At 50.2% G+C, this 115,246-nt stretch overlaps 16 protein-coding genes across 38 annotated transcripts; 8 read left to right on the top strand and 8 right to left on the bottom strand.

Annotated features, from left to right (window-relative positions):
* Positions 1-6,780: 6,780 nt before the first annotated feature.
* On the top strand, positions 6,781-14,750 carry DCAF11 (DDB1 and CUL4 associated factor 11). 8 transcript variants are annotated; one of them, XM_065940740.1, is made up of 15 exons: positions 6,781-7,087; positions 7,734-7,913; positions 8,798-8,925; positions 9,157-9,284; positions 9,554-9,618; positions 9,935-10,035; positions 10,283-10,429; positions 10,636-10,690; positions 11,047-11,115; positions 11,458-11,515; positions 11,614-11,799; positions 12,161-12,314; positions 12,706-12,882; positions 13,705-13,811; positions 13,902-14,750. In XM_065940740.1, exons 2-15 carry the CDS (start codon positions 7,759-7,761, stop codon positions 14,034-14,036), a joined length of 1,665 nt encoding a protein of 554 aa, XP_065796812.1. In that variant the 5' UTR covers positions 6,781-7,087; positions 7,734-7,758; the 3' UTR covers positions 14,037-14,750. The 8 variants fall into 8 exon arrangements, with proteins under 8 accessions (XP_065796812.1, XP_065796810.1, XP_065796811.1 ...); XM_065940738.1 differs by having other exon boundaries at positions 7,707-7,913; XM_065940739.1 differs by having other exon boundaries at positions 7,684-7,913.
* A 2,519-nt stretch (positions 14,751-17,269) lies between these two features.
* FITM1 (fat storage inducing transmembrane protein 1) lies at positions 17,270-18,551 on the top strand. The gene is made up of 2 exons (XM_065940744.1): positions 17,270-17,546; positions 17,914-18,551. Exons 1-2 carry the CDS (start codon positions 17,281-17,283, stop codon positions 18,524-18,526), a joined length of 879 nt encoding a protein of 292 aa, XP_065796816.1. The 5' UTR covers positions 17,270-17,280; the 3' UTR covers positions 18,527-18,551.
* Positions 18,552-21,210: 2,659 nt separating this feature from the next.
* PSME1 (proteasome activator subunit 1) lies at positions 21,211-23,891 on the top strand. The gene is made up of 11 exons (XM_065940747.1): positions 21,211-21,374; positions 21,923-21,955; positions 22,095-22,157; positions 22,268-22,378; positions 22,467-22,512; positions 22,630-22,727; positions 22,978-23,046; positions 23,129-23,196; positions 23,286-23,340; positions 23,416-23,502; positions 23,674-23,891. Exons 1-11 carry the CDS (start codon positions 21,336-21,338, stop codon positions 23,752-23,754), a joined length of 750 nt encoding a protein of 249 aa, XP_065796819.1. The 5' UTR covers positions 21,211-21,335; the 3' UTR covers positions 23,755-23,891.
* On the bottom strand, positions 23,890-26,283 carry EMC9 (ER membrane protein complex subunit 9). Of its 2 annotated transcripts, XM_065940750.1 has the most exons (5): positions 25,850-26,283; positions 25,632-25,708; positions 24,459-24,528; positions 24,274-24,368; positions 23,890-24,126 (listed from the first exon to the last, which is right to left on the bottom strand). In XM_065940750.1, exons 1-5 carry the CDS (start codon positions 26,045-26,047, stop codon positions 23,946-23,948), a joined length of 621 nt encoding a protein of 206 aa, XP_065796822.1. In that variant the 5' UTR covers positions 26,048-26,283; the 3' UTR covers positions 23,890-23,945. The 2 variants fall into 2 exon arrangements, with proteins under 2 accessions (XP_065796822.1, XP_065796821.1); XM_065940749.1 differs by lacking the exons at positions 25,632-25,708; positions 25,850-26,283 and having other exon boundaries at positions 24,459-25,064.
* Positions 26,284-29,156: 2,873 nt separating this feature from the next.
* On the bottom strand, positions 29,157-32,445 carry PSME2 (proteasome activator subunit 2). Its single transcript, XM_065940040.1, has 11 exons — positions 32,311-32,445; positions 31,969-32,001; positions 31,465-31,527; positions 31,141-31,227; positions 31,006-31,036; positions 30,822-30,919; positions 30,205-30,273; positions 29,983-30,050; positions 29,760-29,814; positions 29,375-29,461; positions 29,157-29,284 (listed from the first exon to the last, which is right to left on the bottom strand). The coding sequence occupies exons 1-11, from the start codon at positions 32,356-32,358 to the stop codon at positions 29,204-29,206; spliced, it is 720 nt and encodes a 239-aa protein (XP_065796112.1). The 5' UTR covers positions 32,359-32,445; the 3' UTR covers positions 29,157-29,203.
* Positions 32,446-33,220: 775 nt separating this feature from the next.
* Positions 33,221-44,115, top strand: RNF31 (ring finger protein 31). 2 transcript variants are annotated; one of them, XM_065940037.1, is made up of 21 exons: positions 33,221-33,612; positions 33,699-33,845; positions 33,996-34,151; positions 34,373-34,432; positions 34,536-34,611; positions 34,845-35,016; positions 35,604-35,991; positions 36,196-36,456; positions 36,705-36,953; positions 37,053-37,238; positions 37,350-37,556; positions 39,757-39,930; positions 40,014-40,112; positions 40,206-40,295; positions 41,738-41,852; positions 41,946-42,064; positions 42,337-42,450; positions 42,591-42,648; positions 43,305-43,401; positions 43,699-43,867; positions 43,979-44,115. In XM_065940037.1, the coding sequence occupies exons 1-21, from the start codon at positions 33,421-33,423 to the stop codon at positions 44,030-44,032; spliced, it is 3,183 nt and encodes a 1,060-aa protein (XP_065796109.1). In that variant the 5' UTR covers positions 33,221-33,420; the 3' UTR covers positions 44,033-44,115. The 2 variants fall into 2 exon arrangements, with proteins under 2 accessions (XP_065796109.1, XP_065796107.1); XM_065940035.1 differs by having other exon boundaries at positions 33,222-33,612; positions 36,166-36,456.
* Positions 44,116-44,265: 150 nt separating this feature from the next.
* IRF9 (interferon regulatory factor 9) lies at positions 44,266-49,534 on the top strand. Of its 2 annotated transcripts, XM_065940039.1 has the most exons (10): positions 44,266-44,745; positions 45,505-45,685; positions 45,959-46,142; positions 46,377-46,507; positions 46,596-46,701; positions 46,805-46,876; positions 47,724-47,842; positions 47,948-48,065; positions 48,865-48,980; positions 49,109-49,534. In XM_065940039.1, exons 2-10 carry the CDS (start codon positions 45,506-45,508, stop codon positions 49,277-49,279), a joined length of 1,197 nt encoding a protein of 398 aa, XP_065796111.1. In that variant the 5' UTR covers positions 44,266-44,745; position 45,505; the 3' UTR covers positions 49,280-49,534. The 2 variants fall into 2 exon arrangements, with proteins under 2 accessions (XP_065796111.1, XP_065796110.1); XM_065940038.1 differs by having other exon boundaries at positions 47,724-48,065.
* Positions 49,535-54,294: 4,760 nt separating this feature from the next.
* Positions 54,295-59,898, top strand: REC8 (REC8 meiotic recombination protein). Its single transcript, XM_065940147.1, has 19 exons — positions 54,295-54,805; positions 54,906-54,974; positions 55,086-55,228; positions 55,313-55,388; positions 55,473-55,593; positions 56,302-56,371; positions 56,730-56,800; positions 56,994-57,087; positions 57,193-57,265; positions 57,343-57,434; positions 57,589-57,641; positions 57,958-58,104; positions 58,409-58,475; positions 58,563-58,723; positions 58,867-58,915; positions 59,172-59,238; positions 59,345-59,476; positions 59,552-59,658; positions 59,766-59,898. Exons 1-19 carry the CDS (start codon positions 54,750-54,752, stop codon positions 59,855-59,857), a joined length of 1,740 nt encoding a protein of 579 aa, XP_065796219.1. The 5' UTR covers positions 54,295-54,749; the 3' UTR covers positions 59,858-59,898.
* Positions 59,540-68,752, bottom strand: IPO4 (importin 4). Its single transcript, XM_065940141.1, has 30 exons — positions 68,390-68,752; positions 68,223-68,309; positions 67,950-68,029; positions 67,831-67,872; positions 67,291-67,420; positions 67,032-67,211; positions 66,719-66,784; positions 66,507-66,608; positions 66,337-66,420; positions 65,917-66,081; positions 65,761-65,814; positions 65,519-65,628; positions 65,123-65,231; positions 64,811-64,940; positions 64,493-64,606; positions 64,263-64,376; positions 63,911-64,031; positions 63,669-63,780; positions 63,441-63,556; positions 63,254-63,331; positions 63,112-63,169; positions 62,915-63,020; positions 62,633-62,826; positions 62,462-62,512; positions 61,954-62,079; positions 61,637-61,845; positions 61,398-61,530; positions 61,213-61,317; positions 60,433-60,502; positions 59,540-60,308 (listed from the first exon to the last, which is right to left on the bottom strand). The coding sequence occupies exons 1-30, from the start codon at positions 68,750-68,752 to the stop codon at positions 60,178-60,180; spliced, it is 3,540 nt and encodes a 1,179-aa protein (XP_065796213.1). The 3' UTR covers positions 59,540-60,177.
* Positions 68,753-68,796: 44 nt separating this feature from the next.
* Positions 68,797-74,261, bottom strand: TM9SF1 (transmembrane 9 superfamily member 1). 4 transcript variants are annotated; one of them, XM_065940146.1, is made up of 6 exons: positions 74,064-74,261; positions 73,025-73,389; positions 71,666-72,287; positions 71,201-71,386; positions 70,016-70,289; positions 68,797-69,463 (listed from the first exon to the last, which is right to left on the bottom strand). In XM_065940146.1, exons 2-6 carry the CDS (start codon positions 73,370-73,372, stop codon positions 69,070-69,072), a joined length of 1,824 nt encoding a protein of 607 aa, XP_065796218.1. In that variant the 5' UTR covers positions 73,373-73,389; positions 74,064-74,261; the 3' UTR covers positions 68,797-69,069. The 4 variants fall into 4 exon arrangements, with proteins under 4 accessions (XP_065796218.1, XP_065796217.1, XP_065796214.1 ...); XM_065940145.1 differs by lacking the exon at positions 74,064-74,261 and adding an exon at positions 73,926-74,033; XM_065940142.1 differs by lacking the exon at positions 74,064-74,261 and adding an exon at positions 73,694-73,846.
* An 11,347-nt stretch (positions 74,262-85,608) lies between these two features.
* Positions 85,609-87,735, top strand: TSSK4 (testis specific serine kinase 4). Of its 2 annotated transcripts, none has more exons than XM_065941638.1 (4): positions 85,609-85,827; positions 86,148-86,362; positions 86,773-87,136; positions 87,553-87,735. In XM_065941638.1, exons 1-4 carry the CDS (start codon positions 85,609-85,611, stop codon positions 87,733-87,735), a joined length of 981 nt encoding a protein of 326 aa, XP_065797710.1. The 2 variants fall into 2 exon arrangements, with proteins under 2 accessions (XP_065797710.1, XP_065797709.1); XM_065941637.1 differs by having other exon boundaries at positions 86,737-87,136.
* A 984-nt stretch (positions 87,736-88,719) lies between these two features.
* CHMP4A (charged multivesicular body protein 4A) lies at positions 88,720-92,312 on the bottom strand. The gene is made up of 6 exons (XM_065941640.1): positions 92,168-92,312; positions 90,687-90,836; positions 90,423-90,600; positions 89,744-89,858; positions 89,449-89,584; positions 88,720-89,033 (listed from the first exon to the last, which is right to left on the bottom strand). Exons 1-6 carry the CDS (start codon positions 92,277-92,279, stop codon positions 88,975-88,977), a joined length of 750 nt encoding a protein of 249 aa, XP_065797712.1. The 5' UTR covers positions 92,280-92,312; the 3' UTR covers positions 88,720-88,974.
* Positions 90,701-94,187, bottom strand: MDP1 (magnesium dependent phosphatase 1). 3 transcript variants are annotated; one of them, XM_065941641.1, is made up of 7 exons: positions 94,043-94,187; positions 93,863-93,923; positions 93,679-93,789; positions 93,245-93,352; positions 93,054-93,149; positions 92,747-92,891; positions 90,701-90,836 (listed from the first exon to the last, which is right to left on the bottom strand). In XM_065941641.1, exons 1-7 carry the CDS (start codon positions 94,077-94,079, stop codon positions 90,789-90,791), a joined length of 606 nt encoding a protein of 201 aa, XP_065797713.1. In that variant the 5' UTR covers positions 94,080-94,187; the 3' UTR covers positions 90,701-90,788. The 3 variants fall into 3 exon arrangements, with proteins under 3 accessions (XP_065797713.1, XP_065797714.1, XP_065797715.1); XM_065941642.1 differs by having other exon boundaries at positions 93,064-93,149; XM_065941643.1 differs by lacking the exon at positions 90,701-90,836 and having other exon boundaries at positions 92,755-92,891; positions 92,994-93,149.
* Positions 94,188-95,081: 894 nt separating this feature from the next.
* Positions 95,082-103,423, bottom strand: NEDD8 (NEDD8 ubiquitin like modifier). The gene is made up of 4 exons (XM_065941644.1): positions 103,280-103,423; positions 96,282-96,329; positions 96,033-96,115; positions 95,082-95,451 (listed from the first exon to the last, which is right to left on the bottom strand). The coding sequence occupies exons 1-4, from the start codon at positions 103,295-103,297 to the stop codon at positions 95,355-95,357; spliced, it is 246 nt and encodes an 81-aa protein (XP_065797716.1). The 5' UTR covers positions 103,298-103,423; the 3' UTR covers positions 95,082-95,354.
* A 339-nt stretch (positions 103,424-103,762) lies between these two features.
* Positions 103,763-110,267, top strand: GMPR2 (guanosine monophosphate reductase 2). 3 transcript variants are annotated; one of them, XM_065941634.1, is made up of 10 exons: positions 103,763-103,894; positions 104,295-104,390; positions 104,529-104,648; positions 106,907-106,990; positions 107,135-107,308; positions 108,112-108,193; positions 108,286-108,392; positions 108,579-108,621; positions 109,284-109,443; positions 109,633-110,267. In XM_065941634.1, the coding sequence occupies exons 2-10, from the start codon at positions 104,304-104,306 to the stop codon at positions 109,820-109,822; spliced, it is 1,047 nt and encodes a 348-aa protein (XP_065797706.1). In that variant the 5' UTR covers positions 103,763-103,894; positions 104,295-104,303; the 3' UTR covers positions 109,823-110,267. The 3 variants fall into 3 exon arrangements, with proteins under 3 accessions (XP_065797706.1, XP_065797707.1, XP_065797708.1); XM_065941635.1 differs by having other exon boundaries at positions 103,820-103,894; positions 104,277-104,390; XM_065941636.1 differs by lacking the exons at positions 103,763-103,894; positions 104,295-104,390; positions 104,529-104,648 and adding an exon at positions 104,694-105,257.
* Positions 107,624-113,375, bottom strand: TINF2 (TERF1 interacting nuclear factor 2). Of its 5 annotated transcripts, XM_065941633.1 has the most exons (10): positions 113,107-113,375; positions 112,871-113,016; positions 112,648-112,752; positions 112,427-112,528; positions 112,241-112,348; positions 112,047-112,143; positions 111,420-111,879; positions 111,269-111,333; positions 111,070-111,161; positions 107,624-108,646 (listed from the first exon to the last, which is right to left on the bottom strand). In XM_065941633.1, the coding sequence occupies exons 2-10, from the start codon at positions 112,886-112,888 to the stop codon at positions 108,452-108,454; spliced, it is 1,242 nt and encodes a 413-aa protein (XP_065797705.1). In that variant the 5' UTR covers positions 112,889-113,016; positions 113,107-113,375; the 3' UTR covers positions 107,624-108,451. The 5 variants fall into 5 exon arrangements, 3 of the variants coding, with proteins under 3 accessions (XP_065797705.1, XP_065797703.1, XP_065797704.1); XM_065941631.1 differs by having other exon boundaries at positions 112,871-113,375; XR_010664009.1 differs by having other exon boundaries at positions 108,509-108,646; positions 111,070-111,139; positions 112,871-113,375.
* Between the last annotated feature and the right edge of the window lie 1,871 nt (positions 113,376-115,246).

Raw genomic sequence — 115,246 nt, 5'->3', positions numbered from 1 at the left:
CAGGAAACACCAAATGTTTTTATAGAAAACAGCCAATAACCAGTTATAAAGAGCAAAAAGGAATCTAAAGTCAGAGTGGATTACATGCTAAAACACAGCAATGGAGTCCATGGCACGAAAATAGATTTTAAACTGCACAAACAGATATTAAAACTTCATAAATAGCATGTGATAACTGAAACAACACGATCAGAGGTAGCACAGCACAGATGTTAGGCACATAGTAGACTCAGGCCAGGGGTGCCTCTCAGTTTCTTCAGCTATAAAATGGGGATGTGCCTACATCTGACGGTGGTGTTTGGATTAAGAGTCAGTGAAGCCAGGCACTCATAACTATGCCTGACAGGGAATAACCATTGACTCTATGCTAGCTGTCCTCACCTTTTCACTCTATATGGATTAGAGTGGGCCCTGTAGGCATGTTATACACTGCTGACTTGACAGTTTAAGAGGAAAGTGAGCAATGTAAATACAATTTAGAGGAGAAAGAAAATAGGTTGGAAATAAAATCCTTCCTGGAAAGAGGCAGTGAACTGGGATTCCAGGCACCTCTCTGATACCATACCTAAATGTACAGGAATAGGAAGGTGTTAGCCTTAAAAATGATTTTGGAGATTTTCCTGGAAGTCCAGTGGTTGTCAGGCCAAAAAAAGGTTTTGTTTTTGTTTCTCCAAAGAAGACATACAGCCTGCCAACAGGAACATGAAAAAAATCTCAACTTCACTAATTATTAGAGAAATGCAATGAGATATCACCTCATACTGGTCAGAATGGCCGTCATCAAAGTCTACAAATAAATGCTGAAGAGGGTGCGGAGGGAACCTTCCTACACTGTCGGTAAACTGGTGCAGCCACTATGGAGAACACCATGGAAGTTACTTAAAAAACTAAGATCAGAGTTACCATATGATCCAGCAGTCCCACTCCTGGGCATATATCCAGAGAAAACTAGAATTTGAAGATACATGCACCCCAGTGTTCACTGCAGCACTACTTACAATAGCTAAAACATGGAAGGAACCATGGGGGGAAAAAATGTCCATCAACAGGTGAATGGATAAAGATGTGGTATATATATACAATGGAATATTAACCATAGGAAAGAATAAAATAATGCCATTTGCAGAAACACAGATGAACTTGGAGATTATCATACCAAGTGAAGTAAGTCAGACAGAGAAGACAAATATATATCACTTACATATGGAATCTGAAAAGGTACAAGTGAGTTTATTTACAAAACAGAAATAGACCCACACAGAGAAAACAAACTTATGGTTACCATAGCAGAAGGTAGGAGGAAGGAATAAATTAGGAAAATGGAATTAACATATACACACTACTATATATAAAATATAGATAACAAACAAGGACCTACAGTATAGCACAGGGAACTATAAATATTTTATAGTAACCTATAAAAGAAACTAATCTGAAAAAGAATACATACACACACACACATATATGTATCTGAATCACTGCTGTATGTACACTTGCAACTAATACAACTATACCTCAATTTTTTACATTTTAAAAAATAAAAAGCCTGGACAAACCACCATTTTAAAAAAAAGATTTTGCCAATTACAATAAAATTGTATGCCCCACAGCTCCAGATAAATGATAAAATATAGTTAACACATTTTATTAAACTTTATTTTAAACTAAAACACAGATACAGAAAACTGTACAAAATAAAAGTATAGCTTAATAAACTAAATCGAACCTTGAAGTCATTACCCAGAAAAACAGAACTTTGCCAAACACTAAAAGCACCCACCACCATGTTCCTCATCTTCACAGTCCCTCCTTCCTGGTGTAAATTGACACCATGGTTCATGATAATCACATCCTTGCCTTTTTTTTCCCTGTATTACCTAAATCCAGAACCCTAGACATTATAGCCTAACCTTGTCCATTAAAAAAAAAAAAAATCTGTATACCTTTTACGTCTCTCAATCTACAGGTTACCCCTCTACTCTTTTCTTCAGTTTAACCATTGAAGAATCCAGGCCTAGATGTTCATCGCCTAGATTCATTAATTTGTTAGGGATTTCAGAAAAGCTCTCCTCAAACTCTGTCATAATCTTTGGAATTCCTTCACAAAGGGACACTCCTTTTATTTTCTGTTTTCATTACCCTGAGGCATAGTTTATACAGGTACAGCAAGATAACTGCTTGATTCTTTTCCTTAATTTACCATCTTCAATATAATGTTTTGGGGACTTTTCTGGTGGTTCAGTGAGTGGCTGAGACTCTGAGCTCGAAATGCAGCAGTCCCAATCCCTGGTCAAGGAACTAGATCCCTCATGCCACAACCAAAGACCTCATGGTCCGCAACTAGAACCTGGCACAAATAAATGTTTTAGTTATTTTAAAAAAATAATGATTTTATTTCATATCATCCTTCAAAAAGGTGACCAGGTAGGTTTTTTGTGTGTGTGACCAATTAGTTACAAACACACACAACCATTATGAACTCAAGGATTTAAACATACTTAATGTTTATTAAATTATCCTTATAATGCTCAAATTATCCCATCTTTGGCCACAGCCCTTGGCTCCTGAGTCCTTTTGACTTTACCTCTAGTCAAGGCTATGGTTTTTCCAGTGGTCATGTATGGATGTGAGAGTTGGACTGTGAAGAATGCTGAGCACAGAAGAATTGATGCTTTTGAACTGTGGTGTTGGAGAAGACTCTTTAGAGTCCCTTGGGCTGCAAGGAGATCCAATCAGTCCATCCTAAAGGAGATCAGTCCTGGGTATTCATTGGAGGGACTGATGTTGAAGCTGAAGCTCCAATACTTTGGCCACCTGATGTGGAGAGCTGACTCGTTGAAAAGACCCTGATGCTGGGAAAGATTGAAGGCAGGAGGAGAAGGAGACGACAGAGGATGAGACGGTTGGATGGCATCACTGACACAATGGACATGTGTTTGGGAGGACCCTGGGAGTTGGTGATGGACAGGGAGGCCTGGCGTACTGCGGTTCATGGGGTTGCAAAGAGTCGAACACAACTGAGCAACTGAACTGAACTGATAATGTTTACTGGCTTCTTTACTATCTGGTATGGTAAGTTCCATGCTTTCCTTGTACATCTCCTACCCTAGACCCAGCGTGAGTGGTAAAGGACCCAGCGTGAGTGGTAAAGATCCCACCTGCCAATGCAGGACACGTAAGAGATGCAGGTTTGATCCCTGGGTTGGGAAGATTCCCTGGAGGAGGACATGGCAACCCATTCCAGTATTCTTGCCTGCAGAAGCCCACAGACAGAGGAGCCCAGCAGGCTACATTCCATAGGTCGCAAAGAGTCAGACAGGACTGAGCACCAACATATGCACCCCAAACCTACCCCAAGTTCTGGTTTCCTTCACAGGAAATGGTATTTTAAGATTTAGGTGGTAGGAGTGTTTATTGCTACTAGACTGTTTCTAGATCTTTTCAGTGGGTAGGGATAGGAAAACAAAACCTCTTGAGTTCAAACTGATAGTTCCGATTCAAACTCAGAGCTAAAGGGTTTTTAACTTCTATATCACATTTGTACCTCCTACCTGCACACAAAAAATTCTGGTTCCCAAGGACACAGGACACAAAAGTATTAGAAATCCCGTAATTACTCAATTGCTTTATAGTCAACACACTTTTAAGTCCTGGGTAAACTAGCATACTTCCCGCTTTCCTTCTACATTGAGCGTGCTATAAGAAGATAATATATAAACACACGTCATCCATCACTTCAGAAGACAAAGCATTCCTTTGTGTTGCCTGCATGTTCCTTTGTAGCTGGACACATGTTCCAGGAGCTCTGTGCCGATACCAGGCTGGGATTGGGGAGAGGGAGGACAAAGGTGGCCAGAGAAAAATTTGCTTTCCTTCTCTCCTCTCAAGCCCAGCGCGCCCCCTGGTGGACATGCTAATGAGCAGGAAATGCCCAAAGCAGGTGAGACAGGAAGTCAACTAGCTGACATTTACAGAGCAATCACTAGAACCAGTCCTAAAATGGGTGCTAGCTAGAAAACCTCTCTGTTGCTTTAAGTGTAGGTGGGAAGAGTGGAGATTGCCCAAACGAAAAGCACTTACAAACTGTCACCAAGCAACGTGCCAAATTTCAAATTCATGAGAGGAAGGGCCAATAAAGTTTATCAAAATGACTTAATTAAAATTATTTTTTAAAGAAACACCATTTTCTTTCAATGAAACACACAGTACATCCTAACATAAAAATGCTCATATACATTTTTAAAATATTGTCACAAGTGATATAATCAAGTTCATAGGCTTAAAAATCTTTTACATACAAAAATCAACAAAGGGAACAAGACATGAAATCTTACACTCTTCAGCATTTGATGTCAAGACTCATTTTGGCCATAAAACCTCAGATTTTTCTTTTTAACATTTACTATGACTTTAAAATGTCTTATTCAATAACACACAAGTTCCATCTTTCAAAGATTTGAGTATAGATTTTGTTCAGCTTTAAACTGCATTTGTAAATTAAACAGATTTGTAAGCTAAGAGGAAAAGAAGAAAAGAGGAAAGAGGTAATTTTTAAATGAGTTAAGAAGATGAGTTTAACAGAAGTTTTTGTTTTCTGTGGACCTCAGGTGGTTGAACTGTGTTAACCATAATGCTTTGTTCATACTGTATCTTTGTCATATTAGTTCATGCAAGGCTTTCTCTACTATTTGTCTAATAATAAGTCTGAGTATTTTTATACTTTTTAATGCAGAATTGAAACATATTGTTTTTGCATCCACCACATCACCAGAAGAACTACCACCTTTTTGAAACCTAAAAATGTAACTTGTGCAATTTCCCACAGCATAATAATAGAAGACTATGTCATTTTAATGGCTACCTGGCATTTTTGTGTCTACCATATGAACCATAATTTATTTAACCAATCCTATCCTGTAGCAGTGTGCTTGGATCTATTTTGTTTCCAGTGTTTTACTACAATCCATAGTTGCTCTGCTGAACATAAACATTTATTAAAGCTAGACTTGGCATAGTTTCTAGTTTCCTAGAAGTGACACTACTGGGTCATGAGAAAGGGAATCTGACTGGTAGAGACAAAGTTTCCCCCAGACAAGAAATTCTGGGAAGGTGTAGAGAAGAGAAACAAGTAAAGGCTTGATGGCCATATTTGCTTGGCAGAAGTAACAAAAAAAATGACAAGAGGGGGACAGTTCGCAGCACTTCTAAGAGTAAAAAAAAAAGAGCCAAGCAGGCTTGGAAGTTTATATTTGAAACAAACACTAATGAACCAGGTGTAGGTTCTTAAGAACTAAAGGCTGTTAGAGAAGAATACTTCCAGAGATCAACTAACCGGGAGAGGTGTGAAACAATGAAAATTTGATGTTGGGTGATAGAACTTGAATAACTGAATTTAAAGGGCAAGAGAAGGGAAAGGTCATTTTGGAAAAGGATTCCAAATTTTCCAGGCTGGACAACCCAGAAACCACAGAATCCTAAGATTTTCTGATGGTGACTCAAGACCGTGAAGAAGGGAATGGCATTTCATGGACAGAGGAGCCTGGCAGGCTACAGTCCATGGGGTCACAGAGGGTAGTACACGACTGAGCGACTAACACTTTCGCTTATATTATTTTAGAATTTATTTATTTATAAATATATATATAAGATTTATTGAGACAATAAACACTATAGGGCAGATAGTAAGTAACCTGGCAATAGGAGATGACTGACTGGCAAAACAGGCTACTTAATTAGTAGATTCCAGAGCAAGAGAAAATTGTGGGGCACTTGTTCAAAAATTTTTTAAGCATTTCAAAGGGTGATAGCAGAACATTAAACCAAGTGTGGGCCCAAGAAGCCGACCCTGGTGATCAGGTGATAAACACGGATCTGGCGACCTAGAAACCAGGAGGCATCGCCCAAAGGACTAACCACACCCTCGCCCTCCCACGGAGAATGAGCCCAGGGAAACTAAGGGTCTCTACTCCCCTATCTGCCCCGAGGCGGCCCTGGGAGGGGGACAGATGACAACACTTCTAAGGGAGAGCTATCTGGGGTCGCTGAGGTGCACCTCGGACCTCGGATCTAGGCGCCCGGCACGGACAATCAACACTCCCCCCCCCCCCCCACCAGACACACACATCCCACCCCAGCAAGGGCAAGGATCCCAAAGTACACAAGTCGCGGCCTTGGACTTAGCCGAGTTACTCATAAACCCGGAGGAGGGGGTAGGAGGCGTCGCGCGCCAGCACCGGCCTGGGACGGAGAGGCACCCGAAGGACAGAAGGTCTAAGGAAAGCCAGCAAATCCCTGAGGGCCCAGGGGGCGGCTGAGGGGAACTGACAAAAAGTAAAGCCCAAAGGAGACCCGCGACTGTGTTAGGGAACGTCAGCAAAGACCCCAAGGGGTGACCTAAAAAGTTGCCCAAACTGCTAACAGGAGGTCTAGAAACAGCAAACCCTACAAGAACAAGGCTTCCGGAAGTTAAGCCCGGAAGGGAGGGTGTGAGGGCCATCACGTGAACAGGTCCCAAAGGCGCCGGGCACCCCTTAGGGCAAGGGACGGCAGCAGCTGCAGTCGGCGAAAAGAGAAAGGCTAGAGCCGAACTGGCAAAAGGGGAGGAAAGAGTAGGTCCTTAGAGGTCGTCTGAAAAGTGCGAAGCCAAATTAACCCAAGGGACTGACAGCAAATTGTATCCCTTGCTAAGACACCTCACGGAAGCACAACAACGTCTTTTGTTAGCCCCGCCCCTCGCCCATCTAGTCTAGTTCCGTCATCTCATATTCAGGAAGCGGCAGGTTCCCTACATACTCCTCCCACAAGAAGCGGTCGCCCCTACTGGGTTGCGCGCTTTCTCCTCCCTTCAAACCCCTCGCGCACTTTCTCCCGCCCGTCTGTCAATCACCGCGCTCAGCTGTCCAGTAAGCTGGCCAAGAGGGCTGGGCCGTCAGGGGTGTCGTGTGACGTCCGTGATCCGCCGGTCGCGGAGCGGGGAGATGCGTGACGAAGGCGGCGCGTGACGGAGAAGCGGTTAGCCGACGCTGCGGCGGCAGTCCGTGTAAACAAGGCCTCGCGCCGCTGCTGGTCCTGCGACTGCTTCTCGCTGGTGGGTGGTCTCGCGCGTGGCGGTAACCGCAAGCTATGTGGGAGGTGCTTCTCGGCTTCCTCCCTGCCTGCCCCCGCTTAGCGTACACACCCCCGGAACACCACGTGGGCGTGAGGCAAGGAAGGAGGGGGTGTTAGGCCGACTTTTTAACCTCATTGGTTGTTGCTGCCACCGGCTTTCGCAAGGGAGTGCTCTAATTGGCCGGTAAGGGGGGCGTCGAGGGGGTCTCTGAGTTCTAAGGCTTCTGATTGGCTAGATGGGGTAAGCTAATGAGGCGCCTTTCCTTCCGCGAGGGGTTTTGATTGGTTCTCCAGAGAGGTTACCTGGGAATCCACCCCCATCCCAGGGACTTTGATAGGTGAGTTTGAGGTGGAAAACTGAGAAATTCCTGTTCAAAGGATTTTCGCTAGTGAGCTAGGGTCACGCCCTAGGTTTCACTCTGCTTATTTTGCTTCACAGGATCGGGAAAGGTTTGTGTTCCCGAAGCTTTGGGAGTTGTTACAGGCTGAGGAAAAGGGATCTCAATACTTAGGAAGGGTCGCCCTCCTAGAGATAGCTACTATCGATCTCAGGAAACTCTGGTGTTTCTAGAGCAGGCTTTGCTTTCACCAAACCCAAGGAGGTGACAGGAGGAGTCCCCACACAGGACTTAAGGATGTTGTGACCAGAAGATGGGATCACGGAACAGTAGCAGCGCAGGAACTGGGTCCGGAGACCCCTCCGAGGGCTTGCCCCGAAGAGGGGCTGGCCTGCGTAGGAGTGAGGAGGAGGAAGAGGAGGATGAAGATGTGGATCTGGCCCAGGTACTGGCCTATCTCCTACGCAGGTAACTTACCCCTTGGTGTGTCCCCGCCAGGCACCACCAGAGTCCTTGATACCAGCTCCAGTAAGGGAAGTTACAGAGAATAAGGAATGGGATCAGCCCAGGACAGCTGTTCTGTTTGAGCAGAACAGCCTTCCCTGCTGGACACTGGCAGCACTCCCCTAGGCGGGGTAAACAGGATGGTTTGCTCTTATGTTGAGGAGACTATTCAAGGGAGTCTAGCTATGATTACACACGTAAACTTTTTTCCAAGTAAGTAAAAAAATAAAAATATAAAAGAGGGAAGGGTGCCCTGGTGGGAAGGAAGTGCTAGGAGGGGTGAAGAAAAGAGTTGGGGAAGTGGGTGTTGAATTTAAGTGAAGTCATTGACACATAATATGAGGCCATGTGGATTCACTTGAAAAACAAGTTTAAATTAACCTAACTCTAATCCTGTTCCTGAAGAAAGAATGCTTTGAGGGGAGTGACCACCAGGAATTGACTGGAAAGGGGGTGCAACTGCCTTTGATTCTTAGCTGTGGCTCCTTGAGGGAGAATACCGGCTTGGGAATCCCTTCAGAAAACCATGTCCTATGCTAGACTTCTTGGGCAGAGACTCAGAAGGAAATGCTCTCAGAATTTTTAACTCTCTGGGAAGCCAACTCAGTAGATCAGTCAACATCCGTACAATGCTGGGATTTTCTACTCCTCTTATAAGAGTGAAAATTAGCTTCCTGGTGTGTCTTATATGAGACAAAATAACAGAGGGTCAGCCTCAAACCTCAACATGGGGACAGTACAAGGGTTTGAGGACAAGGTAGTCTATGAACTACATAACCATTGACTCTGAATTTGGTTGGTCTGGGGAAGGGATCCTCCCCTTTATCATGGGGGGGGTCTCTCCACAGAGGCCAAGTGAGGTTGGTGCAGGGAGGAGGTGCAGCAAATTTGCAGCTCATCCAGGCCCTATCGGACTCAGAGGAAGAGCATGACAGTGCCTGGGATGGTCGTCTTGGAGACCGATACAACCCACCGGGTAAGAGGAAAGGCAGACAGGGACCCTAACATCAAAGGATTTCCACTATAAAACTGTAAAAAAAATAATTTTGGCAAAAATTGAAAGAAAAAGATGAGATAATTCGGGGAGTGAGGGAGCCTTTGCAGCCCCAGTATATTCAGCCACATAGAGAAGGCTGAGCACAGCCTTGCTAACTGTCCGCTGGGGCTGGAAAAGACCTAGGATGAGACTTCTCTTTGGTGCTCACAGTGGATGCAACCCCTGACACCCGGGAGCTGGAATGCAGTGAGATCAAGACACAAGTGGAATTGGCCACAGGGCGGCTGGGGCTTAGGCGTGCAGCGCGGGAGCTCAGCTTTCCTCAAATGCTGCATCAGGTAGGCCCCCCTCATCCAGTCTGGCAGCAGGCCTGTCAGTGCAGCCAGGAGCCACAACCCCAGAGAAGAGGGAAGTAAGCTTTCCAAGGAAGCTTCAAGTGCTGGAGCTAGAGAGCTCTCAACCAGCCTGAGTGGGCTTTTGGTGGGACATATTACTATGTGCTGGGTTCGTTCCTGTAGCAAGAGCAATGTTTTTGGAGGAGGGGGCTTGGTGTGGCTGAGGTGGCCCTCTGTTTCTGCTAGCAATATTCCCCAATCCCTTCCTTTAGAGAGAACGGGGCCTCTGCCACCAGGGAAGCTTCTCCCTTGGAGAACGGTCTCGAGTGATGTCTCAGTGAGTATGGGGCTTGGTGGAGAGATTCCAAGGGCCGGAGAAGTCTATAAACTTTCTTAAACTTTGAAGGGATGAGTGCTAAAGGATTCTCAGGGATATTAAAAAGTTAGGTTATGTGGGGTTGAGGCTTTGAGAGAGAGCAAAGTGGAAAAATATAGTAATTGAGAGGATGATAGGATGAATTAAAGACAAAGGCTTATACCCACAGCTGGGAAGAATGCCGTTGTACTCACATCCAGCTCTGTTAGGATGCTGCTAAGTGGGACAGGAGCCATCCTGAGTTTCTCTTGCCCTCACTTTCTTTCTGCTTCCCCAGCTTCTTGCCCAACGATCTGGGCTTCACTGATACCTACTCTCAGAAGGCTTTCTGTGGCATCTACAGCAAAGATGGTCAAATCTTCATGTCTGCCTGTCAAGGTATCATACCCTAGTCCTACCAACTGTCTTAGAACAAGAGTTGTTCCCTCTGACTGATGCTAGAAAGCCCCAGATCCAGGGAGCTCAGACCCTGGCTTAAGGATGCTTAGCTAGAAGACATGTTTTGTCCCATGATCAAGGGAAAATTCCACAGATCAGTGGTGAGTGAGAGAGGTCTGATCTAGGGAGGATTCCAGGAGGCTGTTTTTGGCTGTTTTCTAATTCTGCCTGATCGCCACTCGCACAGACCAGACAATCCGACTATATGACTGCCGGTATGGCCGCTTTCGTAAATTCAAGAGCATCAAAGCCCGGGATGTCGGCTGGAGTGTCTTGGATGTGGCCTTCACCCCCGATGGGAACCATTTCCTTTACTCCAGCTGGTCTGATTACAGTGAGTGTGCCCCAGACCTCCATGGTCTCTCCAGCTGGGGACCTGAGGTCTCCAAATACCCATCTCCTCCATGCCATGACTCCATGCCTTTTCCTGGACAAATTACTCCCCGGGTCCAACTTCCTTCCCATTTGTTCTATCTCTTCCCTGACTCTACCCTCCTTACCTCAGCCCTGAAAGATTCTTGTTTCTCTTGCTTCTCTTAGTTCATATCTGCAACATCTACGGGGAGGGAGACACACACACTGCCCTGGATCTAAGGTACTGGCTTCCCTTCCTGGTCAGACTCATCAGAAACTATTCAAGAAAGGCTCTCTAGGAGCACACCTCTTGAACTGGAACTCCTGCTTAAGGGGAAAATACACTGGTTGCAAGCTTCTCTGTGTGGACTCCTGGGAGGGAACCACCCAGCCTGTCAGCCAGAGGACCAGGATAAAATAGATGGCTGCAGGATTCTTCTCGGTTCCTCACTGAGGTGCCCCACATTCTGGCATGTGTGCTGGCGGGATTTCTTTTCCCCTCAGCAATGTGCCTCACCTCCCTCGTCACATTCTATGTGGATTAACCAGGGCTAAAGGGAAGTTCAGTTAATACAGCTCCTCCTTGTCTCTTTTCAGGCCAGATGAACGTCGCTTCGCTGTCTTCTCCATTGCTGTCTCCTCAGATGGACGAGAAGTGCTAGGAGGGTGAGTGCTTGTGGGGATGCCTCCAGAAGTTAATGAGACAGAAATTCTCCCAGAAACGGGCTCTACCATTACAGAGACTACAGCAGATACCCGTACCCAGGCAGCCATGGAGAACAACCAGGGCTTCTCCAGGGCCAAGATTTATGAGTGGCTTCACTTCTCAAGCACCATTTCCCCAGCACAAGATGGGAGGTCACAGCTAACTCTTCTCCCACCTCCTGTATAAGAAGACTCAAAGGCTTGCCCCTTAGCGGGACTTGGAGACACAGTGTCTCCAGAGCACACGTAGCATGGGTCCTCTCGGTCCTGGCTCCAGAGCCCTCTTTATCCCCTTCCCTTCAGGGCCAATGATGGCTGCCTGTATGTCTTTGATCGAGAACAGAACCGGCGGACCCTTCAGGTATTGCTCTTGAGACTTCAAGCCTCTGCCTCCTGGTCCTTGGTTTGTTGGAAGACATAGAAAGAAGTTGTTAACATCCTGGCCCCTTTCTCCCCTAGATTGAGTCCCATGAGGATGATGTGAATGCGGTGGCCTTTGCTGACGTCAGCTCCCAGATCCTGTTCTCCGGGGGTGACGATGCCATCTGCAAAGTGTGGGATCGACGCACCATGAGGGAGGATGACCCCAAGCCTGTGGGCGCGCTCGCCGGACACCAGGACGGCATCACTTTCATTGACAGTAAGGTGGGTGCAGAGGCAGGACCGCACAGTCAGGCGACTGAGTTGTGGTGTCAAAGCAAACAGATGTGGCAACTCATCAAGCTCCTCCTTTAGCCACCGTTTGCAAGATTGGCACCATCCCACAAGGAGCAGGGCTTTCTGTACAAGAAAAGTAGAAGACAATCTGATCCAAGCTAGAACAGGAGCCAGCCAGTGTGCTGGACAAAAAAGGGGAAACCTAGCCAGGGTGTGTGGCCCGTGATGGGAAACCAATGGCGAGGCCCACCTGGGTGAAGAAAGAGGCGACCAAAGAGCAGCCTGCGTTCATACCCCTCAGCTGAGAGAGGAGAGTGCTGATCATCCTTATCCATCCTGGGATTCACAGGGTGATGCCCGATATCTCATCTCCAACTCCAAAGACCAGACCATCAAGCTCTGGGATATCCGACGTTTTTCTAGCCGGGAAGGCATGGAAGCCTCTCGCCAGGCTGCCACGCAGCAAAACTGGGACTACCGCTGGCAGCAGGTGCCCAAAAAAGGTGAGAGCGGACGTAGAACCTGAGATCTGGAGAGTGAAGAGTCAGGAGTGGTAGTTAAAATATTTAACCTGTGGTAAGGCCCAGCATGGGCATGGTGGATGGAGCTGGGACCCCTCTCCTGACTCCCCCTGGCCAGGCATTAACTTTTTGTTTGCTGAACCATGGGAAAGTCAGGGGTTACCATTGTGGGAACTGGGGATCACTCACTCCAAGCCAATGGATACCAAAGTACTACAGCATCTTGACAATCAGCAGAGCCATACTGGCATATATCAGCTGACTGTTTGGTGGGGAAAGAGACAGCAGTTGGGGATTGGAAAGATGACTGACTGTGAGCACCAGTGTTTGCTGAGGACTGGTGATACAGGAGAATCCTGACTTCCTAACCCAGGGTTTGCCCTGCATGCCTCCCCAGCCTGGCGGAAGCTGAAGCTCCCAGGGGACAGCTCCTTGATGACCTACCGGGGCCACGGGGTGCTGCACACCCTCATCCGTTGCCGATTCTCCCCCACCCACAGCACCGGCCAGCAGTTCATCTACAGTGGCTGCTCCACTGGCAAAGTGGTCGGTAAGGACTGTGTCAGACCAGGGGGTCTCGGGAAGGGCAGGAATGTTACCCTGGCATTCTACCTGTAACCACCAGTGAGCATCTTAAAAAATCCAGTGAGAACTATAATGAAATTTCGTTTAGCCTGAAGCGGGGCAGCTTAAACAGAGAAAGAGAAAACATTCTATTCATTAGCATTTTAAATTAAGAAAGGAACACAGAATTCTAGTCAGTAAATATACTTGATCACCAAAAATATACACGGTTCTGTTTTTTAATCAGTCAGGGAAGAGATTACAGATGATAGGTAGGAGGGAACAGAGACAGAAAGAATGACACAAAAAGCAGCAAGTCGTAAAAGATGTTCAGCCACTGAAGCAGGAGGAATGCATGAGAAGAAACACAGACACAGATGGAAGGAGCCTAAAACAGAGCCTAAGATAGGCCTAGGGAGGTGCTGAGATGAAGGCCCATCCAGGGAGAGAGAAAGGTGCACCTGAGTCCAGAAGAGGAGCAGCAGGTTGACAAGTCTATGGAGACAGCCCCATGTTCAACTTTGTGGTGTCTCCCATATCTTGTGAGCTTTCAAGAAAATTGCTGCTTTAAAGCCACATTTCATTTTCTTAACTGTAGACCCTGTAACATTTAGCTAAGAGCCATAGATACCCAAGCTCTGCTAGATTATATTCTCAACCTGAGGTAGGGAAAAGAAACTAACAGCATTCCCACATGTGGGCTTTGCTCCTCTGGAAAGGTGGGAAGTTGCCTGAGAGGCAGGGAGAGATGAGGGATGGCTGGAAGGTCTTCTGGCTGCCCTTCTCCACTCTGGCCTTCCCTGGACAGTGTACGACCTCCTCAGTGGCCACATCGTGAAGAAGCTGACCAGCCACAAGGCCTGTGTGCGTGACGTCAGCTGGCACCCCTTTGAGGAGAAGATCGTCAGCAGTTCGGTGAGGATGCTGGAATAAGGGAGGCCAGTGTGTGTCTGGGACTTGGTGAGGGCAGCATCCCCTGACTGCTTGCCACCTTCTACCCTGCAGTGGGACGGGAATCTGCGTCTGTGGCAGTATCGCCAGGCTGAGTACTTCCAGGATGACATGCCAGAGTCGGAGGAGCATCCCAGCACCCCTGCCCCAGTGTCCCACCCCTCTACAGCCTTTTCCTCGCCCCAGTAGATCTGACCTCCAGGCCCAGTCATGGGTGAGCCTCTTCACCAGCTCTCCACCTTCTCCTCCCTTTCTCCCCTATGGGGGAATCTTTAGGGACTCACTGGCACTGGCTGGGGAGAAACAGAAGCCCAGGCTTTGGGCCCCTAGCTGACCCCTGGGAGATCCTCCCCTTGGGGTAATGTGGTCCTCTCACATGCTCACACCCAATCATCTTGGACCTCTGTCTCTGGCCGGGGTCCGGCAGGACTGCCATTATCTGATCAGCAGGAGAACTGTCCTGAGTGTTTTTAATCATGTTTGGATGTTAAATGTTAGCTCCTAGAGTAGATGCCTGCGGCCAGGTCTGAACTGTGCCATCAGCAAGGCTCATTGCCCAGGCCTTCACTTTGAGGATTAGACGGGTCAGTCAGAGGGCCAGGAGTGCTGGCCTTTGTTCCAGAGGTCCTTTTGGCTAGAGCTCTAGCCCCTCAGGGAGAGGGGGTGGATAAGCACCCTCCCACCATGGGAATTATGTCTTCTCTCTCATGCGTCTGGGTCTTTGGGGGGGTGGGGTATGCTATGGTGTGAGAGGCTCTGTGTGGCCCCACACAGGGCAGGTCCTCCCCCTCCCAGAATGTTCCATCATGCCAGAGGCCAGCAGCTTCAAGGAGGGATGTTGAAGTAGGACTCCTTTGTCCTCTCAATGGCTTTGGCTCCCTCAATAAACTCTGTGGGAACCTGGCTCAGCATCCGTCTGTCTCTCTCTTTATCCTGTTGCAGATCTTTTATCCTCTCACTTTAAGAAAGTGGTTTCAACAAAGCTTTCAGATATGCTCTTCTGTTAGAGAAATCACTGCTTTGATGCCTGAAGATGAAGGGGAATACCAAAATCATTTGTTAACTGAGCTTTGCAACAGGGAGTCCCTCACAGACCTCAGAAACTTCTCAGCAAATGGAAACTGAAATAATAGGAAGTAAACACATTTTAGATGAGAACCCGGAACACCCACATCAGTTCTGCCCTGGAGCTGGTCCAGTCTATGGAAAGAAGTAGCCCAGAGCTAGAAATCACCTGGTGGGCACTGATGGCAGGCCCCATCTGGGCACTTCACACTCAGGACCTCACCCATTCTCACAGCACCCTTTTTTCCAGGTGAGGAAATGGAGGCATGCAGAGGTCAGCCACCATGCCTCAGGGCAGACCCATGGTGTGAACTATAGGGGAGCAGCTTGGCCTGACCTTACCCATTATCTCTAAGGCAGTTCTGGAACCAGAATGCACACCTTCAAGGGGTCTTAGAGGCACAGCAAGGGGTTAAGACATGTACCTGTTCAACAGCAAAACACTTTTAAAAGAATAAATTTTCCAGATGCTTGACCTCCAGGTGAACTCTTTCCTCCAGTTGACCCGCCTGCATGAAACCATCACACAGATCTTCTTCCCTACTGGCTCCTTTCATCCCCCCCTGCCTCTTCGCCCAGGATGGACTCCCTGTTGCAAAGCTTAGTTAACAAATGATACCTATCTCTACCCCCTCAGAGATGCCACCCATCTCACCCAGAACTGTTTTACCTGCAGGATGCTAGAAGGAGATGCCAACTAAAATGATTAGTCCTCAAATTGTCATTTAATCAAGGCCCCAAGGGCCATCTGTTCTCATTAAGAGATGCATTTCCAATAGAATCTTATTGTATTATTATCAAACTCTGTGAAAGGTTTGTTGTACAAATAATATATTTTGTGCTACTAACAATTTTGAAATTTGTACTAATTTATATGGAAGTTCAATACAGAAGAAAAAAATTCAATTTATGATCACAGGAAATGTGTAAAAATTGTTTCAAATCATTTACTCTTTTTTTTTTGGCAGAGACTTATGTATGATCAATGAAAGATTTTCAGGCATAAAAACATATTAGGATAAATTCTATAGGGAGAGTAGATTGGAAATATAATTTCTGACTGTTAAGGTCTTGTCACATTTTTAAAATGAAAAGTGGTGAGGTATATAACTAGTGTTGTCAAAGTGTTAGTCGCCTGGTCATGTCCAACTCTCTGCAACCCCATGGACTATATACCCCACCAGGCTTCTCTGTCCATGGGGTTCTCCAGGCAAGAACACTGAGTGGGTAGCCATTTCCCTCTCCAGGGGATCTTCCCGACCCAGGGATCAAACCCTGGTCTCCTTTGTTGTAGGCAGATTCTTTACAGTCTGAGCCACCAGGGAAAGAGTTACATAGACAGCTTTGTTTTTGAAAAGTAAGTATATGTAATACACTAGATATTTTGTCCTTTGCAACTATTTAAAATTACAATGAAAAATTCTGTGTTTGCTCAAAAATGTGAGTGCTTCCGGAGGTCTTCAAGTATAGAGTCCCTAAGCACATGCTATGTCAAGGGATGGGCAATGGAATCTGGAAGGATCCTAATTGGTGAATCCATCTTGGGCAGTTTGCAGATGATGGTACAAGGATCAAGGAGAGTTAGTTTATTTTCTCAAAGTCATAGAGCTGGGTCAGAACCCAGGTACCCTTTCTTGCTCATTCCTTTCACTACTTCACGAGCCTCCACAAAGGTAGCCCCTGAAATCCCATTTCTCATTTTGAGAAATGAGAAGACAAATAAGGATCTCACAAGAGTTACTGAATAAATAACAGGGACTTCCCTTGGGTAAGTTGCTCACCACCCTATGGCTCCAGCCTCAGTGGTCAGGCTCGGAGGCCACTTTCTATGTGTGGCCAAGCCCTAAAGTAATTGAGGGGCACAACCTCAAGGATTTGATGGACTCCAGACTGGGGATTTTCCTCCTAGGGTCTCCTCCACCCCCTATCAGGTGGGAGTGAACTTGATCTTTGGGGCTCTGAGAGTCCAACCTCTGTGGGGTGGGGGTGACTTTAGCTGACCAAATAGGGACAAACAGACCCAAGCAAGCTGTGGACAAAAGCAGCCCTGAACTACAGGAGTGGTCCTAAAACATGAACGTAATTCGAACTAGAGACATAGGACCTAAAGTCAAGGGTCACAGGACTAAGAGGGAAGGAATAAGGCCGTTGTCAGGAAACACACCCAAAGTGAGAACACTGCTGACGTGGCAATCCTCAGCCCCAGCCCCTCACTGCCCCCCGCCCCTCTCCCCCGCCTGCCAGCTGCCAACAGGGTTCTGCCCTGTGTCTGCCACACCTGTCACTGCCTGTCCTTGTCCGGGGGGGCCCCATCAGCCCCTCCTCAGCTGCTCAGCAGAGCAAGCGGTTAGCGGGGAGGGGAGGGAACATGGAGCGGGGGCCGGTGGTGGGGGCAGGGCGGGGGGCCGGGGCCCGAATCCGGGCCCTGCTGGGCGGCCTGGTCAGGGTGCTGCTCTGGGTGGCCTCTGCCTTGCTGTACTTTGGAAGCGAACAGGCTGCCCGCCTCCTGGGCAGCCCCTGCTTACGGCGCCTCTACCATGCCTGGTTGGCAGCAGTGGTCATCTTCGGGCCCCTTCTGCAGTTCCACGTCAACCCTCGGACCATCTTCGCCAGCCACGGCAACTTCTTCAACATGTGAGTCCACTCAAGGCTGGGGGCGCTGGCTGCCTGGGCTCAGGGATCCCGGCTCCCTCCAGGTTTCTGTCCTCCTGCCAGTGTGGGACACTAAAAATAGACTAGGAGGTTGAGGAGAAAGTCAGAGGGGGGAGGGGAACAGAGCCGTGGGGGTACAGGAGCAGGACCGAAGAGGAAACATGGACCCTGGAAGACTGAATGGACCACCAAGGAGATGGCGAAGTCCAAGTGGCTGTGGGCAAACGGGGTAGAGGGCACAGAAAACAACAGAGGATGATAGGTGCGGCTGGAGACAGCCAGGGTGGGAACACAGGGGGAGCGATGGGGCTGAGGGGTCTCAATAGCCTTTCCTCTTTTCTGCCCACAGAAAGTTTGTGAATTCAGCCTGGGGCTGGACCTGCACCTTCCTGGGGGGCTTTGTGCTGCTGGTGGTCTTCCTGGCTACACGGCGCGTGGCAGTGACTGCCCGGCACCTGAGCCGGCTGGTGGTGGGTGCAGCCGTGTGGCGGGGGGCCGGCCGGGCCTTCCTGCTCATCGAGGACCTGACCGGCTCCTGCTTCGAGCCTCTGCCCCAGGGCCTGCTGCTCCACGAGCTGCCGGATCGCCGCAGCTGTCTGGCGGCCGGCCACCAGTGGAGGGGCTACACGGTCTCCTCCCACACCTTCCTGCTCACCTTCTGCTGCCTGCTCATGGCCGAGGAAGCAGCAGTGTTCGCCAAGTATCTGGCCCATGGGCTGCCTGCCGGCGCACCTCTGCGCCTTGTCTTCCTGCTCAACGTGCTGCTGCTGGGCCTCTGGAACTTCTTGCTGCTCTGCACCGTCATCTATTTCCACCAGTATACTCACAAGGTGGTGGGGGCCGCCGTGGGTACCTTTGCCTGGTACCTCACCTATGGCAGCTGGTATCATCAGCCCTGGTCTCCAGGCAGCCCCGGCCATGGGCTCTTCCCTCGTCCCCACTCCAGCCACAAGCATAACTGAAAGGAATAAAGTCACATCAGACCTAGCTCCGGCTCTGCTCATCACTGGGTTGGCAGGACCTGTAGTGGGTGGGTAGAGTAAGAAGAGAATAATAGTCGCCAGGGTTCCCCAGTCATTCCTTGCTGTCACTGACCTTGAATGTCCTTATGCTTGACCCCTATCTCTCCCATTGTCCTTTCAGTCTCCTGGTCTCTGCAGACGTCAAGCTATCTAGGGCTCTGATGTCAAAGACTGGCACTGCCAGGGCTGGTAACTGTCCTCGGGGACGGGCAGCATTCCCACTAAGCAGTTGCTCCATCTCCAGCTTGGTTGATTTGTTTTTCCTGCCTCCAGCACTGAATCCCCCCTCACCATCCTCAGGGGCCCTTCTATCTGGGCACCCTACTCAGCCACCCTTTCTACCCTGTCTTTCCAAAGAGGTCTATATGTGCTCATTTTCTTAAAAGATGTTCATTGAGCCAAGCATAGTTCTTTGCCACGTGAATAAGAAAGACAAAGTTTTTGCTGTTTGGGGGCCTATGGGTTACTGCCTGATGATAAACTCACAAATAATAATACTATTGTGCTTACTCTGTGTCAGGCACCATTCTAAGTATCTATAAATTCTTTATATAAATTCACATATTTAGCCCTCACAACAACACCATGAGGTAGGAGTGTTCCCACTGTACATTTGTGAAAATGGAGGTACAGAGTTAAGTAAAGTTTTTCACAACTAGTAAATATTGGAGCTGGAATTATTAACCCAGGCAGTATGGATCCATTGTTTGTGCTCTAAAACAGAGATCATGGAGAAGGAACTGGCAACCCACTCCAGTATCCTTGCCTGGAAAATCTCATGGACAGAGAAGCCTGATGGGCTGCAGTCCATGGGGTCACAAAGACTTGGCCACAACTGAGCAACTAACACTTACTTACTTAACACAAAAAGACACATACATATTGAGAGTGTTAATAGCCTCTGTAGGCAGGTCAGAGGTGCCCAAGTGGCAGGAGCAATTAAAACTGCAATTGATGGCCTTTTTTTATTCCTTTTTTCCCTTAAAGTTCTGTGTTGTCATGACAATACCTGCTTCTGCCTGAACTTAACTTTATTTGAAATCTTGAGTTTACCAATGCATTTTTCTCATGGAAATGTCGTCCTTAAGATATGTTAATGTGTTTAAAAAAAAAAAAAAAAACCTCTGTATTTGTTTGGAAATCTGCCTTTCTTCAAGATTCTGATCAACTCTTTTATGGCCAGGCATGACTCAGCTTGTGCCAATGCTGTCTCAAAATGCATGTTGTCAGTGAGGTGCCCAGTGCAACTCTCTCAGCCTTGAGACGTTTCTTTTCTCTAATGAGGATTTGCTAGTAGGTATGTAATTCCATGCTAGAAACTAGCAAGAGGACACTCTTTCTGTCTCCTTCTGATATCTATGTCAGAAACTGTTTCTTGTGTCTTTTGTACTTTAATAAAACTTCATTACATAAAGAAAAATAAAAAAAAAAAAACAGAGATCAGCAAGCAACAGTCCTCCTGTGGCCAGTGTTTATATGGCCTGAGAGCTAAGAAATGATTTTACATTTTTTAATGACTGAAAAAAAAAAATATTTCATGACAGGTGAAAATTACATGAAATTGAAACGCCACTGTCCATAAATAAAATTTTAGGGTAACTAGCCACACTAATTCATTTAAGTGTATAGCCGGTTTCCTGCTACAACGGCAGAGTTGAGTAGTTGCTACAGGTCCTACAAAGCCTAAAATATTTACTATATGGTCTGACAGAAAAAGTTTGCCAACCCCTGCTGTAAGCCACACTATCCTCAAAAAAGAAACTAACTTCATAGAGATAGTGCTGTGAAGGTATAAAACAGGCTGCTTTCTAATAGACTCGGAGGGAGTTATGTTATAGGCAGAGTTCTTTCTGAAGAAGTGGTATCTAAGCTGAGAACAGAACGACGTCCTGAGGCAGGGTAGGTTGTGTCAGGCAAAGGGGTTGGCGAGAGCAAAGGCCTTGAGGCAGGAATGAACAACGCTGGCAGGTTTGACAAACAACTGAAAAGTCCAGGTATTTATAACTGAAAAGAGGGAGAAAACAGTGGAAGGCAAAGTCGAAGGGGAACAGGGTGCCAGACAGGCCTTTGGATTCTAAGGTCAACAGGAAGTTGAGAAAGTTTTCAGCAAGAGCAAGGTGGAATCCTGCTGCTGCGTGCTGAGTGGGTTACAGAGGAATGGAGTCCACGAGGGTCTTAAGAGAGCTGACCGGGTCCTGTGATGGGATGATGCCAGAGTCTGAACGTCACTGCGTAGGCCAGACGATGCCCGTGGAGCCAGGGGTCCACGCTGGCAGGGCAAAGGAAGGGAGGCCAAGTCTTGCTTCACCACCCAGAAAAGACCAGAGGCAGGTAAAGCTAATCACTGTCCCAGGCGGCGCAGGGAAGAAAGCCCGAGGTCTGGGGCAGTGGGCGGGAGGGGCGGGGAGTCCAGAGGCGGGCCCCGGCCTGGGGGTTGGGGAGGCGGGGCGTCAAGGGCAGGGCGGGGAGGGTGGGGCAGGTGGGCGGAGTCGTGAGCGGGGAATCGACAGACCGGCCGCGATGGGGATGCGGGGAGGAGAAACTGCGCCTCTCCGACTCTAGGGGGAGCCTCGGCTGGGCTGCCTGCCGGCACTCAGCTCCTCGCCTCTCTCTGGTCTGTCCCCGCCTCCTCTAGTACCTCCACTCCCACTACCCAGGAAGGCCGTGCGGGGAGCGAGCGCTGCTTTCACTTTCCCTTCCCCGTGCCCACTCCTCGCTCCGCGTGCGGCGCTAGGCCCCTACCCCGGCCATGGCCACGCTCAGGGTCCTGCCCGAAGCCCAAGCCAAGGTGAGCGCTGCGGGTTCGAGGAAGGGCCCATCAGGGAGGCGTGCCTCCGAGAGGCTGAAGGAGTCCGTGACCCGCCCCCCAGCCCCTCGAGTAGGGGTCAGTCATCCGAACACTCGTGGGCCCCCTGCCCAGAGCACCTGAGCCCGGGGAGCCCCGCCAGGTCTGCCTGCGGGAGGAGAGGCGAGGCGGCCGAGGTTCAGCGGGGTGCGGTGAAGCGGAGCCCTGGCGTGGAAGGGAAATCTGCTGGCCCGGAGCCCAGGCCCACACACAGACCGGGATCGGGCCCTGCCCTACCACTATGGGAGGCCCTGCGCCCATTCCACAGGGCACTCCGACCCTGCCCCAGTCGCAGCAGCTCTCTTACATCCCTCCTCCCACTGCCCACCGAGGGATCTGTTCCCACTTGAACCCTTCACCCTTCACCTCCAGGAATGTTATTCCCCAAATCCGGCCCCACCCCCCCCAAGTCAGACCCCATGCAACCCTAAGGGTTCTCCAATAAACTGGCCATGAAGCCAGATGTCTGAAGGGCTGCCTGTTTCCCACAGGTGGATGTGTTCCGTGAAGACCTATGTACTAAGGTAAGACCTGCATGGTCATCACCCCACCCCTCCCCAAGCCGGCTGCTCAGCCCTACTTTGCTAGGCGCCCCTCCTTCACTGCCTAGGAAGGGAATTTGATTCTGAACCCCATCCTCCCTTACCATTACTCTACACACAGACAGAGAACCTGCTCGGGAGCTATTTTCCCAAGAAGATTTCTGAGTTGGATGCATTTTTAAAGGTACTGGGGCTGGGCAGGGAGTAGAGGCCAAAGGGAGAGCTTCAGGGGCTGTGAGAGTGAGGAGGCGAGAGCTCGCCCCTGCCTCCAGCCCTTCTCCCACCCTGCACCAGGAGCCAGCTCTCAATGAAGCCAACCTGAGCAATCTGAAGGCCCCGTTGGACATCCCAGTGCCTGATCCAGTCAAGGAGAAAGAGAAGGAGGAGCGGAGGAAACAGCAGGAGGCAAGCTGGGAAGACCTGGGAGGAGGGACCCAACCTGGGGAAAAATCAGCCTCAGGCCTGACTCCCAAGAGCCTCCCTTTCCCTGCAGAAGGAAGACAAGGATGAAAAGAAGAAAGGGGAAGATGAAGACAAAGGTATCGCTATGGTGGAAGGGACTTGTGTCTCACTTCCCAGGAGCTCCTTCCTAAGGATGCATTTTCCTTGCCTGGCACAGTCCCAGTCATGTGATTGACCCAGTGCCCACCTCCTAGGTCCTCCATGTGGCCCAGTGAGCTGCAATGAGAAGATTGTGGTCCTCCTGCAGCGCGTAAAGCCCGAGATCAAGGATGTCATTGAGAAGCTCAACCTGGTGAGCCCTCCCACTTCCATCCACACACTTCAGGTCAAACCCTTTGTCCTCCTTTGTCCCTACCAGTTGGGCATGGCACCTGCCAGGTCTTAGCAGGAGAAGGCACAGCAAGTAAAGCCAGAATTCCAGGCCATGGCATTCAGGACAGACCTGACACACTCCCATTCACTGTGGGCAAGGAAACAAAGGACAGGAAACTGGGAATTGGGTTTGGGATTGATGGGGCTTCATTGTCATTCCCTCCTCCCAGGTCACCACCTGGTTGCAGCTGCAGATACCTCGGATTGAGGATGGGAATAATTTTGGAGTGGCTGTCCAGGTGAGAGCACTGCCCCACTCCTCTGCCATCCTTATCTCTCCAGTCCTTGCTGCTTTCTACTTCCCCTCCTTTCTTTCCCCAGGAGAAGGTGTTTGAGCTGATGACTGCCCTTCACACCAAACTGGAAGGCTTCCACACTCAAATTTCCAAGTGAGTCATTGCCCACTGGTCTGCCTCTGTCAGAGACTGAGGCCTCTGCTCCCTCCTCTTCCTGCTCCATACCCTTCTACTTCCCACAGGTATTTCTCTGAGCGCGGTGATGCTGTAACCAAAGCAGCCAAGCAGCCCCACGTGGTAGGTGAGGCCTCAGTCTGGGTGCGAGACTGGAGGGACACCCTTGAAGTCAGGCCTGATCTGAGTCTCCCGTAGGGTGATTATCGGCAACTGGTGCACGAGCTGGATGAGGCAGAGTACCGGGATATTCGGCTGATGGTCATGGAGATCCGCAATGCTTATGTGAGGAGGCGAGGGTGGGGGTGGGCTGAGGCAGCTTTCCCAAGCCACCCACTCCCTGACCCTGCGGGCTGGGGTGAAGGGTTACAAAGTTCGACCTCTCCACAAGGCTAGAAATGGGGTACAGAGCCACTGGGGCTGGTGGCTGACTCCCACTCCTCCCTGGCCCCATAGGCTGTGTTATATGACATCATCCTGAAGAACTTCGAGAAGCTCAAGAAGCCCAGAGGAGAAACAAAGGGAATGATCTATTGAGACCCTCCTCTCATTCTGTGATGGCTCCAGCAGAGACCTTCTGACTTTTACAGGGGACTCCAGACTTTCCCCACCTCCTGCCTGTTGGTTTCTCCCTCACCTTGCCTCCCAGGCACAATAAATATAGTCATACCATTGCCCAACAGCCCAAGTCTCTTTATTGGATCCTGAGCCTCCCCTCTGGCTCTGGCTCAGGTATTTCCATTTGTGGGACCAACCCACTGGGTGATTTGGGCGTTGAGCTGCTGGTTGGTCCAATCCTCTCGGATGTCGTCAAGGTGGCAGTCAAAGTCCACAAGGTGCTGGTGGGCCCGGCCCTCTAGTAATGCTCCCACCATCTTTCGTGACTCTTCCCAGTCCCTCCACATTACTCTGAAATAATAACCCCATGGCAGTCAAACTCAGCGGGAGTGGGGCCAGGTTAGGGTCTAGAGAAGGACCCCTGGGACAGAACCAACAACAGAGGAGGCTCAGGAGCTGTGGGCTTCCAAGAAGAGGTGGAAGAATTGGGGCACTCACAAGTTCTTGTCCTTGGGGACCCAGCGGAGACCATGGCTCTCCAGGACGATAACTGGGGGCACGTGAGGCTGGGGTACCAGTTTCTGATTATCCAACTGTGTGGACAAGGAAGGGCTGGTGAGGGTTTCAAGGGTTCCCCCTTCCTACTTTCTTTCCAACTCCCCACTCCGAAACCCAAGCCTCACCATAATAAGTACTGCATCAGGGAAGAATTCAGCAATCCGCCCAGCGATTTTCAAGGCCAGGGGCCCAGGGCTGTGTAGAAGGAAGATCAGAGGAGTGAGGAGCATACTGTGGGCAGACTGCATCCATCTGAGCTGGGCCTCCCAGGTCTCAAAGATGTGGATGCGGTGATGGCCTTTCCCTGTATCTGGCCTGGGGGCACCAGGCCTGCTTGATGCTTCATGTATGACTGCCTGATGCTTGAGTGCTGTGGGAAACAGGTGTTCAGACACTGCTGGTGAGAGTGGAAATCTAAGATGGTCTTTTTGGAGAGTAATTTGGCATAACCTTCCAAACTTATATTGTATACTATACATACGCTGACCCAGAAATTCTACTTATAAATTATTTACTGTATTAATAGGACAGTGTCTGTAATAACAAAAAAAAAAAAAGAAACAACCTCAATGTTTAATGTAAAGCATTAAATAAATTATGGTACACCCATATTTGTACTATATAGCTGTTATGGTAAGGTAGCTATTAGTGTAGAGATGGAAAGATGTCAGATATTTATTAAGGAGGGAGAATCAAATTACAAAACAGTAGAGTGTGATCCGAATACTTGATTATAACTAGATAGCTTTTTCTATATATAGTTGACCCTTGAACAATGATGGGGTTAGGGGCACAGAGCCTCCAGCAGCTGAAAATCTGCAGATAACTTTACAGTGGGCCTTCCCTATTCTGGATTCCACATTGGAATTCAACCAACCTTGGGTCCTGCAGTACTGCAGTACTTATTCAGTGAAAACTTTTTGCCTGTTTGTGGCCCCAGGTAGTTCAAGCCTGTGCCGTTAAATGATGAACTGTATACAGAAAAAGAAACTTCCTTTAAAGAAAGTTTCCAGTTGAGCTTCCTTTGTGTTTTCCGCACTTGTTGGGGCAGGGCGGGTGGGAGGGGGGGAATCTCAGTTACAGCAGGTGTCAGCCTGATAGTGTCCTACCCACCCCCACCTAGCTCCTCCAGAAAAATACGTTTCTTTATATTTCCTCACTGCGCACGCAGCCTAGTGCCTGCTTTACAGTGCCTAAGCCTTGGATGAAGGGAAGATGAAAGGAATGACCAAGAAAGGTTCTCTTGACACCCCCCACCCCATAACCCTTAGCCTTCTGCCTCTGGCTACCCCACTCACCTCTGGTCGTCCAAAGCTGCATTGGCATGGTAGTACCCTGCCACTACCAGCCCGGCCTGCGCGCCCCACACATCCACCTGCCATGGGAGAGGGGCCATCAGTAACTAAATCTGCCGCCCGCCCTGTGGGTGCGCATTACTGCCAAGAGACCAGGGATGGGCTTGGGCTAGGGGTGCGAGGGGATTTCACGGTGGTCGGTGGGCGTCCGGCGGCGGCACCTGGTTGAGTGCGACCTCCAGCATGACAGACAGGGCCAGGTGGCTGTGGAACAGGGGCACACAGTCGGTGAGGCACAGGCATTCTCCCGACCGCGGCGCCGGCGCCAGCAACAGCCCGTTGACAGCGGCGTGCGGATACCGGGCGGCGTGCAGGCTCATCTTCACGTAGGCCCGGGCCGAGATCTCCACCTCCCCCATGGCGAGCGAGCGGAGCCCCAGCTCGCGTCCGCGAAGCCCCCTCCAGAGCCCTCCTGGGCCCTTCCCGGTGCCCCCTCACTTAGGTTCGACGGTGACGCTGACCCGACTCGAAGGCAGCCAGTCAGCTCAGGCCGACCTCGGCCCGGAGCCCGGCCCCCACCTGGCCCGGAATGAAGGCGGCCGAAACGGCATGTTGCAGCACCGAGCTCCGCCTCTCCCGCCCCCAAGCGGCGCAGTCTCCCACACGCAGAAGCCGGGCTCGGAGTCCGAGCCGCTTCTGGAGTCACGCCCACATGGTCCTCTTTGATAGGCTTAGAGGATCTCGTTTTGCCCACTCACCGGCAGCATCCAACCCTGCCCCGCCTTTGACTGAAAAAACCAAAGACAGTTGCCCGCGGGCCTAGCCAATCGGCTAGGCTATCCCACTTCGGTTCTTGATTGCAAGATGACTGCGTCTGTTACCTCTGCTTCCCGTCCGTACAGGCCCTGTTGAGCCCTCTGGGTGGAGCCCGCGCCCAAGTCGAGAGTCTGCCGGAGCCGTGGACTCTCGAACGTGCGTACAAAGCGGACAGCGTGGTTCCTACTATGAAATTAGTGGATCTGTGTTCTAGAGTGGTTCTGCCAGTTACTAAGCCGTGTTACTTTCGCACTTCAGGTTATCTGGCCTTTGGTTTCCTCAGGGAAGTAATTGCAGAATGGAGGAGGGTAAAGGTCAAAAAGAATTTTATTGGCCTATCCTTCCCATAGTGTCCTGTGGTATAATTTCCTTCGCCTTAATGCCTTGGGAGTGTTTTTTACCCTCCCAACCCTTGAGAAGAAGCCCAACCATCTACCCATAATTTTTCCAGTAAAACCTCATTCTCCCTCCGGGCTTGCCCTGAGCTGATGACATGGGTTGTTCCTTCATTCCCTGACCTCAGCCGCAGAGCCTTCCAAAGCCTGATTATTCCTATAAGGGCTCTGCCCAAATGCCATCTCTCCTAGGAAGCACTCAAGAGACCTCCAGATGGAAATGATCTTGGGAAAGTCCCAAATACAGATTATTTTCATGGCTGTCATGGCATGTAACAGCCCCCACCCTGTTCTTTAGGATGACTTCCTAAGAATAGGATGGATCTCTAATTCATCTTTGTCTTCCTGGCACCCCTCCCTTTCCTATCACCACATTCACACTTGGTGTCTGGACACAGGTGACACTTGAAAGTAAAAGTGTTAATTCTCAGTCGCATCTGACTCTCTGTGACCCCATGGACTGTAGCCCACCAGACTCCTCTGTCCATGGAACTCTCTAGGCAAGAATACTGGAGTGTTGCGCTCCTCAAGCACCTGGTCGCCTGAGCTGCTCGGACCTGGGAAGGGCACAAAATGCAGGCCCAACGGAGTCTGCCTTTGTGGAGTACCCGAGAACCTGAACCTGAGCGGCTTAGACCTGAAAAGTGCATGCAACCTAGGGCCCACTTTAGACAGTTCCCCTGCAGAGCAACCTGGAGCCTGAGCAGTGTAGACTGAGAAAGCACACACGCTGTGAGAGGGGGCAAACCCAGTGTAGCCCAGACACTGCGAGCACACCCCACACACTCCAGTGATATTTATTTGCAGTGTTCCTCCCTCCCAGCAGCACAATTGAACAAGTGAGCCTAAATAAATGACCACCTTCACCCCCTTGCATCGGAGAAGGCAATGGCACCCCACTCCAGTACTCTTGTCTGGAAAATCCCATGGACAGAGGAGCCTGGTAGGCTGCAGTCCATGGGGTCACTAAGAGTCGGACGTGACTAAATGACTTCACTTTTCACTTTCATGCATTGGAGAAGGAAATGGCAATCCACTTGTGTTCTTGCCTGGAGAATCCCAGGGACGGGGGAGCCTGGTGGGCTGCCATCTATGGGGTTGCACAGAGTCAGACAGGACTGAAGCAACTTAGCAGCAGCAGCACCAGCAGCAGCCCGCTTGCATCAGGGCAGAAATCAGACACTGAAGAGACTTGCAAACAGAGAAAGCCAAAATAAGAGGGAATCGCTTTGGAAGTGACAAGTGCAGCAGATTAAAACCTGGTAGTTAGCATTGACTACATTGGAAGGGGCCTATAGACCTTGAGAAGAAGTATAAACTGGATCAAGGAACTATCTGAAACTGAACTGACCCAGCACTGCCCCCAACAGCTCCAGAGAAATTCCTAGATATATTTTACTATTATCATTTTTTAATTTAAAAAATATTTAAGTTATTACTCCTTTAATTTTCATTTTTAAAAACTACTATTACCTTGCAAAAAAAGACCATATTTTTAAAGCAAACTTCATATATATTTTTTATAATTGTTGTGATTTTTTTTTTAATATTGTATTTCTGAGAGTCTAACTTCTACTCTAGATTTTTAATCTTTGCTTTTTGGTATTTGTTATCAATTTTGTACCTTTAAGAATCCAATCTTCAGTACCCATTTTTACCTAGGAGTGTGATTATTGGCTTGATTGCTCTCTCCCCTTTTGACTCTCCTTTTTATCCCCCTGGTCGCCTCTATCTCCTCCCTCCCCCTTCTCTACTTAACTCTGTGAATCTCTTTGGGTGTTCCAGGCTGTGGAGAACACTTAGGGAACTGATTACTGGCTAGTTTGGTCTCTCTCCTTTTGACTCTCCCTCCTCTCCTGGTCACCTCTATCTCCTTCCTCCCTCTTCTCTTCTCCGTGTAACTCCGTGAACCTCTCTGAGTGTTCCAGACTGTGGAGAGCAAATAGGGAATTGATTACTGGCTAGATTGCTCTCTCCCCTTTTGATCCCCCCTCTTCTCCTGGTCACCTCTATCTCCTTCCTCCCTCTTCTCTTCTCCATGTAACTCTGTGAACCTCTCTGTGTGTCTCTCACTGTGGAGAATCTTTTCACCATTAACCTAGATGTTTTATCATCGATGTTGTATGGATGGAGAAGTCTTGAGGCTACTGTAAGAATACTGGAGTGGATTGCCATTTTCTTCTCCAGGGGATCTTCCTGACCCAGGGATCAAACCTGGGTCTTCCACAATGCAGGCAGATTCTTTACCATCTGAGCCACAAGAGAAGCCTAGGTGACAGTACATGTTTTTTTTTGAATGAATGACACACACCAGAGGTTATCTACACAAAGTATAGGTCATTTATTTCCCTCCTAACCCCGGGCTCAGTACATAGATGGCTTCTCTTCACCCTTTGGGTTGACAATTTTCTCCAGGTTGCTGCTGATAATATGGTAAAGCTCAGCCTGGAAGAAGGCCAGAAGATAACAGTCAGTTTCTTGGCCTTTCCCCTGCCTCCCTCATCCACCTCCCTTAAGGGCTTACTCCAGACTCACATAGAAGGCCCTCAGGTCCAGCACCATGGCCCTGAGCTCCCCATAGACTGCCTCGTCTCGTTCGTGCACCAGGGCCCGGTAATCCATCTGGGATGTGGGAAGCAAAGCTGAGTAAGCCCCATAGGAAGGTGGGACACTAGTCTGGTTTCCTCATATAGGGAATAGGTAACTTGAGGAATGAGCCCCTTCTCAGCCAAGAAATGGGATTCCCACAGAATCAGAGAAAGGGGTCAAGGTTTGTGAAGCCCAAATCAGTTTTCCTGGGCTTAATATACTCCACATTGGAAAGGTCATAAACAAGACAAAGAGGACCTCTATCCCCACTTCCTCACCCGCCCCCACCCCAGCCAGCCTCAGCTAAAAGGCTGGTAGACTATGTACTTACTACATGGGTCTCCTTAGAGGCCTTGGCCACAGCATCCCCACGTTCTGAGAAGTACCTGCCAGAAGCAAGAGGAATAACCACAGGAATGACTATTCAGAGAGAAAGAGCTACTCCCTCAGACCCTTCCCAAAGCCCCACTTCATCCAAATGGGCATGCTCAGCTTTGGGAGTCCCAAATAAACGGCCCTGCAGAGTCCCATACTAGCCCTCCAACTGTTCTCACTTGGAAATAGTTGTCTGGAAGGCTTCCACTTTGGTCTTGACTGCATTTACCCTCTCCAACACCTTTTCCTGTGGTGATAAAAGAGATGGGAGGCAAAGAAAACACTTTATCTCCTCCCTCCTTCGCTCACTATCTCCCACCTTCTTCCAGGTCATGTCCAGCTCCCGTCCTTTACTCTCCAAGTCTCTCCCTGCTCTCAGCATCCTGACATACCCTCCTTACCTGGATTGCCACTCCAAAGTCATTTCCATCCTCAATTTTGGGGATCAGGTGCTGGATCCATGTGATCACCTACATTAAAAGATATCATGTAGGAATCATTCAACAAACTCTGTTCTTGTTACTGCTACTTCCTAATAAACCTACATTTAACTGAGTACTTATTATATGCCAGGCACCGTGCTATGTATTATATAGCTCATTTAATCTTCACAACAAACTTTCAAGGTAAATATTCTTATTGTACCCACTCAACAGATGAAAAAACTGAGTCACAGGATGTCTAAGTGACTTACTTAAAGTAACCAGTTAGGTAAGTGATGGAGTCAGGATTCGAACCAAGGCAGTCTCCCTCTTGGGCCTACGTTCTTAAACCGGCTCACTATATCAGAGCGCCTGTGCTGCATATCTGGTACAGCAGTAGGCTCAGAGGTTATGGAGGTGGACACAGCACCATCTGATTTGGGGATGTGATCCCCATTGTGATAAACAAAAGGTATCTAAACACAAACACAGAAAGAAGCTTCCTATTTTGGGAATAGGTTCCTGAATGAAGGACTTGAATCTCTTAGGGCCTGGCCTTGCTTGTCTTTTCTATGTCCCCCAGTTCCCAGGCTTACCAGAATGCATTTTTCTTTGAGAGTCCAGACTTCTGGCTTAACCAGGGCAAGCAAGGCCAGAATCTTCTCATTCCCAGGGAGAAAGCCGCACTTAGGGACTGTGAGAAAGAGGGGATTTAGACCCTTTCTCATCCAACAGTCAATGTGCCATTTCCCTTTCCCTAGCCACCTCTTCCTCTCTTACCTTCTTTCTTCTCCTGCTTATCTGTTTCCATCTAAGGGAAAAAGGGAGGAAGTAGTTTTAGAAAAGTCATGGAGGTTGGAGGGCCATCATTTACACTGCGTTTATAGCCAGAGCCCTACACCCTGAGCACCTCACCTCATCATCCTTGGGTGGGGGGTCTGGAATAGGGATGTCCAGTGGGGCCCGGAGAGAATTCAGGTCAGTCACATTGAAGGAGTCCTCCTGCACAGAGCTCACTGTCAGGGGCTGCCCAGCCTCTTCCCCCTCGGCCTGGGTCAAGCCTTCCCTTCACACATCACACCCACCCTCTGCCTCGGAACCTAGGCTCAGGCTTCATGTTATTCTAATGTCTACCACGTGCAACTGTACTCTGCATTCAGAATGCAGTTGTTAGCTAGAGAGAGTGGATGAAGAGGAGAGAGGCAATGGGATGGGGCAGAAGGAGTTCACACTACTTACTTGCAAGAGCTGATTAAGGTATATGATTTTCTGAGGCAAGAATCTGTAGAGGAATTCCTCGGCCTGTGGGTTACATTGCAAGGGTCAGAATCACAGAAAGCATTCAGTGAGACGTCTGAGAAGTGGGACTGGAAGGGCCTTTAGAAATCACTGACTCTAACACTTACAAATGAGGGAACTGAGCCCCTGAAAAGTGAAGGGACTTGCCCAAGCTGGGATGCAGCAGAACCGAGGTTAGAATTGTGGTATTCATTCGTACTTTGGGGCCATGGCTTTTCCCTCCACACCAAAAAAGGGGAGAGGAAGTGAGGGAACTGAGGAAGGTTTTAAGAGAGGTCAAAGTAAAAGTAGAGATCAATAAGTAAGAGCTTATCTTGGGTGGAGGTTTGATAAAGTAGGGCACGGGGCGAGGGTGGGTTTGGGGATCAGTCTGAGAAGTTGCAACCCTTAAGTATTGGCCTTAGATTCTGGGTTAAATCGCTTGAATCCTGAAGACGTACTTACCTCCTGGAAAAGATTTTGCCTGAAGACATCCACCTGCACAGAGAGCAGTACCCGGATGTCGGTTAAGGGTCTCAGTTGTCCAGAGTAAGATCCCACCCTCAATGGGATGCCCTCCAACTTGGCTCAATTCTTCCGCACCACAAGCCAGATTTCCCTGGAAGCCTATGCTCAGTGCAGAGATAGTCCAGAGAGCAGGTATCTGTAATCCCCCGGGGCAGAAGTGAAAGCACTTAGAGAGGTTGGGAGATTTCTCTGCCACGGCCTCGTTCCCCGGAGCACCCAGTTTGGCCTCCATTCAGAGGGGCTCCCCAGCCCCTTCCTGGCCTCCCGGTCCCCCGTTACCTGTTTGCGGGCTTCCCCGCTCAGGCGCACCCCACAAGGCTTGGCCATGCTGCTCCAGTTGCTGCTAGATCTCCGGTCCCCCAGTTCGCCGCTTGGGCTTTCGCTTTCACTCCCGACGTCCAGGCCCGCCCCCCTCAGCCCCGCCCCTTTCCTTCTTTTCCCCCTCCCCCTGGAAGGCAGCAAACCGTAGGGAGCCCCTCTGCCATTCTCAGCCTGTGCGAGGAGGAGAGGCGGTGCTGACTGGTCACAAGCCCGGGGGCTGCCCGGGGGAGGGGCTCGGACAAGTGGAACAGGCGGAGATTGAACAGGGCTGTCTCTCGAAGGGGAGAGGCTTAGAGGGAAGGGAAAGGACCGCCCAAGGATAGCCAGGGTTGGGGTAGGGATAAGGGTGGGAGAGTGGGAAAGGGAGTGCTCAGTGGTGTGGCTCCCCCAGGAAGGCTCGACTGAGGGGAAGGGTCAAAGAGGGATCAGAGTGAGTGGGAGAAGTAGTAGGAGGGAGAAGGGATAGAGGATATGGAAGAAGGAGAGGGGGCTTCCTCCTGAAGGGCACTCTATCTTCAAGACTGACAGAAGGGGCTTGACAGGCTCGGGCTGGCCAGAGTTGAGTCCCCAACTGAGTGGGATTTCCCCAGTGGGGTGCGGATAGAGAGGAGGACTTTGAGGGGGAATAAAGTAACCCCGCACCGGGGGTTGCCCGGAGAAGGGTGGAACCAGCCTGGACCAAAGAGGGGAAGCGAGCTAGAACAAGGTTTACTGCCTAGACGCTCTGGGGGAGGAGCCAGGGACTATTTACCATTATAATTGGCTGGGCCTCTTCATGGCCACGCCCCCTGACTTCCTGGCCCCACCCTCTCTTAAGTTTAAACTCCTCCCGTTCCTCTGAATTTGGGTCTCAATCCCGCCCTCTTTCCTAGTACTTCCTGTTCCCGCTAACCCTGGCATGGGGCCCGGGGCCGAAGGGTGACCGTAGCCTGAGTGACCCCGGGCGTCCGCACCGGCCAGAGTCGGGCCGGGAAGCCAGACCCCAGACGCTCCGGACGGTGCGCGGGCTGTGCACAGCCTGCGCCCGGTCCAGTTTGGCAGCCGGCCGGGGCTGACTCCTGTCTCGGGATGCCGGGGGAGGAGGAGAAGCGGGCCTTCCTGGAAGCCCGCGAGGAGCTAGCGAGCGCCCTGAGGAGGGATTCCGGGCAGGCCTTTACGCAGGAGCAGCTCTGGCCACTACTGGGCACCTCTCTGCCGCCAGAAGCCCGTTACCTGCAGCTGGATGCTGCACGCCTGGTCCGCTGCAACGCTCATGGGGAGGTGAGGCCCGCCCCGGCTCGGGAGGAGGACAGAGGACCTGAGGCTGTGTCGGGGCTCACAGCTCTCTGCTCTCTGACTGCTCCCAGCCCCGAAACTACCTCAACACCCTCTCCACGGCCCTGAACATCCTGGAGAAATATGGCCGCAACCTCCTAAGCCCTCAGAGGCCTCGGTACTGGCGTGGGGTCAAGTTTAATAACCCCGTCTTTCGTTCTACGGTGGATGCTGTGCAGGTGAAGCCCCTGGACCCCTAATGGGAATAGGAAACTTAGCCTGGGCAGGGGGTTGGCTAAAAAAGGCCTGAGGCTGTGCTGAATGGGTTGAGTCCCAGCCCTATTGGGAAGGGGGCCTGCTGGGCGGTGACTGGTTTGCCTGTGTGGCAGGGGGGCCGGGATGTTCTGCGATTGTATGGCTACACAGAGGAGCAGCCAGATGGGTTGAGCTTCCCTGAGAGGCAGGAGGAGCCGGATGAGCAGCAAGTTGCTACAGTCACACTGGAAGTACTGCTGCTTCGGACAGAGCTCAATCTGCTGTTACAGGTGAGGTATCTCTAGTCCTGAGAACTTAAGCACCAGGGCTGGGGAGCCTAGCCTAACAACAAAGCCAGTCTGGGGACTCTCATACTGCTGAATCACAGGCATAGTCCTGTAACTTGGGATCTCTCTGTACTTTTCACTCTGTGAACGTTGGGGGACCAGGGCTTTGAGGGAGGGTCTTGTTCTAAGGCTATAGGTGGGAACTCTTCTCATCTTGTTTGCAGAATGCTCATCCAAAACCGCAAGCACTGGAGCAGCTGCTGAAAGACAAGGTTGAAGATGATGTAAGGAAGGCAGGAATGGGGCTCTGGGGCCTGGTGAACAAAGGAAACCTGTTGTGGGCCTGTGTCCCCAAGCCCTTACTCATTCCCTGTCCTTTTTCCTCAGCTACTGCAGCTCTCAGAGTTTGCCCCTTTACTGAGAGAGATTGCTCCCGGCCCCCTCACCATACCCTCTGCTGCAGGTATTACTGTTCTGTATTAGGGGGAAGGAGTGCTAGTAGATCATATTGATAGAAATTTCCTCTTTCTTCTTGATTATCTCCCTTTCTTTTAAAAAAGAGATTAAGATTGTTTCTTTGGGTAGAAAGATATGTTGAAAAGTTGTCTGTGATTTGTTTCCCTCCACAGCTGATTCAAATGTAACCTGGTCTTTTGTAGAAAGGTATTCTGTTCTTCTTTCTCTCCCATTCTCCAGGCTCCACTCCTGGCCCCTGCTTCCTCTGCGGTTCTGCCCCAGGCACGCTGCACTGCTCAACCTGTAAACAGGCCTTGTGTCTAACATGTGATCGCCTCTTCCACGGACATCCAGACCGTGCACATCACCATCGCCAGACCCTGCATGGGGCCCCTCAAGCCGTTCACCCCAGGTGCGAGATCTTCTTTTCTGAGTGGGAGCAAAATTGAGAGAACTTAATATTCCTCGAGTCTACTATGTGCTGGATATTGTGCTAAAGACTGTTCCATAGATGCCAAGCAGCTGGCTCCTGCCTTTCAGGAGATCATAGACATACATACCAAGCAAGATATACATACCAGTCATAGCAAAATAGATTGTCATGGTGTGTGAATAGGTAGTGGGAGGAGGCACCCTAGTCAGAAGGATCAGCTCGATCATTTGGCAGTATTTTAAGCCTCTAACAGGGGTGAGGCTGAAAATCCCATGGCCTGAGGATCCTGGTAGGCTACAGTCCATGGGGTCGCAAAGAGTTGGACACGACTGAGCGACTTCACTTCACTTCACTTCAGGGGTGAGGCTGAGATATTTACCAGCCAGACCTGAACTTTAATCTGTCATTTCAGTGTTGAATAAGCTCTGACTGTGCGAGTGTTTCAGGCAGAGAGGATAAAATGTGCAAAGGCCAGAGCCATGTGCTGTCCTGCAAGGTGTGAGGGGGGCCCATGGGTAAGGGTCCCTAGGCACCCCCTCAGCAGGCCATGTCTATTTTTCCAATAGCCTACCTGCCTCAGCTCCACCACGGCCTCAGCCAGCCTCCGTGCCGACCCTGGGAGACAGCTCTTTTTCTCCCCCCGATCCTGCAAGTGCCCGTCTGCTCTGGCCCTGTTCTGCCTGTGCCTTATTAAATGAACCTTGGGCAGTACTCTGTGTGGCCTGTGATCGGCCCCGAGGCTGTAAGGGGTTGGGTCTGGTAATCGAGGGTCCCCAAGGAACTGGGGGCCTAGAATCTGAGCTTTCCCGGGGTCACTGGGCCTGCCAGAGCTGCACCTTTGAGAACGAGGCTGCGGCCGTGCTGTGTGCCATATGTGAGCGACCTCGGCTGGCTCAGCCTCCCAGCTTGGTGGTGGATTCTCTGGATTCCGGCATTTGCCCGAAGCCCCTTCAGGTATCTTGTTCCTGGCCTTCTCATCTCTTTATTTGCATCTGTGACCACAGGCCGTTCTCTACTTCTTCATCCCCTGTTTTCCCTTAGTTCCCCGGTATCTTTCCCCAAGCTTCCTATATGTCCATTTTGAGCCTTAGCCAGCCTTTGATAGGATAATTCTTTCTGCCTTTCCAGCAGGGGGATCCTGTGCTTTCCTCTGTCCAGACTCCAGTGTGGTACTGTATTCACTGTACCTTCTGCAACTCTGGCCCTGGCTGGGTGTGTGCGATGTGCAACCGGACCAGCAGCCCCATCCCAGTACAGCAGACCCCCCAGCCACATGCCAGCTCTTCGGAAGAGCGACAGGCTGAACCAGGGCCTTCACGACGCTTCAGTGCCCCCGTGACCAGTTCCTGCGGGGATCTTGAGCAGCAGCGCCAAGACAAGATGAAGGAGGAAGGCCTCCAGCTGGTGATCAAGATCCGGGTGAGGACTTGGGCCTGGGATGAGCTTGTCGGGGAAGGGAGAGGCTGCAGTTGATTGATGGGAGTTCTCCAAACCTGTCACTGTCAGCAGCAGCAGCTGCGTGAACCCTTCCCCCAGGGCAGGTGTCAGACTGCACTGCTCATATGATCCATGGTCTCAAGCACTGTCAGCATTTTGGTTCAGGCTAAGGTGGTGGTGGAGTGTGCCCTTCCCGATGGGCTCTCTATCTGAGCAGGGCTGTTTCTTAGGAAGGGGAAGCTGGAGGTGCCTGTCCAGAGGAGGTCTTCTCGGCTCTGCAGTACTCTGGCACCGAGGTGCCCCTGCAGTGGCTGCGCTCAGAGCTGCCGTACGTGCTGGAGATGGTGGCTGAGCTGGCTGAACAGCAGGACCCGGGGCTGGGCGCCTTTTCCTGTCAGGAGGCCCGGAAGGCCTGGCTGGATCGTCATGGCAACCTGGATGAAGCTGTGGAAGAGTGTGTGAGGACCCGGCGGAGGAAGGTATAGCAGCTGTGCTGGAGGCGAGGCAGGGTTGAGGGCTGTGGATCTAAGAGCCTCTCACACTCTGATTCACTCCTTCTCGCCCCTCCCAACTCACAGGTGCAGGAGCTCCGGTCCCTGGGCTTTGGGCCTGAGGAAGGGTCTCTTCAAGCCTTGTTCCAACATGGGGGCGATGTGGCACGAGCCCTGACTGAGCTACAGCGCCAACGCTTAGAGCCCTTCCATCAGCGCCTCTGGGACAGTGGCCCTGAGCCCACCCCTTCCTGGGATGGGCCAGATAAGCAGGTGCTGGAAGGAGGTGAAGAGCCCACTTAGTAGGGCTGAGGGCAGGCTGAAGGGTAGGCTCCCTGGGGTCTGACAGCCACATCTTCCCTCTCCACCTGAATCGCCTTGCAGAGCCTGGTCAGACGGCTTTTGGCAGTCCACGCACTCCCCAGCTGGGGCCGGGCAGAGCTGGCGCTGGCGCTGCTGCAGGAAACACCTAGGAACTATGAGCTGGGGGACGTGGTGGAGGCTGTGAGGCAGAGCCAGGACCGGGCCTTCCTGCGCCGCTTGCTTGCCCAGGAGTGTGCCGTGTGCGGCTGGGCCCTGCCCCGCAACCGGGTGAGTCTCCACTGCCTCCGGCCTTAGAGCCGCTCTGTTCCCTTTGGACCTCCACTCTACCCCGGGTCCTGTCTCTCATGTTGTCTTTTGCTCTGCAGTTGCCCATGTGCCCCTGAAGGCTTCTGGGAAGGGGAGAGCAGGAATAGGCCACCTCTCTCTCTTTTTTTTAAATGTTCTATTATGGGAAATTTCAAGTATGCAATAGTAGAGAAAATTGGATAAGAAATTCAGCTTCCCTCCCTCCACTATGTATTCGTCATCAAGCTTCAACCATTATTAATGTATGGCTAATCTTTACATATCTACACAGGATTATTTTGAAGCAAATCTCAGACATCAAATAGTTCACCTGTAATATTTCCATATCTATCTCTAAAAGATAAAACTCTTTGAAAATACAGGCACAGATGCCACTGTCACACACACAAAAAATTACCAGTAATTCTTTAGTGTCATCATCAAATACCCATTTGGTAGGGACAGGCCCCTCTTTTCTCCTGAGCCCCTTCTAACTTAACTCTACGTCAGAAGTGGTGGTTCTTTGGCCAAATACAGCCCAAGTTAGTTAGGCTGGCTCTGTGTTTTTGTTTGTTTTTACTTTTTATTTTAAAATAATTGTAGATTCACAGAAAGTTGTAAAAATAGTATAGTCTTGTGTGCTCTACCCGCTTCCCAATGGTGACATCTTATATAATTGTAGTGTAGTGTCAGGACCAAGAAATAAATATTGGTACAATGTTAGCTAGACTGCAGACCTTGTTCATTTTGTGCATGGATGTGTATGTTTGTTGTTCAGTCACCAAGTTGTGTCCAACTCTTTGAACCCCATGGACTACAGCACACCATGCCTCCCTGTCCCTCACCCATCTCCCAGAGTTTGCCCAAGTTCATGTCCATTGAATCAGTGATACCATCCAACCATCTCATCCTCTGTCATCCTCTTCTCCTTCTGCCTTCAATCTTTCCCAGCATCACGGTCTTTTCCAGTGAGTCTGCTGTTCACATCAGGTGGTCAAAGTACTGGAGCTTCAGCTTCAGCATCAGTCCTTCCAATGAGTATTCAGGGTTGATCTCCTTGCTGTCCAAGGGACTCTCAATAGTCTTCTCTCACACCACAGTTCAAAAACATCAATCCTTTGGCTCTCAGCCTTCTTTGCAGTCCAGCTCTCATATCTGTACATGACTACTGGAAAGACTATATATAGCTTTGACTATACAGACCTTTGTTGGCAAAGTGATGTCTTTGCTTTTTAATACACTGTCTAGGTTTGTCATAGACAGAGAAGCAATCATCTTCTAATTTCATGGCTGCAGCCACCATCCACAGTGATTTTAGAACCCAAGAAGAGGAACTCTGTCACTGCTTCCACCTTTTCCCCTTCTATTTGCCATGAAGTGATGGGACTGGATGCCATGATCTTAGTTTTTTAATATTGAGTTTTAAGCTGGCTTTTTCACTCCCCTCTTTCACTCATGAAAAGGCTCTCTAGTTCCTCTTCACTTTCTGCCATTAAAGAGGTATCATCTGCATATCTGAGGTTGTTGATATTTCTCCTGGTTTATGTGTGTACTTGTGTGCAATTTTATCTCACATGTAGATTCACGTAACCACCTCTACAATAAAGATATCACAAAAGAAACCCTTTGTGCCACAGCTTTGTAGTTGTAACCTTCTTCCCCTCCTCCTGTCATATAGCAACCACTAGTCTGTTTTCCATTGCTATCGTTTTATCATTTCAAGGATGTTTGTGTATTTGCTTTTTGTGGCCACGCCACATGGCTTACAGGATCTCAGTTTCCCAACCAGGAATTGAACCCAGGTGCTCAACAGTGGAAGTGTGGAATCCTAACCACTGGACCACCAGGGAATACCCCCCTCCCTTTTTTTCCTTTTTAAATTAATGGTGTATTTTTTTAAAATTTTTATTTTCTATTGGAGAATAGCTGTTTTACAACAGTGTGCCAGTTTCAGGTGTAGAGCACAGAAAAGTGATTCAGTTATCATGTGTTTGCTTTTAATTGGCTGAGCATGCCTTTAGAGGGTCTTCCCTTTACATTAGATCTCACCATTGTCTGTTTTTTTTCCATCTGAAGGTCTTCAGACATTTAGGTTTCCTGCCCAGTTGTAGCCACTGCCCCTTCCACCGGCTGGCAGCTGTAGCTTCTGACCCCTCCCCTCCCATCCTCTCCCCTCCACCAGATGCAGGCCCTGACCTCCTGTGAGTGCACCATCTGCCCCGACTGCTTCCGCCAGCACTTCACCATCGCCTTGAAGGAGAAGCACATCACAGACATGGTGTGCCCTGCCTGTGGCCGCCCCGACCTCACCGATGACACACAGCTGCTCAGCTACTTCTCCACCCTCGACATCCAGGTAGGGCGGTCCCTCGGGCTCAGGGCGCCCTGGGCTTTGAACAGGAGCCTTGCCCACCCGCCACTTTCGCATCCTGTCCCCAGCTTCGAGAGAGCCTAGAGCCAGACGCCTATGCACTCTTCCACAAGAAACTGACTGAGGGCGTGCTCATGCGGGACCCCAAGTTCTTGTGGTGTGCCCAGGTCAGTGGGCTGCCCAGAGTTGCTGACCGGAAGGAGGGGTGGTGAGTAGCACATGGTGAAGCCTTAGACAGATTTATGCTCTTGCACCCACAGTGCTCCTTCGGCTTCATATACGAGCGTGAGCAGCTGGAAGCAACATGTCCCCAGTGTCACCAGACCTTCTGTGTGCGCTGTAAGCGCCAGGTGAGGCACATCTAAGCTTTGGAATACCTGCTGAGCCACTGCAGGTGCTGTGTTAGACTTGGGGTTTGCTCCAGAACAGAACTGACAAGCTCTCTGGTCTCAAAGAGCTTACAGACTAGCAAGGGAGGGAGGTGGCAAGGTTGAGGAAGGGAGAGAGAACAGAAGTATATACATCACTATGTGTTCTATGAAGAACAAATAGGAATCTGAGGTCAAGAATAACAGAGTAGACCTACCTGGTACATGGGAAAAGAGGTTAGATAAGTCTTCTCTAAAATGGCTTGATTTAGGAACTTCCCTGGTGGTCCCGTGGTTAAGAATCCGCCCTGCAATCAGGGGTTCAATCCCTGGTCGGGGGACTAAGATCCCACATGCTTTGAGGCATCTGAGCCTATGTCCCACAGCTAGAGCCCCAACAGCTTGCCACAACTAAGACCCATCAAAGCCAAAAATAAATAAATATTTAGAAATAAATGAAATGGCTTAATTTAAGCTCAGGCCTGAAAATTAAGAAGTCAACTATGCAAAAAGTATTTGAGAGAGAAAGAAAAAAACACGGGAAGGCCAAAGTCCAAAAAAGCGTTGTATGGTTGGAGCCTCGAGAGCGAGGGCGAGAGTGGCAGGTGGTCCGAGAGGAGCTGGCTGCCGGATCAGGAGAGGTCATGATGAGGCCGAGCGAGGAGAGGATGGGCCTTTCCTTCTCTGTTTGGGCTGTCCCATGGGTCATGTAAGATCTTAGTCCCCCAGTTAGGGATTGAACCTGCTCCCTCTGCGGTGGAAGTGTGGAGTCTTAGGCACTGGCCCGCCAGGGAAGTCTCAGGTCCTTTCATTCTAAGACTGGACAAGGGGTTATGTGCTCTCATTTACCTTTAAAATTTTGAATATTTGAATGGATTCCTAGTCTGAGTGAGCCCAATAAAACTGATTGTTTATTCTTCATTAAAAAAAAACTTAAATATTTGATACCAAAAGTCTGCATCTGTCTTATGAAACACAATAATAAAGTGAACACCTGCCACCCTACCTCCAAACTTCCAAGCTAGAACACTCCCAGTGCAGTTGAAGCTGCCTAATTTATGCATTCAAAGGCACACTGGCTGCTGAGTGGAGGCTGAACCCCAGGGAAGCAGTAGTGGAGGCAGAGAGACTGGTCATCAAGGCAAGTAACCAAGGCGAGAGCTGGCCTGGCCTGGAGTAAAGCTGTTCAGAGTAGGGATAAAGAAAAGGGGAGCTGAGCTGGAGTGACAGCAACGAGACCTGCTGGTGAATGTATCAAGTGTGAAGAGATGAGAGAACCAAAGCTGGCCCTTCAGTTTGGTGTTGGAGCACATGGTGGATGGCAGTGCTGTATTCTGAATCAGGGCCCACTGGATCTGGGTGGGGTGGCCAGCAAGAAGGGCCTGGCATGGAGCTTTCATGGGAAGCTTGCTTCCTTCTGGCAGTGGGAGGAACAGCACCGAGGCCGGAGCTGTGAAGATTTCCAGAACTGGAAACGCACCAATGACCCAGAATACCAAGCCCAGGGCTTGGCGATGTACCTTCAAGAAAACGGCATAGGTAAGGTGCCCAGTAATCGCTCATTGCGAAGAATGACACTCTCTTCCTGGGGCCTGAGGAGCAGCCCCAACCCTGACCCGCTGACCCTTGCAGACTGCCCCAAGTGCAAGTTCTCGTACGCACTGGCCCGAGGAGGCTGCATGCACTTTCACTGCACCCAGTGCCGCCACCAGTTCTGCAGTGGCTGCTACAATGCCTTTTACGCCAAGAATGTGAGCCCCCAGGACTGGGATGGAAGGGGTGGCAGGGTGGGGGCTCCCATGAGGAGTGAGGGGCGGAGGCTGTGGAGGAACAGTCCAGGGGAAGAGGAGACCAGTAGGGGGTGAGGTAAAGCACCTCTCTCTGCCCCCTCCCCCCTTCTGCTTGCTCCAGACCCTCCAATGTCTCCATCTCCCCCACCCCTAGACCCCTCATGCAGGGGTTCCTGAGAGGCCGGGACCCCAACAGTTTCCAACTGCCCCTCTCCCATCTGGGTTTCCACCAGAAATGTCCAGACCCTAACTGCAGGGTGAAGAAGTCCCTGCACGGCCACCACCCCCGAGACTGCCTCTTCTACCTGCGGGACTGGTCTGCTGTCCGGCTCCAAAAGCTACTTCAGGTCAGGTGGCCAACGTGACTGGTTCGCCAGCTGCCCAGGAGAGGAGGCAGGATGTAGGGTGGCAGGAAGGGAAAGGTCGGACGCGGAAAAATCAGCAGGCTGGCATCCAGGGAAACTAACTCCCATCTTTCTGCCCTCAGGACAATAATGTCATGTTCAACACAGAACCCCCAGCGGGGGCCCGGGCAGTGCCGGGAGGTGAGTGTCGGGCCAGGCCTGGGAGGAGGCCAGAGGAGGGGCTGGGCTCCCGCTGTGTGATGGATGAAGGGGAGGCTTGGGTCTGGGGTTGAACCAGGATGCAGAGCCCGTCCTGTGCCTGCTTGTTGTGCCGTTTGGGGAGTCAACCTCCCCGGGCTTGTTTCTTCCTCTGTGAAGCAGGGGTTGTGTCCAACTTACAGCCCAGCTGTTTTATGTAAGGACACATTCAAGCGCCTGGAACCTTGATGCTAGTTTTATTCTCCCATTCCCAAAGGATAGTAATTCATTAATTAACTCAATGGCTATTTAATGAGACTTACTAGTTGCACTGTTTTAGGTTCTGTGAGGACAAGAGAAAAGATGTTGCATGTGATTCTAATCTATCCCACTTCTTACCATCTACATAGAGTAAGACCATCACAGAATAAGCTAACCTTGTAAGAGCTTAGCTAAACGCAAAGACAGCCGGGTCCCTGCTTCTGTATCACAAGTGGTCTGCATAGTGGAATCTGTTTCCCAACACCTCCCCCGCCCCACTTAGAGCAGGGACTCCTATCCTCAGTCCTCTTCCTAGAGGCCACCTCCCACATTCTCCTGGGCCTTTGTGGTCAGTGGCCTCCTCCAGACAAAGGATTCCTTCCTTCCCTTACCCCTAGGTGGCTGTCGAGTGATGGAGCAGAAGGAAGTTCCCAACGGGTTCCGGGATGAAGCCTGTGGCAAGGAGACTCCCGCTGGCTATGCTGGCCTCTGCCAGTGAGTGCCAGGCGGGGCATGGAGCTTGGTGTTATGGGGGACAGGAGAACTGGGGATGTGCCTGGGCAGAGAAGTGGGCCTCTGGGAGCAGTGGGTCCTGTGAGAAGTAGGAGGGAGGGGGCCCTCCAGGCAGGGACCCAGCAGGCAGCACACACAGGTTGGCAAGTGCCTACAAGAGCAACAGGCAAGGGGCGTCCATCTGGTTCTTCCGAGTACGCTAGTGCCCAGCACGGTGCCCAGCACACTCAGTTAAAATCAGCCAAACAGAGCAAATGTTCTACCCTCTCGTCTCCCCAGGGCACACTACAAGGAGTATCTTGTGAGCCTCATCAACGCCCATTCACTGGACCCAGCCACCCTGTATGAAACGGAGGAGCTGATGACAGCTGCCGAGCGCTACCTGCACATGCGCCCCCAGGCACTGCCTGGGGAGGACATCCCCACCTACCACGCCCGCTTGTTACAGGTAAAGCCTCCCGCCAGCCTTGCCTCTGACCCCACTCTCTAGGAGTCCCCTTTCCGGCCTGTGTCTGAGTCCCAGGCTTCTAGCATCATCATCTTCTCTCTCTTTCTGCAGAAGCTGATAGAAGAGGTGCCCTTGGGACAGAGTATCCCCCGCAGGAGGAAGTAGCTGAGGGCGAGGGTCCCAAAGAGGGGCCTGTGGTTCGTCTCCCACAGGAACAACTCCAGCACCAATAAAGAGGCATTTCCTTGCCCAGGCTTCTTGGTAGTCCTTCTTCCTTCCTGACCCAACCATCTGGGGGCACCAGGGAAAGGGGAATGGGGTGAACAGAGCTTTGTTAAAACTTGTTGGTAGACAAGGGCAACCCTCCCCATCCATCCAGCCACCTGGCCTGGGCTTCTTCCTTTCCTTCTTTCATTGAATTCAGCTGATATCTGGGGTCACCTAGTAGGTACCAAGCAGGCACCATGGGGGGAATATAGGTGGGCAAGTGGTACAGAGCTATCCAGAGGCCCCAGGCTAGACTCCAGGACACTGCAGCCTCCCAGGGGAAGCAGCAGTGTCACAGACGTCAGTTACAAGCAAGGGGAATCTTAAGGGAGGAAAGGGAAGGAGCCTGAAGCAGGAAAGGCCCTCCACATTCTGACAGCAGGATTCCAAAGAAAAGGTTCTCAGATGCTGCTTCCCCCTGGTGGTAACCAGTTGCCCTGCAACTCGAAGACCACGTGATTTCAGGGAAAAGGCCCTCCCTGGAGGAGAACTGAAACTTAGGGTGGGGACTGTAGGAAGGGGCGGAGAGAAACAGAAGCTGCCCAGCTGGGAGCTGAGCTGAGCTGAGCTGAGGTCCGCTGAGCCCTGGGACTGCCTGCACAGCAGCTCAGGTAAGATTAACCAAAAATGGGTATCAGCTTGGGCCTCGGTTTGGGAAGCCCTGGCCAGACTGGAGGTGGTGGGCAGGGGCTTCTGCAGACCCCTCTGCTAGACTGAGGAATAGACAGAAGGCCTGTGAGCCAGGGAGCTAGAAGTTTGGCCTGAGTGAAAGACTGATCAGGGGCCGGTGTCCCAAGCCTTACAGGCCAAGGACAGGAGGACCTGCTATGGGGCTGTTTGGGGAAGAAGATTGCCCCATCTCCTGCTTGTTTTCTTGCCTGCTGGCCCTGCCCACTTCCGCCGCAGCTCTGCCCCAGCCCCCAGCTCCCTGCCCCACCTGCTTCTGGGGCAAGCACAGAGGAAGTTTGGGGAACATCAAAGGAGTTGTGAGGGTGGTGGGTGAAGAGGGTTGATGAGACATCTCAGAAGCAGCTACTGTAAACACTGGGGATCTAGACAGGACATCTCACCTGGAGCAGGACACCAGGGGAATTCTCTTTCAAACAGTAGATTCCTGAAAAATATCAAGACCAATGCCTAGGATTTCCCTCCAGACGTCACAGCTTGGGATGTTAAAAAGAAAGTATTTTTGATACTTGCTAGTGATGGCAGAAATGAAACAATTCAACCTCAGAATTTTGAGATATGTCTGGAGACACAATATAAATGGGATCTCCGGGGGCCCTGGCCAGAAGCCAGCCCCAAGGGCCAGGGTCTCACTCTTCCCAAAGTGTCAGTTCCCCTGACACTTCTGTTGCTCTTATCCTTAGGATGGCATCAGGCAGGACACGCTGCACCCGAAAGCTCCGGAACTGGGTGGTGGAGCAAGTGGAGAGCGGGCAGTTCCCAGGAGTGTGCTGGGAGGATGCAGCCAAGACCATGTTCCGGATCCCCTGGAAGCACGCAGGCAAGCAGGACTTCCGGGAGGACCAGGATGCCGCCTTCTTCAAGGTGAAAGGCCTGGAAACTGGCCTCTCGGAGGGAGGGATGGAGCACACACTGGCGCTGTCACTCTGTAGGGTGACAAATAAAGGGGAGATTGGAGGGTAGGACTAGCCCCACGCAAGATGAAAAGGCAAAACTCAGCATGGATCTCGTGGTGGCGACAGCTGAGCATAAACCTAGCACAAGCCTTTCTGTGCGAGCGCTCGGGCTGTACATCCATGAAGCCAGCCGGGTCAGTGGTCCATTGCCAGCGATCTCTTCACTGCTGCTGTCTTCTAGGCCTGGGCAATATACAAGGGGAAGTACAGGGAGGGGAGCTCGGAAGGCCCTGCCATCTGGAAGACTCGTTTGCGCTGTGCTCTCAACAAAAGTTGTGAATTTGAGGAGGTTCCTGAGATCGGCCATAGGGATGGCGCTGAACCCTACAAGGTGTACCGGCTGCTACCACCAGGAACTGTCCCCGGTGGGTGTCCCTCTGCCCCACCACTCCTAAAATCAGCAGCCGGGGGTGGAGTGTGGGGGGAAGGATGGAGTTCTGCGCCTCCCGGGAGCACGGTGGGCCTCCCTCCAGGCCCCTGTCCTTGGGAAGAAGGTTCCCTGCCCAGTCCTGCCCATCCTTTCACTGCCTCCTGTCTTCCTCCTTCCTTCTGTGCCCACTTAAGGCTCTGACATTTGCTTCCCTCTCAACATTCCACAGCTCAATCAGGGACCCAGAAATTACCATCAAAGCGACCCCACAGTTCTGCCTCCTCTGAGGAGAAAGAGGAAGAGATTACTGCAAAGAAGTGCATACTCAGCCCCTCCTCGCTCCAGGAGCCCCCTCAGAATGTGAGAGCTGGGGAGGGAAGCGGATGGGTCCGAGGGCAGAGCAGTGACTGGGGGCGAGGTGGGCCAACCACAGGAACTGTGTCTGCAGGAGATGGTGGAGACCAATGGGGGAGCTGGCCGTGTAGACTTTGGGAGCAGCGGGAGCAGCAGAAGCAGCAGCAGCAGCAGCAGCAGCAGCCCTGAGCCTCAGGAAGGTACCACGGGCCCTGCCTCTTGCATCAGCCTCCACACCACACCCTCTGGCCCTTGGACTCCCCGGTCCACTCTGAATGACCAGTACCTCTGCCTCCCTTCCAGGTAGGGACACAGCTGAGGCTCTTTTCCAGGGAGAATTGCTGTCCCTGGAGCTTCTGCCCCCTCCAGATTCAGGTACTTGGTGTTTCTGACTCACCCCTGCCCCTCTCCCCCTTCTTCGTCCTAAGGCCTTGCATGTGTTATCTAACCTGTCAGGGCTTGCAGCAGGTCCCTGACCCAGAGGCACTGGATTCTAGGCAGCATGCCTGCCAGATTCCAGACTCCAGACACAGCTCACTTCTCAAAAATACCCCCTACACATTCTCTTCCCTGGAAATGTTGATTTCTTTGGGTTGTTGAGATGTTGATTCTGTGGGTTAAGTAGAGGCCCGATCTCTGGGACCCTCTTGTAAACTGTAAGACCCTGGGCATTAAGGCCTCAGTGGAAACCTATGTATTAGCTCCTCTCCTGAGTGGTGGGAGCCAGGGAATTCCCATGGTGTAGTGGTAAAGAATCTGCCTGCAATGCAGGAGGCCTGGGTTTGATCCCTGGATCGGGAAGATGCCCTGGAGAAGAAAATGGCAACCTGCTCCAGTATTCTTGCCTGGAAAATCCCGTGGACAGAGGAGCCTGGCGGGCTACAGTCCATGGAGTCAAAAAAGGGTTGGACACAACTGAGCACACACAAAAGGGCTGGGAAAGCATGAACGGAAGACGCCCTGGCTGCTGAGGGTCGGGGGGTGAGGATAGGAAAGGCAAGGTCTTCTCTGTGCTCAGAAGGCACAGCTGCTGCTCCCACCTCGCAGCCTGCCTGGTGGTCACCAGCCCTCCTTCGGTCTCTCTCTGTGAGCCCCACGTTCCTCACCAGCAAAATGAGGATGTTGAGTTTGCAAGGCGTCCCTCTTCATTCCTCCAGAACTTCCTGCCAGCCAGTGGGGCCCCGGGAGGGCACTGGGGCAGCTGGCCTTTCTCTGCCTGCAGACTACTCGCTGCTGCTCACCTTCATCTACAACGGGCGTGTGGTGGGTGAGGCCCAGGTGCAGAGCCCGGACTGCCGCCTCCTGGCTGAGCCCTCAAGCTCCCAGTGCAGCATGGAACAGGTGATATTTCCCAAACCCGGCCCACGCGAGCCCGCCCAGCGCCTGCTGAGCCAGCTCCAGAGAGGGGTCCTGCTGGCCAGCAACTCCCGGGGCCTCTTTGTGCAGCGCCTCTGCCCCATCCCCATCTCCTGGAACGCGCCCCAGATGCCACCTGGCCCGGGCCCGCACCTGCTGCCCAGCAACGAGTGCGTGGAACTCTTCAGAACCAGCTACTTCTGCAGAGGTGAGGCTGCTCCAGCCAAGCACCTGAGCCCCTTCCCCCACCCCTGCTCCCCGCCTCTGGGCCGGCCGTCACCCTGCACTCCCTCTAGCCAATCCCCCAGCACAATCCAGGCCTGGCCCCTGCACTTGTGTGGTGCACATCCCAGGGATCAGCCCTGGCAGCCCCCCTTCCTGGGCCAAGACCACAGAAGATGAGGCCCAGGTAGAGCCCAGCACCATAATAGCGCATCTCAGGAGCGCCACCACATGGAAGTGTACCGTAATTACAAGAAGGTGCGCTTTGCACCACACCCCCGTCCCCCGCCAGACACACTCGCACAATGACCATCCTCACACTTGTGTGAGCTGTGCATGTCACATGTTCTCGGGCTGCCCTCGGGTTCCCCCTCTCCCAACCATGCTGAGAATTCCACTTCCTGCCTCCATTCAGCTCTCAACTGGACCTTGGGACTGGGGCCAGGAATACAGGGGATGCAGAGAGTGAGTGTGGAAGGGAGTGATCAGGCAACCAAGGTGTGGCACGCCTGTGTTAGCAGCCAGGACTGCTGTCAAGCAGACCCTGAGCTCCCCCAGCAGAGAGGCTTCAGGGTGTGTGACGCTCGGCTACCCCTAAAGGGGGCCCCTTTCCCTCTTTGTCCTCAGGTGAGTAGCGGTTTAGTTCCTAGCACAAGAGAACAGTCTCACCACCCCCGGCTCCTGCTCTAGCCTTGGTCTCCGAGTGGCCCCATTGCCACCCCTCTTCCTCCCTGCCTGGGGCCTTCTGTCCTCTTTCTTCCAACTCCTGGCCTTTTCTCTCTCAGACTTGGCCAGGTATTTCCAGGGCCTGGGGCCCCCACCCAAGTGTCAGGTGACACTGAACTTCTGGGAGGAGAACCCTGACCCCAGCCACACCTCACAGAGTCTGATTGCGGTGCAGGTGAGTCAGCAGAGCCTGCCTGCACGGGGGAGGTATATTCCCGAGAAGGGCATCCTGAGGAAGAAGCCCCGGGGTATAGCACCCGGCCCTGTGGTGCTCACCGACCCCTCTCCCACCTCTCTGCACAGATGGAGCAGGCCTTTGCCCGGCGTATGCTGAAGGAGACCCCAGAAGAGCAGGCGGCCACCCTGTCTCTGCTGCAGAGCCTGCAGGACCCGCTGCCTCCTCTCCTTTCTATCCCGCCGGTCTTCTTTGAGACAGCCTCAGCCTCCTTGCTGTCGACCTGCCTCCCACAGTGACCGTTCTCATTGGTGGTCTGTGATGACTTTGTCCCTCAATTCCTCATGGACACCGATTGGTGGGGAACTCAAGAATGACTTTTTTTTTTCAATTTTGAGATATACCCTCTTTCATGTCTGAGGAGCTGAACAGGGCAAGTCCAAATGGTGTGAACTCAGTGGGCCTTTCCCTCTGCCCCCAACCCTAAAACCTGGCACTTTATATTTTCGTCTTAGATCTTCACTAAGGATTTAAAATAAAATGTTACTGAAAAAGGACTCCGCATCGGATTCATTGAGAGAAGAAGGAAGCAGGATCACAGGGAGATGATGGAGATGTCACCTGAGAGCAGGGTTCCCAGGCTCTCTTCCTGCTGGTGTCTCTGGGCCCCTCTCCCCTCATCCACCCACAGGTTCCGGCGAGGGAGTTGCCAGGTTCTGTGGGTTCTGCGCCCAGCTCTCTGTATCCTCTGGGCAACCAGGACTGGAGGGAGGGTTGGGGTCAGCCACCAAGAAGGGCACTGAGCCACCTTCTCTCATGGCAAAATCCAGTGTCCATAGCCCGTGGCTAGAGGCCTCTGATTCGGCCCAGGGTTGAACTCCTATCTGGAAGTCTCAATGAACAGACCTGAAACCACGAGCTCGAGGCCCTGGGGCCTGGCATGGGAGGACATCAGAGGGACGAGGGGCTGAGCCTCCTGTGCCCGGGGCAGATCATGTCCTGGTGCCTCTTCTCCCAGTGTCTGGGGCACTGCCACCCTAACTGAAAGCTGCTCCCACGCTGGTCTCCTTACTCTGAGCCCCACGACAGACAACCTAACCTAGACTGCCACATCAGCCGCACTCTATTTGCGGGGATCCTAGGGGCCCAAATCCACCACCTCTCTCCCTTACCTCGTGTTTATCTTGCTCTCAAATTGGAAGTTCTTCCCAAGGCCACTGGTCCTCCTACCTCTCTGGACATTCACCTTCACCAAACTAGTTCACCACTTACCCAACTGCCATAGCCTCCGGCTTACCCCCTTCCCATACAGGACACCAAATGGGCAGAGAAAGAACCTCCCAAACCAGCTCCTTCCTGTCATGTCACTTATATAAGCTTTGAAGGGTTCAGTTACATCATTAAGTCTAGATAGATGTCTGGCTTCTTGAGGAAGTCCTTACTGTCTCACCTAATACGTCAGTGCTGCTCTGGGGCCTTCCTGCCTCCTTGGACCTTCCTTGTCCCTCCCGAGACAGGCACCTGCATAGGCAGTGAGGAAGTCGGGTGCTGAGTGTGCAGGTACTCAGGCCCTTTACTTCCTGTTCCGTCATACCCCACCTCCAATCCGTCAGCAGGTTCTAGCATCCCTTTCAGAATCCCTCCAGAATCTGGCCTCAGGTTCCCTCACTAAGACTGATTGTTCAACCACTGTTTTTTCCCACACCTCTTCTTTCCGCTTCCTTCCACATCTGTACTGCTCCCACTCTTGTTCACCTTTAGTCCATTCTCAACACAGAAGAGATCCTCTTAACACATAAATCTCATCATGTCACTCCTCTGCTCAAAGCCCTCCAATGGTTTTCTGTTCACTCAGGGAAGAGCCCAAATCCTTTCCTTGGCCTCCAAGGCAATGTGACTCCTTTCCACCTTTTTAACCTCACCCCTTGCCATTCTTCTCCTTAGTCACTTTGCTCTAGGCTCCTTGAACCTGCCAAACACATTTCTGCCTCAGGACCTCTGCACTTGCTAAGTTGTATTTATTTATTTTATTTTTTTTTTTTTTTGCCTAAAACACTCTTCTTTCAGGTAAGCACATTGACTTGCCCCCTTTTCTTCAGAGAGCTTCCCTGAGCACCTGACCCAAATAGCACCCCTCACTGCTCTATCCTCTTATGCGGCCTCATTTTTCTTCATAGCACAGATTATGACCTCATACATTTCTATTTGTCTATTTGATTATCATCACTCTTTCCCTATTCCTTGACAACAGAGACTTATTCTGTTCGTTGCTACACCCCCAGTGCCTGGAGGACTGCCTGATACATGGTAGGCATGTAATAAATATTTGTTAAATGAATGAACAAATTACTGTATCCCTTATCTCTTAAACTAGGTTATAAGTGCCTTAAGGGCAGATGCCCCCAACTTTATCACATTTGTGCCCCAGTGTGAACTCTTAGGAACATTGGCAATATATGACCCAAACAATTTGTAAGTATCATGTAGAAACCAGTTTAGCCAAGCACCATGGAAGGATTGAGAACACTGGAATTCAAAAGAGTAGAGCTCCCAATCAGGCTGCCACTACAGAGCTGTGTGGTCTGGCAGAAACAGTCTGTATGGGCCTCTGTTTTCTCACCATGAAGACAAGTCTTGGACTAGATTTTGAAATCCCATTCAGCCTTAATATTCAGTGGTTGTAAATTTAGGGCAATGGTACATTCATTTGACAAATATTTGCTAAGTTTCAGGCACTAAAGGAGAAAACAAGACCCCAATTTTAAGAGTTCCTTGATTGAAGGAACAAAATAATATAGGCTTGGTTTGGCTCTAATAAGAGCGGAGTTTTTTTTTAATTGAACTACAGTTGATTAACTATTGTTTTAGTTTCAAAAGTACTAAACAAAGTGGTTCAGTTATGTACATTTTTTTCAGATTCTTTCCATTATAGATTATTGCAAGACATTGAATTTAATTCTGCTATACAGGAGATCCTTGTTTCTTTTATATATAGTGGTGTGTATCTGTTAATCCCGCAATCCTAATTCATCCCTTCCTCCCCTTCCCCCTTGGTAACCATAGTTTGTTTTCTTTTTTTTGTTTTTTTTTTTTTTTCAGTGGGTTTTGTCATACATTGATATGAATCAGCCATAGAGTTACACGTATTCCCCATCCCGGTCCCCCATCATAGTTTGTTTTCTATGTCTGTGAGTCTATTCCTGTTTTGTAAAGAAGTTCATTTATATTCTTTTTTAGATTCCACATTTGAGTGATATCATATAATATTTGTATTTCTCTGACTTCACTTAGATAATTTCTAGGTCCATCCATGTTGCTGCAAAAGGCATTTTTCATTCTTTTTTATGGCTGAGTAATATTCCATTGTATATGTGTGTGTGTATATATATATCCCACATCTTCATCTGTTGATGGACACTTAGATTGCTTCCATGTCTTGCCTATTGCAAATAATGCTATGAACATTGGGGTATGTGTCTTTTCAAATTAAACTTTTTTTGTCTTTTTTGGAAATATGCTCAGGAGTGGGATTGCTGGATCATATGGTAACTCTATTTTTAGTTTTTCAAGGAATCGCCATACTGTTTTCCACTATGACTGCACCAATTTACATTCCCACCAATAGTGTAGGAGGGTTCCCTTTACTCTACACCCTCTCTAGCACTTATTATTTGTAGACTTCAGTTATGGCCATTCTGATCGATGTAAGGTGATACTTCATGGTGGTTTTGATTTGCATTTCTCTAATAATGTTGAGCATATTTTCATGCGCCTGTTAGCCATCAGTATATCTTCTTTAGAGAAATGTGTATTTAGATCTGCCCATTTAAAAAATATTTTTAAATTTTTATTTATTTTTGGCTGTGCTGGTCTTATTGCTGTGAATAGGCTTTCTCTAGTTGCAGTGAGTGGGGAGCTACTCTTTGCAGTGTATGGGCTTCTCATTGCAGTGACTTCTCGTTGCGGAGCATGAGTTCTAGGGCTCATCAGCTCAGTAGTGGCCCATGGACTCAGTAGTTGTGGCACATGGGCTTAGTTGCTCCATAGCATGTGGGATCTTTCCAGACCAAGCACGGAACCAGTGTACCCTGACCACTGGACCACGGGAGAAGTCCCCTTTTGCCTGTTTTTTTATTGGATTGTTTGTTTTTCTGATACTGAGTTGTATGAGCTGTTTGTATACTTTGGAAATTATGCCTGTGTTGGTCACATCGTTTGCAAATATTTTTTCCCATTCTGTAGGCTTTTTCTCTTTTGTTTATGGTTTCCTTTGCTGTTCAGAAGCTTCTAAGTTCCATTAGGTTCCATTTGTTTATTTGGGGGTTTAATTTCTTTTGCCTTGGAAGACTGATCTAAGAAAATATTGCTCCAATTTATGTCTGACATTTTCTCTCTCTTCCCTTCTAGGAGTTTTATGGTGTCATGTCTTATTTAAGTCTTTAAGCTATTTTGAGTTTATTTTTGTGTATGGTGTGAAAAGCTGAGTCAGAGACAGAAGCATGCCCTGGAGTCAAGGCTGGAAAGTGCACTCTAGACCAAAGAAATGACCGTGCAAAGGCAGGAGGCATGGGGAAAGGAATATTTGTAACTACAACCATATAATTTATACTACACAAACAGTTGTTTGAAACAAACAGCTTTTGTTATGCTGATAAATATGCCCTACATCCAACAAAACTAAGGTCTCAGCCAGGAGAACACTCACACCTGGGAAACAGTCAGGAGAGGAATGCCTACAACCTAAGATGTTCAAGTTTAGGAAGTGACTTGGCAAGTCCCTCACTGCTTGTTGTGAGATCTTTCTTCCCCATCGACCTGTGGTGGCTCCAAGGCCACCTCACACCCGTTCACCATAGGCCTTAGGCTGGGCACGAAAGTAGACCAACCACTTGCCGCTTGGTAGGATTCGGAAAAAGGGTAAGGTCTAACTGCAAGGCAGGCGCCCTAAACAGGGCCTGGCGATTGCCCTTGGCATGACGCAACCTTCTCGGCTAGTTGAAGCACCCTTGTTGCCAGGCTCGGCGCTCGGAGTCTCCTCCCCACTCATTGGTCCATGGAGAAGCACCTCCGAGGTACCCCTGTCACCCCGGCGAGGATGAAAGCCCATTGGTCCAGACACCTCACAATCCCTCCCCCCTCCCCCCACCGCCTGCAGGGTTCGTCCCATTGGTTGCTGCCTGCCTCGGGAGACCCCTGTTGCCTCGGGCCAGGCAACTTAGCGCCCCCAGCGAGCGCCCCCAAGTTGACCCTGTTCTCCATTGGCTGCTCGGGAGACCGCGCCATCTAATGAGGAGCGAAGTGCAAAGCTCCAGAGCACGCGCTCCCCGCGGCGGCATCTAGGCTGCAGGAGCGGACCCGGCAGCGGCCAAAGCTGCGCAACAGTCAGCTGCCGGGCCTGTCTGCAGAGGACACCCGTTCTCCCTCAGACCCGGCCTGGGTTGCAGCTCGGACCTTTTTCCTTCGCGAATCTTTGCATCTCCAACCTGGAACCCAACCTGCACGGCTCCCGTTAAGTTCGAAGCTCCCACACGGTGTGCAGACTGGCTCAGGGCTGACGTATATCCAGTCTGTGTCTCCATTTACTTATCCCCCTTAATCGTTTATCCACCTATAGTTCATCGGTTCCTTTATTTGGCATTCTGGGTCCACCTGCCTCGCTACCTGTCCACATCCTTCTCTCCGACAGTTTGGGGAATTCTGTACCCTGAAGAATTTGAATTGAGATCCGAACGGGAGTGGTGTGGCCGAGGGTGAACCCCTGGAGGGACCATGTTCTATTATCCCAATGTGCTTCAGCGCCACACCGGCTGCTTCGCCACCATCTGGTAAGGGCGGGCCGGGCCAGGGTAGGTGCTCCGGGAGGGACAGCCAGGGGTCCCAGCCTGAGGGTTCCCCCTCCATCTACACCCCTCATTCTTCTTCCAGGCTGGCAGCGACGCGGGGCACCCGGTTGGTGAAGCGCGAATACCTGAAGGTGAATGTGGTGAAGACCTGGTAAGGCCCAGAAAAGAGTGGCCCAGGGCTGGGGTGGGTTAGGGGGTGGATTGGGCTGGGCAAGGCTGTAGGTCTCTGGTGCAGCGGTGATGGGATGCGCTGTTCCCCCAGCGAGGAAATCCTCAATTACGTGCTGGTGCGAGTTGAGCCCCCGCTGCCGGGTGCGCCGCGGCCCCGCTTCTCGCTCTACCTCTCGGCGCAGCTCCAGATTGGCGTCATCCGGGTCTACTCTCAACAATGCCAGTACCTCGTAGGTAAGGCTGGGAGGCTCGGATGGAGGGCAGTGCCGAGGGCTCCTCCCCTGGGCGGGCACTGTAGCTTGCCCTCCCTGACCACAGAAGACATCCAGCACATCCTGGAGCGCCTGCACCGTGCCCAACTGCAGATCCGCATTGATATGGTGGAGGCTGAGCTGTGAGTGCCTCCCTGGGGCTGGGACCACCCGGTCTTTGGAAGGGAACTTGGCCTCAGTCCTTGACAGCCCACTGTCTCCCTCAGACCCAGCCTGCTGCTGCCTGACCACCTGGCCAGGATGGAGACTCTGGAAGATGCGCCAGACCCCTTTTTTGGGATGATGTCTGTGGATCCCATGCTGCCCGATCCCTTTGATATCCCTCAGGTAGGTCTCCCCCTCGGACACCTCAGACTGATAAGCTGACAGCGCAGAGGGGCGTGTTCTTTCTGTGCCAGTCTAACACCAGGGTTGGGGGCCACGTGGGGGCCTGCTCCAGTTCTGCCCCACAGCCGTCATGGTGGACCTATCCAGACAAGCCTGCTGCACTTACCTCTTCAGGACCAACCTAGAAACAGCTTTTGTCTTCCCACCATTCCTAGAGCCGAGGCCCCAATCCAGGCCCTCAGTGTCCCTCGGCACTGGATTTTCCATGTCCTTGTCCATCCACTCCTAACACCCTACAGCTTAGACAAGCTTTTATTGAAGTGTAGTTGATTTACAATACTGTGCGGGTTTCAGCAGCACAGCATTCTTTGTGCTGGCTTTTGCTGGGGTCATACACAAACTTGTCTCCCCACTAGACAATACACTCAAGATCAAGGATCTTTTGTTTCCTCTGTCCCTGATAACACTTGACCCAAGCAAGGATGCAGTACTTCTTTAACAGAGTGACCCAGGCTAGATAATTGGGCTGGGGCAGGAATGGGAGGAAGGGGAGCTGGATGGTGAGTGGGTTTACCCTGCATGCTGCTGTTAGTGCCACAGAATTAGGCATAAAGGGGTGTCACTGTTCATTGTCTGAATAAGGTTGTGCAAGGGGGGAGCGGGGCACTGAAGCTGAATCCGATCTTTTGTTCCCATCCCTTCCCAAAGGTTCGATACCTTTTAGAGGCCGTGACCCCAGAGAAAGTTCCTGAAGAGATCCCTCCTGAAGTCCCTGCAGGTGAGCAGAGACCCTTTTTTCTGGTGAGAGGCAGAGGAACGCCCAAGGGCTGAAGAAATAACTGTTTTTGAGCTTCTTTCAGGAGCAAGGCCTTGGGAGGGGCACTTACAAGATTCTTAAGATTGGAATTATCATCCCCATTTTACAGATGAGGAAAGTGAAGCCCATAATGGTTAAGCAATGTGTCCTGGGTCAGACTGCCAGTGACTGGCCAGGGCCTGACTAGAACCCAGGTTGGCTTGACTCTAGAGTCTGTTTTTGCCTTACACACATGGGTGTGGGGACTTGAAAAGAAACAGAGGCTTTAAAAAAAAAAAAGAAAGAAACAGAGGCTTGTGTGACTTCCCTCCCCATCCAGAAAGGATTCGGGTCACCCCGGAAGCCATCACGATCAAGGAGGCGGAGCCTATACGTATGCTGAGGATCGAGGTGAGCTGTTCCCCTGCACAGAGCCCAAGGCCCAAGTCCTGCATCTGATGGCCCAGGCCCCCTGTACCTGCTCCTCCTGCCCCTAGAGTCCTACCTCCTTGCCTCCCTTTCTCTACCCCGTCCCCCAACGCCTGAGTACCCACAGGCTTCCTCAGCCTGGCCTGGCCTGGTCCTGTGGTACCTCTCCTGACAGGGTGAACGGGAACTCCCAGAAGTCAGCCGCCGAGAGTTGGAGCTGCTGATTGCTGAGGAGGATGAAGCCATCTTATTAGAGGAACGTCGGCTAGGTAGGACCCACCTGGCGCTGGGACGGTCAGACCCCAGGCACTGGCCGTCTGGACTGGGCAATGTTCACATCTCTTCTGTGTTTAAGCTTGATCCTCTCTTCACAGAATTCAAAGAGGAGCCCTGGGCCCCAGAGGCGGAGATCACAGTACCCCCGCCCTCACCTGCAGCTCTTGTAGGGTAAGGCCAGGAGCCCCAGGCCAGGTAGGGGTCAGTGCTGGGACGGTGTTTTCATCCTCTTGCCCATTTCCCCTCAGGGTGGAGGAGGCAGCAGAGCCACTTCCCAGCCGGGTCCTGGCCCCAGAAGAGTTGAAGCTGGTAGGCTGGGAGCCGGAGGTCCCACTTCCTGGTGAGTACCCACCAAACTAGGGTCCTTCCTGGGGGCCCCAGCACAGCTGCTGCAGGCAACACCCTGTAATCCAACTCGCTGAAGGGAGGACCCTCTAGCTTCTCACCTGGGTGGCTTTGAGGTCAAAGGGTGTGGACCTAGACTGTTGTTGCAGAGGTGACGCCCCCACCGGAGCTGCGTCTGCCACCCATCCCAGTCAGCCCTGAGGTGAGTGGTGCCCCTCCACACTGCTTCCTCTGCCAGAGCTCCTCACCCATTTTGTTTCCTCAAGGCCCCTGCTGGCTTCCACAGGCCTTTGTGCAAGTTTGTACAAGGTAGCCTGATCCACACCCCATTTTATCCAGCCTGCACTTCCCAGATGGGAACCTCATACAGTGGGGGCTGCACCCCCTCCAAGTCCCCACTCAAGCCCTTCGTCAGGGCACCTCTAGGGATTGGGAGTGTGGGGCCTATTTACAGTCCACCAGGACCTCAGGAAAGAGAGTAACGGGTAGCCTTGCCCCCACCTCCCCTCCCCATTCAGTTGAGGAGGCCCCCAGTCGCCCCACCTCCCAGGGGCCCACCAGCTCGCCGTCGCCGTCGCCAGTTGTTATTCTGGGACGAGGAGACTCAGATCTCTCAGAAGGAATTCCAGGAACAAATGCAAACCAGAGCCCACTGCAGGGAGTGTGTGAGTACACCCCAGTCTCTGGAGGGATGGAGGGAGACAGGTGCATGCTGGGCCATCTAAACTCCTGGGGGAATCTTGAGAACAGTCCCCAAAACGCATGGCTTGGGGGAGCTGCCCACACACCACTTCGTGACCCTGCCTAGCACATCCAAGGGCATCAGTTGAAAATCATTTTAACAATGAGCAGAGCAGGCAGGTGCACGAGCTTGGAAGAGCTGGAAGGCCAGAGGCCCTGGAATGAGGCATTACAGGTAAAGGGCCACGGCTCCTTCCTAACCAGTTTTCTGGCCTTCTCTGCACACAGCCAATGGTGCAGCCTCCTGAGAGGATGATCAGGAGCCCCGCGGAGCTGTTCCGAAATCCGACTTACTGTGAGGAGTGGTGGGAGCTGGTGTAGGGTACCCCCCACACCCTTATTCCTCACACCTCAACCCCCTCCCTGCTGCCCCTCTCCGCAGCGGGCTGGCTACCCCCAGAACTGCTGGCTTTCTGGACCCACTGTGCCCAACCACCTCCAAGGGCACTAAGGCGAAGGCTGCCTGAGGAGCTAGAAGAGGCTGAGAGGGAGGCAGCAGCTGAGGAGGAGAGGAGAAAGGCTGAGACTCCGAGCGATATTGAGGTAGCGGCCCCTTCAGTCCCTGGAACCCCCGTCTGTTCTGAGCTCCCACAGGCCGCCTTCTGCCCACATGAGCCAACGGGCCTGCCTTACCCCTGCCCCAGGTGTGATGCTTGGGGCCTTAGTTCTCTTTCTCTCTTCCCCAGGTCCTGAGGGAGGCCCTGGAGCCCAGTGGGCCCCTCATGGTATCTTCTGGTAAGTACCTGGAGAAGGGGCAGTGGAGACCACCACTCTAACCTCTGTCCTGGGAAAGTGGAGCCCCAATTGCTGCCAGTTCTCGTCAGTGCACTTAACATAAGGATTCACAGACTGATTATCTTCATTCCCCTCCCTACCAAGTGCCGTAAACAAGTCACCGCCCGCCGTGGCACCCAGTTGGGCCAGGTGACCCCAAATCCCGACTGTTCCGATGCAAACAGACCCGCTCAGGACACTCCCCTTTCCCTGACAGAGCTCTCCCTAGAAGCAGCTGAGGAGGAGAAGTCCCGCATCAGCCTCGTGCCCCCGGAAGAGCGGTGGTGAGCAGCAGCCGGCCTGCAGCCCTGGCCAGGAGGGGGAAGCAGTAGGATGGGGCTGTCACCGCCACCTCCTCCCCTGCTCTGTCCAACTCGTGTGTTCTTCTAGGCCTTGGGTGGAGGCAGAGCAGCCAGAGGTCCCTGCGCTGCCTGTGGTGCCTGAGCTCCCTGAGGTGCCCGTGGAGCTGCCCGTGGAGCTGCCCCCCGAGCCCGAGCTGCTGTCACCGGAGGCTGTGCACAGGTACCAGGAAGGACGTCCCTCCGTGGGTGGCTGGGGCTGCGGCCTCACCTGATGGTTCTTGGTTCTTGACCCCAGGGCAGTGGCGCGGGAGCTGCAGGCCAACAGGGAGCCCGACTTCAACAGCCTGGTGCCGCCTCTCAGCCCCCGCAGGATGGCCGCCCGGGTCTTCTACCTGCTCCTGGGTGAGTGAGGAGCGTGTGTGCCCATGTGGAGGGTGGGGAGCGGACACACGGGCCAGAGGCTGTGGTAGGGATTCCTCTGACCAGCCCTCTCCTCCTCTGTTGACCAGTGCTGGCCGCGCAGGAGATCCTTCGTGTCAAACAGGAGGAGCCATATGGGCGCCTCCTGATCCAGCCAGGGCCCCGATTCCACGACAGTTAAGAGTTGTTTACAAAGCTGCCAGGCAAACAACATCACACTGTGTCCTTCTGAACGTGTATCTCTGTCCTTCCTGCTCCTAGAGCTACCGTTCAAGCAGAAAATAAACTGCCTTTATTACAGAATGGTGTCATAACTCTGTATCGTCCCACAGCTCCAGCCCTAGGGGACATCCCCATAAGGCAGCAAGTAGGGCTGGGACTCCAAGTGGCTATGAGGCCCAGGCCCAGAATCTTTGGTAAGGCTTGAGCTGGAACTGGGCTGAGAGCTGGTCTTGGGCCTGGGCGGGCTCTGTTCTCTCCAGCTCAGCTGCAGCCCACAGTCTAGGTGAGGCCCAGGACGGCCTGGAGCTCCTGAGCCTTGTCGCCAGGCAGGGAGCCCAGTGCTGAATGGAAGCTGTCGGTGTGCTGTTTGGCCAAGAACTTGAGAAGAAGCAGCAGCGCCGCCTTGGTGTCTGGGTGGAGAGTGAAGAGGTAGATGTCTGCGGAGGACCGGCCCCCAACCCTAGCTGCCCCAGGCCCTCCGAGCCCTGCTGCTCCCCGCCTCCCCCCAGCCCTGCCCACAACTGCCATCCTCACCTGATGGGATTTTGTTCTCAGCCAGGATGAGGCTGTAAATACGAAGGAGCTCTGGAGCCACGTCTACAATCTGTGGGGAAAAGATGGGTCGACTAAGGGGCAGAAGAACCTCTGGGCCCCAGCACTGGGGTGGGCAGGAAGAGCCCCAGAGAGGCAGTCTCCCACCTGAGCTGTTTGAGCCTGACACTGATTAACAGACATCCCAAACAACTGTGAACCCTGAGAAGGACCCATGAAACAGGGTAGTAGTCATTTTGCAGGGGGAGGAGGGGTGGCGGGAGGATGGGATTGTGACCACAGATAACTGAAATCATGGCCTCAAAACCAAAAGGAGCTCAGACACTCAGGAGCTCCACCAACAGTCTCTGAAGGTGCGAGACAGAGGTGACAGACACAGGAGCACTGGGACATGGTTCCAGAGCTAGCCACTTGGTTCAGACAAGTTGTATTCAGAAAGCAGAGCTCTCTGATTAAAATGGGAGGTGGGGTGGCCCAGCAGAACCAGGCTTCATGGAGCACAGTCTGAAAGAGCTGTGGTCTAGGAAATCAATTTATGAAAGCTGGGATTTCTGGCTCAGAACAGAGGGTGGAAACAAAGCCTTCTTGGGGAAAAATGCTATGTGGTGAGAGGAAGCCCCTTCTCTCACATTAAAGGCCTGGCTGCCAATCCTGGCAGACTAATGAGAAAGCTGAGAAGAGCAGCTTCAACGGACGCTAACTCTGCCCATCAATGAGACTAGAGCATCAAGCCCTCTGCAAGGGCCCCAGTGTCGGGGTTACCTGGTCAGGGCTGCTCTGGTACAGGAAGCTGAAGAGATGCCCCATGGTGACCCACTCCTCCAGGTCTTCCTTCAGTGGCAGGGCGTGCAGCAGCGGGGCCAGCACCTGGACACACGGAAGACTTTGGCCCCTGGCCCTGCACGCTCCGCAGCTCCCTGGCCTTGCCTGGTGCCCCCCAACCTTACCTGGGGCTCCGGTTTCCTTGTGGGACTGGCCATCAGCAGGCGGGCAAGCGCCCCACAGATGTTGTCATGGACACGATCATGGCGTTCTCGCGCCAGGAGGGGCAGCAGGAGCCCCAGCAGTTTGGGGAAGTGTCTGGTCCAAAGTCAAGGAACAGGCACACGGGCAGACCGCTCCCCTCCCTAACCCCAGGGCCATGCTCCCAACCGCATCCAGGCCCCCTCCTGCAAACTGAGGATACTCCTGGGCAGGGCGACCCCCGTGCTCTGCCAGCACGCCCAGTCCAAAGATAGCATTACTTCGTACCTCGGGGTCTGCCTCCCGGGAGGCACTCAACAGAACGGGGAATAGCCGGGACACAAACTGGGCCGACGCAGCACCCAGGCCTTGAATGGACTCCGCCAGTGTTCCCACTGCAAAAGACTTCTCTGCCACTGTGCAGCCCTGCTTCTGGTGAGGGGAGGAGTGCTGGTCAGCCTGGGACGGGGACAGGTAGGGGAGGAGGGCACTGGGGCCTGGGAGGAACAGGGTTGGAAGTCAAGAGAACACAGCACTCACCGTCTTGCAGAGCAGTAATGGCAGGAAGCCAGCAAAGAAGGGGGCAAAAGCGTCTCCCCCGGCCGCAGCTGCCAGAGCAGGGATGGCCTCACCGGCATGCTCCAGCAACATGGCATCATATTCAGCCTGTGGGGCCAAGTCAGAGGCTGGAGTGCCAGGGCCAGCTCTGAGCCTGGGAGCAGCTCCCATCGTGCCAACTGCAGGTGGTCGCCCTGAGGGCTGCCCTTGATTGACAGGACTGGGGGCCCCTCCCAGACTAGGTTGGTTTGCAGCCCAGCCTTTCCTCCTTCCTGGTTCTCCTATTCCCATCCATTGATCCAAGCCTGCTCCAAATCCCCACCGCCGGGAAGCCTTCTTTGAATCTCCACTGCCTCAGTTGGAGCAGGGTGGGTTGTTCAGAGCCACTAGCAATCACTGAGCAGCCCCTGTACCCCCAGGCCAAGGCCAAGTGCACTGTCCGCCTGCCCCATGGGGATGACTTGGTCCCGTATGCACCTGCAGTTCTCACCTGGTCCTCCTCCTCCTCCTCCTCCTCATCATCAGTGTTCTGACAGGCTGTCTGCGGGAAAGGGCGCTCAGCTCAGTCTGGGCTCTCCAGCCCCTTCCCGTCTCCATGGGGTGGAAGGAAGGGGATGTCTCTGACCAGCCCCACCCAGGGCCACCTCCTCACCCTCCTCACCTTCCTTTGCAGCACAGCTTTGAGCGCCTGGCAAAGCTCAGCAAGCCGCCCGGGGGGCTGCAATGCCAGACCACCACAGCTGCGCAACATCGCAGTCAGGGCCTCCAGCACGGCCATCACCACCTGGCGCTCTCGCTCCCCGTGCACCGCCTGCAGGTAGGACGGCACCACCCGGGCCAGCGCGGCCTGCAGAGCTGGGGACACGATTGGCTGAAGCCCTGGTCAGGCCCTGCCCCCTACCCACCCACCCCGTTTCCAGGGGCCCTAGCCTCCTCTTCTCACCAGCAGTGTTGGATTCCGAGGGGCAGCTTTGACAGGCTTTGTGCAGTGCACAGCAGAACTGACCCAGGGCCTCGTGGGCTGCCTTCCGCACGTTCAGGTGAGGGCACTGCAGCATGAAGAGGGGCAGGACGTGCATGCTGTGTGCAGGGCCAACCTGAGCCCTCTGACCCTGCTCACCAGCCCACCGGCCCACTCACCTCCAGCAGCTTGAACACTTCTTCAAAGACCGTCTCCATGTAAGGAAGGAAGGCAACACTGTGGACAGACAGACAGACACACCACCATGGAGAAAAGGGTCCCAGGAGGGGTTCCCAGTGCTGGGGAAGGGCTGATGCTCACCTGGTATTCACGGAGATCTCCCCCAGGGCAGCACAGGTGTCTTCCTTCTCATCGAAGAAGGCATTTCCCACACTGTATCTAGAGTAAGGCGGGGAGGCGGCAGCAATCAGGTGCCAGTAAGAGCAGAGCTGTCCCTGGGTCCCTGTCTAAGCCAGGACTCCCTGGACCAGAAGGGCAGCCCCCTCACCCTGAGATCTCTGAGTCATCCTCTTCTTCGTCATCCTCCTCCATGAGCTCCTCCTCTTCCTCACCACTGCTCTCATCATCAAAAAGAAGGAATGTGCGGCTTCCATCGTACTGAGGCTGGATGGGGAGGCCCAGCAGGGACTTCAGCTCAGCTGGGCCCTGGAGAGAGCTCCCATCCCAGGGGTGGCCTTCCCCCACTGGCCCACACCCTCCCCGACCTTCCACTCACCACAATGCCCTCGGTGGAACGCAGTGACAGCAGCATGAGTGTGGTGATCTGTGGCAGGTGGGGAGCCAGGCTCTCACCCATTAGCCCTGATAAGGCTGCAAACAGGCTGTACCTGGGAGAGGCAGGTGGAGGCTGCAGAGTCCTGCTTGCTGTAGCCAGGCTGGATGGGGGAGCCCGGGGAACCCATGGTCCAGAACGGGAGGTCTGGGGTCTGGGTGGGGGCAGGGCGAGGGCTCACTCACGTGCAGCGCCGCAAGTCAGGGTCGTCTACCTGGTCGCACAGGCCCAGCCCCAGCTGGCAGCATTCCTCAGCCAGGGGCCTCATGGGCTCCCCTACTGCTCGTACCAGCACCCCAAGCGTCTCTGCGGAGGCAAAGGCATGGTTAGCACCAGGAGCTCTAGGCTAGAGGTGTGCAGGGCCAAGGCTTGGGGAACCAGAGGTGGCTGAGGGGGATTCAGAAACCCCTCCCACCCCTGGGTACAGTGCGAGGGAAGGGAGACACCTGTGCTGCCCCGGAGCCTATTGCTGTGAACATCAGGGGAGCACTGGCCCCTCCCCGGCCCCGGGAAGCCTGCCAAGAGCCCCTCACTCACCCAGGCTCTGGATCCGAACAGGCTGCAGGTCCTCGTGGTTCGTCAACAGGAACTCCCGCAGATGCTCCATGATGGTGGGGAAGTAGGGCAGCATGGAGGCCTGGGCAGCCGTGGCTGTGGGTGGAAGGACAGACTCAGAGCCGGCGGGTGAGTCGGGATCACCTGCCACAGGCACCGTGAGTGAGTGAACGGCGTGAACCCCAGGCGCCCACCTCCGGCCTCCGACTCACCAACGGCTCCCAGGGCGCTCACAGCCAACTCCTTGGACCGGGAGCTGCTGGGGGTCCTCAGAGGCTGCAACATACACTCCATAAGCTCCGGAAGGTAGGGCTGCACTTTAGGCCCTGTGGGAAAGGGCACCCCTCCAGCAACCAACCAAGGTCCTCATGCCTGCCTCCAGGCCAACCCGCCTTGTGGCCCCACCGCGCCTGTCTCCCTACCACACCTGTCCCCACCACAGGCAATGGTTCACGGAGCTGCACATCCTGCCCTTTCAGCCAAAACCACAGCCCCGTCCACTCCCTCACACCCCCAAATGCCCTCACTACCTAGGTTCTCCACGAAGTTCTCCAGGGCATAGCAGGCCTTGGCCAGGTGATGTGTGTGCCCAGGAGGCACTGACTTTAGATAGGCGAGGAGCAGTGGCATCACCTCCCCAGAATAGCTGCTGATGTGGGGCTGGGGGGGAGGAGAAAGGGAGTCTGAGTCAGCTTAGCTGCAGGGCACATGTCTAAGTGCTGAGAGCAGCAGGCATGTGGAAGGATGAGCTGAGGGATGAGCTGGTCCCTGGGACGGGGCAGGGGGGTTGGGGGGGCGGTGGGAACTCTGGAATGGGGGCTGCCCACTGTGGCCTTGCTGACCTGTAAATTCTCTGAGAACTGGCCAAGAGCAAAGAGCGCGGCATTGCGCACAACCTGCGACGGGTCCTCCAGACTCTTGCACACGATCTGCAGCAGTGGGGGCAGCAGTCTGGATGGGGCAGGACAAGAGGATGGAGTCTGAGGGGCAGGACCTGAGATCCCTGGGCTGAGCCAGGCTGCTGCTGCTCAGCCTGGGAAAACCAAGCTTTCTGTCACCAGACAGTAAGCACCAACCACTGGGGTATGCACATTTATCTGCCAGATCAGGATGTTTGAGAGGAAGGGCAGATGCTACTGACGATGAGGCTGGAGCACAAGCGCAGCCCAGGACTGCTGTGGGCGCTGTGGTCCTCCTCACCATGGTCCACCCTCACTCCAAGACAGGGGAACAAACACCTCTGCCTGATGTGGTCGCCGGCTCCATCGGAGAGTACCGCCAGTACCAGGAGCCCAGCCTTACGCTGGTATGGGCTCTGGCTCCGCAAGGCCTCTTCCAGCATGGGCATCTAGGGAAGCAGACGGCAGTCTCCTGAGACCCCAGCAAGAGCCTGCCACACCTACCAGAGCCCAAACACCCTCAGCTTCAGGGGGACTAGAAACCCGGGGTTAGGAGCACTGAAGGACAGAGCCACACTTACCAGCAAGGGACAGAGCTTCTCAGGAGGCAAATGGAGTGCCAGCATGTCCACGACCTGGAATAGGACAGGAAGACCTAGCCAGACTCCCATCTCTGCCTCGCAACCTTCTCCAACCACCTCACACCCCAGCCACCAGACCGTCCACATTTATCCCACCTGAACAGCAAAGTGCTTGGGGGTCTCCCCCACCAGCCCAGGATCCAGCTCTTCCTCCTCCACATCCTGGTCCTCAGGATCCAGCTGGCCCATGGGGGGCTCGGCAGCCATGATGGGAAAAAGGGTGTGCAGTAAGGGTGGCAGGAAGCGATTCTTCAGCAAGGCCTGAAGGGGAAGGAGGAAAGGGTGTCCCCTAAGAATCTGCTCCCAAGATGGGCTCACATTTAAAATTCTAGCCTTCCAGGCTACAAGGGGTCCAGCAGATTCCCAGTCCCCAAGCCAAGAGCTGGGCTGAGTCCAGACCAAATCTGGAACATCTTAGCTATGGTATTTTACATATCCCCAAAAGGACAGCAAGCCCCAAGAGTGAGACAGAGGAGGAAATGGGGCTGGATTGATGTGTGTCAGAAGGCAACTCACCTTGCTCTTGACTTTGACCAAGAAAGTGAGGCAGCAAAGAATACGCACACGTATTGCATCGCCCAGGGCTACGTTTCTAGCCACCTGCCCAGAGACCAGCTCAAATCAGAAACAGGCAAGGAAGCTCCCAGCAGAACGAGCAGCAAGGACAGTGCCAACCCCAGGCTCACCTCCAGGCAGAATGTGAGGACCTCTGCGAGGTGCGAGCTGATGATGGGCATCTCTGACTCCAGCAATTCATCCAGGGCCTCCATGGCCTCACAGGCTTTTGCCTGCCAAACAGAGAAGTCACAGGCTTATTATGCTCTTCTTTAGTGGATCAGGCTGAACACTCCTGCAACTCTCACTCCTTCCAACAGAGCTCCCACCCAAATGTCCTTACTTCATCTATAGGGATCAGAGTTTGCACAGCCACGATGAGCTTGGGCACCAACATCCGCGCAAGAGGCTGGAGAACACAAGATGAGATGAATCACAGAAAGCATGACACAGCCTAATCTCCAGTCCCAGAAACTGTCCGCTTCCTCCAAGTCTGGACATAGGGGAGTCCAGGCACAGCCACCCACAGGATCCCCTCTCAACTGTTAGGCAGAACAAAAACCAGGGAAAGAATCTCAAGTAGATCTGCATCTGCTAGGGAAAGGACATGAAAGCCCAAGGACGGTAACCAAGGAAAATAAGGGCCCACATCTCACCACGTCATCAATGCCGAGGTAAGGGGCCATGGTGGTGAGAGTGCGCAGGGAATAGAAGAGGAGCCCAGGAGAGCCCACCTCACCAAGGGTCTCATTCAGAAGTCGGAGAAGCTCCCGGTGGTGGGGTCGGAAGGCCTCAGGTCGGGAGGTCACCACCACACTTAGAAGCAAAAGCCCCATCTGCTCAGGAAGAAGGGTTGACAGCTTACAGTCTATCCAGCCTCTGGGTCCCCTCCCCCCACCAACCATGGGACAGTACCTCTCTCTCCCGGATGTGGGCGCTGTGTGTACTATGTTGAAGAAGCTGCAGGAGCTGAGGCCAGGCCTCCAGGCCTTCTTTTCGAAAAATGGCAGCTGAGAGCTGGGCCAGGCTAAGACTCACAGAATGCCTGCAAACAGGAGAGATTGCCCACCCTCAGTCACCCTCCAACTCCCCTTCTGTACACGATGGCTCTGTCTCCCTAGGGTGGCCAGGAGAGAAACCTCCAGGTTGCACACATGGTCTCTGCCAAGTTGGGACACAAGACGGCAACTCAGAGAGAAACAGAAGCATGGTGGGGTTGACCTCATATTTCAGTTTCATTCTTCTGACTCGAGTTTGCCAGACCATCACAGCCCACTCTCAAGAACTTTAGTCTTTAATACATCCTGAGAAAAATTCTTCCTCTCACCCTTGATCTAGAACCAAAGTCCCTGCCTCCCAAGACCCAGCCTAGAGCTGAAAAAGAAGGCAGAAACCGGGAAAGGATCTCAGCCTGGAGCCAGTTAGAACACCGAGAGAAGGCAGGTAGGCACTTACTCTGTCTCTCTCTGGAGGACCGTCAGGACCAAGGACTTGATGCTGGAACACAGGTGGCAGAAGATTGGTACCCAGAAGCCGCCTCAGCCTGGCCCCGCCCCGCCCCTGGCCCAACCCACCTCTCCCGTTGCTCTGCCGCCAGCCGACGCCAACGGGTGCTCAGTCGTCTGCGGGTCAGTACGGCCGCGAACTGGCGGATCTGAGACGAGGAAGCAGATACGTGAGGGACCGGACCGGGACGAGGAAGCAGGCGTTTGGGGGTCCGGGAACAGGACGAGGAAGCCGACGTGTGAGGACCGGGGCAGGATGATGCTGAGCGGATGGCCGAGGACAGGAGCTAGGACTTGACATGTGGCGTACTATAGTTCAGCGGGAAGGGCCAGAAGCCTCACCTGAGGGTCACCTGCTGAGGCCAGCAGGTCGCAGAGCGTGGACAGGGAGGCGGGGTCCCGAAGAGCGGTCTGGAGCTGTTCGGTGGCCTGGGAAGAGCCTGAGGGTCAGAGTCGGGCCGTTCCCGAAATCCCCTACTCGCCCTGGCCCGGTCCCGCCTGCCCCGTACCCGACGGATGCGCTCGGTGTCCGGCAGCAGCAGCTCCCGCAGTATCTGTTCCAGGCCGCCGGGCTCCATGGCAGCAGCGGAGTCGCGGCTGCGAGACCGGGAGGGGGGAGGGACTGCACGTGGAGGCTCTGAAATCCGCTTCCGGCGGAAAGGGCGTTGCTCCGCGCCCCTCCCATCACCAGGGTGATTCAACTCCAGCGGAGCGGCGGAGTTCGGGCTCCGCCACTTCCGTTGGGCCGAGCGCCGGCTGAGCCGCGGAAACAGGGCCCTGGTAATATAAGTTCCCAAAGCGGCAGTTCCCAAGCTCCGCTGAGAATTCCAGTTCCGTGCATTTCGCGGCCGACACGGCCTCCTAGGGTTCATTGCCCTTAACGGCAGGGCATGAGTTCCTATATCCAGACCAAACCTTTTTCTTAATAAATTTTATTTTGGTATTGTAAAAAGAAAAATCAGGCCCCCAACTAAAAGCAACTTAAAAAAATTCAAATATATACTCCTTATAATAATAGAGACTTCTAACTTCCAGGCCCTCTCTGGTGAAGGGAGACCCAAAGGGCAAAGGGGAAGGCAACAAAACCACCACACAAGTCAGTCACTCAATCGAAGAGATGTTGGTAAGAGACCAATGAACGGGGGCAGCATGAAGAAAGGGAAAGAGCAATAGTTTTGCCGCCCAAAACTCAGTCCATCTTGAGGTTAACATAGATATAACGGATGAACTTGAGGGAAGAAAAAAAGGAGATGGTGCCCAGCATGAGGAAGAAGACGTATCCTGTGAGTAAGGAGTAGCCAAAGAACTCTACTGTCTGTACCGTCCCTGACATGTTGGAGCGACGGGCATAGTAGAAAACGGAGTAGAGGAAGATGAAGAGCCCAGTGGAGCCGACACTCAGCACAGATCGCCACCACCAGCGGTAATCCTCCCCAGACAACTGGAAGTAGGTGAGTGCGATGGAGATGCAAGCCCCCACACTCAACAGGATGGCGAAGACGAAGAAGAGGATGCCATAGAGAGTGTACTGCTCCCGACCCCACACGGTGGCAAAGATGTAGTACAGCTCCACAGAGATGGCACTGTGAAGAGAAGAGACGGTACACAGCGTTTAAAGGGCTGCGGGCACTGCCAGCGCAGCCGCCACCCCTCCGTGTTACTGGGTCACCATGCAAAGTGGGCCCTCTCCACTTCCTGCCCTGGAGTTCCTGGCTTGATGGGGATTCTTTTTAGCCTATGATTAGCTGCTCTCATTTCAAGAACATCTTTGGAAGGTTGAGAGCAGAGATTTTGTCTGTTCTGTTTTCCACTGTATTCGCCTGACACAAAAAGGTACTCAACAGATTGAATGAGTAATCAAATGGGTTTTGAGCCCCACATGGTGTCACTAAGGTCAGAAACTAGAGAGACAGGGAAAGGAGCAATGTCTCTGGAGAGCTTTTCAAATTAGACACCCTCATATTTGAACTGATACTCCTGCTTGGAGAAAGGAAGAACCACTTAGTGATCTCTTAATGGTACAGTTCTGAACCAGGGACCATCACTGACATTGGGTTAGGGTACTGGTGAGTAGGGAAGGGGAAAGTTATGGTCAGGATCCTGAGAGTGATGGCCACAGAATAAAGGGAGGATACCTGAAAGGTAGGAAGCCACCAACAGTCATGTGGACGAGTGTAGACTTGTACCAGGGTTGGGGTGGGATTTCCCGGGCGATGTTCTTGGTGCGACAAGGTGCGTCAAAGTGGCTAGCGTTGTTCTTCCCGAAGATGCCTCCGATGACAGTGAGGGGAAAGCCCACCAACAGCCAAACCGTGAGAAGCAGCAGGATGGTGGTGGCTGGCAGGGCCTGTGTTGAGCCATTGGCCCAATGCACGGAGTTCACCACACTCCACGTCAGGAAGAAAGGCACTGCAGGGATGGGCCCCCAGAGGGAGGGTCAGCACTAGGAGCTACATCCCTGGGAACACCAATCAGACTGGACCTAAAGGGGTGAGGAGTGAAACATCCTGCTCCCAGGCTGACTCCACCCTTTCATGTCTTGTTCTTTGTTCCCTGGCTTACCAACACTCCCTCCCCTACCCATTATCAATAAGGATCAAGGCAAGCCCGTTACATAATGATCTAAGAATGACACAAATCCACCTGCCTCCAAGGACTTGTCCTGCCATGGCACTGGTTGACTCCTAGTATGAGACATTCCTTTGAATTAAGGCCCTGTTTTCAGAAAGCCTTGGTTCAAATGTAAATGTGATGGAACAGAAATCAGACACTTGAGTTGGAAACACAAAAGGTTCAGAATGCAAATTACTGTCAGAAAGGACAGGCTGGCTTGAAAGGCTGGAGTGGGGTAGCCCGCTTCCAAATTAAAAAAAACTTTGGGAAAAAGAAAGGGAGTATCAAAAGATAAATTCGAGAATGTTATTTCAGTGGAATGGTTGAGAATACAGACTCTAGAATTTGATTGCCTAGTTGTGAAACCTGATTCACTGCTTTTTAGAAGTAGCTCAGGCAAGTTACCCAACCAGCCTTAAGCTCAAGTTCCTCATCTGTAAAATGGGAACAATAATACCAACTTCATAAAGTTAGTAATGAGTATTAGATGACGGCATGTCAAGTGCTTATCATGCTGCTTAGAACATTTTAAGGGCTTAATCATTTTTAACTATGCAAAAAAAAATGCATTTTTTTCTTTTGGATGGCTTTTTTAGTGTTTCTTTTGCCTATTTTCATTCCCTTAAAGCCTTACTTGAACTCTATCTCAGATTCCACAATGTGTTCTAAGTTCCTAAACTGGCCCACCAGGAAACAGGCAGTCATACCAGAGAAGAGACTGGTGGTGAGAATGATGTTCCACACCCAGCGCTCGCCTCCAATCTGCCGGTAGAAGTGACTGGACACGTAGCCAGAGATGCAGCAAGTCAGGGCATACAACAAGATGGCTGCTGAATTAATAGCCCCGTGACGGTGCACGTTGAACATGCCCAACAGCGCCATGACAATAATGCCTGCAGGGTGGTAGTGGAAAGCCTATGTTAGATCTCACTTATCCCATTTCAGAGGGATCAGCCAGCCCCCTTTCTCCCAGACCCAGGGCTTCCAATATCCCCCAGTTCTGTTGTCCAGAAAACCCACAGAATATATGCATCCTCGTTAGAGCCATCCCACCCCTTAGGTGTGCCCCTCACCTTGGACAGAAAAGAAGCTCTGCAGATCTTTTTCTGAACAAACCACCTACTTAGTGCTACCCCTTGAGAGAAATCCCTGATTAATTGTTATCACCTCACCAGTGCCAAGGGCCAGAAATTGGGCACCCACACCAAGTACAGCACAGAGCAGACCACGGTATGGAGGGAAGCGGAAGACATCTGTATGGATAATTTTCCAGCCATTGTCACTTTGGTCAAAGTCATCACCCGAACCTGCAGAGGTTGTCTCTTCATCCAAGTTGTACCGAGCCAGGTCATTTCGAAGCACACGCATGAGAATAACAGCCACAAAACCCACCAGTAAAAACACAAGCACCATAGAATTGATGATGGACAACCAATGGATTTCCAGTGTTCGGGGAAAGAAGCCACTATCATCACCACGGCGCCTGTCACTCCGACGCTCAACTGACGTCTCAGACCAGCGCACGCTGTAGGTGTGGGTGAGGCCTAGGAACTCATCAGGTCGTAGCCCATCTAAACTGTGGGGCTTGACATCCCGCACTGAGACATTGGCAAATATAATTCGATCTCCATGGAATTCTAGGTGGAAGTCCAAATGGGTCCAGAGTCCTATCTTGTGACTGTGAGGCAGGAAGCCACTCTCCTCCATGTAGCCCACAAAGCCACGGATTGGCAAGTCGTCCACCACAAATTCAAAGTAATATAGTTCCTCAATGGCCTGGCGTAGCTGTTCCACCTACAGAGAGCAAGTCAGGAGTCAGATAAGGCCTCCCCAAGCAATGGATTAGAGCAGAATTTCAGCCTCAGCACTAATGACATTTTGGGCTAGATGATTCTTTGTTGTTGGGGGGCTATGCATTGTAAGATGCTCCATCCCTGGCTTCTCACTAAACATCAGCAGCATCCCCCAATCCTGACAATCAAAAATATCTCCAGACACTGCCAAATGTCCCTTGAGAGACAAAAACCCTCTGCTGAGAGCCACTGGATTAGACCCTAGTATGTTGTCATTCTCCTAAATGAACAAGTATGATTTGTCAGGATGAAGGCCTAGAAGGAGAGGGAGAAGGTGTAGGAAGGCCTGAAGTAGACCAAGGGAAAATGCCCTAAGATAGGAACTGCTGAAGAAAAAAGCATGACAGGCAAAATAGAGTGTAAAGGAGCCAGTTAAAATAGCTGAGAGGTAGGAATGGGAAAAAATGACTATGTAGGAGTTGGGACCTTATGACCAACAGAGAAGCTTCAAGTCAGGAGCCCTGGGCTCTCATATCAACTCTGCAATCCACCATCTATGTAGTCTCCAAAAAAGTTACTTCTGAGCAAGGATGTTTCTGTATCAACCAACTGTCCTGCCTGTCACATAAAGTTGTAGTTAGAATCAAATCGGATCATTTCCATAAAGGTGCCTTGGAAACCATAAACTCAAGGTCCTGGGAAGGAGGGCTGAGTCCCAGTCACTGTGGAGAGGCTGACCTGTGCGGAACTGAGCTGCATGTGGCACAGAACTCTCTTCTCCACATTCTCCCGAAAGCGGATCTCGTACAGAGACTCGGCCATTCGGTCCCCATCCAGCACTTCGCCCAGGCTAAGGCTTTTGTGGCGTATCTTCTCAGGGCAGCAGACCGGAAGCTGGTAGTAGTGGTAGGTCTCCTGAGGGTTATGGTACGGTCCCACTTTGTTGACATAGAGAATGACGGGGTCGCCGGCCTTGTAGTGTGTCGCACCTTCCACCCCGGGCTCACGGCCTGTGAGCAGCAGCAGCAGCAGCAAGAGCGGCCCCCACCGGCAGCTCCAACTTCGAGGGTGCCCTAGGACTGGCATCCTTGAGGCAGCGGAACCTGTTGGAGGGAGTTCTGCAGTTACGGGAACCAGGGATCAAATGACCTCCCCCAGGTCAGGTTCTTCGAACTGAAGACAATGGCTCCAATTCCTCCCCTTGGCCTTTGCCCCCAGCCCTCAGGAGGCCACCACCCCCCGACTCCACCGCCACAACCACACCAAGTCTGTCTAGCCCGAACACTAGGTTCCGCCTCTGCTCTTGTAGTCCTCTGAACCTGGGGTACCCCCTCCAGCAGCCCGCCTGCCTGGGACCTCCCCGCGAGCCCCAGCCCATTTCCATGGCAACGCCACGCGGCCCCGCACCTCCGGCACCTTCCGGCTGTAGCCCCGGGGTGCTCTCCGCGCGGGAAGGGCTGGCAGAGGAGGCCTCTGCGGCCCCGTAGCCGCTCTTGCGCTCCAGCCGGGGTCTCCCCCTGAGCGGCGCGCTAGCGGGGGGCCTGGAGAGGACTTGACGACCGACCTCCACGGGGCTGGCCGCCGCGGTGCCTGATCACAGCGGCTGCGGCCGCACCGCAAAACGTCGCGCTCGGCTCACCCCAGTGCTGCAGGAGGAACTTTCTACGGCTGGAGGCTCGGCCCACCGCTGCAGACCCAGCGACTCTCCGCCAGTGCGTCGCCCGGCGCGGGGCCCTCCCGGCAATCGGAAGGGCAGCTCGGGACACGTCAATCTTACCCCTTCCGCCTTCGCCCGCAGGGACCTCAGCCCCGCGGAAAACTCCTTCCCTGGAGCTTGAAGGGAGCCACGCCCCCCGGCTGAGCCGCTGCTACGCTGTCCGGTTTCCCCCGGAGGGGTTGCGGTTGAGACCTCGGTATGAGGACACAAACACTTTTTTTTTGGATAAGAGTCGCCGACAGTCCGGTCCCCTGTCCTCGGGAAGTTTGGGGTTGGACGCCTAAGAGCAGTGCCCGCCACGCGCACCGAGTGACCGTCTGGATCCCGGGGGCGGCTAGCCCACGCCTAGTGGATGCCCGACGCGTTTGCCGGCTGAACCAATGGAACTCGCCACCGAGTGCAGAGGCCAGTCCCGAGAGGCGGTTCAAGGTTCCCACCGAGGACGAGGATGAGGCTTTGGGCGAGGACACAGCCCGTACAACGGCCCTAGAGTCGGATCTCACCTCTGGGCTGCTCTGCCAACAGTCATGAATGGCCTCTCGCCAAAAACCAAATACGTAAATAAAAGTATCTTCCCGAGGCTGTCCTGGAGGCCTCCTTGACTGTATAGTGACCGACCTGTGTCCGACGATAGGCAATCCTGGGCCAGGTCTGATTAAGAGGCAGGCAAAGAAATCGGGGTTTTTACCTCGTGTGTTGGGCAGCCTAGAGCTTATTAATTGCAAGTAAAGCATCTTTTTTTTTTTTTTAATTGCAAGTAAAGCATCTTAACATGTTTTGATCACTGTTTTTTTTATTTACCTGTGTGTATGTGTTTGTTGTTGTTTAGTCGCTCAGTCGAGTATAACTTTGGCGAACCCATGGACTGCGGCATGCCAGGCTTCCCTGTCCATCACCGTCTACCCGAGCTTGCTCAAACTCATGTCCATTGAGTCGGTGATGCCATCCAAACATCTCATCCTCTATGGGCCCCTTCTTCTCCTGCCTTCAATCTTTCCCAGCATCAGGGTCTTTTCTAATGAGTCAGCCCTTCTGATCAGGTGGCCAATATATTGGAGCTTCAGCATCAGTCCTTCCTGATAGGGATATCAGGATTGATATCCCTAAGGATTGACTGGCTTGATCTCGTTGCTGTCCAAGGGACTCTCAAGAGTCTTCTCCAACACCACAGTTCAAAAGCATCAATTCTGCATTCAGCCTTCTTTATAGTCCAACTCTCACATCCATACATGACTACTGGAAAAATCACAGCTTTGACTAGACAGGCCTTTGTTGGCAAACTAATGTCTCTGCTTTTTAATATGCTGTGGGGTTGGTCATAACTTTTCTTCCAAGGAGCAAGCGTCTTTTAATTTCATGGCTGCAATCACCATCTGTAGTGATTTGGGAGCCCAAGAAAAAGTCTGTAACTGTTCCATTGTTTCCCCATCTATTTGCCATGAAGTGATAGGACCGGATGCCATGATCTTAGTTTTTTGAATCTTGAGTTTTAAGCCAGCTTTTTCACTGTCTTCTTTCACCTTCATCAAGAGGCTCTTAGTTCCTCTTCACTTTCTGCCATAACAGTGGTGTCATCTGCATATCTGAGGTTATTGATATTTCTCTTTGCAATCTTGATTCCAGCTTGTATTTCATCCAGCCCAGCATTTCACATGAAGTACTCTTCATATAAGGTAAATATGCAGGGTGACAATATACAGCCTTGATGTACTCCTTTCCCAATTTGAAACCAGTCTGTTGTTCCATGTCCAGTTCTAACTGTTGCTTCTGACCTACATAGAGGCTTCTCAGGAGGCAGGTAAGGTGGTCTGGTAGTCCCATCTCTTGAATTTTCCACAGTTTGTTGTGATCCACACAGTCAAAGGCTTTATGTAGTCAATGAAGCAAGAAGTAGATGTTCTTCTGGAATTCTCTTGCTTTTTCTATGATCCAACCGATGTTGGCAATTTGATCTCTGGATCCTCTGCCTTTTCTAAATTCAGCTTGAACATCTGGAAGTTCTTGGTATGTGTTTGAGCATCTTTTAATTTTGTATTGCCGATTATTCTGGAAAAGTGTATTCTGTCAAGGGATCTGTCACTAGGGAAGTTCCTCTGGAGATCAGACCTAGGGTCGGTGAGTTTGGCCGCTTGAGAACAACTTAAGGTTCCTTTTACTCGAGTAAAGACAGTGGAAAGTGTTAAGTGACTTCTGGCTTGAGAAGTCCTTCATTTACTCATTTCTGCCCTCTCTGACCCAGCCCTCCTCCCTGCAGGAGGTGAGTTTCCAGGATGTAGAGGTTGAGATTTTTAGACAGTGAGTTTTGTAATTAGAAAAGTAACTTGGAGTGGCTTTGGAATAATCTTTTACATGACAACCACCTAGTCTCTAAACCTGGGCCTCTTTCACAGTTAACAGTCACTGCCCACCCCACCCCCAACCAATAAGATCAGTGCCATCAAGATTCCTCTGCTTTTCTCTCGAGTATCTTCCAAATTGCTTGCCATGCTGCCTTGGTGCTGGTCCTATCCCATCAACTAAGCTGACAGCCACCTTGCTTCTCTCTTGGTCATCTCTCCCCTTGTATCTATTTTCCACAGAAGAGGGAACTGATACAAAGTTGCTGCAAGTTTTTTTTTTTTCTTTTTTTAATCTTAAAGATGTCCTATTTCCAGCAACAATGATTCTTTAAAAAAAAAAAATTTAATATGATTTTTAAAGGCTTCTTTCCATTTAGTTATTACAGAATATTGTCTGTATTCCCTGTGTTGTACATCTTTGAGTGTATCTTACAGGCAGTAATTTGTATCTCCCATTCCCCCACCCCTATATTGTCCCTCTCTCCCTCCTCACTGGTAACCACTAGTTTGTTTTTTTATCTGTGAGTCTGCTTCTTTTTGTTAAATTCACTAATTTGGGACTTCTCTGGCAGTCCAGTGGTAGAAACTTCTTGCTTCCAATGCCTGGAAGGTGGTTGGGGAACTAGGATCCCACATGCCTCGCAGTGCAACCAAAAAAAAAGTAAATTCACTAGTTTGCAACAACATTTCTTAAATCTCAGTATGCATCAGGTTCAACTAGAAGCTTATTAAAAACAGAGATACCTGGGTCCCCTCCCAAATCAGGATCTTGGGGAGGACGTTACTGGGCATCAGTATTTTTTAACAAGCTCTGATTTTGATGCATACCAAAATTTAACCATGAGTACATAGGACAGAGTCATTAAAAAAAAAAAAAAAAACTTGGCATATTAGGTCTCTCAGACCTGGATCTAAATTACTTCTCCAGGTACATTCCCCTCTGGAACCCTATCCTGTGTTTAAATTGAAATCTTGAATGTCATATTTTCTCAGGCCTGCAAGCTTCTTATAGTTCCTTCCGCCTAGACTGTTCAATCCACCATTCCCTGCTTGCCTGTCTTTTGAACAGTACAAATGCCACCTTCTCTATAAAGCCTTCCCTTACATTTCCTTTCTGACTTTGTTTATAGAACTTTATCTCACTGTTATATTTCATTAACTTCTTATGTGTCTGTCTCCCTTGCTAATTGTTAACTCCTCACAGGGGGACTATAATTTATCCAAAGGATAAATCCTTAGCAAGCACAACCTAGCAGTGTTTTTGTATACAGTAGGCAGCTTAATGGAAACAGTGACAGACTTTATTTTCTTGGGCTCCCAAATCACTACAGATGGTGACTGCAGCCATGAAATTAAAAGACGCTTGCTCCTTGGAAGAAAAACTGTGACAAATCTAGATAGCCTATTAAAAAGCAGAGACATTACTTTGCCAACAAAGGTCCATCTAGTCAAAGCTATGGTTTTCCAGTAGTCATGTATGGATGTGAGAGTTGGACCATAAAGAAAGCTGAGCACCGAAGAATAGATTCTTTTGAACTGTGGTGTTGGAGGAGACTCTTGAGAGTCCCTGGACAGCAAGGAAATAAAACCAGTGAATCCTTTAGGAAGGATTCTGTTCCAATATTCTTTGGAAGGACTGATGCTGAAGCTGAAGCTCCAATAGTTTGGCCACCTGATGTGAAGAGCTGACTCATTGGAAAAGACCCTGATGCTGGGAAAGATTGAAGGCAGGGGGAGAAGGGGCCGACAGAGGATGAGATGTTTGGATGGCATCACCGACTCAATGGACATGAGTTTGAGCAAGCTCTGCGAGTTGGTGATGGACAGGGAGGCCTGGGGTGCTGCAGTCCATGGGGTCGCAAAGAGTCAGACACGACTGAACTGAACTGAGGCAGCTTAATACACATTCCTTGCACGAACTGATTTACCTGCTGTACATGATGAAAACAGAGGTGCCACCAAGCTGCCTATCCAGGGGAGCAGAAGACAGGCAGGGCCGGGTGAGCCTCCTTACCATGGTGTGTCCTGGACAGCTGCTCATTTTGATAGACTGAGGATGTAGATCTGATTCCAACAGGACTTTCAGTCACCCTGCCAGCAGGACTGTCAATAAATGAGAATTTACCAGTAGCCTATGGCATAATCTGTTGAAAGTTTTGTTTTGGAGGGTGGAAGATAAAAGAAATTTGCTTCTTCCCTTGTTATTACTTGTGTGCCATCCCCACCCCACCCCCCACCATCTTAAATCCAGATAACATCTCTTCCTCTGTCTTTCCCACCAGACTCCTTTCATTTCACAGAGACCTGCAACCCCTCCCCCTGCCCTTTGGCCTTTTTCTCACTTGTCTTCCTAACCCATGCAGCTAAGGTCTTTAGCCACATTCTTACATGAGTTCTCAATGCCTCTCTCCCATTATCCTTTCACTGCAGCTGCCAAGTGAAATCTTAATCTTGGGTCAATTTGTCTGTTAATGTTCAAGCACCAACATCAGGATGCTAAAAAAAATCTTGACACTATACTGTGTTAAGATTATGTGTCCATAAGCTGGGTCTTCCAATCTCAGTTGGACCCTCAGTGCTGCCCGATAATGTTCATTTTCCCAGTCAGCTCTCTCCCATTCTCCACAAGCCCTTCTTCTCAGATCTTTGACTTCATACCCCTTCCCTCATCAACTGACCTTCCTCACAGCCTAGTGGGAGATGCAAGCAAGAAAAATAAGACACTACATTAGAGAAAGTATTGGAGCTGTGGGAGCACTCAGGAGGGAGGGACATCTGATTTGGACCTGAGCAGTCAGCAAAGGCTTCCTTAAAACAGCACACCAGCTAAGCCCTGAAGAGAGTCAAGTCTGCCAGAACCGAGGGAACAATGAAGGAAAAGCAGTTGTTTGGCTGGAGCATTGCATGTATATTACAACAGAAAATTAGGTTAGTGGGGTCAAATTTGAAGTCACATAAAAGAATTTCCACTTGATTGCGGGGAGCTGGCCTGCTCAAGGCCCAAATAGGCCCTGGGAAAAGGCCTTGAAAGAGGCCATTCCCTGTCCCGCCACCCCATGATAAAGTAGTAAAATATTTGCTGGGCCTCCTTTGTTCTTCCTTGAGAAAAACGTAGTAGTGACCTTCACTTAACAGTTTATTTTGGGAATGCCAAAAACAAGATGTAAGCTTCTGCAATCACTTAAAACAAAGAATTGTATTGATGTGACAAACACCAGATGGCATTTTTTATGAATTATGTTTTCTGCTTGTACTAGTATAAAGGTAGCTGTTCTACTCAATAAAATCGCTGACTTGCCTAAAGAGCATTCAGCCCTCTCGATCCCATCCTTTACTATCATCTTTTTTTTCTCAGGCTTCCGTGTGGTTGTGGTCGGGACTTGTTCATTTTGCCGGCTGGTCCCGGCAGGTGGCGCCTCGAACAGGGACTCGATTGGGCTACACGGTCGCAGCCGCCCAATACTTGAGTACAGAGGGGATCCCGAGAAAAAATAAGAGAAATATGAGTACAGAATTTTTAAGGGCGGAGAGGGTTTTAGTCCAGAGTATAAACTATGGGTCAAGGTAGTAGTAGAGAACTTTTGTAACTATGCTTAAGACTATGTTAAAGGTGAGAGGAGTTACTGTTGCTAAACATAAATTAGAAAAGTTTTTGTTGTTTGTAGAAGAAGTTTGTCCTTGGTTCCCTGAGGATGGGACTGTAAATATAGAAACTTGGAAGAAGGTGGGAGAGCAAATTCAGCAGTATTATTCTTTACATGGGGCTGAGAGGGTACCGCTAGATGCCTATTCATTATGGACTCTTATCAGGGACTGTTTGGACCCTGAACATGAAAGCAAAAAATTGGAGACTGTGTTAAAGAATATAATTGGCAAACCTCCCACCTTGCCTACTGCTCCTCCTTCGGAGCATGGTTCTGATATGGCAGAAAAACCTCCTGTACAGAGTTCCTCTGACTCTGATTCTGAATTAGACCCTGCTGAGCAAGCAGAAGATCTGTGGGAGTTATTTGCTGCTGAAAAAACCGCTGTTAAAACACAAGCGGAATTATCCCCTTTTTCGGAGGTTAAAAAATTGCTTACAACTGTGACTAACCGTCTTGATGCTCTTAACTTAAAGCTTTTTTCCCAGCCCTTAATGTCCCTCTAATCAGTTACCATCGCAGCCTCCGTCCGTTATTGCCGGATTAGACCCACCGAGAGCTGATATGCAAAAGGGGTCTGAGGCTTCCGCACAGGCCTTATCTGTAAAAAACACCTCCGAACTGTCTCCCCTCCAACTTGCAATTCGCCAGGCGAGGCAACAGGGAGAAACCTTGGCAGGATTTCCTATCCTTTTCCCCGTCCTTGAAGACGCCCAACAGCGAAGGTATTATGAACCCCTGCCATTCAAACAAATTAAAGAATTAAAACAAGCCTGTGCTCAGTATGAACCAACTGCTCCTTTTACTATGTCCATCATTGAGAATTTAAATAGTCAATATTTACCTCCTAATGATTGGAAGCAGGTCTCTAGGGCCTGCCTCTCTGGGGGAGATTATTTGCTATGGAAATCAAAATTTGGAAAACAATGTGAAATTTTTGTAGACAGAAATAAAAGAAATAGACTGCAAGTAAGCTTTGAAGTGCTTATCTGTCTTTTCTGGCTTGCAGGCTGATTTACAGCACTATGGCCTTCAAATAGCTCCTGAGAAAGTTCAACATAGCCCACCTTATTCTTATTTAGGCTTTAGACTGGAAGGAGAGACTTTTAAAGCTCAAAAATTAGAACTTCATAAAGATAATTTGAAAACATTGAACGATTTTCAAAAATTATTAGGAGATATTAATTGGATTCATCCTTATTTAAAAATCACTACTGGAGAATTAAAACCTCTGTTTGATATTCTTAAAGGACCTTCAGAGCCTACATCGCCTCGGGTTTTGACTGATGAAGGACGCCAAGCTTTAAATATAGTAGAAAAAGCTTTGGCTGCTCAAACAAGTTCCCATTGTGATTATACAAAAGAATGGGGTTTGTATATACTTCCTTCTAAACACACCCCTACAGCTGTTCTTTTTCAAGATTCCCCTCTTTATTGGATACATTTGCCTGTTTCCCTTGCTCGGGTACTCACACCTTATTTTGATCTAGTCAGTAATCTTATCGCTAAGGGCCGTCGAGATTCCAGAGAATTATTGGGGAAAGACCCTTACTTTATCTGTCTACCATTTACAAAGGAACAGCAGGACTGGCTATTCCAGTTCAGCGATTCCTGGAATGCAGCCCTAGCTCATTTTGCCGGCAGATTAGAAAATCATCTTTCTGCTAATAAGCTGCTACACTTTGCTAGTCAACACGACTTTGTGTTTCCCTCCGTAGTTGTTTCGCAGCCACTTAAAGGCACAGTCACCGTATTCACCGATAGATCATCAAACGGGAAGGCTGCTTATGTTATTAATGATAATGTTACCTCCTGGTTTACAGGCTGTTCCTCTGCACAAGAAGTAAAATTATGCGCCGTGTTTGCTGTTTTACAACACTTTGCCTCTGAACCTCTGAATGTTTTTTTCTGATAGCCATTATGTTATTAGAGCTCTTAATCAATTAGAAACTGTTCCCTTTATTCATACTGTCAATTCAGTAATTCAGCAGCTGTTTCGAGATATACAAGCTCTTTTACATCAAAGGATTCATAAATGCTTTTTTGGCCATATTCGCGCTCATACAAATCTACCTGGAGCACTTACTTCTGGAAATGCATTAGCTGATTCAGCCACTCATATTTTCCTTTCCCAGGCCCAACTCGCAGAACGCTCTCATCAATTACATCATCAAAACAGCAATACCCTCAGATTACAATTTAAAATACCCCGTGAAACCACCAGGCAAATAGTTAAATGCTGCCCTGTTTGTCCTCAATTTTTTTCTATTCCTCACTATGGTGTGAACCCCCGCGGCCTCCTTCCCAACCATTTATGGCAGATGGATGTAACTCACGTTCTTTCCTTTGGTAAATTGAAATATGTTCATGTTAATATAGATACTTTTTCTGGATATATTTTTGCCTCTTTACAAGCAGGAGAAGCAGCTCGACATTGTATCGCACATTGCCTTGCAGCATTCTCCGTTATGGGAACTCCAAAGACCATCAAAACAGACAACGGACCTGGATATACTTCTGCCGCTTTTCTTAATTTTTGCTCCCGTCTCTCTCTCTCTCTTAAAACAGGCATCCCCTACAATCCCCAAGGTCAAGGCATCGTTGAACGAGCTCATCAGACATTAAAACATCAGCTTTTAAAGTTAAAGAAGGGGGAGTTATATCCCCTCACACCATATAATTACTTACATCATGCCCTTTTCATTCTTAATTTTTTAAATTTGGACTCTGAAGGCAAGACCGCGGCACAGCGATTCTGGTCCCCAGCCGCTACCAACAAACCTTTCGTGATGTGGAAAGATCCAATTACTAATCAGTGGCATGGCCCTGACCCTGTTTTGATACGGGGGCGGGGACGTGCTTGTGTTTTCCCACAGGATGCCGAAGCACCGCGCTGGCTCCCGGAGAGGCTGGTACGCCAGACGGAGACGGTCGCTGACTGCTTGAATGGAGAGTACGCAGATACGAGAGAGGAATGTTCTGCCAACAAATCAACAACTGCATGAGTTCGTGGAACGAGCAAGACACATTGCTGCTGATACAACCAATCCACACATTCCTCTCTCCTACCTGGTGCTTGCATTAGCATGCGCTGTTATGAATCAAGCATTTCCCAGAGCCGAAGGAAATGTTTTTCTTTCTTGGACTCATTCCTATGCTGACTCTCATAATGCCTCTGTTTGTTGGGTATACACTGCCATGCCTTTGTCAGTTGTAAATGGCTTACCATGGTGGATTTTGCTGATGAGTCAAAAAAAATTACCTGTGCTGTAATAAAAGTAGAATGTTGTGTGTATATCCCAGATTTATCTTCCAATGTGTCTGATGCTGTAAATGATCTTCAACATTAAATACTTTCCATGCAGGATTCCTCCCTTTCTTTTTGGGAGCAAGTTAAATCCTGGTTTACGAGTGATTGGTGGAAAAACCTGCTTACAGTGCTTGTTATTGTACTCTGTTTTCTTTGTTGTGGACCATGTATTTTACAATGCATTATGAATTTGGTTACTGAAAAAATTGTAAAATTTTCCCGTATTTTGAAAAAATAACCTTGTCTGCTTTTTCTCGAGGAATATGTAAGAAGGCTCGGCCTTTAATAAATAAAAAAGGGGGAGATGCGGGGTGCCGGCCTGCTCAAGGCCCAAATAGGCCCTGGGAAAAGGCCTTGAAAGAGGCCATTCCCTGTCCCGCCACCCCATGATAAAGTAGTAAAATATTTGCTGGGCCTCCTTTGTTCTTCCTTGAGAAAAACGTAGTAGTGACCTTCACTTAATAGTTTATTTTGGGAATGCCAAAAACAAGGTGTAAGCTTCTGCAATCACTTAAAACAAAGAATTGTATTGATGTGACAAACACCAGATGGCATTTTTTATGAATTATGTTTTCTGCTTGTACTAGTATAAAGGTAGCTGTTCTACTCAATAAAATCGCTGACTTGCCTAAAGAGCATTCAGCCCTCTCGACCCCATCCTTTACTATCATTTTTTTTCTCAGGCTTCCATGTGGTTGTGGTCGGGACTTGTTCATTTTGCCGGCTGGTCCCGGCACTTGATCCTAAGGAGAATGGGGAGGCACTGAATTGTTGTGGGAACAAAAGCAGATTTGTTCCCTGGACTTCAGGATGAACACACTAAGGGATGAGGAGCAGAAGGCTTGCTGGAGTCATCAGTGAAGAAATGGGTCTTGATGAGATCCTTAGGAAGGATGTAAAGGTCAGAGGAAATAAGGCTTGTAACAGAACCTTATCTCTATTAGGAATAGAGGGAGAAATAACAGAAATAAGGTTCTGTTACAGGGATGGATGGTGGGAGAGGCTCCTGTGGAACCTGGGGAATGGCTGGCAGGATGTAAGGAAAACTATAGAGCCCAGGGTCATGGAAGGCAAGATAAGGGTGCATTTCAAGGTTAAGCGGCATCTCCGTCCCCACCCCATACATCTGAGTGATCCTTGTAACTGTCTTTATTCATATAAAGGTATGGAAGTGATGTTTTTTTGATTTTGGAGCCTATGTCTCAATTGGTCATGCAGCTTCTGATTTTTTTTTTTTTTCACTTGGAATTTAGTGCAAACTATGTAAGGCAACTTGGGCTAGTCTACTAAATAATGACATGATATGCATAGCTCAGTTGGTGAAGAATCCGCCTGCAATGCAGGAGACCCCAGTTTGATTCCTGGGTCTGGGAGATCCCTGGAGAAGGGATAGTCTACCCACTCCAGTATTGTTGGGCTTCCCTTGTGGCTCAGCTGGTAAAGAATCCGCCTGCAATGCAGGAGACCTGGGTTCAATCCCTGGGTTGGGAATATCCCCTGGAGAAGGGAAAGGCTACCCACTCCAGTATCCTGGCCTGGAGAATTCCATGGACTGTATAGTCCATGGGGTTGCAAACAGTAGGGTATGACTGAGCAACTTTCACTTCACTTATGCAGAAACAAACCAGCCTAGCTGAGATGATGTCACCAGATGAACTACCCAAGTGAGTCCAGCTCACTCTTTAAAAAAAAAAAAAAAAAGCCACCCCCACAAAAAGAATATTTTAGATCCTTTAGAACATGCTTCTACAACACCTTACCATTCTCTGTAATATTCTCATACTCAGGTGTTTCTCATGCTGGATTATAAGCACTAGTAGCATAGGGTCTCTATTGGTCTTACTGGTAATTTTCTTCCAGGATGCCACACACTGCCTGGCACATAGCAGGTACTCAATAAACATGACTGGTTGAAAGGACCAGATCCATGGAATGAGTCTCATCAGATTACAAAGGGATCTTTCCAGCATGAAACTGCATTTCCTCTCAAGCCTTGTGGCCAGTGGTGGATAGAAGGTGAATTATGATGTGTGCAGAACATGGGACCTTGGGGAGTTCCGTAACCAAGAGGAGAAAGAAGTAACAACAGCCAGTGTAGACAAAAAGAACTGCTTCTCCCTTCTTTCCCCTCCAAGTTCCTAGTGGAGAGCTGAGCCCAGCATCCCAGACTTGTGTGACTACACAGGCAAGCTTTTGGAGACTTTTAACTCCACTTTGGTACCCTAGCCTACAGCAGCTTAAGGTGTTGGCTTTCTAGGCAGACAGGAGGCTTTTAAGTAGCAGAGCTCCCTGCACTCAGCAAGCCCAACACCATGGGGAAGGGAGACGTGGAAGCACCACCCACCTCGGCCTACCGCTCTGTCATGGAGGAGTATGGTTACGAAGTGGGCAAAGTCATTGGCAACGGCTCCTATGGGACAGTGTATGAGGCTTACTACACAAAGCAGAAGGTCATGGTGGCCGTCAAGATCATCTCGAAGAAGAAGGCCTCTGAGGACTATCTTAACAAGTTCCTGCCCCGTGAGATACAGGTTGGAAAGGGGTCTAGAAGAGGGAACTGACACCAAGCTACTTAATGGTTCTCAAAGGGGATACAGTTAGGAGCGGGTGGAGCCAGAAGCCACTAAACCACAACTGAATGACTAGCTAGGCAGCTAGGAAAATTTAAGTTTCTTTCCACCTCACCTTCAGACCCTCCAAAAGTAAAAGTACAAAATGTAGTGTTTGTCCATAGGCCACCAGCCCTCTGGGGTTTGATCCTGTTGCAGAGTTCTAAAAAGGCAGCAGAGGGAGAGGAGGGCTGGAGCACAGCCCCCTGTCTGGGTTTGATGGGTCCCTCTTCTGGAGCCAGGTGATGAAGGTCCTGCGGCACAAGCATCTCATCAACTTCTATCAGGCCATCGAGACCACATCCCGGGTCTACATCATCCTGGAGCTGGCTCAGGGTGGTGACGTTCTTGAGTGGATCCAGCGCTACGGGGCCTGCTCCGAGCCCCTTGCTGGAAAGTGGTTCTCCCAGCTGACCCTGGGCATTGCCTACCTTCACAGCAAAGGCATCGTGCACCGGTGAGGGCGCTGCCACTCAGACTGGGGCCTTTGGGCTCTAGGGGGTTTTATGCACATCTCCTACTTTCTGCCCTGTTTCCCTCACTCTCCCCTCCTTGACCTCCCTCCTCAGTATCTAGGCCCATTCGTCCACTTTAATTGTCTGGTCAGGAACATATATTCAGTGCCCACTGTGAGCAGAGACCTTTATGAAAAGTGATGGTAAGCTCCCAGTAGTCCTATGCTACCATCCTCACCCCTTTGGGTTCTGCTCACAACTCCCTGGCTTTCCTTCCTCTCTGCCCTGTGTCCTCATAATGGCATCCCTCTCCCTTTGCCTTTCCTCATCTCTAGCCTCTGACCCCTGGCCCTTCAGCTCCCAGTCTAATACTAAGCCCTCTCCTGACCCCCAGCCTTTCTGCTGCTGGTAGGGACTTAAAGTTGGAGAATCTGCTGCTGGACAAGCGGGAGAATGTGAAGATATCGGACTTTGGCTTCGCCAAGATGGTGCCTTCTAACCAGTCTGTGCGGAATAGCCCTTCCTACCGCCAAGTGAACTGCTTTAGCCACCTCAGCCAGACCTACTGTGGCAGCTTTGCTTATGCCTGCCCGGAGATCTTGCTTGGCCTGCCCTACAACCCCTTCCTGTCTGACACCTGGAGCATGGGCGTCATCCTCTACACTCTAGTGGTCGCCCGTCTACCCTTTGATGACACCAATCTCAAGAAGCTGCTGAAAGAGACTCAGAAGGAGGTCACTTTTCCACCTAACTATGCCATCTCCCAGGAGTGCAAGGTGCTGGCTCCCCTAGGAGGGCTGAAGCCTTGGGTGCCCCATAGGGAGGGAATATCCAACCTAGACCTCCCGATCCTGGGGAAGGCTCCCTGCCACCAGGGCCATCTCACGCCCACTCTACCCTAGAATGGCAGGGAGGGCTTAAAGGGCTAACCCCTGGGCTTGCACCTGGGGTGAGTGAGAAGCAAGTTTTAGCTCTATTCTCTAGGCCAGAAGGGGATTCTGCAAAGATTCCTCTCAAGATACTGGCTTTCTGAGCAGACAGGAGGCTTTTACGGGTAAAGTCAGGGCCACATTCCCTTTCACCAGAGTGGTGTGATGGGCTATCCTGCTTCTTCCTTAGGTCCGGCTGCTCATTGCCTGTGTGGCACAGTAGGGGGCCAGCTCAGCCAAGACCTCTCTCTCCCCTGCCCTAGAACCTGATCCTCCAGACGCTACGCCAAGCCAACAAGCGTGCCACCATCCTGGACATCATCAAGGATCCCTGGGTGCTGAAGTTCCAGCCTGAGCAACCCACCCATGAGATCAGGCTACTCGAGGCCATGTGCCAGCCCCCCAGCACCACTAATCGTCACCAGTCCTTGGAAATCAGTACCTGAAAGTGGCGGAGGGGGGAGGGGGGTTGAAAGAGGAGCAAAGCAGGAGGGTCTGGGGATAAAAATCTTTTATACCAAAAATAAATAAATCTAATTCTGTTTTAGTTTCATTAGCTGGAGTCACATTCTTTCCTCAGGGGACCCTTAACAGGGAACAGTGCTGAGGGTGAGAGTCGGATTTCTGCCCAGAGCCTGTAACCAGTCATCCTGACACCAGTTAAGTCTAGATTTTAACTTACAGTGTAGCTGTTTTGTGGCTCTGAAGGTGGGCTGGGCGAGATGGGAGGAACACCTGCTTTGGAGAAGCCTCACTATTCTAGCTGAGGACATGCTCACTGTTGTGTATCTCCATGCACTCCAAATGTTCAAGTAGTGGGACGGAACTTGTTCTACCCTGGTTGCTCTGTTTGTCTGTAGTCCAAAGGGACAGCATTGTTCATTCTTTTAGAAACCATTATCAGGAGGTGGGCAATATTTTGGTTCCTTCCTCCTCCAAATGCCACCTTAACCACCACTGAAACTCCTTATTGTTCCTACATGTGGAAGCGACGGTTTCAAACCAAGCCTATTCACTATGCATTCTGGAGAGAGCAAACCTATTTGCCCTGTTATCCATGTATTTCTCCTTTCCTATCTGTGAACGGGCTTAGTAAAAGGAATATGGGTAGTAAATCATGCGGCTCTCTTTGCAGTGGTACAGTTGGGTGAAAAGGGATGAGGGAAGACTTAGGGGCGGCTCCACATGATTCTGGGATAATACTAGACGGCGATTTCCTTACCCTCAGCACTAGGCAACCCCAGGACAAACCAGCTTGAGAGATGGAACGGTATCTGCCTGGTACACACTAGGTGAAGACACTGGGAGCTCCATCTGTTCTACGCTGCAGTTCCCCTTTCTCACTGTCATTATCATTCATTTCTTGAAACAAAGCTCCAGGAACCAGGAGATGAGTTTCAGTGGTAGACAAGGCAGCATAAGCACTAGGGTTCCATCCGCCCAGTTTTATTGGGAATGAGGGCATTGTAATGCTATCCATGGGAGCCCAGTGGCTCTTTCCGTACTAATCCTTCTTCATAGTTGAGCCAGGGAAGGGAGGGCCACAGACCCTTTTCTCAGGCAGGTCACACCACCACCCTCAGCAGGACCACCTCCCAACAAGGCCATGTTCCTTTAGCTCAGCATTTGGCACTTAAGGAAAAGACAGCAACAAAGGCAGTGTCAGGCCGACAAGCCCAGACTCATCAGGACACCCACTCAGCCAGCTGCTTTAGTTCTGCTTCATCTTCATCCGCTTTGGGAGCTTTGGAGACAAGGACCCCAGAGAAAGAAAAGTGTTAAGGTCTCAGCAAGTTCCAATCATCCCCTCTTGTAACACTAGGAACCTGCTGAATGCTCTCTCCCAGCAAAGAACCTAAGGTCTTGCTTGCTGGGCTGCTGCTAATGCCCATAGCACCTTTGCGCAAATCAGAAGGTGCTCATTTCTCCCAGAATCTGCGTCCCTAAACTAGGATACATGGTTTGTGGAGTGAAGCATAAGCCGGATCTCAGTCCCCATTCCCCTTCAGCCAGGCACCCTTATTCAGTTAACAACCTATGCAACTGTAGCAGCAACCCTCTCTGCCTGGATCCTTTGAGGCAGGATGGATGGGGAGTAATTTTCCCCGTATCTATCCCACCCGCTCAAGTCCTTGAGATGACAGAATAGCCCTGGGTACCTGGCTCTGCAGGCAGATGTGTAGAGGGTACACTGGGCAGTGTGACTGGGGGTTCCTCCTCCTTGTCACCCACGTGTAACAACTCTCGGGCCAATTCCTCCTGCTCCAGCTCCTCCAGCTCCTCCAACAGCTCATCCTGGATATGGGAGGACAAGGCCACTCAGAACAAAGGAAAATTCTATTTCCAAAAACATACTTTTGGAGTTCTCCCCAAACCTGCCCCACAATTCTCTTGGGCATTCCTTCTGGCTGGTCCCGTGCCTTCAACATTCCCTGACCCCTCCTGCCCAATCACCTCATCCACGTCATCTCCAAAGCCCACAGGCCGAGAAATGGCATCTGAGATCTGCTGGGCCACCTCCTGTTGTTCTGTGATGTCAGCCATCAGTTCATCTACCTTGTCAATGTCCCTGAGAACAAGATACACAGCCCAGATATCAAGTGACAATCCCCTTCACTTTTTCTTCTCACATGAATGACGTCCCTCCTGCCTGTGGCTTCAGACTGACAAATCCATGGCTACCAGGTAAAAGAGACCCCTGGAAAAGTATAAAGAGGCAAACTTGGGCTGAGAAATGACATGAAGCCACAACGGGAAGACTGGTTGCTCTCTCTGAAGGGTCTTAAAAAATGAGAAAAATTAGGACTTCCCTGGTGGTTCATTGGTTAAGACTCCACACTTCCACTGTTGGGCGCCCAGGTTCAATCCCTTGTTGGGGAACTAAGATCCCACAGTTGTTCGGCACAGCCAAAAAGAAAAAAAAAAAAAAGAAAACAGGAAAATCATCTTTCCTCCCTAGAATGTCCCAGCCAGCAGAGATCATCTTGCAGTAAGCAAGAAGGCTGACAGAGGTCTAGCTGTCACAGGCGTCTCTACTCTAAGTTCAGATCTGGAGAGGTTTTAAGATTCACGGCACAAAATCAAGCTACCCTCCCAGGCCCTGGGTCCCCTCCTCCCCTCCCCCCATACCCACATGTCCTGGTAGGCCTTCTTCAAGCCTTGGGAAGCAAGCTCCATGGTACGAAGCACTTCTGCATTGGTGGTGGCATTCTCAATGGCCTCACGCTGAAACTCCAGGGTGGATAATGTCCCGTCGGTTTGTGCCAGCTGCTGTTCCAACCTTTTCTTCCTCCGCAAAGCCTGCAGGGCGGCTGACCCAGCCCACACCCTGAGCATCAGAGAAGCAGCCCTTGCTTCCCCCGGCCCTCCCCGGTGGCACCTCTCCCTCCCCCATTACCTCTCTTGTTCTTGGTCCCATGCTTCTTGGCAGTTTGTAGCTCCTGTTCAATCTTCTGCTCCAGAAATTCCTGTTTCTTGATCAATATCTTCTCCGTCTCCTTCAGTTTCTGTATTGCCTCTTCAGGGGTTGGCGCCTTCTCCTTCTTTCCTGGAATCCAATGGAGCAGCCCACATTGTGTGAAGGAAAAATATTAGCCACCGATTATGGAGTGCATGGTATGTGCCAGGCACTTAATAATGTTGTTGTTAATCCCCAAATGACTTTCTACAGTGAGTGTACTAACTCCAGCTTACAAATGTGAAAACAGGCACAAAGATGTTAACATTTTGATCTAAAATCACAACTACTGTAGTAAGAGACTGCAAGGGAACTGAAATGTGACAGTATGAATTCCAAAGCCAGTATCCTTTTGCTATTCCTTCCCAGCTACATTTCAAGTCATTTCCAATCTTTTTTTTTTTTTTTCCAAATAGACTATTTTTTAGAACAGTTTTGGGTTTACAGCAAATTGAGCAAGTGGAAGATACAAAGACTTCCCATGTGCTGCCGGCACCCACACATGCACAACCTCCTCATTATCTCTTTGCCCACCAGAGTTCAATCACATTTTATAATCACTGTTCCACTTGTTATCCTAGAAGATATTCAAGGTCCTGACTCCACAACATCAAACTGAACAAAGCATGGAGGCTAAAGAAAAAAAATCTGATCTCAATTTTTCCCTTTATTTTCTGAACTTCTAACACTTATTAAAAAAAAAAAAAAGTTGAAGGCCTGAGCCTGCTTAAGATCCTTCCATATTCTCCACTCTCTACAGAATAAAATACAAAAAAAGGGTTTTTAACAAGATACACAGGGTCCTTCACACACACACACACCCCCCCCCATAGAGATAAGAACTTCTTTTCCCTAAATATACCACACTTTTCCCTGCCTGTTTTGCACACAGTTACCTCTTCCTAGAGAACCTCACCTCCCCCCTACCCCCGGTTTGGCATACTTCTAGACTCCAGATCACCACCTGCCACCCTGATTCTTCCGTTTCACCCTGGCTTTCCGGAAAATCTCCATCACGGAGTTGCCACACCACACTGTAAATGCCAGATTTTGCCTGTCTCCCCCACCTCAGAGGAGCTCAAGAGGGCTAGCTTTCTTGGGTCACCTCAGATTGCCTCCGGCCCAGCATGAAGGAAGCACCAGGGTTTTGGAAAGGACTGGATGCCAAGAAACTCTTCCCCAGAGCCTCAACAGCGGGAGACAGCACAGTAGCCACGCCCTCCACTCGCCCCCTCCGGAGCCTCGGGCTCTTCCCTCCCGGGTCTGGGAAGGAAGGCAGCTGGAACCGCGCACCCTGACAAGGCGGCGGTCCTGGCTCGAGAGGCCAGGCTATAGGGGTTTTTCAGACAGCGTCTCCTGCTCTCCCGCCTCCAGCCCGCTGCAGCCAGCACCTCCCGGGGACCAGTCTCGCCCGGGCTCACCCCTCCCGAACAGCCGGCCAAGCCCACTCATCTCGACCCTCGCCTCTCCCGCCTCCGCCCCACGGTATCCCGTGCGCTTCCGCCTTGCTCCCGGGGAAGGTGCTGTACGCATCACTCCGAGACCGGCCTCGGCCAATCCCTCCTTAGGGCACCGCGGCGACATCATCAACAGGCGCCGGCGAGACCACTGATATCACGTGAGCCAACACACCAGCCCCAAACCCACGCGCTCCTCTCAAAGCGGCCGCTTCGTTTCCCGTTGTATAAAAAGGCCCCACTCCAACCCGCAAACAAACTCTTTGTTTCCTGGAAGGAAATGTGCAGGGTAATGCCCTTACTACTTGGGGCCAGTGGAAGAGTTTTTTTATGCCCTTGACAGACCTCGGGAGAGGGGTGGGAATGGGGAGAGCACAGGAGATCACAGTCGGTTTGCCACAAGTTTATAAGGCGGAACCAGTGCCTCACATTCTGGTCTTTGCATCTCCGGATGGCCCACCCCAGGTCAAAACAGAAACAACCCACACAGGGGAAGATCTTTTCTGCCACACACAAATACACTTTAATAATTTACAAATGCACCTGAAAATGCCCTCCTGATTTCCTTTCAGTTCTGTTCCTCAAATGACTGGACCTCAGAGTCCAGCTTGGGCCTTTGTGAATGCATCTAATCCTTGAGTTAGGGTTTGAAGGCTCATTCCATGCTGGACATGAATGCAGATAACACCTAGAAAGAAAAGAAGCCACATTTCATGAGGTCTTCGGGGCTCCCAGTTAGGACTCTCACCTTTTTGGGGCATCACCTGCATGCAAACTATCCTGTACATACCTACCAACCCTTTCCCTCTTAGGAAGACTTTCTCCTCGTTCCCCAAATGGCTAGCCTCACCACTTAGTACCCAGTTTGCTGACATCTACGATGTTCCTCTTCTCATCATCAAAGAAGATCATCTGGGAGAAAGGAACTCCAGTCTTTCGCTGCAACCTGTGCAAGACAGGGTGGGAGTGACCACGCTGGCTTCTTAGCCCCTCCAGTCTCTGGTCTTCTGTCTCCCTGCTCCACCACTTATCGCTTCGTACCTCTCAAAGTGCGTGACTTTGCTGCCTGGATAGATTTCCCGATGAACAAAGTATCTGACAAGGTCAAAGAGCTCCAGCAGCTGGTTGGCTCCTTCAACCTCACCTGTCCTGCAAAAAGGTGTAGTAGATGGGGAGAATGGAGGACCAAGGCTGCAAGTGAAGTTATGTGTAACCAGGGGGAAATCAACTTCTTGTTTGTCCGGGATGGGCGAGCATCTTCCGTTCAGCTTCAGTTTCCATATCCTTCCTGTCTGATACGGGTACCACTGAGCCAATGTTTATTAAATTACAAAATGCACAGCAGAGGGTACAATTCGAAAATGTACAAATACCTGCAACTTGCACGGCCTAAATTTTTGCAGCCAAAGGGTTACACGGAAGTCTCCTCATGCACACATCTCTCAACACTAGACCGACTCAGTCCCTCTTCTTACCGTGAAGCGGCCGCGATGGGCACTCCCAGGCCCCGCAATCGTTCCAGGACCGCAGGCACCTCAGGGTACAGTTGGATGCTCTGGCCCCGCCTATCTCGTACAGTTCCATCACTGGAGAGGGCGAGAGTGCGTTCAGCTCCCGCGGAGCCCCGCCTGGCCCCAGGCCTCCCCAGCCCTGCCTCACCTGCTCTTGTGGAACGGGGGATCTACGTGCGTGTCCACCCAGAACGGCCAGAGCGTGTAATCTGCGAGAGGAAGAAGGTGGGGGTGTCTCAGCCTGCGCGGGCGCAGGGCCTCGAGAGCAGCTACTGGGGTTTGGAGAAATACTGTGCCTTACGAAACTTTCCCCAGTCCGGTCCCTCACCTAGATCGAAGACTGCGAGTTTCGGGAGTCGCGCCATGACCCGTGCCCGCGGGCTGTGCGCAGGGAGGCAGGCCTTGCGCTCACAGCTCAGTGGCCGCCGGCGGGCCTCAGAGAAACGGCGACTAGAGCGTCGTCAGCCGAGCTGGGAAGGTCTGTCCCAAGACCGCACAAGGGCGCCCTCTGGTGGTGGAGGAGGGGAAGGACCTCAGCAAAGTACCGTCGCGGACGGCTCCCCTGACCCTCAGGTCTCTCCAAGGTCTCTTCCCTTGTGTCTCCACCCCACCCAGCCTCACCATATTCTACTTAACCAGAGGAGCCAAGGAAGCGAAGCCCTTTCTTCTAGTACCCCTCTCTCATTTTATCTCACCGAGACCTAAAGTGATCCATCATAGCTCATCACTCCTCATCCTATCTCAATATCAGCCTCTCAATGGTATAAAAACCTGAGCCTCAGCAATATTCCAGCCATAAAAGAATGTAGTGTTGATTAAGCTCTTGAGGGCTTTTCTTGAACCAGGCCCAAATGTCCTGTAGCGTCTAATGGGGGAGAACTCACTCTCCTGGTTTCTACCACCCACATCAGTAGTATGCTGAAAGATATTTACCAACCAGTTTGGGGGGGAGGACTGATTTGTATTGTCAATTTCTGTAAATACTTTGACATGGCCAATGTCAAGCTACCAACATGAAGTCAGTTAATATGGGGGCTGGGAAAGATGCCAACGATTAGCTCTGGCACAAGTAACAGTTGGCTCTAGCACACTCCTGAGTATACACTTACAGTTTGAGAATTCCTCTAAGGGTACATTCCCTTCCAGTGTCACAGTCCTTCAGCCCGGTGTAACTGGGTGTGCACTGGGTCCGTTCTGGGTTTTTTTGGCCACACCCAAAACTAAGATCCCACCCGCCTTGTGGGATCTTAGTTCCCCAACCTGGGACTGAACTCCAGCCCTCAGCAGTGAAAGCACGGAATCCTAACCACTGGGGAATTCCCTAGGTCCACTCTGATTTCAGTCACATTTGTACAATAGAAGAAAGATTCCAGGAGGTCAAGAAATATTTTATTGAGAACCAGGGACACAGCCATAAGAGAGGGAAGCACACAGGACTGCAAACTAAAACCCAATAGCCAGCAAGGGCCCTTTGGGCCAGGAACACTGCCTCCTGGGGTCCTCACAGTCTCCCACCAACAGACACACAAGACTGGGCATCCAGGGGAGGGGGGAGTGGCTCTGGTGTCCCACAGAGTGAGAGGATATATGATGCCTCATTATGAGTGACAGGGCAAGGAGGTAAAATGGAGCGGAGTCCATCACTGCCTAAGACCACCTCCTCCTCTCAGAGCCAACACCAGATGGAGGACTGAACCACCTAATATCTTGTAATCAGCTGCTGTCTTCTCATCGTTCCTACAGGAAGAGGCAAAAAAAGAAAAGAAAAGTTATCAGACATACCATTTAGAGTGGGGTTCTTAACCTGGGTTTCATGGATCTCTGGAGATCTATAAATGCATATGAGAAAAAAAATTACATCTTTGTATTTTTACTAACCCCCAACTGTAATTTGATATTTCTTTCTATTTTGAACACAGACAAAAGCCCCCAAAAGCCCACAGGGGTATTAGCAATATGGGTTACCTGTTAACAAGAGAAATTAGAGCTATTTTCAGACTTCCCTGGTGGCTCAGTGGTAAAGAATCAACCCGCCAATGCAGGAGACAGAGGTTCAATCCCTGATGTGGAAAGATCCCACATGCCGAGAAGCAACTAATCCCATGTACCACAACTGGTGAGCCTGTGCTCTAGATCCCAGGAGTTGAAACTATTGAAGCCCACACACCCTGTAGCTGGTGCTCTGCAACAAGAGAGGTCACTGCACTGAGAATCCCATGCACTTCAACTAGAGCAAAGCCAGCACAGCAAAGACCTAGCATAGCCAAAAACAAAAACCAAAACCCATCACTATACCTTCATTTCCATTCCATACTTACATCTGCTTACCGCTGTAGATGAGCCGCTGCTGCTGTGGTGGAATTCCCTCTTTCTCCTCCACACGCTCCTTGATTCGTTCCACCTTTAGGGGTACAAGTAGTCAGGGGCTGCTCAGGGGGAGGGACCATGGAAGTGGAAAGAACAAGAGCTATGCAGATAGCATGAGAGCAAAAGGACTAATTTCATCAGCACACCCAGGCAAAGGTACGTGCAGGGAGATACGCACGGAGGCACTAGGCATACGTTACCTTGTCCGTGGGTTCAATGTCAATCTCGATCTCCTTTCCAGTCAGCGTCTGAAACAGGCAAGGGTTTCATGAGTCTTATTTTTGTCTCCTTGGTAAAACATACTGGCCTAGCCTTGGGGGATCGACTTCCTTCCGAGAAATGCACACTCTCAGCAAAGTTGATTTGAAGTGTCAGGAGTATTTGCTCATACCCAATTTCAGACATTTTTAGGCTGTGGACAACTTTGATAGGGGAAGATTCTGTAAACCATTTGACCTCTTAAGCTCACAGGTCATCTCATCCCCCACCCAATTAGAATCCATGAGAATACTATAACTTCTTTGGATAAGACAGCAATGAGAGTTGTCCTAAGGAGAGTATTCCTTTGAAAAGGACCTTGTTTTATATACTAATGCTAGAAATTCACACTCAGATAATTCAAAGCATTCTCAAGGACATTAGAGATCACCTCTGACCAGCTTTTTAAGCAATACTAGAATTCAACATTCTATTCTCTTGGACTTTCTCCAGATTTTCACCTAAATCCTAAAATTGCAGCTCTGGTCTTCTTGACTTCTTCCATAGGCTAAAGGTTGCTGATACCCAAAACACAACTGTACACTTACAAATGCTGTGCTTCATCCAATCTTATCTCCCATCCATCCTTGCTCTTAAAGCTCCACTGCATCAGTCTGCAGTAATCCAGACCACAAATGCACGATGTAATTTAGGGGAATTTTCTTTGCTTCTGCTGTTTTCCTTGTTGCCACCCCCTCTTCCACTCTTTCTCAAACCTTTAAGGGACCCTTTAAGATTGATGACTTGTCAGCAATGCACTTTAATAGATATTACAGATAGTTGTTTAAGCAGTCAATAACTATTCATGGAAAGGCTAAATACACTGGTGGCTCAGATGGTAAAGCGTCTGCCTACAATGCGGGAGACCCGGGTTCAATCCCTGGGTTGGGAAGATCTCCTGGAGAAGGAAATGGCAACCCACTCCAGTATTCTTGCCTGGAAAATCCCATGGATGGAGGACCCTGGTAGGCCACAGTCCATAGGGTCACAAAGAGTCAGACACGACTGAGCAACTTCACTCACTAAATACACTGATGATCATGTTATGATCACAACCAACACTTACTGAACACTTTCTAAGAGTCAGAAACTATGCCAAGTGTCTTACATGCATCAATACATTTAATCCTTGCAAGTAACTTATGAGATATGTACTATTCCTATAACCATTTATAGATCAGGAAAATGGGGTTTGGACAGATTAAAAAGCATGCCTATGATGTCAAAAGGACAGTGTGGATCCAAATACAAATTCTCTGGCCCAGAACCATAGCTTTTAGCTCCGTATTCAGCACTGCCTGAGTCTGGCTGATCTAGCGCATGCATGCTCAGTTGCTAAGTCGCATCTGACTCTATGACCCCATCGACTATGGTGCACCAGGCTCCTCTGTCCATGGGATTTTCCAGGCAAGAGTACTTGAGTGGGTTGCCATTTCCTTCTCCAGGGGATCTTCCTGACCCACGGATCGAACCTGCATCTCCAACTCCTGTCTTGGCAGGTGGATTCTTTACCACTGAGCCACCTGGAAAGCCCGGGTGATCTAGTATTGGGACTCAAATGTACACTCTTGTGACAGATTACAAAATAACATATGGCTCCCACTTATGGGACCACGTTGAAGAAAGGACACAAGACCTAATTTCTCAACCATGAGAATGGCTCAGTACTAAGGATATTTAAAAAAAAATTGCAGGAGTAACTCCCTTGGATTGACCTGTTTGGATGCAAAATAATAAATTACAATGGTTATTCTCAAGTTTCCACCCCAACCCAAGCTGGTCTATATGAAAATTCAATAGTCTACGTTAAAATGAGAAAAGTAATGACAACAGTGAGATTTTCATGAAGCTAAATATGTGCATGCATTCTCGATTGTGTCTGACTCTTTGTGACCTCATGGACTGTAGCCCGCCACACTCCTCTGATTTTCTACAAAAATACAGGAGCAGGTTGACATTTCCTACTCCAGGGAACCTTCCCAACCCAGGAATCAAACCTGTGTCTCTTGCATCTCCTGCATTGGCAGGCAGATTCTTTACTACTGTGCCACCTGGGAAGCTCTGAAACTAAATATATTCAGCTGTTAAAATGTCCTTTTATGAAATGACAGCGACAACATATGGCATTTTTTTTAGGCTCTTTCCTGACCAAATGAAAAGTATACAATTCTGTGTTGTCCACAAATATTTCACTTTATTGTTCTTAATACTTTAAGTGCAAAGACTCTTTCACCAGACAATTCTATTTCTAGGTAACTAACCTAAGGGAAAAACTTGAAATTTTAGTACATATTCAAAGAGGAACATATAAGGTATACTGTAAGGTATACTTTCACAAAAGCAAAACACTGCCTATTAAGAAAACAAACTATGGTACACCCATAGAATGACATATTTATTATGCAACAGCTTATACACAGACATGGAAAGATCTAAAAGAATAATACGATTAGTATCACCTTCTGTATGTAGATATATACATACATACATAAAAAGGATTAAAAGTATACATATCTCCTTAAATAATGATTATCTTTGAGAAGGGGAGTAGGGCTAAGCAGAGGGTTTACCAAAGTTGACTCTCCCTTTATCTGTACTATTTACATTTCTAATAGAAATATATTCCTTTATCATATGGATATTAATATTCATTCTGATTTAATAATAACAATTTTTAAAGAGTACAAAAGATTCTAACAGGAGCCTAAAACTGCCCTCCCAAGAGTTGGATGCTTGGGCTTTACAACATTTGAAAAAAATTACTGGTTTATAAATTCTAAAAGTCTAGGACTGGTTGCCTTGGTTCTGAGATTGACTACAAAAGCCTATCAATGTATCCAGACAGCAATTTGGCATATGGCATCCCAGCAACAACACTTCTGGGAAAATAATATGTCCAAAAATATATCTATGACAATGGACTGCAACCTTCTGAAACTGCAAAACTAGAAACAGCATCTAAATACCATACAATTGAAGGTTAAATAAATTATGGTACATACACAGGGGGGAAATCACAGAGTCCTCAAATCGTGTTTAGACTAATAGTACAATTCTAATTTTGTAAATAAATAAATAAACACAACAACCAGTCCATCCTAAAGGAGATCAGCCCTGTGTGTTCATTGGAAGGACTGATGTTGAAGCTGAAACTTCAATACTTTGGCCACCTGATGAAAAGAGCTGACTCATTTGAAAAGACCCTGATGCTGGGAAAGATTGAGGGCAGGAGGAGAAGGGGATGACAGAGGATGAGATGGCTGGATGGCATCACCAACTCAATGGACATGGGTTTGGGTGGACTCTGGGAGTTGGTGATGGACAGGGAGGCCTGGCATGCTGTGGTTCATGGGGTCACCAAGAGTTGGACACGACTGAGCGACTGAACTGAAATAAACACATGTGTATTTATATGTTTTCAAAAAAGTTTGAAAGGATATACATATCAGTGCTTTTATCTTGAGTTGTGAGATTATGGCTGACTTAAATTACTTTCCTTGTGCTTTTTTGCATTTTCCATTTTTAAAAACCATGAACACACTGGGATGAAAAAAAAAACAATGTCCTTGATGAGAGTATAAGGAAATAATTCTTTAAAGTAGCACAGTCTACTAGAGACAGAAACAGTGACAGCCACATATACAATATTAAATATTCTAGTAGCCACATTTTTAAATGTGCAATTTTAATATTCTGAAACCCAATATATTCATATTATTAATATATTTTACATTCTTTTTTCTAACTAAATCTTCAAAATCCTGTGTACATTTCATACTTGCAGCACACTTCAATTCAGATGGTAAGTTTTCATCTGAAATACTTGATCTGTATTTAAATTTCATAATTTCCAGTTGATGGGACTTCCCTGGTGGCCCAGTGGTTAAGAATCTGCCTTGCAATGCAGGGGATCAGGGTTCAATCCCTGGTAGGGGAACTAAGATCCCACATGCCGAGGAGCAACTAAGCCGGAGCGCCACAACTACTGAGCCGAGTCCATGTGCTGCAACAAAAGATTCCACATGATGCAACTAAGACCCAATGCAGCCACATAAGTAAGTATTAAAAAGATTTTAAAAAATTTTTCATAATTTACAGTTGAAAAAGATTTACATTCCCAACTTGTTCCAAACAAGTTAAAAGGCTTCCCAAGGGCTGAATAAGGTTTTAGTTCTTATATTTAAATTAACTAAACACAAATAAAATAAATAACTGAAATAAAACTTCAATTCCTCAGTCTCACTGGCCATATTTCAAGTGCTTGACAGCCCACGTGGGCTAATGGGCACTGTGCTGGACAGGGCTCAAGCATTCCAGCTTACGTAGGAAGCAACAATAAAATCAGAATATCCCCATTTTGTAAACTCCTATGAAATAACAGATCTAGACAACTGCTAACATCACAGAAAGCAAAACCTGACAGAAGTAAATGTCACGAAACACCCTTGAATTATTCTCACATGAACAGACAAAAAGGACTGACTGAGCCTCTAGATCTTATTATCAATTGACAGGAAACAAAGAGGAAAGGAGTATATTAAAAGACAACATGGGGATGTAGTCAGCAAAATCCAAAATATAGGAAACTCTATGGGGCCAACAATCTAGGTTATTCAACAAGAAATAAGGAGGGAAATGGAGAATTACAGGTTTAAAGAGGCTTAAAATACTTATCAACCAAGCACAATGTATGAATCTTAATTGGATCCAGATTCAAACAAGTTGTAAAAAATAAATAAGACAATGATAGAAGTTATCATTGATTTTTTAGGTGTAATAATTATGGTTATGTTAGGAAAAAAATTCTTTTTTACAGATAAATACTGAAATATGTACAAATAATACATGCTATACTATTTGGGATTTGCTTCCTAAAATATCAAGTAAGAAAAGTGGTGAGTATAAATAAAATAGGATTGGCCACAAGATGATAGTTTTGAAGCTGTGTATAGGGTGCTTTGGGCTTCCCTGGTGGCTCAGTGGTAAAGAATCTGCCTACCAATGCAGGAGATGTGGGTTCGATCCCTGGGTCCAATCCTTGGGTTGGGAAGATGCCCTGGAGAAGGAAATGGCAACACACTCCAGTATTCTTGACTAGGAAATCCCATGGACCTAGAGGAGCCTGGTGGACTACAGTCCTTGGGATCACAAAAGAGCTGGACAGGACTTAGTGACCAAACAACAACATAGGGTGAATTATTCCTTCTCTTTGCTGTTGTATATGTTTCAAATTGTCCATAAATTAAAACTGTTTAAAACTGAACAATTTTAAAAGATCATGTCACACTGGGTTTCTTCCCTCAAATCTGATCACTGTGACCTGGGAATACATCCAATGGTATTCAACTGGTCGATGTTAAACCTAAGCTTAACATTCTGCTCTAAGCACTGGATGGGATACAAAAGAAATTAAGTGACTCAGCCTCTGTCAATAATCTTTTTCAAGTGAAGACTTACAATCAAGAGACAATGAGACATACAATTGATAAAACAAACCAACAACAACAACAACAACAAAACCAACATACAAGGAAATGCCACACTGATTATTATTGTCCAAATACAAGATGCAGTGACAAAGTGCTGTGGTGAGGGAAGAGCAACAGTGATTAATTTAAACCTGACTGAGATAACATTTCTCACCCACTGTAACAGCTAAAATAAAGATGAGTGCAGAGCAGTTAGAATGCTTACTCATTGCAGGTGAGGATATAAAATGGTACCACATTTTGGAGAACTGTTTTGCAGTTTCTTTTAAAGGTATACATGACCCAGTAATTCCATTCCTTGGTATTTATCCAAAGGAAATGAAAATATGTGGTTCAATTGCTAAGTCGTGTCCAACTCTTGCGACCCCATGGACTGTAGCCTGCCAAGCTCTTCTGTCCATCGGATTCTCCAGGCAAGAATACTGAAGTGGGTTGCCATTTCCTTCTCCAGGGGATCTAACTTCCTGACCCAGGATTCCAACACAAGTCTCCTGCACTGCAGGCGGATTCTTTACCGACTGAGCTATAAGCTATAAGTCATTATTCAAATTTTAAAAAACAATGACCTTTAAAATGCTGCTTGGCCTCAATCCTTAGCTAATAGGTAGTTCAGAAGGGCTGAAGATGTTAATGGATATTATGCGTGGTAAATACACTAAGGGGCAGATGCAGTAACGACAGACTTACTTAGCAGTTAAAAAAAAAAGTTTAACGTTGCACTGCACCAATTGTTAGTTTTTGTCCCTCCGTCTTAAGGCACAAGGGAGGAAATTGCAGGTAGGGCTAATGAGGGTTGGGAATTAGTGAAGGACCATGGGAGGCGGGATGGACATCGCGTACTAGGGCACTGATAACTAACCTGCCTCAGTCAAGGAAGTGAAGCTAGTCCGGGATGCTGGCTCAGAAAGGCAGGTGCTGACTGAACACGCTCCCACCTTTGGTTCCTGAAGGAAGGCTGAGATATTACATATTGCCAACAACTAGCCAAGGCTTACAGTCTAGTTTCTGGGAGCCCCCAGTTCCCTAGGCTAACGCTTTTGTGCTGTGCTGTGTTCGGAATAGCCTACGTTAGGGGCTGGGAGAAGCGGGTAACTTGGGGATGAAGGATGGGAGAACAGAGCTTATTCCAAGAAACCGAGAGAGAAGGCGGCCAAGATGCTGCTAGGCCTTCTCTATGACCGCGGGGGTGCATACAAAATAGCGAGACTTCGGACAAAGGCGGCACTGGAGTAAAACCAAGTGAGGAAGAGACCCCTGGCGGAGCCAGCCCCCTGCTCTCAAAGTCCTCTTGGGCCTCCCCCCTACCTCCCGGCACCCCTCGCGCGGAGCCCCGAAGCTGTCAACCCCCTCCAGGCTCGGGAAAGGCGTGGTTTTCCTTCCCAGTTTCTCCCTTAAGGCACAGCGGCCAGCCCAGTACCACTGCGTCTTGGCAAGGCTGGTGGTGCTCCCACCTTCACTTTAATTAGCATCTTCTTCTCAGTTTGGGGCTGCACACAGATAAATTGCTGCTTCTGCCGCTGCGGTCTCCGATGCCTCTCCCCAGCACTCCGCCTGTAGGAATCACTTCTGCTTCCGGGTCACTGCCAGGCTCCACCCCTGCCTCGCACGCCCCCACCCGCTTCTTTCCAAGGGATTCCGGAAAGGCTCAGGAATATTTCTGCGTTTCGTTTCGGTGGCGTAGTGAAAGAAAAAAAAAAGAAAGTAAAAAAGCAGCCAGCTTAGTCACAGCAGAGATGACAATTCTGAGAGTCCCCAGTGACTTGGGGCTAGTAATAAGCGGGCGCGGAACGAACTACCTCTCCCATCATGCCAGGGGGCAGCTCCGCGCATCCCACTCTGGAAGTTGTAGTCCCCTGTCCCTCGGATCGAACGGCATCCTCGGTGTGTGAACTCTGTTACCCAGAAGGCCTTGCACGGCGGCCACCGAAGCCGGAATTCCTCGGTTGCTAGTTCTCTGCGGCAAATTAGCCCAACCTGTTATCCCACAAGGCTCAGCGGGGCTGCGCGAGGCTGTGGTTAAGCGAGAGAAGCGTCGGTCAACTGCCACCCGATCACGGCGACAGGAAGTGAGTACCCCTATCCCGGAAGCTGGTTTACGAGAAACCCACCACTCTTCGCTCCCGAATCTGCCCCTTACCCCAGATTGGTCTTTGTAACGGTGGCAGAAAGAAGAGTCGGGGCGTAAAGAATGCACCATTTTAGGGTCACTCACGATTCCATCCCAGTTCTCCCCAACAAATAATAGTATTTGTTGAAGACACCGAGAGTAATTGAAACTGCATGGGTCTGAAGTGACATTCTTCAGGGACTGTACGTCAGTCAATGCCCAGACTTTCCACGATTTGAGCTAAGAGAGAGATAAGCCTCCCAGCCCTAACGGCATTAAGACCTAAAGGGAAGTTGACTTAGCTCCCCTCTCCCAGACTTTTCCTACCTTCCAACCCTCAGATTCATTGCTATCTTAAGGTCCCTGCCATGCCTCACATCGACAACGACGTCAAACTGGATTTCAAGGATGTCCTGTTGAGGCCCAAACGCAGTACCCTTAAGTCTCGAAGTGAGGTGAGCCTGCTTTCCTAGTTGCTCTTTCTTGATCCCAACCTCCTTGGAGAGCCTGAACTGGGAAAGATTCCTGGCTTTTGCCCTCCTGCAGTACTTTTTGGAAGAGTGAAATGCTCAGTTTCCTGTTCACATCTGCAGGTGGATCTCACAAGATCCTTTGCATTTCGGAACTCAAAGCAGATGTACACTGGGATCCCCATTATTGCTGCCAATATGGATACTGTGGGCACCTTTGAGATGGCCAAGGTCCTCTGTAAGGTAGGACTTCCCTCATTCCCCTTCCTCATGGTGTTTTGTGGGCTGACTGCAGAGGTATCTGCATCCCCACTCCCATCCCAGGTCAGCTCTGGCAGTTAACAGTCAGGATGCTTGATTTACTGCTTTCTGCAATAGTACTAAGGCCTCTTTATCTGATAAATTTAAATGGCCATCTGACTTAGGGAGATTCAAAGCTAAGTTTTTCACCCATTTTAACAGAAACTTCCCTTTTCTCCTGTCCAGCATTTTAAACATCCTGCCAGTTTTTCCCACTACCCAGATCACCCTCTACAAACCACATGCATCTCTCTTTACACTACTGTTGGGATACTCAGCATTCACTGTTTTAGTCCAGAAACTAAATATAGTTTGAGCATTCAAAAATTCCCAACTAGAAAATCCTAGAGAGAAGAAATTTAGTTTCTTTCATGCCTGCTACTTTTTTTTTTTTTTTTAATCTTCCTTTTCTTTTAAGTCCTAGGTTCCTGGGTGTTCTGGGATGTGCCCAAAATGGAATATTTTTCTTATACAGGTTATTGCTTGTTTTCAAAATGGAAGATGCTGCTCCTGTCAGTTATATTACTTGCTTCTATACTTGTAGCTGAGAAAGTAGATAGTTACTTTGGGTATCCTGAGGACATATACACTCTTCTGGCTATCCATGTAGTCCTGGTTGATGGATTCTGCTGCTGCTTGTGGCTCTGTTATCCTTAAGGACTTTGTCTCCCTTTCTCTGTTTCTGATTGCTATAAGTCTTTCTGGAATGTCTGCTGTCATTTCTCTGAGGTTCATAGTTATGCAGCTTTAGTACCATATTACTGTTGCCATTCACTATCTGCTTAGCAATCCCACTGTTGCCCGTTTTCCACCTGGCCTATCCAGTACAGTTAAGGAATGGTGAATCTGACTTCAGTGTTAACAGATGTCCTATAACGTGTGGACCTTGCTGGGACTTTCTTGATGCTTTGAGACTGGCTTTTCGTTTCTGCTGATGAATGCTGAAGAAGTCAGATTTTAGAGATACAGGCAAGTCTCAGTAATAATTAAAAGGTTCAGTGCAAGGACCTTTTTCTAGATCTCTAACTTGGTATGTAACTGGATGTATTCATCATGCCACCCTATGCCAAGATATCTCCCAGGTGTGATGACTGCCTAGAGTGATTTTTGTTTGTTTATTTTTGTTTATTTTTCTTTGCTGGTGGCAGAGTGTTGCTGAGAAAGCAGAATTCAGTAGCAGCTTTGGCTGGGTAGTGTTGATCTGAGTATAGCATGTGCACTTCCTCACTGCTGGCTAATGTGTGACTCCCTTGGATCTCTTATCAGTTGCAAGATTTGTGCTTTCTCAAATGCTGTCTTGTTTATTTGAATGTCTGCACTTTTAAAGCACAAACACCAGCATTCACAGTGGCCTTTGAATGCCTTTCTCAGAATATTGGGATGTTGTCTGCAGTTTTTTGAGCTAGGGAACATAAATCTGATGAGTCATTCTAGCCTTCAACTTGGTTAACTGAAATAGGCTGAATAAAACAGACTTTTCAGGTTGGTCCATGACTTAAGAAAATCTGTCCAAAATCTGTCCGTTACTTTTTTTTTTGGGGGGGGGGTGCTATGCGTTAAAGCATATGGGACCGGGGATCGAACCCATACTCTCTGCATGGGAAGTGAGTCTTAACCACTGGACCACCAGGAAAGTCCCTTTTGTCCATTACTTTAGCAGAGATAAAGGGTAGTGCCTTATTGGCTGTTAACCTTAAGGCTTTGTCTTTTTTGATTTTGTGAGAATTTAGGCTCACTGAATTACTGCTGATAAATGGAACAGAAAATACCAAAAATAGGTTCGTTCTGTACTAGGTTGTCCTAGGAGGAGGAGCTGAGTCAGTGCAGGCAGACACTGTCTCTGTCCAGCCTTTTCATGATTCTCTTTTGTCTGCTGCTTATCCCACTGCACCAACAGTTTGTCCTTGTTACTTTTTAAGTCAGAAGCGCTACATGCGCTGGCAGGTGAAATCCAATCCAGATAACTTAGTGCTTTGGTGGGAGTGTTGGGCAAGTACTAGCTTATGTGGGAAAGCCTGATTGCATTTGTAGGGAGAATAATGGTGGAACTGAGGTCTCGGCTCAACCACTGACATCTTCAAGTTGCTTTTTCCAGACTTCAGTCCTTCTGTCCCCCAGATAGGAAAATATAAAGGTCTATTTCCAGAGAAAGAGGTTCTATCAAAGTTCTTTCCTTTTTAACGGCTCTTTCTTCTTCCCAGTTCTCCCTCTTCACTGCTGTCCATAAACACTACAGCCTCGAGCAGTGGAAAGAGTTTGCTAGCCAGAATCCTGACTGTCTTGAGGTAACACTGGTCCTCCCCGACCCCTTCCTTAGCCCAGTCTTCCGAGAATCCTTTTTGCTTGGCTTCCGACCCTGACCTCCCCACTCCCGTTGGCTAACCAGCCGTGTTGTCTCTGACATGCTCATAGCCCTGTTTCTCTCACAGCATCTGGCTGCCAGCTCAGGCACAGGCTCTTCGGACTTTGAGCAGCTGGAACAGATCCTTAACGCTATTCCCCAGGTGAAGTATGTGTGCCTGGACGTGGCCAATGGCTACTCTGAACACTTTGTTGAATTTGTGAAGGATGTGCGGAAACGCTTCCCTGAACACACCATCATGGTATGTCTGTTACCCTCTAGTGGGTCCATTCCTCTCCTTCCTCCACTCTTTCCTGCCACTCTATTTTGTTATAACAGTTCCTTTCTCCTCTACTGCATTTCCTATTCCACTTAATCATGTCACTGGGTGGTGATCCACGGTTCCCCATTTTAGATGTTTGTTTACTGGCCAGTGCTGTTATCTCTGACCCTTGATACATGGTCTTGTAAATCCAGTACCTGATGTCACTCACCAAACCACAATGGAACACTTACACATTGTACATATCTCTGGTACATACACACCTGCCCAAAGACATGGACAGACACTACAGTCTTATATTAAAGGGGTTGTATCAAATGCAGTTTTATTTTTTTACAAGCTCAGGGGAGTGATGACAAGGCCTTGTTTTCTTCACAGCATTGTGGGTTCTCTCTGTCCTGTTCATCAAAAGCAAATACAACTGGGGAGGTGGGTCCTTAGCCTACATTACCATGTCCTACCACTTCCCCTGAAGCCAGAGAAGTTTCATGACATAACAACTTAAGCACAGGATATGTCTGGGTGTCTTGGTGGGGAGGGAGAGGTGAATCTACTATAAATCCGGTGTGAACTTATTCCAGCTGGACCCCCACTTTACCCTAGTACAACAGTAACACTGGCCCCTCAGCCCTTACCTCAGCTTGGGAAGCAGGGTCCTCTGAAGTGACTCATCTAAAAGAGGAGCCCAGGGACTCTTCTTTGTGATGATGTTGGAAGCACGTGACCTCCTCCCTTTCCTGAGAAGAGACCCTGAGAAAGCTGTTTTGATGGCTCTGTCCCAGGCAGGGAATGTGGTAACAGGAGAAATGGTGGAAGAGCTGATCCTCTCTGGGGCTGACATCATCAAAGTGGGAATTGGACCAGGTAAGCTGGTTCACTGGGGGGTCACTGGCCACCCCTCCAGTGGCAGACACCTGTGGAGAACTTCATCCTCATTCTTGTCACATTCTTCTCAGGCTCCGTGTGTACCACCCGGAAGAAAACCGGAGTGGGGTATCCACAGCTAAGTGCAGTGATGGAGTGTGCAGATGCTGCTCATGGCCTCAAAGGCCACATCATTTCAGTAAGGTCATGGGCAGGGTAGGGTATTAAGCTGCCAAACATCTGGGTTCTCACTCACATCTAGAGGTTCTGGTAGAGTTTGGATCGGGGTTCCTGGGTCCCTGTCAGCATTGAGCTGGGCCGCTGGGACCTCCTAGAGGGCTTGGGGCATCCATACTGTCTCTTCACAGTGCTCCTTACTTTGCAGGATGGAGGCTGCAGCTGTCCTGGGGATGTGGCCAAGGCTTTCGGTAAGGAGGGCACATAAGGAGGATCCTGTAGAAGAGGATGAGTCACCTCTGAGGGTCTAGGATCAGGCTAGGGAAGTCCAAAAAAGCTGTCCTTTTATAATATGACCAGGGACCCAGAAGTCTGTGGTGTCACCTGGGGCAGGCCAGCAGGGGACATCCTGAAACTCTAATACAGACTCTCCAAATATGGGCCAGGACCATCTGCACCATCCCCTGGACTGCTGGGTGGTGTAGAGGTCCGAGCCCCACACCGCATCCATAGGATCTAGCTCTGGGGAGTAGGGCTGCAGTACACTTTGCCAGCTTCCTGGGTCATCCCTGCTTACAGTGAAGTTGGAGACCTTTGCTCTTGGGACACTTGCAGTGAGTCTTGTTTGGCTGGGCACAGTAAAAAGAGGTGACCAGAAGATGGCAAAAGCAACAAAAAACAGAGCAGAAGCCTGGAAGAGACTCTTTGAAATTCTTCGAAAAGTCAGGCCTACTGAGGAATTGAAGTCAGGGTAGAGCAGGCCTGTGCGCTTGGGTTATGGGCCAGCTAAGGAAACAAAACCAGGAAGATGCCGGAATCATTGTCAGGCCTGAAAATGTGGTGTGAGTTGCTTCTGAGGGTGACAGTGTGGGCACCTGGACCAGTTTCATCTCTTACCCTCTCGTGCTGGCAGGGGCAGGGGCTGACTTCGTGATGCTGGGCGGCATGCTGGCTGGGCACACTGAGTCAGGTGGTGAGCTCATCGAGAGGAATGGCAGGAAGTACAAGCTCTTCTACGGCATGAGCTCCGAAATGGCCATGAAGAAGTATGCCGGGGGTGTGGCTGAGTACAGGTAGGTGTGGGGGCCAAAGGTTCTTGGAAAGCATGACTTTCCAAGAAGGGTGATGGCAGAACTCATGGTTGCTGGGAGATAGATGGTACAGTTTTTGGAAGAAAAGTGACGAACAGGGAAGGACTAAATGCTAGAGACCAAGGTAAGGAATCCAGCGAGAAAAGGTAAGAAAGCTTTTCTTCTTCTAAGGGCCTCAGAGGGAAAGACAGTGGAGGTGCCCTTTAAAGGGGACGTGGAACATACCATCCGAGACATCCTTGGAGGCATCCGCTCCACCTGCACTTATGTGGGAGCAGCTAAGCTGAAGGAGCTGAGCCGGAGAACTACCTTCATCCGTGTCACCCAGCAGGTGAATCCGATCTTCAGTGACGAGAGCTAGACCTGAGCAATTCTGCCCTCCCAGGGCTCTAGCATCCACCACAGGGCTCCCAAGTGGGCCCCTCTCTCATCCCAGCTACTCAGGCTATTATTACTTGGTCATTTCCTATCCTCTCCTGACGGCTCCTGCAGTAATTCTGTACTTCTCTATCTGCACATGCAAAATGCCGAGGGCACTCAGTGGGGAGGAAGCAAGGCAGGCAGGCTGAGACAAGGAAGTTGAGAGAATCAAGTGGGAATCTAGGGACCCAGCATTCTGAAGATTAAAAAGAAGAGAGGCTGATTCATACATAAATGTTTTATGTGGCCTTGGTTCTGATAGAGGTAGGCTTTTAGAATCATGTTTTGTTAATCAGATTCATTAAATAGACCTTTGAATATCTACAAAGCGTGGAATTGTTTACATACTTTAAATACCTCAATAAAGAGAGATCCAATGACTTTAAGATTCTGGGTTTTTCTGCATAAGGCTGGCATCTGGGCGCTACCCCAGGGCAAGTGCAGGAGTAAGCACTGACCCACTGGAGTCAGCGAGAGTGAGTGCCCTTCCTGTGAAATACTCCATTCTAGAGCCGCTACCCCCAAGGAACCTGGCAGCATGAGAATTTACAAAGTATATTCTGGCATCAGACCACAGGTTATTTTCAGAATAGCAAAAGGAAATTTTTCTTCCAGGCTCTCAGCCCTGGTAATGGGCATGTCTGACCTGCACTCTCCAAGGGAGGTAAAATGGCAAAAGGATCCGCTACCAGCCCCAGAGAGGCTGGTTGTGTTTCTAAAGAATGACCTACACTGACCTTAGACAAGGCTTCATTCCCCTTCCTTGCACCAAGACAGTGTTTTAACAAGTCCAAAATTTAATTATCAAGCATTACAAAGTAACTTCAGCATTGTAGTCAGGCAACCCAAGCCCAGGCTTCCACTTTATCCCCACTAAACTGTATGAGAGAAAGAAGACAGGCAGAATGTCGTGGGCATTTCAGTCTTATCACAGGAGTCTAGAACTGTCTGTACAGTCAGGGAAGGGGATAGACACAGTGCTGGGGCCAGAGGAGGGTAGGTATTCACAAAAGGTGGGGATCAGGGTGTCAAACTTTGTCTTCTGATAGTTTTCCAGAGGTTCCTGCAGAGAAGGGAGCAGGGAGATCCTATCATCATTGAAACGTGCCCTGATCCCTCCATATCCTAGAGAATGTCACTTTCTGTCTTGTTCTGCCCACCCATCCCGTTCCCAGCTTTCCTACTCACCCCTCCTTCGCTCTGGCTATCTTCTTCCTCGTCAGAGTCCAAAACCAGGTCCCCTATGGTAATGTCAGAGCTGTACAGAGATGGAGGACAAACTGTAGGGAGGAAAGCAGAGTCCAGGTACTCTCCTCAGTGAACACAGATCCTCAGGAGTCCCCAGGAGAGAAGGCTGTTTGATCTGGTTCTGACTCAGGATACCTACCTGACTTCCTAGGAGGTGATAATGACAGTCTTAGTGGTTCCATGTGGCAGTCCATGTTGCAGTTCCTGAGGTGGGAGCAAGCAAAGACAGGGTGAAAGGAAAGCAGGCAGGACATGTGCTGCTAGTAGGAAGAAGCAGCTGTTCTACTCACTCCTTTTGCTCCGAGGCAGATGAGTCAACCAGATTCCCCTTCACCGCTCTCCTTCCCAGGGTCCTGGATGGACTCCTAGACTTCCCGGTCAACGGTGCTCTGGTGCCTGCAGCTCCTGCTGGATCTGCTGGGTGTGTGCCGTCTTTGCCCTTCCCAGGCTTAGATGTGACCTGGGCTGCTGAACCCACATCCCTGAAGGGGAGCAGCATGACTGTGGGGCGCTCCTTATGGCCTCTGCTAGTGGGTGCCCACTGGGACTGGATTCTTCGCCGGCCTAGAGGGGCCAGATTGAAATGGTGGCCGGTCAGAGGTTCTGGATGCTTCCTTGAGGCTGGTCCCTGAAGAAGCAGTGGGCCAGGAGAGGCTTTTGGCAGAGGGTCGTGGAGTGCTGGTCTTGGTTGCTGAGGAGGACTCTGCTCTGAGGGCTCTGTCGTGTTCACTCCATCAGTAGCAGAGCACTCTGAAGAAGAAAACAAGGCTCCTTAAAAAGCTAAAATTCTAACACATCCACTCAGTTTGGTTTCTTATACCTCAGGCCCATGTAGCCCTGCCAGTGGGCTGTCTAAAAAGGTCTCAAGCTAAACACTCCACCCCCAAATTCTTGGTTCTCCTACATGGTCCTGGTACCTGGAAGTGGCCACCCCATGTCCACGCCATATTGGCTCAAGACAAAAGAAGAAGTAATAGAAACTCCAGGCTGCATCCAACTCAGCACATCCTGAAGCTGTGGGCAGGGAGAGAGGCATGAAGACCACAGGCCTTGTTACAACCCCACCCACCACCCCAGCATTCTGCCATTATGTGTTTTGCCCCAACAAAACCTGCTGTGCCTGCAGCATAGGCAGTGCTTTTTCCAGCTGACACAAATATTCAAAAAACAGCTTTTCCATGGCAGCCAGAAAAGTTTCCCCATACTCTTGTTCGAGTTCCTGCAGGAGGAAAAGCAGCAGGTCAGAGACGGCTAGAGTCAACAGCTACACCACTGCTTGCAAAGCAGCCAGTCCCACCTGCAGCTTCGAAGCCAAATCAACAGGGGCTTCTGCCAGCTGCTTCACCTGCTGGCAAAAGGTTTCCTGAGCCTCTGATATCTTCCTCAGATCCTGCTTTGTCTGTCGAGGGTAAAGAAGGCAAACAGGTTAGAGGCACCAGGATCCAGTGACCAGGAAGAGGAGCAACTTTGCTGCATCAGGTGTTAACCGGGTTAGGGCTTGCTTCAAGGGTTACTCACGATTTTGGGGTCCCGCACTGCAGGTCCAGACTCTGGGAAGTGGTGATGTAGGGCATTCAGAACCTGGGCCCAAGGCCGGCCCTGCAGGATGAGCTCCACCACCAACTGTGGAGAGTACTGAGCTCAGAAGGCCCACGTCGGAGTAAACTGCCCTTTTCCTACCGGTTCCATCCCCAAGCAGTCGGCCCCTACCCCCTCTACCAGGTCCTATTGGTTCCAATACCTTGGCCTTTAGGCCCATACACAGGCGTTCATGATGCCGGTAGCGAACCAAGCCAGGAGCAGCAGCGCGCAGGTATCGCAGAAACTCCAATACTCGGGGAAAATGCTCCACGCAGCGTCCGCGAATGACCTGCCAGCTGGCAGCAGCTACAAAGCGAAGAGCAGCGGGACCGGCCCCCGGGGGTGTGGCCATGGCCCGCGGACTCCACCCCAGGGGCCGCCTCTTTGGGTTCCTACCTCCTCGGCGCGGTTTCCCGACTCCTCCCAGGGGCGGGGCTTCCGGTGGCCCTCACAGGCTCCGCTATTTCAGTCTGCAACGGGTACTTGGCTATCCGACTCTGCGCCTCCCAAGGGCCCCCAGAATCCTGGGGTTTCTCTCCACCTCAAGATGGAGCCCGAATGCAGAAGCTGGCAAGCTCCACTGGCACTAGACCGCTCTGTCTGAAACGCCGCCGCTGTCTGAAACGCGAAGGCTACCTCCCTTCCGGCTCTGCGACCAGTTCTCCTACCCGGGAAAAGAGTGGGAGTGGCGAACCAATGGGCCGCCAGACAGGGGATACGTGACGTCGCGTCACAAGGCCACGCCCGGGTAGATCCGGCGCCGCTTCTGGTCTCCGCCCTCGCTTCCCCGCACTTCCGACAGCTTCGGGGTGGAGGGGATCGCGGATCTGGGCTCTGCCCCCGACCGGTGCATTATTTCGGGGAGCCTGCAGAGAAAGCGCTTCGTTCTTTGAAGACTTGACTTTCTAGTCTGTAAAGGGAGGTTCTTGCCACTTTCCCTCTCCATCGTCTTCAGCCTCTCAAATCCGATTCCTTAAATCCCACCGCCCATACCAGCGTCTGCAAAGCCTTCCCCGGGCGGTGCGCGACTTCCAGATAGAGTTCGGCTCTTTTTACAGACCAGGAGAGGGCGCCCGCCCTTAAAAAACAAAATACAAAGTTTGAAAAAACACGTCAGATTGTTGACTTTTTTCTAGATGGTGAGACTTTAGGTAATTTTTTGTGTTTTTCTGTGTTTGATATATTTTTTTAAAGGCGTGTAGTGTTAAAAATAACAACATAGATTTCCCTTTTCGAATTCTGTTGTGCGCTTACTCCAGTCAGCCCCCTCATATAACCTGTCTTTCTCCTTGTCACCCTTCCTGGGGTCTCTCCTTGTTTCCACGGACAGAACCTTGACACACACAGTGTATTCTTTGTTTTCTGAATTAATTATCTGCTCTGACTGCCTTACAGGGATTTAGTGAAACTACCCTTTCCATGGGCCATCTCCTTTTTCAGAGATAATGGCCCCTATACTCCTTCCTGTCTCCACCCGAGATCAGTCTTCTGTGCAGAGCCATGCATTCGACTACCCGCGGGACATCTCGCTGGAAGTTCCAAAGTACACAAGTCGGACATTTATGAAATTCGAGTTACCTTCCTTTTTTATTTCACTTTTATTTTTTTCCCTAAAGTTCTGCCTTTATGTAGGTTATGCCTTTATCCCTTATGTAGTTTCTGACCTGTGTCGTTTTCCTTCTTTGCTGAAGAATTTCTTTTAGCGTATCTTGCAAGTCAGGTCTTCTGGCTGCAAACTCCCTCGATTTTTGTTTGCCTGAAAAAGTGTCACTCCTTCACTTTTGAGAAATAATCTTGTTGGATACAGAAGTCTAGGTTGATGAGTTTTTTTTCCTTCAACACTTTAGACATTTTACTGTGCTCTCTTCTTGCATGGTTTCTGAAGAAGTCTGATGTAATTATTATTTTGGCTGCCCGCATGCGTTGTGGGGTCTTAGTTCCCCAACCAGGGATTGAACCTAATCCTGACAGTGAAAGCACACAGTCCTAATCACTGAACCACCAGGAAATTCCCCCAATGTAATTCTTATCTTTACTCCTCTATAAGATGTACCACTTCTACTCCTCAGGCTTCGTTCAAGATTTTCTTTTGGTTTTTGATTTTCTGTTCATCCTTCTTGTAAGGACAGAAGTGAGAACTTCTAAGCTCCTTATATGCTACACTGAAAACTGAAAATTATCTTTTATTTTAAATTCTGCTCTTTCTCCTGGCCTCTGTATTTCTGTGCATGACATGTTTCTTTACCTGTGACTCAGAAAACAAGACCATTGCCCTTAAGTTTGTCCTCTCTGTTCTCCAAATCTAATCCCTCACCAAATCTAATCAATTCTACTTCTAATGGAACCTTCAAACTTACACCCTCTTTTTTTCATGCTCACAGCCTGTATCTTATTTCAGGTTCCCTGTCTCTCACATTGAGAAGACTCTAGTCTCCCCACCTCCAGCCCAACCCCTAATTTCTTTTCCACCATAAATCTGGTGAAATGCAAAATTGATTACATCATCCCTAACTGAAAGCTCCCCCTTATTTTCAAA

Source organism: Muntiacus reevesi, chromosome 7 (assembly GCF_963930625.1).
Source record: "Muntiacus reevesi chromosome 7, mMunRee1.1, whole genome shotgun sequence".
Taxonomy (NCBI): domain Eukaryota; kingdom Metazoa; phylum Chordata; class Mammalia; order Artiodactyla; family Cervidae; genus Muntiacus; species Muntiacus reevesi.
The sequence above is the reverse complement of the archived record's forward strand: the minus strand, read 5'-3'. Positions and strand labels throughout refer to the sequence as shown.

Excerpts from the sequence above, each read along its gene's own strand:
- DCAF11 (XM_065940740.1), top strand. The coding sequence starts at position 7,759 with ATGGGATCACGGAACAGTAGCAGCGCAGGAACTGGGTCCGGAGACCCC. Across the intron at positions 9,619-9,934 it reads CGGTCTCGAGTGATGTCTCA|CTTCTTGCCCAACGATCTGG; the intron begins GTGAGTATGGGG and ends CTGCTTCCCCAG. Across the intron at positions 12,315-12,705 it reads GCAGCAGGTGCCCAAAAAAG|GGTTTGCCCTGCATGCCTCC; the intron begins GTGAGAGCGGAC and ends TTCCTAACCCAG.
- FITM1 (XM_065940744.1), top strand. The coding sequence starts at position 17,281 with ATGGAGCGGGGGCCGGTGGTGGGGGCAGGGCGGGGGGCCGGGGCCCGA. Across the intron at positions 17,547-17,913 it reads CACGGCAACTTCTTCAACAT|AAAGTTTGTGAATTCAGCCT; the intron begins GTGAGTCCACTC and ends TTCTGCCCACAG.
- PSME1 (XM_065940747.1), top strand. The coding sequence starts at position 21,336 with ATGGCCACGCTCAGGGTCCTGCCCGAAGCCCAAGCCAAG. Across the intron at positions 21,956-22,094 it reads GTGAAGACCTATGTACTAAG|ACAGAGAACCTGCTCGGGAG; the intron begins GTAAGACCTGCA and ends CTCTACACACAG. Across the intron at positions 22,158-22,267 it reads AGTTGGATGCATTTTTAAAG|GAGCCAGCTCTCAATGAAGC; the intron begins GTACTGGGGCTG and ends ACCCTGCACCAG.
- EMC9 (XM_065940749.1), bottom strand. The coding sequence starts at position 24,812 with ATGTATAGTATACAATATAAGTTTGGAAGGTTATGCCAAATTACTCTC. Across the intron at positions 24,369-24,458 it reads CTGATGCAGTACTTATTATG|TTGGATAATCAGAAACTGGT; the intron begins GTGAGGCTTGGG and ends TTGTCCACACAG. Across the intron at positions 24,127-24,273 it reads GTCCCCAAGGACAAGAACTT|AGTAATGTGGAGGGACTGGG; the intron begins GTGAGTGCCCCA and ends TTATTATTTCAG.
- PSME2 (XM_065940040.1), bottom strand. The coding sequence starts at position 32,358 with ATGGCCAAGCCTTGTGGGGTGCGCCTGAGCGGGGAAGCCCGCAAACAG. Across the intron at positions 30,051-30,204 it reads ACTTTGGAGTGGCAATCCAG|GAAAAGGTGTTGGAGAGGGT; the intron begins GTAAGGAGGGTA and ends TTATCACCACAG. Across the intron at positions 29,285-29,374 it reads TGGACCTGAGGGCCTTCTAT|GCTGAGCTTTACCATATTAT; the intron begins GTGAGTCTGGAG and ends GCCTTCTTCCAG.
- RNF31 (XM_065940035.1), top strand. The coding sequence starts at position 33,421 with ATGCCGGGGGAGGAGGAGAAGCGGGCCTTCCTGGAAGCCCGCGAGGAG. Across the intron at positions 34,433-34,535 it reads AAGACAAGGTTGAAGATGAT|CTACTGCAGCTCTCAGAGTT; the intron begins GTAAGGAAGGCA and ends CTTTTTCCTCAG. Across the intron at positions 37,239-37,349 it reads GGGATGGGCCAGATAAGCAG|AGCCTGGTCAGACGGCTTTT; the intron begins GTGCTGGAAGGA and ends ATCGCCTTGCAG.
- IRF9 (XM_065940038.1), top strand. The coding sequence starts at position 45,506 with ATGGCATCAGGCAGGACACGCTGCACCCGAAAGCTCCGGAACTGGGTG. Across the intron at positions 45,686-45,958 it reads AGGATGCCGCCTTCTTCAAG|GCCTGGGCAATATACAAGGG; the intron begins GTGAAAGGCCTG and ends GCTGTCTTCTAG. Across the intron at positions 46,143-46,376 it reads ACCACCAGGAACTGTCCCCG|CTCAATCAGGGACCCAGAAA; the intron begins GTGGGTGTCCCT and ends AACATTCCACAG.
- REC8 (XM_065940147.1), top strand. The coding sequence starts at position 54,750 with ATGTTCTATTATCCCAATGTGCTTCAGCGCCACACCGGCTGCTTCGCC. Across the intron at positions 54,806-54,905 it reads GGCTGCTTCGCCACCATCTG|GCTGGCAGCGACGCGGGGCA; the intron begins GTAAGGGCGGGC and ends TTCTTCTTCCAG. Across the intron at positions 57,435-57,588 it reads GCCGGAGGTCCCACTTCCTG|AGGTGACGCCCCCACCGGAG; the intron begins GTGAGTACCCAC and ends CTGTTGTTGCAG.
- IPO4 (XM_065940141.1), bottom strand. The coding sequence starts at position 68,752 with ATGAACCCTAGGAGGCCGTGTCGGCCGCGAAATGCACGGAACTGGAAT. Across the intron at positions 67,421-67,830 it reads GTCCTCCAGAGAGAGACAGA|GCATTCTGTGAGTCTTAGCC; the intron begins GTAAGTGCCTAC and ends TCCTGTTTGCAG. Across the intron at positions 64,607-64,810 it reads GAACTTCGTGGAGAACCTAG|GGCCTAAAGTGCAGCCCTAC; the intron begins GTAGTGAGGGCA and ends CCTTTCCCACAG.
- TM9SF1 (XM_065940146.1), bottom strand. The coding sequence starts at position 73,372 with ATGCCAGTCCTAGGGCACCCTCGAAGTTGGAGCTGCCGGTGGGGGCCG. Across the intron at positions 71,387-71,665 it reads ATTTCTGGCCCTTGGCACTG|GCATTATTGTCATGGCGCTG; the intron begins GTGAGGTGATAA and ends ACCACCCTGCAG. Across the intron at positions 69,464-70,015 it reads GGTGGCTTCCTACCTTTCAG|TGCCATCTCTGTGGAGCTGT; the intron begins GTATCCTCCCTT and ends TTCTCTTCACAG.
- TSSK4 (XM_065941637.1), top strand. The coding sequence starts at position 85,609 with ATGGGGAAGGGAGACGTGGAAGCACCACCCACCTCGGCCTACCGCTCT. Across the intron at positions 86,363-86,736 it reads AGCAAAGGCATCGTGCACCG|CCCTCTCCTGACCCCCAGCC; the intron begins GTGAGGGCGCTG and ends TCTAATACTAAG. Across the intron at positions 87,137-87,552 it reads CCATCTCCCAGGAGTGCAAG|AACCTGATCCTCCAGACGCT; the intron begins GTGCTGGCTCCC and ends CCCCTGCCCTAG.
- CHMP4A (XM_065941640.1), bottom strand. The coding sequence starts at position 92,279 with ATGCGTACAGCACCTTCCCCGGGAGCAAGGCGGAAGCGCACGGGATAC. Across the intron at positions 90,601-90,686 it reads TGGGACCAAGAACAAGAGAG|CCGCCCTGCAGGCTTTGCGG; the intron begins GTAATGGGGGAG and ends GGGCTGGGTCAG. Across the intron at positions 89,585-89,743 it reads TTGGAGATGACGTGGATGAG|GATGAGCTGTTGGAGGAGCT; the intron begins GTGATTGGGCAG and ends TCCCATATCCAG.
- MDP1 (XM_065941641.1), bottom strand. The coding sequence starts at position 94,079 with ATGGCGCGACTCCCGAAACTCGCAGTCTTCGATCTAG. Across the intron at positions 93,353-93,678 it reads CCCATCGCGGCCGCTTCACG|GACAGGTGAGGTTGAAGGAG; the intron begins GTAAGAAGAGGG and ends ACCTTTTTGCAG. Across the intron at positions 92,892-93,053 it reads AGCAAACTGGGTACTAAGTG|GTGTTATCTGCATTCATGTC; the intron begins GTGAGGCTAGCC and ends TTTTCTTTCTAG.
- NEDD8 (XM_065941644.1), bottom strand. Across the intron at positions 96,116-96,281 it reads ACATTGAACCCACGGACAAG|GTGGAACGAATCAAGGAGCG; the intron begins GTAACGTATGCC and ends GTACCCCTAAAG. Across the intron at positions 95,452-96,032 it reads ATCTACAGCGGTAAGCAGAT|GAACGATGAGAAGACAGCAG; the intron begins GTAAGTATGGAA and ends CTCTTCCTGTAG.
- GMPR2 (XM_065941634.1), top strand. The coding sequence starts at position 104,304 with ATGCCTCACATCGACAACGACGTCAAACTGGATTTCAAGGATGTCCTG. Across the intron at positions 106,991-107,134 it reads AGAATCCTGACTGTCTTGAG|CATCTGGCTGCCAGCTCAGG; the intron begins GTAACACTGGTC and ends TTTCTCTCACAG. Across the intron at positions 108,194-108,285 it reads CAAAGTGGGAATTGGACCAG|GCTCCGTGTGTACCACCCGG; the intron begins GTAAGCTGGTTC and ends CATTCTTCTCAG.
- TINF2 (XM_065941631.1), bottom strand. The coding sequence starts at position 113,062 with ATGGCCACACCCCCGGGGGCCGGTCCCGCTGCTCTTCGCTTTGTAGCT. Across the intron at positions 112,349-112,426 it reads ATTTGGCTTCGAAGCTGCAG|GAACTCGAACAAGAGTATGG; the intron begins GTGGGACTGGCT and ends TTCCTCCTGCAG. Across the intron at positions 111,880-112,046 it reads CATGGGGTGGCCACTTCCAG|AGTGCTCTGCTACTGATGGA; the intron begins GTACCAGGACCA and ends TTTCTTCTTCAG.